Raw genomic sequence first — 122032 nt, 5'->3', positions numbered from 1 at the left:
TCATAATTTGTTTCTAGCTATTAAAAGTTTTGCGTTGTCAGGTTGTAAAAAGAAAATAGATAAACCTCCATTTGTCCAGAGACTCTCTTTATGCACTTACTTTTGATCCCGCACTACGTTTTGCAATACTACACATTCTGAAATTTTGAAAGTCTGACTATGCCCTTGAATGAAGTACTTGAACTAAAGTAAACAATGGTAAAGAGTCTTTTGTATGTATGACTCCCAGTTCTCAGCTAAAAGTGCTCTCAGAGTAACATATTTTTGGGGTCACTCATATTTCTCAAACTCATATTTTTTCGAATAACAGTCACTTTCAGCAACAACAAGAAAAGACAAGCAGTGCAATGTAATAGTTAACTACATTTTTATTGTTCCTTTGTTCAGTCAATGAGAGGTTTCAGTTTCATCGCTCATGTATGCCATTTATGCCATTCATATCCAGCAGAATTCCAAATTCCAGCAGACAGCCAGACTTGCTGCCACTAACACCGCAGATGCCATTGGAGGGCAAGCATCATGTGAACACAAGATTGCATGACCTTTTTTTTTTTTTTATCTTGAATGAGTGAGATTCCTTTAGTCAGTCAAAGATTTTCTCTCTAAAAGCTCCTATCCCAAAGTCTTAACACAAGATGACCAGCTCAGCAGCTAAAGCACATATTAGTCTATAATCTATACTTCTTCTGACATAAAAGGATGCCACTCAGGAGTGGAATGTATATTATGAGAGCTTGAGATGTTGCTATGGTGTTGGTTTGTTGCAAAGTAACATACATCTGTCTCCAATCTCATGCATGTTATTATGTTGAGCTTCGTCCAAAACGTCAAAGTTCAAGGCATTCATGCATTTGGCAACTCTATTGATGATTTGTGGCATGAAGATAAACCAGGAAAAGCACTTTGTGGTGGATATTGATACTGTCACAATAGAAGCATGACCAGCATCAGTCATACAACAACTGACTCAGAGGAACTCAAAACGCAGCATTTGTTCCTCCATTAGAGGGAAATAAACTTTAAAACTGTCCAGCCAGAGATAGGTTGAGACATACAAATATAGTAATCAAAAATGAAAAATATTACAACAGTTGATGATGTTCATATAACTCTGATCATATGTTATTAAAAAGACAAAAATAATGCATTTGAAACAACATTATGAGCTTTGGATGAGCTCTTACAGCTGATATGAATGGCTTAGCTTACCTTTTGCTTATATTAGATCATGAAAAATGAAATATACACGAGTCCTGTTACAGGAACTCAGCAAGTTGTCTTATTAGAAAACATGAAGTAACCACAGATGAGTCAGACATTGCACAGTTATCGAAGGGCATGAGGGTCGCTACCGTTCACTCTTACCGTTGATAGCGACTCTCACACAAAGCCACCAACAAGAAAATATTAAATGAAATTCTTCACATTAAATGAAATGCCAACATTCTTTACAAAGCACCAGCTGGTACCACTGAGGTCCTAATGATACAGTCAAAACAAAGTAAACTTAATTTAGGTTTTTGTTTTTCAGTTGTCCGTTTCAATTTCAACCAAAATGCCGTTGCAAAGCTGTGATCACTGCACAAATATAACCAGCGGTTGCAAGCACTTAAAATAACCGCCGTCAACTGCAGGTTTGCATTTCAAACTGCACGTTTGACAATTCCTATGCTTTAGTTTGAAATGAAGTTTAGCCCAAATATGCATTTGTCGAACACCCAAACATTTAAAACTTCACTTCCATGTAACAACGTCAACATGCACACAGTTTGGAAGTGGTATTAATAGAGCTGATTGTTGGTGAAACAAATCTGCTTTTCTTTATATATCATTAACAATGTATTAGATATTTAAACAATATCAGTTACTGATTATATCACTTCAGCATGACGTAAATTGCTTTTCTTCTCTATGGTTGTTAGAAAACAAGAGTTTGAGATTTGCTTTGACTGTATCTCTAAAAAGAGGGTTTGCTTGATTAGAAAACAGAAAATCCACAAAATTGCTTGTAATAAAATACATAAAGTTATTTTTCATAAAGTCATACTCTTGCCCTTCACAGCTACTTGTTCACCTTTCATTATGGAATGCACTGAAGGATTGATTTTCCAAATCATCACAGATCAGATGAAACCTACATTTTGGAAAATACATCATCTTTATATCAGAAAAGTGTGCTTTAAGATGTAAAAAGACTAAAGAGGCGATCTATGCAAATGATAGGATTTGCACTTTTACTCATGATCCATTTTAAAACAAGTCACCGTGAAAGATAAGAGCAATCATTTATATAAGGCATTTTTAGTTGACAGAACTCCTTTGACGCTCCTTCTAAGAGGCTTTATGTGGATAAATAAGGAATGTCTTTGTCCTTTTCCAATTTTTTTTCCATTTCCGCATCCATTTCCACAAACGAGGGGAAGAGCTGGAAAGTGAGATCCCAGATTACAGGGCAGAACAAAAATATTGTGGAAAAATTCCTTTTAGGCGTGAACCTTAAGCAACCACACGAGTCTGCTTCATGGGACGTGAAGACCAAGATGGCGCTACATTCAAAGGTACAGGAGGAAGAGTACCACTAGGAGCAAGGAGAGTACGCTGAGAGACGAGGCGGCCATGACGCTTCCAGCTGAAAGAGAAGGAGAAATGCAGTGTTGGCCTTAATCAAGTTTAATGCTGATTTGAGGAAATCAAAAACTCTGTTACTTGAGAGTTCCGCTGCCTAATTCCGTGTCAAAACAAAGTAGAGCGATCCCATTTTAATTTCTTGTTTGCATAACTTAAACGCAAACTGTTCTCAATGAAAAAACCCTGCCAATACAGCTTTACTGACATGGACTATACCACCCTCTGATTAACACACTAACTCCTTAACACAAAGGCACAGCTAATTAGAAAAAAAAGAAGGCAAAGCCAAACCATTGATGCAAAAAACGCGTCTTTTTTTTTTTTTTTGCAAGTGGTAAAGGAAATTCATCAGAAGCCGAAACCAAAAAAACAGGCTGCCCACCAGCCACATCAGTTTTGACCCATAAAGTTTTAAAAGTTAGCAGTTAGCAGATGTCACAGTAGCACTTACTAACTCCCAATTTACTAAGTTTATTATCAAGTTTACATTTAGCAAAAAAATATCAAACAAAACACAATGTAATCGACCTTCAGGGGCCTCAAGCAATAAGTTCATAAGACCCTGATATGTAGGTGGTTCTTTATGGAAGCCAAAATCTCACTGCATAAAAAGGCCAGATGATAATATAAAAGCAGATATTTTATATCTTTTATGTTCTCAGCATACCTTCAATAGATCAGATTTGATGGAATATTTTACTGCACCAAAAAGATCAACACAAGACAACGGTTTAAAAGTGCTCATCACGCATTAGCTCCCATTTGTAGTTGTTTCTATTGTGCTATCTCGAAGAATTTAATAAGCTTTTGTCATGGATGCCACTGAGAGACTCACTTAGGAAACTTCCTCAGCAAAAACAGACTGTTTGGCCAAGAACTTAGTTTAACTTGGTTCCAACACACTATCCCAGAATCCGTTTGATGGTGATCACATCGCTACGAGTCTCGCCTTGTGTGTGTGCCCCTTAACAATCTAGTTTTTACTCAAAATCTTGTCTGCCAGAGTTCCTGAAATCCACAAAATGCTTTAAATGGTCTTGGGAGCAAGAAAAGAATGAAGATTAAAAGATTATTCAAACACAAAAAGCAAGTTTAATTGCAAATGTCTCAAATAAATGAGAGTGTATCTCTTATATAGATGTTTGTTTGTCAGCAAAAGGAAAAGGGTTCAGTGTCTATCTCTGAAAGAGACGGCAGAGAGAAAATGACCTCACTATCTCTGTGTGGAAGTTTCTTTTTCTTCCACTTGTGACTTGTTTCGGGAGGGGATGTAACAAAGTTACCGTCATGTACCCTGGTAAAAAGTGAGCCAACTTAATGACACTAAAAACCCTGGGTTAAACCTGAAGTTAGCTCACTGAGCCACAAGTTCTGCTTCATAGTCTGAGTCCCTGGTAAGCTGAACCTCAAAAAAGGCCCCAACAAACCCCTGCAGGAATAGGCATACAAAACAGGTCCCACTGCTTATTTCTATTAGCTTTAAGACCAAAAAGTTGATGTCCAATAGAAGAAAATACACCTCCCACCAATCCTCATCAATCAAACTTAATACAACATTTGATATGTGATGTGTGATATACCCCAACTGTGTGGAGATCACCTTAAACGCCCTCTATTTGTCAATGCCCTGCATTTGAAATCCCTCGTGAGTTAAATTCACTTAAGTCTGTGAAATCAAGCTGTCAGGTGGGGTATGGACTGAATGATAAGGGATAAGGAAAACCCCATGAGGGGTTTCCTCTTCTCATTGAGATCAATTACAGAGGCTTAAGGCCTCGTCTATCCAGTCAGGCTGTCAGTCCATCAGCCAGTGAGAGGATCCAGTCGGAGGGCTATCAAGGCTTTAGTCATGGGCCATCTCATCCCTCCAATCTGAGGTATAAAACCTAAAGTGACAGCTCTGCCTGGGCCCATGGGAACCCCTTAGCTTTGACAAACGATAACCTTCTGCTAACTCTGAGTCTGGTATAATCCCACCAGCAAATGGCTGATCAGAATGAATAGACACATTGTTTCACATCAACACTATGGATTTAAAATGTCAGTAAGTAACTGAAGTCTTTATTTGTATTCCACTGATGTGAAACTAAACCTGGTCCAAGATGGCAAAAATATTTCTCCCTCAGTGAATTCAATCTCAGTGAGATAACTTCTCAAAGGAAGGCTCATTCTTCTAATGTAAAGCTTTTCCTCAGATCTCTTCTGTTACCTACCTTTTACAAACACTATCAGAAAAATAATACATGTTTACTGAAGCGAAGAAAATTGTACCGGAAAACCTAAGTACCTGAATCTTATCTCAGTTAACTCAAAGAAAATCTGACTGTCACCTGTGATGTCAATTTGTGCCACGGTCCCGTCTCCTCCTTCTGTGTGTGCTCGGACCTCCACCACATATTCCCCATCTCTACGCAGTGGAAGATCTATATACCGCTTACTGGTTGAGTACAGAGTGCCGGTGGAGTTGCCCTTCTGTTTGTACAGCACCTGGGTATACAATGCACATGGTAATATGACAAATCCAAGGTTCAGATTATGTTAGAAATTAAATAAAAATGTAATTGCACTCACTAGGTATCCATCTATCGATGACTCATTAGCCAGCGGTTCCACGGGTTCCCAGGCAACATTTACTGTTTGGCTCTTTAGCTTTATGCCCATTATTTTTGGAGGTCGATCTGGAGCTGGTAGAAGAAAAACAACATTAATGAATAACTGTGTTGTGTATCATGCATATCAATGTAAGGCCAATGTTCAACTGCTTCAAAACACAACATACGCGGCTTCTTGGTTTGGATCTTGAGGTGCTTGCTGGGTGGCCCGTATCCTGCAGAGTTGTAGCCTCGAACCTCAATAAGGTAGCTTGAATTAGGCTCCAAACCATCAAGCTTAGTGTGTTTCTCCCTGCTGGACACCGCGACCCTTTTGGCTCCCCCTTCACCGTCTTCGTGATTTCTCCAATACTTCACCTAAGACACACAGAAACAGAGGTGAGATTCACCTTTTTTTTTTTTTTTTGGAGAAACTTAGCTCAAGCAATGAGAAGGATAGGGATGGAATGATTCAAGGGAAGATTCAACATCTTGGGGGAATGTTCTTATAGCTTTCCAAGGAAAATCTAGATTATATGTTTTTTTCAAAGTAGTATCTGCCTCATATTAAATACGAAGCATCAGCAGTGATGGGAAGTTACTGAAGTATTTAATTTAAGTACTCTAGAAAGATGCAGTTTCGGGGCTCTTCTACTTTGCTTGTCTGATATAATTTTATGCTACTTTATACTTCTGTACAATGACATTTCAGAAGGAAAGCACTGCTCATTCAACTCCAGTCAACAGCTTTAGTTCCTCCTAACATGAAAGTTTTACACAATGGACATATAACAATCTTTTAAATATTGACTCACTATTAAAGATTAAACAGGTTTTTCCACCTTTTTTAGCTCAGGAAACAGCAGCATGTTGGTACAAACAGTCATTTTCTCTTTTAACTTCTCATTTGATTTGATTAATAATGAAACAACCTAACATCTTACCAAAAAACTGATCAACACTTAAAAACCTTAAAACTGTACAGACCTGCAAAGCATGGAAAGTGGAGAGTTGCAGAACACAAAAGGCAGTTTTATTGGACAGCACTTTATGGCTTAATCCACTCGTGAAATTTAGACAAACATGGCAAAAACAGGATGCGATCAACATTTTAAACACCCTCCAAAAGTTCACAAATTATTTCTTTATAGGAGCTTGTGTCTTTTTAAGAGGGGCAAAGCTTCCTTGAGAACACATGATGTCATCAGGGCCAAAGGCTGCTCTTCTGTGCTGAATTTTCTCTTATTTCCTTTTCCCAAAAACATCTAAGACATGCAAACTAAATAAAACGCACGTAATATCTTCAACTGACCTGGTATCCATCCACATCCCTCTGTGAGAGTTGCATCCAGGAGATGGTGACTATTGTGGCAGACAGCGCTCTGCCATCAAGAATTACAGGAGCTTCAGAGGGAGCTAAGGAGAGACACAGAATTCTGAGTCGGACAGACAGTGATGGATTTATTACCCTAACTACATACCGATGGTTCCTCATTTATATTGGCTTCTAAGATGCATTTTTTTCAAGTTCAAGGTCTCTTTGGTCCTTCAGCTTCATTTTAGTAATGCAGATTAATCACTATAAAGTGCACAGATATTTCGCTCGATTCACATTCTTTTATGGCTTATGTGACAGTTACCCTGTCTGCATAGTCTATTATTGGGATGAAACAGCCCAGGATGTTAAATTGTCACACTGGCTCTGAGCTTTAAAACAACCACCCATCAAATGCTGTCACTGAATTAAGTATAGGCAAAACGCACAATACTGTCCAATCATAACATAAAAACACAAATGGTCATAGGTTGGAATGGAGACAGAGCAATTTGCATGATGAAGTCATGAACCCTTAAATGGAAAGCGTGTTACCATGGCAGCGGGGTATCTCTGTAACCCTTCATGTCTGCTTTGCCAGTGGTTATCTCAACTGTCTGTCACTGAAAGTTAATAACCAGGATAAATGCTTCACATCCTTGGGCAAATTATCAGCTTTCTGGTTCATGCTACACAGATCATTATAATCCCCCCACAAGGAAAGGAGACGAGAAGATGGGTTCACTTTCAAGGGTTATTAAAATTCCTCATAACAATACACGAGAACTAATACTAAATGGATCCCACTCCATAGAAAATCATGGTAGTGCTCAGTCGCTGAAAGTGACAGACTGGACTCGAGGAGTGTTTTGTAGCATTTTGTGGGATTCCTTATTCTCAGGCTCTGACCAGGTTTCTCTTCAATTTAAATTTTTTTGAGAAGATCTTAGTACATATTTCCTTCTTATAATTAAAAGTGTTGAGAGATGCTCACCGTCCTGTGCAGAATAAATGGTGGCACTTCGGCTGTAGGGTCCCTCTCCTTGGCTGTTGTACGCTTTAACTTTGACTTCAAACTCTGTCAAAGGAGGCATGTTGGGGTCTTTGTGGATATAGCGCTTGGCCTGGGGTTCAGCGACTGCCACCCTTTTCCACTCGTTTTCTTTATGGGGTTTGAAGGCAATAATGTAGCCAAAATTAGGTCCATAGTAGTATTCTGGCTGTACGGGCTGAAAACAAAGGCAATAAAAAAGACAAGGTTGATCCTTATTCAAGACTTCTCCAAACTGTGTCCCTGGTGTGAATTAAATGAGTCGGTCAGACTGCATGGTATGAAATAAAAGCTGCCAGTGGTCACACCGTTCACGTCATTAATCATCACACTACGGCAAGGTATGACATCAAGACTCAAAATTACATACATACTTCTCAGTGAGGTAAGAAGCACATACATAGCCCTATAACAGTTTGGTTGTTCGTCTATTATTTCAATCTGTCACTTTTTGTACAAAGTTCAAATACCCACTCAAACATATGGAACCTTCGAACTGCAATGACTGTCTGTACGTGTTCGGGTCATATACTTTATAAGTTGCTTCAGACCGTTGTGATCCAATAGAAGGAAACCTATCATCAGCTTGACAACATGCATGCCTTCTTGAATTCCAAGCAGAAGAAGCCACTAATGATTTGTGTATTACAAAAATCAATTAAATTAATTCTAAAAACCTTCTTGAGTTTGCATCTCGAGCATCTCTGAGGTGGTGTTTGGCTGAATTTTTGGATTTTACACTAAATTGCAAAGCAAGACACAAAGGTTAAGGCCGTTTAGACTTCGTAAAAATCATCTGTCTTAGTCTGCAACAACAACAAAACTTTGGGCTCACTCCCAGTTTGCCACCAAAGTGAAGTAGCAGAGGCAGCACAGACAGTGGGTCTGGAACATTTCCTTTGAAATAATTGAATAATGAAACGTGTCTTACATCTTGAAATTTGCCAATTGTTTTCGCCAAGGACGCGCTCCCTAAGTGCCCTTCCAGTTGGTACAGTCTCCTCTCAGCCGGACATATTCATAGATCAATTTAAATTTTGACAGTATTTGCAAAAAAAACGACACTCAAAAAATGTTTTTGCTTAAACACTGTTATTTAGAATTTGAAATACTAGGTGCATGTGGCTATGCACTCCATTTATTTCTGTGTGCCGTCACATGAATGTGTCATCATCACAAATCAGCCTACAAAACTGAACTACTTCTTGTCAGCTTTTATGTGCACTTGTAATCTTTCTCAGTGGAAAGTCCCAACTTACCGTCCATGTGATGGTCAGTTCTCTGCTGGCCCCTCCACCCCCGCCAACATCTGAGGGCGCCACCACAGGAACTACAATGAGACAGCAACGGCAAAACTCTGAGCCCACATGCTACGTATCCACACAAACACAGCCAAGCCACAGAGGCTGTAACCTAGCCGTGGCTATGCAACCGAAACATCCTTCCTCTGCAAACAGAGTATCGGTGTCTTCTTCTGCGCCAAACTCAACACCTTAATGTGCATGTGGGAAACTCTCCAGCCGGAGAGACAGAGAGGGACAGGTTCTCCTGTATTTGCCTCCAGTTAAGGAGCTCACTTTCAATTGATGATTATTTTTCCAAGAGAGGTTACTGTAGGTCTGTGATTCACATTTCATAATTAAATTTCTGCATACAGTTTCACCAAAGTGCTCATTTGTAGTGGTTTGTGTGGTGAGTTTGGCAGCATGGTCCTGTTCTGAGAAGCACAGCACGATGCAAATTCTGCTGACTCATTTCTACAGCGATACTTAAGACAAGTAAACAGAGAAAAAAATAGAATGACGATGTATAAATAACAGAATGGAAAGCTGGACTGTAGCACCACGTTTATTTTCCTTCTGTTTCATGACCTTTACAATTACTGTGCTTCTCTGTTTTATATTATACTATACAGTAAGTACACAGTATGCAGGTTCAAAGTCGGGACAGTCTTACCTGAGTCCAAGGTTCTGTCTGTCGGTGATGGGCTGCTTGGCTCTCCAGTCCCAAGAGTGTTGGTGGCAATGACCCTAAATTCATATTCTGTCCAGGGGAACAAGTTCACCACTGTGGCTGCCTCTGAATTCCCCTCAACATCAGCAGGAGCTTGTGGTAAACGCACATAAAAGGGTTATAGTACAGTATGAAATTACAGAGCACAGGTTGCGTTGTTCCATTATTAAAAAAAAATATCCTTCAGCAACCATGAAGTTCTATTTCAAACTTGTTACAGTTGCAGGCACTGGGGTACAATTATATCCTCGACACTAACCAGCATGCAGGGCTCCTGTATCACTGTGTGGCAGTCGCAGCTCTGCATTAAAGTAGCAGTTTATATTTCATCAGCTATAATATTGGAGTTCTTACATGTAGTAGCATTCTTCCAGACGTCTTTCAAGAACTGGTCTCTGTACTGGATGGTATATTTGGAGATCGGGCTGTGGTTATCTGCTCCACGGCTCCACTGCAACGTCACGCTCTTGTCAGTTTTGTTTGTTATTCGCACCCCACCTGGGGCCCCAGGGGGACCTGGGATAAGGACAAGATTAACAGACAAGCTTTGAGTGTTATTCAGTAGATGAAGAACGCAGATGTGGTGACAGGTTTGAGCAGAGTGAAGTAACACTTCAGTTCACGTTTTTAGAAGGCCACTTTGTCTTGTCCTTCAAGCTACACTACGCTTCATACTTGTGCTCAAATTGTCGACAGAGAGCCAGAGTGAGGGATGTATTTGGAAGAGCTTCAAGATCGAGGGCAAATTCTTGGCAGAGGCCAACAGTGGTTTAATGACTTTACACTTAAGCATCAATATAAAAAAAAAAGACTTAGGTCGATGCATTTGAGCCACAGTATATCACAACCCTTACACTCTCTCTTTTAGTGTCTTCTTTAAAAGACACTAAGACATTAAGGCGTGAGAGCTTACTGATTAATGACACATATGAAGTTAAGCTTAATCACAGATTTGTGAATCCAGTGTTTCTTTTGGTCCTCGTGCTCCTTGTGATTCTTCTGTTGCAACTGAAAAATGGCTTAATAGAAAATCCAGACTGTGTCAGGGTTGGCCATCCCAACCCACAGCCTCAGAAATCAGGCAAAATTCCCTTTTTCCAAATCATGAGCAAGAGCATTAGACCGTTAGACACAGAGAAAGAGCAATTTCCAATTCAGTATAACAAATGAAATATTGAACATTATTCTATATGTATGTCTACTGTATCCCAAATTTCAATGAAATCCATGAATAATTTCCTAATTCACAGATACTCAAATCAACACAGCCACAATTTAACACTGCTCCAGGCAAGCCTGTAACTTTACACTAACTACAAAAAGCACTCACACAACATACAAAAACAACTTCTCTCCCTATCTCTACTAACAACAAGCTACAGGTGCAGAGCTGTGTTTTCGGCTTAGGCAATCTCCTGACGCAGATCTATTTCCTCATCTGTCGTGATAAATGGCTGTCTTTCATCTCTCCCTTGTTTTGCCCAGGGCTACTGGCATTTGGTACTCCATTAGGAGAACTCCTGGACGGACGTGTGCTTTGGTTACACTTTGGGAAACGTCACACTCAGCTGCTGTGCATCCACCTGGCTATCTGTCAACACCTGCTCTGAAAGCAGCGGCAGCGGCAGCACACCCAGGACACAGCAGGGATCACTGGCAACCAGACTGCTGCTAGAATTCCTGGGTGCCTATCTGAAGAGATCCTTTGTCCGCCGACACTGAGCCTGTTTCATGGCCTGGGGAGGGGGCTGTAAGGCAAGCCCTCGGTCATCAGGGTGTGGACAGTGAAAGTAAAGCCGGATAAACCACCCAAAAGCTGAACTACATCAGAGACACAGTGCTGCCGAAGAGTGGCAGTGTTTACTTTGTGTGTATTGATATCTAGCACTGAAATCAGCAGCTGTCCGTATCAAAATACTGTGGAGTGATAGAAATCTATGATTCATGATACACCCATCACATGGTATTCACTTATAATGAAGACAGATGGAAGCCAGCACTATCCACAAACATGTCTTACTGACATAGCTCTGCTTGTTCCATTTAGTTAAATCAGCCACTGTGCAACCCCAGCAACAGCTTGTTATCAAAACTCCTAACAAACAAAATAACTGTATATTTTCCTGAGTGCTACAAAGTCCTTGCTCCTTTCCTGAGTGGTTATAACATGTTTCCTGGATGAATACGCCCAAATGTTCCGACTTACAACAAAAACTATGTAATGAATGAATGGACTTCACTACTTTGTGGATGCACTAAAAGGCTATAAGCACAAGCAATCATTTTGGCATCAGTTTTCTCTGCATTATACTTGAAGACAAAAGGCATTTTCTACTAAAGCTTTTCCCAGCACTTTCCCTCAAAGTTTTTTTTTTTTCTTTCACATGGCAAAAAAGGTTACGCTCTGGTTACTCTGAGGAGATTTACTTCTCTTCAAACATTCACTGTAGAACACACAGGACTTGTGCTGTACCAGTATGTCTCTTTATCTTCTTTCAGAACACACATGTACCTTCAATCTGGACATAGCAATTACAGCTTAGGATCCCTTTAATGAGTGGTTTAGAATCATATGATTGATTAACTGTGGAATTGTTTTGTCCTACTGGCAGTTTAATATGCTCCTTAGATTTAACGTCTGTGCTAGTTCCAATCTGAGGTAAAATAAAGCAATTATAATTCAAATATCTGCTACAATCTTTAGATATTATTGATCAAGAGTTAAGCTCAAACATCATTCTGCAATTTTGTTTAAAAACCACTTAAATCTGTCAGATCTGACAGATGCAGCAACAATTCAACAGCTGTCGAGAAGTTTTTTTCCTGCGCACATTTCTCCACATGGAAAAAAAAACAGAAAACAACTCTTGGAGTTTCGTTAATTTGCTAAAAATAAAAGACTGATCTAGCCCATTTAAATAAGTAGTCAGACCCTTTGTTTTGAAACAGAACATAAGTATGGCCCTTGGGATGTACACACAACAGACACACACTTGTTTATATATTAGGGTCACAGTTAATGGTGTATGTCAGAGTGAAAATCAAGCCATGAGGTGGAGAGAACCTTTGAGACAAAATTGTGTCAAGCCACAGTTCTGAGGATGTCGTGGTTTCCAGGTTATTGTAATGTTCTCTGTTTCCTTGCCATATATTACACACTTAACTTCCTGTTTTATTTATTTATTTTAATCAAATGTCTTCTTTGTGCATTCTGATCAGTTTTGCTTCCTGTCTATTCTTCACACCTGGATAGTCACTGATTGCCCCACCTGCATCCTATTAATCATTATACTCGTTGGAGTATACCGTTCACATCACCAGGTTTCTTTTGTTCCTTATCATTGTTTGATGATGCATTCAGTCGCAGTGATTTTGGTTTGTATCATAAAGTTTATTACATTGCTTCACTTACCAACTTCTGGGAGCCTGTCTTTGGTCCCTCAACCACACACACTGTGATAAGGGGGGGAAACAACAACATTTCTGCTGCTTTTCAAGTGCTCAGCCTCCATAAAAGGAAGAAGTTTTGAACAACCAAAGAACTTCCTATATTTGGCTGCCCAGTCACATAAGTAACCAAAAATCCAATGCTGACCATGAGATCCAGAGGTCCTTTGTTGTGTCCTTACATAAGGATGACCTTCGGAACCATCTTACACTAAGACAGCCCACCGGGAATATGCCAAAAGGCACCTGAACAACTCTCTAACAATAGGTGGCAAATTCTCCAAATTTCATGTTAGAAAGACTGCACAGTTTGGCCTCAATTATAAATTCAATATCAACATTCCTACACTAAAAACGTGATGATAGCAGTGGGGATATTTTTCTGCAGCAAGGACTTTAAAACTATTTTGGATAAAGGGAATGATGGACACAGAAAAACAGTTATGTAACCAAGACTACTGATCGAAAGAAAATAGTGTTAATGTGGTGATGCTAATTGTTTTCAGGGACTTGAAGATACCTTACATACATGGCACACGACTCACCCCTGACAACCAGGTGGGCAGAGGCAGTGACGTTGTCAACCGGTGTCTGTGCGGTGCAGGTGTAGCGTCCAGCATGTTTCAGCTGAACATTCTTAATCAGCAACTCACCATATGAGCTTCCATTCTGCACAAAACAACATAAGAGGGGAGACTTAATTACAGCCTGAGCAATATATCATGAGATCACTAGTTGACAAATGTTATCATTTTCTCATTCATTCTGAAACTCATCTCAACATAGGGGAAATTAGATATCATTGCTAAAACTACTGGAGTGATCAATTTAGGACAGAAACTCTTTTCCTATGAAGTAATATCAGATCAACATTCTCTCTGTAGGAAGAGAAAACATCACAAGAAAAAATAATCAAAAAATACTTTAATGCACTGAAGTCGCTGCTGAAGAGCTTTGCTAATACCACACAAACAGAGGTGAAACCAAACGCCGGTTTTACAAGGGGAAAATCCTTTCACTCTTAAGTGGGGTATCATCAATCACAGTCATAATATGGTGGTTGCTAAGTAGGCAGACTGACAAATGAGAAACCACATGCTTATGGTGAGAGCAGCTCTTTCAGAGAGGGAAGGTCATGTCAACAAAAACGAACAGTAACGGAAATTGCTATTAAACTGATAGATAACGCACTATTCCAGTCAGGGAAGGAATGCAAGATTAATTTTATAGCCATGCCCATTTAACTCAGACTGTGCTTTTCCATTTCAGGTATTCCAATGAAAGCAGCATTAACATCAGCCTGACTTTTAATATCATTTGGTGTGGACGAACTTCAGATTAGGCTAAAGTTACCCATTCATGCCCAAATCTCTTGAAATTAAATAAATGAATTGACCAAGATGATGTCTCACTGGGCTGCGTTCATAATGCTGGCTGTCTTTGTGCAAATCAATGACTCGTCCATCCAGGGACCAGATGAAGGTGATGTCTAGCGAAGGGTCACGTGATGCGGAGCACTGCATCCAGGCGTTCTCCCCGACTTTGACATCAGAGTTGGACGGTGCCAAGGTGATCTTTGTGGACTCTGAGGAAAAAATGAGACAAATGATTCATTCTGTTGCTGAAACCAGTCAGATCATAAAGCATTTGGTCATATAAGGCAAAGAAAAGCATATCAGTTATGTTTAAAAAAAAAAGTGTCTTGAGCAGCAACTGTAAACTGGAATAAAAAAAAAACTGTTCAATACATACAATTGTCCAGAGGAGGGCAGAAAAGAGCTGTGCACTCAGCACTACCACAGACCAACTTTGAAAACCTGAATGCTTGACAGCTAGGACAGCATACAATTAAAAGAGAAAGATTGAATACTATAACTGTGTTATCATTTGTTTCCAAAATCAACTATCTCAACTGATCTCAAACACAAGCCTTTTCCTCTTTTTTCCACTGAACAGTGTGACAGCTAAGACCTTGTCTCATCACATTGGATCAAAGGAACCCTTCACACATGCCCTTGAGGAAATGACTGAATAGCCAACTGTATATTGTTGGTATACTGTCACTTTACTCTGAGGTTCATAATTCAAGAACAGTAGACATTTCGAGGTTGAAACACAAGAATGATTACCAGTTAATGTTGATATATCAAAGCAACATCAGCTCTGCAGGAAACATCAGAAATATAAAAAGAACTATTAAATCAACGTTGATCTTTAGCTAGAACTTGCCTGTGACCGACAGGTAGCCTGTGCTATTGGCCTTGCCCCCGTCATTCTCTGCAAAGCAGGTGTATCTTCCTTGATCTGATTGCTTCACATTGCGTATCTCCAAACTCCCGTCTTCCCAGATGAATATCCTGAGGAGGAACCAGAATTATTTCTTCACACACACTGTGGAGAATGAGCCTCATGACATAAAACATTCAGCACATATATCAAAGGTCAAAAGTTCAGTGTTTGTTATCCAATGGACATGTGGATGATGAAAAAGGATGAAAGTACTGTGAATATCAGCCAGTTCCCTAATGGGTATATGTTTGTCTTAGAAATAGAACTGCATGAGCTTAAAACTAGTAAGCAAGAAGCAACATTAATTTTCACCAGAGGCAATAATGTTTGATTAATTTTTCTGCACATTTAAGACTCATGCATGACAAATAGCACACCAGCTGCCCCATCACCACTTCAAACCCTTTCTGGAACAGACAGTAGCCATAGAGAGAAATAGGGTGCATATGCTGCATAGTAAATTGCCTCCTGCTGTATTGTGAGTGCCACTGTTGGGGATTGGGGTTGTGTAGAAATGTGTTGGGGGTTTAAGAGCTCTTCGTTAAGGCTTGTTTTGTCAGTGAGGAAGACCAGGCAGGTTTGTTCACACTGATCTTCAAAATAAGCCTAATGTCAGCCACTGACAGACAGCGAAGCTCTTCTCAGCAACCAAAAACAACAACATTAAAGACTTCTCTGGCACATAAATCTAAAATTTAATTAGATCCCCCAAATCAACAGTGTAGTATTTGTGTTGAAACTTTAGTTCCCCTTCAAAGCAGAATGACAGACGCTATTCCTTGTGACCCAGATGTGTCTCACAGTGATTGTAATTGTAGGTGGTTGATGAATATTGGCATTATAAACAAGAAAGGAAAACTCAACCCTGAAAAACTAGACTCGATGAATGACTAAAAATCCTATAGAAACCACAGATCTTATTAAGAGACGGCTCACCTGCTGAAGTTGGAGAGCAGCTCAGTGTCTTTGCTCCAATAGAAGGTAGGCTTTGGGGCCGCTTTGGGTCGACATTCTATCACAACCCGGCCATTTTTAGCTGCCCATACGTGCTTTACTGGGTTGTGTTCAAACGTGGGGGCGCAGGCTGAAGAGTGACAGTGAGTGAGTTATACATCATAAACTGAGTGATTATGCATTAACTGCAGGAGTTAGTGCAGTATGTCCTAATAAGCTACAATTAGTCAGTTTAAAACATGACCCTTATATAACAAGCACAGGCTTTTGTGCTGCAGCTATAGCCAAAGTTTGACTCACCAAACACACGCAGCTCTGCGTTGGCATAAATAACCCCATGGTGATTCTCTGCTATGCACTGGTACATCCCTGAATCATCAAATGTCAACTTTCTGAAACTCATCTCTTTTCTGTCAATCTGCAGAAAATAAAGTTGTTATTTATGCATCGTTAAAAACATCTTAATTCTTTATTTCATACACTTTAAAATTATATTACACAGTAAAGGACCTAAATTAAAACTAATAACTGCTGACATTTATAGCGATAGCAATAACAACTATGACAGTTCATTTAATTGGGTGAGAATTTCATTAGTGCAGAATGACAGATCTCACAACCTCCCCCACTTTGCTTTCACTAGTTGCTGCTCTCAGGGGTATTTCAGACCTCATGACAGTTGTTCCTAGGGAACGTTACACAACGCATGCTGGCAACGGCTGAACAACAACAGGTACTTTCTCCTATTATAATGTGTACCCACAGTGCCAGCTTCCTGTCCCTGCTGAGCCCCAGTGACAACACGTGGCTGCATGTTGAAGAGGTAGGAGACCTTACAGAGCTACCCAACAATACCAGAAACTGTTTCGAACAGCAAAGATTTATGAGCTCAATTTTTTACCGGTTTCCCATTTTTCAGCCAGCGGATTTGTGGTTTAGGTTTCCCACTGGCTATGCAGGACATATTGTAGTCACTATGGAGGTCTTTCTCTGTGCTGCTGATGCGCTCCACCCACTCAGGATAAGCTGCAATGAAGAAAGTGAGAGTCGAGAAGAATGTAAAAAAATGCCAAAGCTGCTGAAAGATACACAGAGTGATACCGAAGGCATGTGGGCTAAATCTAAAAGCTTAGTACTAACAAGAGCGCCTCCTGACAAAGGGCACACGAAGCAAGTCTCCTGGAGAAGTAATTCAGTAGATAAACTCACACTTTTTGCACGTGTTTTTTTTACCAACATGACATTTAAAATTCCTCTTACCCTCCACAGACACACGCGCAGTGTGGTGGTCTTTTCCTCTCACGTTCAATGCGTCACACCCATAGGTGCCACTGTCCTCAAACTGGACATTGTACAGGTTCAGTTGAGCACCTGCCATCCGCACCTCGTGATTGCGTGGCATCTCTCCATCTAGCCTCCTCCATCGGATCTCAGGCACTGGACTGGGAAGGACAGACATAGATAAAACAAACAGTACACAAGCCAGGCTTGACTTTTACGTATCACTGAACTCAGTTTGTCATCATTCTGAAATATGCTTCAGGAATCATTCGGCTCAGCTTTCAACCAGTCTATGCTGCAGAAATGTCAATTTACTACATTACAAACTGATGATACATATTTATTTTCATCTTTAATCAGACGATTTTATCTAAAGCAGCTTACAAACAAGAACATATTGGAAGACTCTGTAGGGTTCAGTATCTTGTACATTGGGGATCGAGCCAACAACCTCTTGACTGACAACCCCTCAACCTTCTGAGTAACAGCAGTAACTCAGAAGAGCCTCTCAAACTTAATTTCTCTTGAGACTCATCTTATTGCACCTGATACTTAGAACACTGCCTGGATGGCCTTTTCACAAAACCTTTTAGTCCACACTGTCCCCACACTCACACAAACTGAGGTAACCAATGATCTCTCACACTTACTTCCCCAATGCAAAGCATTCCAGGGTGACATTCTGTCCTACCAAAGCAGTGGTGTCTGGGAACTTGACTCTCAGATCAGCAAGGTATTTCCTGGTGGGACCTGTGCAGAAAATCAACAAGTTAGAATTCAGGCACCGTGACGGACACCTGCACACACAACATAAAAAAAAGGAAAGAATATGGACTCCAGAAAATCCTCCAAGAAAAATTCTAAAGTAGCGTTTTTCTGTATTTAAGCCTCTTGAACTGTATTCCAAAAATACACATGAGCCCCAATGACCAAGTATAACTACATTAGTCTAGTTTTCTTTTAACATTTCTGCTACTATTTACGTCTCTGTAGTTTTCTTGCAGGCAGCTGTCTTTTCAGCATAACAAATAGTTTTCCAGTCTACTTGTGGGGTACATCCATCCAGCAAATTTAATTTCAAAGGTCAATAACAATGACATGATTTAATCTGATTTTTAAAGAGAACTACTGTGATTAAACGTGTTTGCTATTAACATAGACAAGAGAAAAAAAATCAATGTAGAGCTTGTCCATGAGAAAGGTGCTGGAGGTCCCATTCTGTACTTATGGCTATCATAGAGACACATACTTCCATTCTCTCTTATATTTCTCTTTTCTACTGATTTCATTTAAATGCACTGCAAGAATCACCATTTTATATTGTGATCAAACTGGTTTAAGATAGTTAAACCAACTAATATTAAGACTTGGACTTTCATGAAGATAATTTCAAGTCGTTGGCTGTAAAATAGAAACAAAAGAGAGTCAAAAAGCTAGGCAATAGGTAACGAGATCAGATATACTAACGTTCAGCCTGAGGCTCGAGAGGTATGTAGTTGGAAAACACACTCTTGGAAATGGATGGGCTAGACGCAATGCAGGAGTAGTTGCCTCTGTCTGACGATTCCACCTTAGAGATATATAGGTTGCCCGTTATCTGGGAGACAAATCGCCGCTTGTCTGGCAGGATGAAGGTGGGGAATTCATTGAGGATCCATCGAAATGACAGCTTGGCTGCACAAAAAGAGACGTGTTAAAAAGCCGCCTATCAATCAAGAGTCTGGACACAAAGCAACAGTTTTGGAAACAGCCAAGGGGATTGGATGAGAGCCTTCCTCTCTCTGAGTATTCTAAATACATGCAAAACAAAGACAGAACAATGATGTGGTGCTGAGGGGATTTATAATTCAAGATTCCATTGACCTTGCAGATGAAATCTTCTAATTCTTTCAGCTCAGAGGCATGATACGGGCATGCTCAAAGCCCATTTTGCCAGAAATCAAATTATCTAATGCTACTACATGATGAGAGAATATAATCTTGTGAGGACACATCAGCAGAAGCAGACTTGACAATCACATGCCGTACCTGGGTAATGTGGTGGGGGAGCGCAGAGCAAGACTGCCCCCTGACCCTCTTTGACTTTCACTGTCAGTCTCTCCTCTGATGAGAAAAGATCGAGGTCTGACAAAGGGAGAGATGAAGCTGTCACAGTTTGAATTTGAGGAAATCTTATAAATACAGTGAGTTACATAAAAGTGACACAAAACGATAGAGCATAAAATTCAACAATTGCTCTTGAAATAAGGTGGGATTTCTACATAGAAAATACATTAGCTGTACTATGATCACAAGGTTAGACTGTTCACATGTTGTACTTCCATCCCACTTCTGATTTGTTCCAGCGGCTCTTACATTACAGTAAATGATGGTTCCCATCTGGAAGACTTACATCCAAATTGGACAGAGGCCTCTTGGCTGATGACCGTGCCGTACGTGTTGGTAGCCAAACAAGAGTATTTTCCCACATGTTTGGTTCTTATGGGGTTGCTGATAACCAAGTTACCTCCCGATAGGCTGTAGTGGCCGTCCTCCTCATTCAAATCTATTTCTGTGTTGTTCTGCTTCCATCTGCATTGAAAAAAAGAACTGTGGTCAGTACAGTGATACATTCTGAAAGCAGTTAATAATAAGTGAAACGGGAGAACAGTTTTTGACTACATTTCCATTTGCATTTTTTGAAAAATGCTTTGCTACGTAAAAGCACCACTAGCATTACTTTTTTAGATATGTTTTAGAGCAGTGACATAGAAACTTGCCCTTCTAGTGTTAAGCATTTGCCACCACCACACACACAGCGATTACTGACTCATATAAGTACAATGACTGATGTCACGGTAGAACTGACTGTATTATAGATGAACCCTCCATAGCACTCTGTGGAAAGCTCTGACCAAAGCTAATTCCTTCCCCTCTGACATCTAATTCTGGGCTTTCTGACAACACAAGCAATTTAGAGGATGCAGGGTGAGTCATTTTCAAAGATTTACAAGTAAATTGAAAAGGATCATGCAAAATGCTGAAAAACATGGTGCAGTCTCAATGCCGTTTGTGCTATAGCTGCAGCAACGAGAACTCATGAGACAAGTTTGGGGATTTGAATGGTGACTAGAAATAGAAAGTGCTGCAAACAGAATTAGCTGTTTACATTATTTCAGAACAACAAAAATATTAGGGAAGGGCTTGTAAATTTGTAAATAATGGTCATGTACAAATACTAAATCTTAGAGGTGTATCAAAGTAGGGCCTTCTCTTCCTCAAACAGGGTCAGTGGTGGGAGGCACACAGAAAGCGCAGTGTGTGGGAATGAGGCTGGGTTTGTGGGAACATATGTTACTTGTATGTGGCAGGTGGATTGGCTCTAGCCCGGCAATTCATGGTAATTTTGGCCTCGGTTGACTCCTCGGGGTAGATGGTATCCACCGGCTGCTCCTCAAACACTGGTCCGAAACCTGTGGCTTCATTTGCTGACAACAAATAAAGTAGAGCAGGGTTAATAACACCAAGCTGGGACGGGCTTGCAAGCAGGTTACAGGTTACTTAGTGGCACATTTATCTGTTGCTGGTAGACATTATATTGTTTGGAGCTAGTACTCATCCTGAAAGCTGAAATGAAGCTGAAATGACTTAGCAAAATCCAAAGCTTTTTCATAATTCTCTGAACCTGCGTCATCTTTAGCGCTGTGACGCAGATGCACACTTTGCAAATTTCACCTTGACAAAAAATGCCTGTCTTGCTTCAATCTGCCTTCTACATGATCGACACGCTTACAATTATCCCAAATTACTCATTAAAACAGACAGACATCACGAGCAGTGGCATGAATAAGACATAAACACAATGCCAGGCTATGAATAAGCAATGAGGCGGAATATTCCCAAACCCTGATTATTCTCAAAGATCAAGCGTGTGCGTAGGGGACTGTGGCATCCCAAATGCGAAGCGTGTGCGGATGTGCGTGCAGATGTGTGTTATTCCCCAGCATCTCTGGGTTTTAAGAGCACACAGCTGACACCTCAATGGGGAGAAGCTCGCTCTTTCAGACAGTGATACCATCCTCCTCTTCAATCCTTTAAACCAGGCTGATGCTTAGGATTCACACGCTCTGAAAATGTCATATTGACAGAATGAGCAACCTTTGGAAATCTTAACCAAACGCAGTTATATTTATATTATCCGTCCACCCGAAACTACAGTCTCATTACCATTAGTTACCAGAAAAGCAGCAAGATATAAAAATGTAGAGCGATGAGATAATAAAGCCGAAATCACACACATTCCCGGAGCTGAACACATGAGTCTGTACAGTAAAAAAGCTAAATTGACTGTCTAGTTTGACACCAGCAAACTAGAAGCACTTTTATCTTACTCTGCTGTCAGTAACTAAAGGAATTTTTTTTTTTTAAACTAGTAATCCTACACAGTCCGATGGAAGACATTTAGTCACATGAACAAGTTCACAACCATAGGGCTGCAATTAAGATGGCAGGAGACACGATCAACTCCCATTCACACTCCAGAAGCCAACCATGAGAGAGAGCTTGACATTGATGCAAATCCCAAGGACTCTGAATTACTGCTCGTTGCAAGAGCAATCAAACATTCTAAAAGTAGGTGGTTGGGAGGTTGATAGAAAGAAAATTAAGGGAGAATTTATGTTCAGGGAACAAGGGAGAAGAGAGAAAAGAGTGAAGAAAAAAACAGGGATGGAAAGAAACACAAGACTGTGAATGATGAGGAGAATAAAGGGAATACAGTGACCCTTTTCTGCTTTTGAACTGACGCTGCCTCACTTACATGTCAAATAAATTCCTTACATACAAAAATTAAATATAAATGTTGGTTAGCCTGGTGGAGAGCAGTTGCTGAGGTTGCAGCTTAGTGCTGAAATAGCAGTTGGAGTGTAACTCGGAGAGATGGGCACTGGTGCCGCTCCTATCCTTTCCCTGTAATGTGGGATGTGACAGATGGTAGAAGGGGGAGTTAAAGCAGGCCACATACATTGCCCAAAGACACATAAAGGCCTTTTGCATTCTCTGTGCCTTGTTTTACTTCCTCAGTCAGTGTCTAACTCTCCCTGCCTTGCCTATGCCCCTCCTTCGTCTCCCTGACATGTATTCTGCTGACACATTTAGCTCATCTCTCCTCACATTTTCATGATTTACGTCCACAACTACTTTACCACTAAGCACTCTTAACTCTAGGTTTTTACATACACCTGCAGTATGTCTGTGAGTCAGTTCCTGACTTTGATTTAGATTTAAACATTGCAGCTAGTATTCTGTACAGAAATTCCTGATTCCGAGCAAATGCAACCGACAGAATTTTCTGATGTTTCCACTGGAAATCTTGCCATAATGAGAATTATTGCCTGTTTTTAGATGTTTTGATCGGTTGCTTTGGAATTATGTATTTGCATTATGAATTCAAAGGATTCTGATTAATGCTTGTTTTTTTTTTTTAAACTTGACCATAAACATAATTTTTTTTCTTAACAGAAGAACAATTTTAAAAAATAGTCCCGTTCTGGCACAAACATTTTGAACAGAATATAAGGGTTCCCAGAGGAGGAATCCTGAAACACAGTTTTAAATATGGATTTTAAAGTGAAATACTGGATGGAGAAAACTCTTGATTTATAATGTAATAACTTTAACTGCCCGATTCCTTAAGTTTTGCGACTAGTGCCGCTAGGTCAATTAGACTATCACCAAAAATCAGCAGAATCAGTTACATTTACATCGTCATCAGCTTTGGAAAGGCACAGGAAGCTGTTTGAACGCTTTGTGGCATAGTGTGAGAACAATTACCTGATCTTGAACTAACAACAGAGTAACCTAAACCAGAGGCTTCCTCAGCTATATGAGGCAATATAGCGCATCATTCCTGCCAACAGCTTTACAATTTCTGTTCAGTTCTTGTTCTTTTTATTTATTATCTATTTGTTTATGCATTTAATTCAAATCATAGATAATTCATTACCATACAGCAACTGTATAGTATCCATTTGGGAATTAATGGAATAATAATAATAAATCATATTCTTAATGTGGTTTTAGTACCATTCAGCAAATGTTTGCATAACATACAGTATGAAGACAATGATGACTGTCATTATAAGGTCATACCCTCTTAACATCAGCATGTCAGCACTATCATTGTGACCATATTAGCATGAATAGCTGCAATCCTGATGAAAAAAATAGGTAAAACACTTGTTTAGTGCTTTCATTGAATGTGGTGGTGCAACGACAAAAACACTGCGCTTCTGTGACGTTCACATTGTGTCAAGATTCCTACTAAAAAAGACACAGATGACGCATCCAGTCTTCAGAAATAGGACCAGCAGGAGCACAAGAATTCACAATTACTTGATCCTTTAGCCTAAAGCACCACTGTGTCACAGCCTCACAAAAGCACTAGCATAGCTGTAGACTCAAATCTCACATTGTCACTCCGTCTCTGATAGCCTCCCACTCTCTCTCCAAAAATAACAGATATGTTTTGCAGCAAATCTCTTTTTGACTCCTCTTTCAGTCTCATTATTTGTTTTCCTAATCTGTAAGGCTCACAGGTTCTCTTTCTCTGCATTAGACCCATTCTCTGGTTCCTCCCTTGGCACCATCTGACTGCAGATGCGCTGCTTTGACCTTTTTAACAGGCGAGTAATTATTTACACAATAGTCAATTGAGGTTCCTCCTACTCACACAGACAAACGCACAAAGACGGACAGTCACTCTCAGCAAAAGCCACGACTTTACCAAAGGGCAAAGAAAGGTACTCGCACAGACACGCACACTGTCGTCAGAACGTGTCTCCAGGGCTGAAAGTGATCTTCTTCTTCATTATCAAACACAGAAAATCCATTCAGCTTGACGACAGGTAAGTTTAAACTCTCATTTGAAATTGAAATATCATTGTCTGTTATTTTTGGAGCCTGTTATCTACCAAACACTGGTTACTAACAAAACATCCAGTATCCACTGAGGTTTAAATACAATTTTAGGTGCATAATAATGACTTTCTCTTGAAATGGCAGAATTCCTGATAATGTTAAATGTCAATCACTCCTGTTAATGTTTTTGTTTTAATGATGAACATGTTTCTTTTAGATATGTTTCATTGGTTGCATCTCTGATCCTTGTTTTGACTTCTGTCTAAAGCACTCACGTAATAACCCAAAATCCAAGAAGAACCAACCGTAATTCTCTCTCTTTGAACATTATTTGCAGTGATGTTTTATTGCATCTGCAGAATGTTTGTTTGCATGACCATGAGTGTCCAAGTGGGACAGAAAACATATTGTATGCTCGAGGCACCATGAACACAGCATAGCAATAATTACCCATAAGCCCCTGAGCCACATAATAAGTCATAGAAGCAAACCAAATTGTCGCCGGGGGGAATAATCTATTTTTTAAGATTCCATGTGAAATGCTACTTAATCATTCTACCTCACAGCAGGGCCAATTATTTGTAGGGGTATGTACTGGATACTCAGTGTGATGCCAGCTGTGCTAAAACAAATGCTGTCAAGAACATTTGTTGAGATACAAGAGACCCAAACTACTACAGCGATTTTCACAGGCCATTAATCTGAAACGTATTTGCTATATAGTAAAGACCATAACAAGTGTTAAATCCCTGTATCGTTGTCTGTACAGTATCAAACAAGTTTAATGCCCTTAAAATGTCATCTAAGTTTGTTCCACATGGCTACACAGCTAAAAGTTGAGAAGCTGATATGGATATTTTGAACTGCTGTTCATTTTAAAGCCAGCTTTTAAGGGGTGAGCCCTTGATACCAAAGAGACAGACATCAGGCGAGATTTAGAAATGTTTTAACACCAGAGTGTATTAACAATTTGTGTGAGCTGAGGATAAGCAGTTCACTTTGAAGAAGAAAAAAAAGAAAAGAAAAAACGTTTCTTGCAGTGTAAATGGAAGGACGCCTATGCAAAGTTTTGACCTTTGAGGGGCTTGACATTGATCCTGCCTCCACCAGTGACTGCATATTTTCCCAGGTTTCAAAATCATAAAGCCTAAGTAGAATTTTCTCTTTTATTTTGAGCTGTGTGACCTTAGCCTGCAGCGTGTAGGACTGAGGAGTGCATCAAAATAGTTTTTGCAAAGCTCTGGCGATGTTATGATGAGGTATTTCTGCAGAAAAATATAATCTAGGGTCGTGTTAGTGAATGAATGGGTAAAAGAAACAACAATAAACAGACTATCGAGAAAAAGCATTACACACTCCATCAACATGCAGCATCAAATCTTGTTCCCAAGCAACAAATTAGCAAGCCGGTCTTTGTCCAATTTACAAACCAGATTTCCCACAGAATAACACACATGAAAAATACCTCATGCACACAGGAAGCACTGCTACTGTAATGAAATTGTGACCTGATCAACATAATCACCAAAAAGGTTAGCCCGAATAATTAAAATCTCAGTATATGTCAAAAACTAAACATGTAAACTAAGAGTGTATATCAAAGGACAGCTATTTTTGGAAAGAAAGAGTAACACATCGTTTTTACATTTTTGCATATAGAATGTTCACATTTGCAGTATTTGCAATTGTTTTAGCTAACTAACTTAAAGAAATCCCAACATTTTGGGGAAACAGTTACTATCTTGACAAGTTATATGAGACAGGTAAAACATGTTTAAGGGCGTTACATAATGAACAAAAAAGCATGTATTCTGTGCTTGAGATGGTCTACTTTTTAATTTGTGTCATTCAGAGAGCCACAAACAGCTAACCTTACCACGACTCTAGTCGTAATTTTTTTTTAAAAATCAATTGAATTGAAGAGAAACAGAATTATCCAGCATCTTTATCTCTCCCCTGCTTTGACATAAAATCATGCAGCATTTGCTGTACCTCGGAAAAGAGAACTACTTGCAGCTATAGGAGAGCTAACGGAATTCTACACACACGTCTACTGGGACCACTTCATCAACACGCATGGCTGCAGCACAGCTCATTCACTCCGGTAAGAACGTCCATCTTACTCAAAGTCGTCGTTCACGTTGTCAAAATTTGATAAATACCCTGCTATATTGCACAAAACTAGCAGTAGCAAACTCTGTGTGAAGATGGCAGACTGTCACAGAGCAAGGAGTAAATAAACTGTGCTCCAGGGGGGCGTGTGGATGAAGTGGTCCCAGTAGAGTGCCTGTGTAGAAATCCCTCCGTTAGCTCTCCTATAGCCGCAAGTAGCCACATAACAGCACCTATGAGCTAACAGAGCAAAAGCACACGTTCATTAATTCATTCGTCTTAAAGTGTTGGTGAAATAAAGACAGATAATGCCTTATTTAGAGGCTGCATCGTCCCTGCCCCGTTCAGTCCGTTATATGGATATACGCCGATCGCGAGTTATCTAAATAGCTTCCGAAGGACGCCGACTTTTGCCAAACTGTTCTTGGTGAGTAGATAAACGTATTTCATGCCAGAAATAAGGTCTAGGTTTAAAAATACCGGAGTTCCCCTTTAAGACGAGGTTGAAAAGGTTACTGTGTCTCTGTGCTATTTTGACCAAAGTGTGTCACAGACATTTCATTAACGTCTCAGGAAATTGTGTCACCTCATTAAAACAGGCATTGTAAGTCCCCTTCAAATGGGGAGGTAAGTAAAACATTTTTCCATCTGAGAGATTTATCTGTTATCTGTAAGTATTCAGTAAATGAAACGACAGAGTGCAAATGCTTAATCTCTGTGTGTTTAAATCAGGAGATGGTGGCAATCTTAATCAATAACTCAGTTTCCAAAGAGCTGAATTGTTAAATCCAAAGAAGGCTGTATTTTATCACAAAGGGTATAATGTTTGATCTGCTTGCCTGATAGTTCGGCTTCTATAATCCTCTTGTACTGGAGCGCAATAAAACTTTAAACAATCTTGGAGAATCTGTCAGTCATGCTCCATGACCTTGACAATAAATTATAGCTCTTTGCAAGGCAAGATAAGATGGAAAGAAGCCTTTAAATTTTGTTGCTGTCCTGCTAGCCTGTTTCACTCTTTCAGTTTTTCTTCTAACATGGTCTTCATTTGAGGGGAATAGTCGGAATGTCAATAACTGTAACTCAGCTATTCATTATATTTAAAGAACAATTGGATTCCAGCTCAGTCAGGTCCCTGTCAGAGTTTATGTTTTTATAGTCTTGTTTTCAGTTTCTTATGTTTTCTTTCTCATCATGTTTTCAGGTTCCAGGTCATGCTTTTCCCCTGTCACGTTAGGTTCACTCATCTCACCTGTTTCTGTTCACAGCTGCACGTCATCACTGATCACTTCCCCACAGTATTTAGTTTCTAGGTTCACTTGCACTCATTGCAGAATCCTCACCTACCCTTCATGCCACAGTCGTGAAAGTTACGGCTGGTTTTGCCTCATAGTCTTCATAGTTAAGTATTTTTGATTATCTGGCTCAGTCACCCTGTCTGTTCTTGCTCCTTGTTTTTTTTGGAATAAACCTTTTTTTAATTTGAAGTTCTGCGTCTGGGTCCTACCTTCACTGCCAATCCTGACAGTCCCCAAAAGTAAAAAAAAGGGCAGTTGAATCAGATTTGTTATATAGAAGTACAGCATAGGGTTTATTCAACAAAACAATGACACTGAAACCAGCAGAAAGAAATGATTTGATTAATCTCTTGGTCTAAGACTGAACAACCAGAACAACTACACCTCTAAAGTTGTAGTGACTTCCCCCTATTTCTTAAAGGAGAAAAAAGGCTTTTTAAAACACTGGATGAAGTTGTGTTGTATTAGTCTTACCTCCATAAAAGTCAGGCACCTCTGAGCGGACTGATGCACCTGTAATAGTTAAGAACGGAAGTCATGTCAATACATCAAATCACAATGCTGCAAAAACATAGCCAACAATAACTAAATCTGTTCACACACCATAATGCAGATGTATTTCTTTCACTTTTCTGGGGAACTGATCAAAGCAAATCATGAATCATCATGAAAGTTTTTTCAGAGAAGTTCTGCTGCTGACAATGTGACGAATGACTGGAAGTCAGCCTTGGGTTGAAAGACTATCTTTGGCTGAAGGCCATCTCTGTAGATTCCACAACATACTGATTTCCACAGTGACATACCAAAATCAAACTTCATGGTTTTGGTCTTTATTGAATGTGGGTTTAACTAAATGGTCCCCACTGTCCATTCAAGCATGTGATGAAACAGTAATCCTAACACTGTATTCAAAAATACTCTGAACTTTAGACGTAGGACAGTGTTTGCTTGACATTTGTTCAGCTGTCACAGCATTAACGTCACATTAACCATCAAACCTTTTTCATAATGAAGCCAAAGAAAAATGTCATCCCAATGTACTCTGTCATACTGTGAATGCCAGAGGCTGCTGCCTGTTTAGATGAAACCTGTGCTGAAACTTTAAAAATCTAGTACACCCTCCTTCGGGTTTTATGTATCAGGATATAATAGGAAAAAAATTTGATGGCCTTAACCAGGTTTTTAAATGCAGCCTAAGATGCAAAAACACATACCAGTGTGTGAAATTCACAGTGCATCATGTATGGACACTTAAAATATAGTTTAAAGTATATAATATAGAAATGTATTATATTTGGTCAATGTATTATATTATTTATTTAACTAAGACTAAGTAGAAGCAGTATGTAGAAAAGTTAAGCAACGACTTTAAATAGTTGTTTTACTGTCTGGCATTTTCAGTCTTTCATGTAATTGTGGAGGAATTTTGGTCCACCAAGTTGTTTCAGTTCATTGATTTCCATCTGTTTGCTTATGCACAGCTGACTTAAGGTCCCATGACAGCATTTCAATCAGGCTGAGGTCTGGGCTTTGACTGGGTCATTGCAACACCATGATTCTTGTCTTTATCTTGTGGATTTGCTGCTATGCTTGGCGCGATTGTCCTGATGTCTGATTGACTTTCAGCCAAGCTTGAGCTGTCAGACAGACGGATTCACAATTGACTCTAGAACACTTTGGTATTTCAGAAGAGTTCATGGTCGACTCAAAGACTGCAAGGTGTCCAGGTCCTGTGGCTGCTAAACAAGCTCAAATCTTCAACCCTCCACCACTGAGCTTGACAGTTACTATTAGATATTTGTGCTGATATGTTGCTTTTGGTTTAAACCAAACATATTTCTCTGTATTATGTTCCAAAAACTCCACTTTGGTCTCATCTGTTCAAAGGACATTGTTCCAGTCTTATGGTTTGTCCAAATGTAACTTTGCAAACCTAAGCCATGCTGTTATGTTCTTTTTAGAGAAAAGTAATCCTTGTAACCTTTTAGTAGTCTTTTTCTAGAGTCTAACGTCTTTTACTTTCATACTTACCTAATTTGAAGACCTTGTAGGAGCATTTGATTCTTCTTTTTTTACACGTTAAACCTTCAAGCTTAAAAAAGGTGTACTTTCTTTTCAAAGTGTGCATTGCAGTCATGCATAGCATGTGGTGTATTTATTCAACCATTCTCTTTGAGAAGCTCTATATGATCATATTTTCAAAAAGATGTTTTTCAGCTACAAAACATCTTGCGTACGCAGCTACATTGAGAATACTGTTCTAAGTAAAGAAGACAGAGAATGATAAAGGTAAATCTCGTACATTGTTACGTAGAGCTAGGAGAATTTGTAGACAAATATCCCCCCCCACACACACACACTATTTTTTTTTGAAAAAAAATTGAAATTGAACTGAGGCAAGTGTGACTCCCCCCGAGGTATGGGAACACAGAGGAGATTGTTTCTTTTTTAGACAGGCCATTTTCAAGCTTGCTGTTGTCTGTCCACTTTGTTTTGTTTCCAACATAGCTGATTGCACAGCAGCATACTGCATGGACCCCAGCAAAGTCTAAGGCCTCAAAGGCACGCGATTCTCCTGCTTGGCCCATCAGATAAACAGTATGAATATTTTATGACAATATGCGCTCCTTTTAGTCATCCTTCACAAGTCTATTTAAATAAATTTGCCCAAAATCAGACCAAATAATTACATAAATCTATTTTTACTGTATATATTAAAACCAGATTTCTCTTTTCTCCTTGAGGTCCTCGTCCCTGCCAGTGTCTTTATATTCACAACATTATTTAAGACTAGCAGTTAGCAGCGTGTTCACACTTTTTCTGTCTTGCTCTTTGTGCACGGTTAACCCACAACCCAGTTTTGACAAGAGTGTTACTATCGAAGCTGCCTGCCACTTGTGCGATTGTCACGCTTTGTAGTTAGAGCCACTTATCAAAGTTTAGGTCTGTTTCTGTAGTCGCTGCCTGAAACCCAGTTTACTGACATCTTTGACAACTGGGTTTTTTGATGGTGATACTTGAAAGATGAAGGCCAGGCAAGTAAGAATGAGGCTAAATGAGCAGAATCTTTTGAAAGTCTGAGTGCCTCTTACCAGTAATGTTTGAAAAGCAAACTGTCTGAGAGCAAACTACTACAACTACTGATCTAAATACAACTTTTTGAGGGTACCACTGATGCTCAGTCCACATTTTTTATTTAAATGTTTTCGTGTCAAGTCCAACTTCAAGCAGAGACATGCAATGATTTGAGGGTCACACATGCAATCGGGACCTATATACGGTAACATGATTGGCATGGTAAAAAAGTATTATATTCAGACATGCGGTGCTTTTCATCTCACATCAGTGATTCTAAATGTATTTTAAAAACATTCTGTGTTTTAATTTAGCCTTTCGCTTTGAGCTAAAAATGCGACAGACCTGCAGGAGAGAGTGAGAGGACCAGGAGATGGAGGAGCAGGGTGAGGTGCAGCATGATGTTGAAGTGAGAACCACCTGGTGGGGTTACAGCCAGAAGCTCAGCTGATGAAACATTAGCAGAACCTCTTGGTTTTCCTTGAATAGATCAAAAACATAAACAGTTAGATTGTTACAAAGAAGAAAAACAAATAGAAAGCATTGATTTGGTGGCTAGCAATGTGCATTTCAAGAGAAAATTCTAAAACTTCCATTGTCCTTCAGCTTTAAGGGAAGAATAAACCGCCTGACCTCTTTTTGCCCAATTATAGTGGAGCAACAGACAGGACAACTTTTTTTGAACTACCTAGAAAAGTAAACTAAAGTAAACTAGTACATAGATTAGAAAAGAGAATGTTAGAGCTAAATAGAAAGCAGGATTTGCTTGTGACCATCGTTTGCATAGCATATTTTCTTGCAAGATAAAACCAAAGTGGAAAGTCAGGAATGAGCAGAACCAGAGACCGGTAGTTACAGTGAGTTTAGTGAGTAGTTGGCTGGAGTGTGAGTATACAGGGCTGAAACCAACTAACGTGTGCATGGGAACTGCATCAGGATCAACCTGCAGCACATGGCAAGCTTTGCCAGCCAAACAGACGAGTATCTGCTTCCTGTCATTCGTCAAAGCCCTAGCTTCTTTATAGGTTGACAGCTGATGATTGACATTTAAATTTTTGCGTGAACATACCCAGAGTAGGTATACTCACTTCCCCCAAGATCTTAACACCACACCACCTAACAGGAGAAAGTACAGCCGGAGTTGTGTGAGTGAGAAGCTAACAGCTGAGGCACACACGCCAGAAGAGGAATGAGAAATTCTTTAAAATAACTGACAATATTTACTGGGAAATTGTTCACAAAATGTCCTCATATTGTTCATAAAAATCGGGCCAGAATAAAACTTTTTGTCATGTAGACAGGTCTCCCATTAAAAGGCAGAAATGTTCAGACTGAAAATAATTGCTATATTGTTTTGAGCAGCAGAGGAGTCTGAAAGATTGTTGGACTGGAAAGAGAGAAGGAATCGGTGTGAATGAACACTCGTGTTCCCAAACACATCCTATGGATCACAACTTTAAAATCATACAGAAGAACAAAGGGAGAAACAATGTGGGGAATAAATGCATCAGTTGTAACACAGCAACAATTTATTTTTACCATTTGGAGGTTGGAGGGGCTGTAGAAGAAAACTGTCCCAACCACTAATGCCTTAAAGTTAATCTACTTTGAAATGTCAATTCTGCGATAATAATCTGTGTTTTCTTGCATTTTAACTCACTGAATAACACATTACACACTGCTTGGTTAAGGTTAGGTATTAAAAACAAGGTTGTTAAGCTTAGGACAACATCATGGCTTGCACTATAACTGTCACAGTAATAATATATCACATCAAAGTATCCTTTTCCTGGCTTATGGCTGCCTAGTCTCACCTTCTCAGTTACACAAACTAGATGTTCCACTGAAATACAGTGATTTGAAAGTCATGCTGGATAGCATGAAAACATCAGCATATATACAGTTTTCTGTTACTGTTCTGTTCATGTTTTTCTGTGAGACCGAGATAAAAGTCTGTTTATAGCATGAGTTTTGACACTGTCAAAAACCTGATCTGAACATCTATTTGACTTATTTCTTTCTCTTTTTTTTTACCAATACACTGTCAAACTCACATACGCTTATTTTTTGGTGTCAGAGCACTTAAGATCAGGTCAGTAATAGCAGACCTGTCCATTCTTTCTCGAGCTATGCTGGAGGTATGTGTTGATTAAAGTGTAATTGAACATGAGGCAGAGATGATTGATTCTCTGTGAACACCCTCAGGTGTCAGCTGCCAGAGACTTGGAGGTCTGACAGTTGAATTGATATCTCAGAGCTCACAGGACAAATGGAGTTCAATTACAGAAAAAGGATTACGGTGGAGGGGAGTCCATGCAACATGGCAGCTTTGCATGACACAAGCAAACTGCAGTTAGTGGAGCGAAACCTTAAAACACAGATTTACACACATGGAAGAGTCCAATGCGTTGGACATACAGTAGTGTCTGAGATGTAGAGATGCAAGAGAGCCATACAGAAGGGATTTCATCTCAATGTGGGACTGTATCCTAGCAACACCTTTCAAAAGCAGCAGTTTGTGTGCTGCAGGGGGGCTTTTGTGATCAGCAATGAAACTATGCAAACACTCATTTTAATCTGGAACAACGCTGCTGTTGTAGACAGAAGACATGTGGTGATAATCATGTCTCCAAGCCAGACATAGCTGTGCAAACACAGTTTTTATCAACTTATTTGTTTCAATCTTCTTCATTCTGCATTAAGTACCATTTCTATATCTACAAAATCATGTTCTCATGTTCTCATAAGATGCACTTAAGAGACCAGGTGAAAAAACAAACAAACATCCTAATTATAGCATCAGGCTAATGTTAAAACGAATCCCATCTATCCCATTAGGAACTGCCATTGATCAAATGCAAAAACACATCATTGTAGCATCACTCAGAAAGGCAGCAGGCTCTTAAAATCAGTATTAATGCTCCCTTCCACCTCTCCTGCCTTATCTTAGCTGCCTGAAAGCACGTGATGAGAGTGCTCCAGCCATCACTGTAAATCACAAGGCCCAGATGTGAAAGCCCTCAAACAGGGTCATTTCTTCTCCCCCATAAATCACACTCAGGATGTTGCCAGAGCTATTACTGCTCGTGGTTTGATTTGAGTGTTTCCCCCCCCCCCATTTTTTTTCCACCCCCAGCTATGCTTTGCTCACCGAATATAATTCTCTTTCCACGTTTTCACTTCACTTAGAATGCTCAGCCTCGTTGCTCTGAAATCTAAAATCATATTACACCTAGCAGAGTCTTCCGGGGGCAGATTCTGAAATTCAGCTGTTGAAGTCCGATAATCGATACTGTTCCCAGTGACTCTTATCATGACCCCAAAACTTCCTAAAGGCTTTTCTGTGTTTTGCCCAGTGGGAGTCGCATAATTGAGTGGGTAACTTTACAGAAACCTCTTGAGCCCAAGCAGACCCAGTGTTGTGGGGGAGGTGATAAGAGGACAGGATGGAGGAAGGATGATGGAGGGGGTCAGAGACTTCAAAACAAGTCGTTGCTCTAGCAACCCCATCCCCCTACCACTACTCCCACCACAGTCATTAACAAAAGATCTGCTGTAATCCTACATGTGAAGCCAAACTGGGGTTAATGCTGGCTTTGTCTTAATCAGTTTTAGAAGGTAAATGAGCACAAACTAGACAAGTTTCATCTCCTGTCTGACTTCACTTGCATGTATGTAAATTATTCAAGCATGCAGTCAAGGGAGATAACTGAATCAACTGGAATTTATAGCAATATTTATAGGTAATTGTTTCAGACATTTCTCCATCAAGGTGAGAGTCGAGAAAGAAGTATGTTTTTAAGACCTTTGTTTGTCTGTTAATCTGTCTCTTTTAAGACAAAATAACCTGATTAAAAGTAATCTCACTTGTCGGAGCAGCCCAGTCTCCCTAAATTGATGTAGCAATTTTGTTTCTAGTAACCACAATTAGGTATCAAATATACATTTCTCACAGTATCAGCCACCACAGTTTGTGAGGAACCTGCAGATTATGTATGTTCTGTGTTTAGCATCACACCACGTTTTGTTTTTCTTCAACCCAAACCAGGTCATTCATGGTTTAAACCTTTGTTGCATGTATGAAAGCAATGAAGAGGGGAAAAAACATCAGTGACCAGAGTTACCACAGAGTGAAATAGTGAAGTCAAAGGAAGAGAACAGCTTCCTGCACGAGCCAAAAAAGCTAACATTACAACATATTCTCCTGGTGACTGGCTTAACTGAACAGGTGGAGAATGAGGACAGAAATAGCCTTCTGAATATCAGGGCAAATCTGGAAAACGTGGAATCTGGAAACCTGCAACAAAATTACAAAGAAAGACACTGACCTTGAAGGTAAAGTGCTCACTATGGGCTCACTCATCTATTCATGTTTTAACTTTGCTGTTAAATGAGTATTTTTCAGTTTTAGTGATGCATTTTACACATTTTTCTATCCTAAGTCCTAAAAAAACATTGATTAACCATAATATATATCTGTAAAATAAGAGATTATGAGTATCACTACTAGCTTCCTGTGTGTGCAGTCAGAACAGCTCCATCTTACTGGGGCATGGACCTAAGCCACTGTGAATGATCTCTTGTGTCTTAAACTAAAATGCTGGCAACAGACTATTACAAGTTTTGAAGAAGATGTGCCACTATTCAAGCACAGTCTCCAAACTGTTTGCCCTTTCCTGAACCAGTCTAGGAGAGGTAGGTCTACTCCTTCCAGAGTAATGTTTTTCTTTAGCCACCCACCATATTGGGATATACAGTTCTTTAATGCGATTGTTTGACATATTCCAGCATGTGTTATTGATGAAAGTCAAAGAATGCATCCGAGTTCAGTAAGACTTTTTACAATAAACAAGAAGCAACAGATTGCTGCCTGTTGGTTTAAATGAGCAAAAAAACTCAATAATCTCTGTTTTTAAGAACATGTGATCACTTTTGAACTTTCACCTATTATAAATCATCTTTTACACTTTTTTTTTAACAATATTTTTAGAATTAGATTTTTTTTTTTTTGCAAATGAGTGAATTAATCCCTGTGTGCATGCACCTCCTTCAGGTAGCCAGCCTTTATTACCTCTGGAGAGAACCCTCACTTTTTCCTGTCTCTGTGCTAAGCTGGGCAATGATTAGGCTGCAGGCTACAACTGACTTCTTGAGTATTATTGATGTTCTGATTCCCATAAAGAAAGCATAAACATATTTTCCTCGTTGCCTGGTTCCTTTGACCTGCTTTTTCTTGTGGGATTTCTGTTCTTTTTTTAATATTACCCCAACCATATCAGGCTGTAAATTACTGCTCATACTGAGGCATGTAATGTGTGATATGTGGACAAGCTACTCATGATAAAAACGTTTTAAAAAAAAGTCAGTAGTGCAGCAGATGAGATTTAGCATCATTGTCAAATGCTGCTGGGAAAATACAAGCGGCGATAAGAAAGGAATATTGATCGAGATTAAATTAAGATGAAAGAGTGAGACATTGAGTCTGACATCATCTTTGAGAGGCAGCTGGGTCTTGGCCCACTCTGAAGGGCATTACTGTTAAATGTTTTTCGGTTAATTCATCCAGAGCCCTTGGAGTGCCTAAGTGCCTTGAGATGACAATTGTTGTAATCTGGCGCTATATAAATAAAATTTAATTGAATTGAATTGAATTGGAGCTGCTCTTTTCCTGACACGCCTTTGTTAAAAAGACAAACATGTCAAACAGTTATCCTGTTAAACCACCTGTACTGGCAGGTAAGTTGACAAGAAATATCTAATATCTCATCAAGAATTCAGATACTTAGCGCCTTAAAAGCGAGTTACCCTGCCACAAACCATGCTCTGTCTCTTCCAGCCAAGGTCTATTTTTGGCGGCCAATATCTGCTGTTGTGTCATTAACTGTATTGTAATCTACTGTTTCTTTGGGTTTCCATCCCTTCACAGTTTATGATAATGCTGATTAAAAAATCATATTTGGTTCAGTTTTTTTTTGTCAACTGGAAAGTAAGAATAGAAAATCTTTTCATCTTTGATAGATGATACGCACTTCTCCACACGTTTTTTTTAACATAAGTCCCAAAATGAGAAACCCTGTAATTCAATTCCTTCTTATGCTGAATCGCTTCTATTTTACAGAGAAGTGGTGTTACATTTCATTGTATCTGTGAATTATTTATGATAAAACCGTTGATCACAGATGAGCCACAGTCAGCCTGTTTCTCTTTAACCTCAACTCTGAAAGATAAACTCTTTGTATACTATAATTGTGGAAAATAACACTGGACTTGATGACATGTAAACAAGATTCTATCTCTAAGAAGTCCTACAGAATGATTCGGTTAAGAACAGGATACGCACAGTGCTTTTATAAGGTAGACCAAGCAAAAACTAAAAGACACAACAAAGAAAATTATGCTTTAAGGGCTTTGTGTGGCATAGATCTCCTGTTGTTTGGTAGAAACTGGTTTATCACTTCAAAGAAAGGAAAGCTCTCTTTTTTTAGAATGTAACAGCTTGATTTGTCTTTCAGCCAAAATTAACTTTTTTTTTTTCTCATTTAGAAATATAATATCACAGCACAGTTCAGCTCAGTTCATGATCATCTTGTTTCTTGGTAAGGAAAATTGTATAATTTATAAATAAACACAATCTACATAAGCTAAAGTGTCAAGTAATGCAACATTCTTCTACAGCTGGTTATTTCTGGGAGTCTGTGAGGTTCCAAATCCAGTCTGAATTAATTTTCAAGGTAGTTATTTCTATTCATTTGCGCAATCTTAAGTGTCGTTTGCATTCATTAATGATCACTTTTCTCCATCAAAACCTTATGAACCTGCATTAAGTATTATTCATGATGTAATCAAGCTGCAGATGATTCATTCATGGCTCTTTCACTGTGTCATCCTGTCTCACTCCCCCTGCCTTCTTCTCTCCCTTCTTCACTCTGTCTTTGCCTCTTACTTGATAGAAGCAGGCATGCTAATGTAAGCTATTTATCCCAACCCCTGCCGTCAACACAAAGCCCCCCAAGGCCACACAGCATCAGCAACCTCAGCTGGCCTGAATATCAATGACACCAGTCATTCAATCCATGAACACTGGAGTTGGAACGCTGTATGCATTACATTGACCTCAAATCAGGTGGTGTTTGTGAATTAACGCAAAGCTGCACGGCAAACACTTGAATTAATAAAAATGATGAGAACCTTTGCACTTCATGTCGCAGTTTCCTCACAGGCAACAAGGTGGCCGTTAATGCCTCACTTATAGGAAGCACATAAATACAAAATAACAACCTATTCTCAGTCCCAACATGTGACATGCAGTTGATCCAGACCACCAAGAAGTCCGGCACTATTTTAACCTTAAGGTCTGGAACCAAGCAAACACACGTCAAGCCTTTTAAAAAGCTGCAGAAAATGTTGTCACAATCAAAAAGGCAGGTGAAAAAAAACAGTGTTAGTAATATTCATATACCAATGGAAAAAATAATTAAATATTAATCATATCATAATTATCATTTCTTAGAAACCAAACAGCTTGACACAAACAAGCTGTGCTTTTGGACGGCAGTTCTTGTAAGTATTTCCCTCCTTTTTTGAGTCTGCACTGCACAAACTGGGGCCGATTGCTGTTCTCAAAACTGCTTTTATGAATGGGATCTTTCAGCTTTTGCTTCAGGGTAAGAGCTTTCCCCACACGAGGGAGCGTTTGTGAAGCAGCTGAACAGCGGTTTGTTGAAATGACATGAATGTACAATCATTTGCTAAACAAACAATCACAACATCAGAATCCATTGTAAAGAAAAAAACTGACAAACATACAAAAAACATTTGTTAACATTGGTAGAAAGTTGGTCACGTAAACAACGATCCATGACATTGGTCTGCAAAAAACCTCATCGAATGGGGAGGCAGCAAAGCTCAGAGTTTATTGAGCCAGTATGTGACAGAGAAATTACCTTGTGATTTTTACTCATTTTACACCACCCAGTTGGCTGTAAGCTCCACTTCAGTGTTCCTAACTGCGGTTTGAGTGCAACCAAAGAAGAAGCCCATGAAGTTATGTTGACTTTCAGAAATCCCCCCCGAGTCTGCTCAAGCCTCAGAGAGCCCAGCTGTTTGGTACAAATGTGCCTTATCAGTGGACAGGCTGGACTAAGATCATCTTACATCTTTGATACATTACAGATGAATTTAGAGTCAAGAGAAGATTACTGTAGGTAAGAGTATCCTCTTTTGTCTCTACCATAATTTTACTACATGTAACACGGCCTCTGCTGCAGGACTTTATAGTTTTACAGAGATTCTCTATGTTAATGAGACCCAGAAAAGCACTGACCTTTCTGTGCAACACCTTTGGAAGAGTGTGATGCATTCAGCTGCAAGACAACACTCAAGAGGAAGCCTCAACATATGTGCTTCCAAGTATGGAAAGTATGTTGCATCATGTATGATAAATTGTGTCGTGAAGCCAAAGGTCACGAGAGACTTGCACTCAATCAAGAAAAGAGAGCACTTTCTAATTACTTTGTGCCCAATAAAGATATTGACCAAGCAATTTCTTTGAGACAGCAGTGACATACTTTAAAAGCTACATGTCCTGGTACCCATTTACAAATACTCAATACTGCCATAAATAATTGGAATTACTAGATGACAGACTGCAGCTTGTTCGTGATGACAAAGCTGTACCTTTAAAGAGGAAAGATCACGGACTGCAAATGTTGCGTCTTCAAAAATACTTTAAAAAATTAACCATAAGCTCCAAATTGAACATAGAGAGATTTAGAATAAAAGGCTGTCTTTTATTCTAAATTAGAATTAGGTGGTGGGACTCTACTCGTTGCTTACCTTGCTGTAGAGAGCTATCATGGCAGTGGCTATGTGACAAGATGAGCTACTTAACAGTCCCCATCCCCTTCACCATGCCTGCTCTGCCAAGTGTCCTAAATACTCGACTCTATTGTTTGCCTAAGAAAGAAGCAGTGCTGTTGGATGGAGGCGCTCTCTCCAAGGTGCAAACAAGGAGGTGGGGACAATAGGAAAAGAAAAGACCAATTCCTTGAGCCGGACAGGGAGCCATGCAAATGGGATGCCAGTGAGGGAGCTTCCCTGCAGCGAAGAAGCCCCACAGAGGGATCTTCCAACTGTGGCCGTGGTTTAATCTCTTAAGCCCCTCTGTCCCACTCACGCACACACAGAAAAGAGCCCCCACACAAAATATACAAATTGAAAAAACCCCGTGTCCCCTGCATCTAAAATGAAACCCTGTCCCGTCTTTGCTCTCATCATTAACCTGGCATCAGGCAAGATGAGTAACCAGCGCCATCATAATCATCATCCCCACTGGTGTCACCGAGAGGGATAATTTTCCCCTGAACACATGCTTCACCAAAAAAACTTGTGCATCTGCAGGAGACCAGCAAAGTGGTGATAACATATGAAAGGCTCTTGCTGTGATATGAATTTCTCACTTAGGAGTCGATGTATTCTTCCAGTCATAAGCCCATTCCAAAGCTCATTTTGCTGGTCTTCCCCTTTTACAACACCTATATATCTTGAAAAAGAAAGAACCCAACTTTGATTTTATTGAAAACTCTTCACCTTGAAACATGCTGATGTAAGATCAGTCTATTTGTACAGTCTCTTTTGTCCTTTACCTTTTCCAATGAACAGCAGCCAGTCACTCAACTGTGAGCAGAATAACACATAATGTACTCAATCTCAATATTATGTGTTTAAAATGTACCTTTATGAACATAGAAAAGATATTCTACAACAATCAGTTCCATGTAAATAGCATTTTTATGGTCTCAAAGCTTTGTTTGCCTTGAATAAGAAGGATCCCATGGCAATACTTACATTCATATCTATAATAGACAGCCTCTTGAAAAAATGTCACTCTGAGCGAACTTTAGATGATTAATTTGTTACTGATGAAAAACTTTTCAGAAGTTTAGATGATGTTCTAACACTCCCGACATGCCATGTCCAAGTGTAAAAGTACAACAAGAAGAGGAAAATCTGAAAATTAGCAAAAAAAGAAGAGAAAAAAAACCTAACATCTCCAGCTGAGTTACTCATGGGCAAAAGGATGATATATTATTCAGCTACTCACAGTGGGTTTTATACTCAGCCTGTGGAGAGGAAGGAGGTTTAAGAGGCGTCTTCTTTGTGTTTGGAAAAGCAAGAATTCCCACATAAAGCCTTTGGGTTGCACTAACCAAGAAGATGCTGAGTCTGTGTTACAGGGATTTGACAGAGGGGGCACCTGGAGGTTTAGGAATGATGCAACCTTGTGAGAAATCCTGCACACAACACATTTGTTGCTACTTGAACTTGAGTAAGATCTTAGTTTGTGTTAACACACTGGATCTGAAAAAATAATAAGTTGAGTGAAAAAACTTTAAAAGAAAAAAAAAACCTTTGTGTTGGGTCAACAAAAACCAAAGCGTCAAAATAATCATTATTGAGTTCCATTCTAACCACACAGAGGTGCCAGATGTTTACATGCTTCTCACTAGACCTTCTTTCAAAGCTAAGGCTTTAAATTGTGTCTGTGACAGGGATTAACACAGACAGGGTGTCAGAAATACAATTAGAAAAAGATAGTTTACTGTCATGAGAGGCTATAAGTAAAACATACTTTGTTAGTCATTTAAATTTTCTAAGTGATTACAGAAAATAACTGTGGCTATTAAGTGGTACGGGCACCATGGTTTAGTGATAAGAGATCAAATCATTGCATCCTTATTAAAATGCACCCAATTAAATGATAAATCTGCAAATGTCTGCACTCAACCTTTGAATCATCGCAGCTAATGGATCAGGTCAACAGACTTGCAGTGCTTGAGACTAAAAACAAGTCTGACGGCTTTCATTTAGAGCAGCCAGGGTGGTGAATTATGCAAAGAAGCACAAATTCTTCCTTTTAGCAAGCACTTTACTTCTATTCAAAAAGCATGAGCTTCCAAAACCAGTGGAAAATCTCTCAGAAGCATACGGCATGCAGAGCAGGGCACAGAGTGCAGTGGGAGATCATTGAGTCTGCTTAGACGATTTTCCTCCACTGTGATTTACCCAGGAAATCTGACTCAGCACAATCCCACTTATCCAAAAGGGAGGATTGTTTCCTCCCATCTGTGCATGTAATGTAATGTGCAGTTCATTTAGCTGGTTCCCAGGGTTCACTCTGAGGACAGCTGATAAATTAAGCATTTACCAGCTTGCCAGATAATTGTTGGGTGTTTCTTTCAGATGGACGTCTTTCTCGGCTGTCTTGCCTTACTATTGGAAAACCTCAAATTGACGAGTCATTGGACAAATACAGATCAGGGATGCACTCTCCCTAATTTTTTTGTGACTTTGTTTGTTATTTAGTTTTGCAATCTATCACAGTCCACTGGAATATACTAAAATGGCCTGTTTGAGCAACAGCAGTCCCAACCCACTTAGCATACACCAATACACCATGAGAATACTCACCATGTCGTGGTACATTTTGTAAAACTGCGCAAGAAGCATAAACTCTATTTACACACTTGATGCACACAATTTTTTTCAGAAACACTGTGACTCTCTGCTAAATAAATTAGGCAAATTCTGATTTATGATTACAGGCAGTAAAATCAAAAATCGTCAGCCAGTCACCATTTATTTATCTTGAGAGTTTATCAGCACATTGGGATCAGCAGATGACTGATGGTGCAGATAAATGTGCAAATTAGTAAACCTCTGAACTCTGTTTCTCATAAAACAAACATTATAAGTAAACTAGAGCTGATGATAACATCAGTTTATATTTCTCAGTGAAGGAAGGCATGCGAGTCCCATTAGTGATTCGTCTCTTTGCTGCCATGCCCATAGTTTCTGCTCCCTCTGATCGCATTTGATATGGTGGTCCATGTCGGCAGCGTAATGAGGAGACTGGAAGCATGAAAGAATAAGTAATTAGAAATTAAATGGTTCTCTTCTTAGCTCTTATGATAAGTATGATTAATTTTGTTCATATCTGCAATAAACAGAATTCTATACCCTCCTTGCACTTCTTTGAGTTTTACATAGGTGTCAGTAAGTGACAATGTGTGCATAATGAAGTCTGTCCTGCTCAATATGCAGTGAAGTGTCATCTCATGCACCATAGGTTAAGATCAGGTCAGCGAATAACAATTTCCTTGCATGTTACATACACAATTTAACGGGCAGACTAAACTAATAGAGTTTTGCTGCTGCTGTTTACGGGTGACTGATGATTGAACAGGCAGAGCCGCAGTCTCTTAAATGCCTTCATTTAAGCCAAAGTCAATTGTCCCTGATTGCCTGAATCTGATTCTTCCCTCAAAAGCCTTTTATAACAGCTCAGTGAGTCAGCTGAAGAGAACAGAGGCACAATGAGGTAACCAAGCTGTGACTTAGGAGCAGAGACCAATTGGACCCAATGTGCTCGAAGGAGCTTTTGTGCGCATGTTAATATGAGCAGGTCCAAAAGCCCTGGGTAAAAGGAGACACCTGGCAGTCAGCTCTTGCAAATACTTGTCTTTTGTATGTCAAGACGAAAAGAGGTGGACAGTTATCTTTATTATGAAACAAAATGCTAAAATAGAAAAATAATGACAATGATTATCAATTTTACCAGCTGTGTTCCATTCATTAAAAACAAAGTATTTGAATACAACACTTAGAATAGGTATTCTTTATATTGTGATTCTTAAGGACAGATCAGTCTCCCTGAGCTAGTTCTTAACAATGTATTTCCACAATGTATTTGTGGTCTTTCTGAACAGCCGTATTGAGGGAAAAGCACAGTGCCTTGTTCCTCACCAACCTCTGCACAGTTGGCTGAACGTTATAGCAAATGGTTGACACGGAGGTGTTAAACGCATTTAGTAGCAAGGCAACAAATCAGCAATCAACTTCATGTCAGATTTTGACTGGCGGATAAAGCATCTGAAATCATGTCAGTTTAACCGAGACCCATCCTTGTTAAACCACAGGAAAGACAAAAAAATCGACAAATAATCCAGCAGGTCATGTGAAATAGCGCCCCACCAGAGCCAGTTTGGGGTTTATGTACAGTGGAAACAGCAAGAGGCTGAGAGAAAGAAGGGAGTTTTTAAAGTTTTTAATTAACATGCACAGTTTGAAAATCTAAGCCAAAGATGTTTCACCTGTAGCAGTTTTTTCTCCCACATTTTTCCAAAGACATTTTGTGGATTGGATCAATATCAATTTTGTCTATTTTCTTGATTATGACAAAGAACACTCATTACTATTATTGATTAGAAAAACATGTGCACATGCACTCGCTTGGCTTTAATATTAGGCACAAAAAGCCTTACAATAACGCCTGAATTTAAAGCAGCAACATATTGTGTTGCCGTTGAGCCAGATGACATAAAATCATTCATATCAACATGTCATATATATCATATCATCATCAAAGAACTACAAGGAACGAGTGTTGTAGTTATGAAGCAGATACAGTAATGCTTGGAGTTTTGTGAACCCTGTCTCACTTCTGCATAATAAATATAAAGCACTATGATACTTTTAAATACAGAGGAGGAAAATATTATACTAGGTCCATCCATTTGTTGAGGAAAATTATTACTGTTTTCTATCCTCTTTTACCAAATATACTTGAACTTTTGCTGTCAGTCACTGACGTGACTAAACATTTCCAAAATACATTTATCAGTCCAGCACAGGACATTCAGTACATTCAACTGTACAGCAAAGCATCACCACTGGGATGTTGGTCGGTTATTTCACAAGTGATCTCCTTAGGTACTGACATAACAATTTGACTGGATTAAGTTCAGCGCTTTGACTCTGCCTTTCCATTCTTCTTGAAATGGTAAAATGGTAAATTAACTGTTTTCTTCTCACTTGTACATGTAATCTCGACCAAACTGCAGAAGGAGCAGCACCAAGGTTATTTTTAAGGATCAGTCTTATTTCATCTTTACCATGTATACCATTGTTGTTCAGTGACGTTTTGATGACTCCTGATCTTTAACATTGTGACACTTATGGGGAAGGTAACAACAGTCTATAATTTCTTACATTTGTAAACAATCTGTCTTACTGTGAATTGGTAATAACTTGTTTTCAACAATATGGTTCAGTAACCTATTCCAGTCTAACATTCATTTTTCAGGATCATCAACATGATTCTCTTTGACAAATATGTGATTTGAAGATCAAACTTTACTATATTGCCATGCTTTATATACAACAAACAATACTTAAGCAGGAAAAAAAACTGTCGCAACATATTTGATGGCGAAACTAACCTACTATTTGCAGTGAATATAGGCTACATTGGGTGTATAGGACAAATGTGTCAAAGTGAAAGTTAATATAAATAAATCACACAGTATGGTTTGCAGGGATCTGCCCTACAGTATTCATACACGGAAAACAATCAAAATAAGCTATAAATGTTTAGTGATCGCTGACTTAGGGGCTCAAATATGTGCAATGCATCAGGAGAGAAAAATGGAAACACGACAAGAATCATAAAAACTCGTAACGTGCTGACCATGGTGGGAATACACAACATAGACTTACACGACTTACAAAGTAAAGGGGACACATACAGTCACTGCACAAGTATCGTGGCACACACAAATAATGCTTGAATAGACTCAGTGTGCAGCACTGCAGTGTTAGGTAGGATGCTTCATTCTGAGGGGCAAATAACGAGCTATTCCCACTGCAGAGGACAGAATCCCAAAGCCAGCAGAGTTAAGTGGAGCCAGAGAACGCACAGAAGCAAACACACACACAGACACACACACACAGGCTTCCAATACCCAAAGAAAAGAAAGCTAATTTACCAGACTTTACACAGCATATGCATAAACCAAACAGTGCGCCTTCTCTGCCACCCACCTTGTTACAGCATACACCTCTGAGGTGTCCGCAGACGCACCCCAAAACTCTTATAGTCACAGTCTTGTTAGCAGTAACTTGGCAGCAGTGGAGCCAGCTGTATACTTCTTCCTGCACTGCAGTGTGCCTCAGGATAAACTGTTTGTCTGCTAGTGCTGCAGGTTAGCAGCCGCCGTCATGGCATCCTGCCCCATTCTGTGACATGAACTCAGCGGCACACACACGTAAGCTCACATAAACATTTAGCTGTCAAATCGTAGGGCTCCCCAGCTGTGACCTCACATCACAGTAGTAGAGGGGGAGGAAAGAAAGCATGAGATTAATGAAAGAGGGGGTGGGGGTTGAATGTGTGTTTTACAGAGAGATGTGAAGAATGATAAAGAGGGTATAGCCAGAAAGCTTGGCAGTCTCTTGGGAGGTCACTACAACAAGCAAGAATAAGTAAATAGACTACGGTATGTGCCATGGGGAGGATGTTGCCTTTACAAAATTTAAATAAAAAATATTTGTTGCGGGCTTGACAGGATGCTGTGGGAGAAAAGAAAGCTTGGCTCGATCCATTCTCACAGGTGAAAATAGGATATTACAACTAGGTTGGAAAAACAGTAGCAACCAGGTACATGGAGGCAACTGGGCAAATAAACAGCTTCAAGGCACACTGTCCTGCTCACCTTCCTCCTCCTCTACTGATCTACTCTGCATCAAGTCCCACTAACATCCTCTAACTTCATCTCTCCTCATCTTCCCATCCTATCTTTACTCCCTCTTATCCCTCTCCTCAAGACTTTTCTTCCATTCTGTCTCTCCTTCTTTCAGTTGTTCCATCCTTGCATTTCTCCTCTCATCCATAATGGATAGTTTGGTGATAGCCTCTTCCTGTAGTGGGGCCCATGCCCCTAGAGCCAGTCAAGTGTATTGATTCCTGCAGCACAGGAGTCATAAAGGCATAGATAATAAGGTTTAGAATCACACTGAATTTTCTGCATCCCTCCATCCCCCCTTGGGATGTCGGCCCATCTTCTCCTGTCATCTTCTGTCTGTCCTGTCCGACATGCATGCAAAATGGGTGTTTGCTTGGGAGGCGTACCTGCAAGTATTTGTGTGAGTAATACTGAGCAAAAGATAGAGCCTACAATAAGAAGGAGGGAAATGAAAAAGTCTATTTATGTGTGTGCGCGTGTGTGAAGGTTTCCATGCTTGTCATTCCCATTCAGAAGGCAGTGGTCTGTGCAACCACAAAACACGCAACTGTCTCCGGCTTGAGGAAGGTCCACATAAATCTTCCTCTTGGCTGTATCTGTGTGTCAGAGTCTGACGCATGTCACGTCACTGGATGCTACTTTTAGGCTAATTAGAAAAGATATCTACCCTCTGCTCTGGCCAGCCTTCTCCTCCTTTGACCCTCGTCTTCATATATAGGTCAACACAGGCCTCAAAATGACTGATATATGTCAAGAGCACAATGCTGTTCTTTTTAGAACTCGGCAAACAATCAGTTACACCCTGCAGCATTGGAGCATAACAATCTTTAGTACAATAGCGATAAACCAGAGATGTGAAGGGAAATCTGCTGTTCACTTAAAGCTGTACCTTCTATGGAGTTAAGAGCTTTTAGAGGAAGGGTCAATAAGTTGCTCTTGATCCTTCAAGAGACGTTGTATCTTGAGACATGGGAGAGCGTTTTTATATAGGGCAATTTTCATGCTCGCTGAACAAAGCACATATAATGTAAAGAGGATAGCTTGATGCAAAGACACAAAGGGAAATATGTCTGAAAAACAACTCATCAAACAGATATGATCAAAACTGATTGTCATACAAAGGCAATGGTGGATTGATTTTAATAGAAATGAATTACATAATCTATTTTCAAAGGAATGAGGGGTCAGTGACACTCCTCATACTTCTGTATTTGTATTTCAGTGGACAACAGCAATAACTTTCCAGTGCACTGAAAAAAACTAGATCAAAACAAATAATGGCACACATTTTAGAAATACGGTTGAATCACATACCTTAGTTGAGTTTATGTTAGCTGATTCGTTCCTGGTGGCTGTAAAATTACACGCAACTGTATGGTTTTATTTCAGCAATCAGGAATACTGTTGCATAAAGTAATGTTCATGTTGGGTGAACATCATTTATAAGGGTTGATTAAACTTATTTACAAGGACTTGGTAACTATTTCACAGGGTGTGTTGAACAAATTTTACATTAACTGTTGAATAGGTTTTATATGATTTACTTGATTTTTTTTATTAATTCAACAAGACTGAACAAGACAAAACAAAGCACTAATTCATACAGCAAGATTTAATTTTGTTTTGCACCAACTCATAAATATTGATTAGGCACAACAAAACTACTTAATGCTGGATGAAAGCCATAGATTGGTGTGACTGAGATGGCACATTTTCTGGAAACCAACTTTGTAAAAAGCTAACAGCAAAGTCTTTTTTTAAAAATCTCATTTAAGAATATTCATGTTGAGCTTATTTAATGTTTTTGATTCACTTTGTTAAGGCATTTTGTTTTACTAAATAGTAAAAGTAAATTTACTTCTATTTGAACATTTCAGCTATGTAACAGAACCTTTAATTGAGTAAAAATGCTATTTTTATCACTGCGCATTGCACACATAAGCGCCTACACAGAAGCATTTCTAGTGGTATTCATGATTTTTCCTGTAAACACACATGAGCACACACGCAAAAGGACAGAAACCCACAGTAAATGCAGCAAAATATGCGTTTCTGCACCTTCTTGTCATCTAAGCCCAAAGATACAAGCTTTTTTTTCTGGACTGGAAAAATAGGTCTGACACTTCATTTGCAAACAGGGTCACAGAACATGACCCAGGTCCCATGTTTGTGCAAAGGCAGTTTGACATTCTTACTCCATCTCTTTCTCTTTGCACTCCACTCGAATGCAAACCGTGATTTCTTTCCCACAGCTATCCAATGGAGAACTGAGCACTGAACATCAGCCTGCCTGAAAATGATTCCTGTGCATCAAAGCATTAAGCCTAATGGTAAAAAACGGCATCCTTCACCAACTAACCGCACTTCGTCCTTTTCCTCTTCACAAAAAAAAAAAACTCCTCAGCTTTGAGCTTCTCTATCTTCATAATCTGCTGAGGATTGTCAGCGCAGACTGCAGGTGCAACTGGAGCAGATGAGGTTTGAAGCAGGGACAAGCAGACTCACATCTACTGTGTGTGTGTGTGTGTGTGTGTAATACCTTTAATCTCTACCTTCCTCTGCAGTAGTGTGACACAAAGCCAGCAGTCCTGATATCCATGTGCTGCTCAGCTTCTGCATTTTTCCTCAGCTTTGTCAGAGAGACCCAGCAACTAAAACGTGTGTGGGTGTGGGCGGATGTGTGTGAATAAGTGTGCGTGCACTGCACTTAAAGTTAAGTCAGCTATGGAGTCTAGTGTTAACTCGCACTAATACACAACTGGACCTTTAAACTGCCAGAAGAAGTTAGATAGCAGACAGCAGAGAAACAAAATACAATACAAGCACACATGAGGACATAATGAAGGCTTAAACACAATGGAGGTTAGTGAGGTCACAGGTCAAACAGGATGCTTTTCACAGCAAAATATGCAGCAATTTCTATGTGGATATGGGTGAGACACCAATCAAACATTTTCTTACAAAGCAATGTGTGGGAAACAGAATCCAACAGGAGGAGAATCAATGTTTCCCAGCACAGCTCAGAGAAGCTGGATGAGTCTCACTGTATTGATCCATTGATACAGTACAGATATCCCTGTAACACTGCTGCATTCAGTCGATGGCATTATTGAGATGATTACTGAGGATACCTTGTCTCCATTGCTGCTCTTTAAAAGACCCAAAGAAACTCTCTTATGAGAAAAGTTTGGTGGAGTGATAAAGGTCATATCCATGAAGTATCATTACACAAGGCTTTAGAAACATGACTGGATAATTGTTCTCCATAACTTTTGAGAAGCTTCTTATCTACTTGCAAGTCTCACAGGATTCTCAAAATTCTGTTATTTTTCATTCTTACTTTCATCAGTATAGGTTGGCTGAACTCATACGCTATCATCATAAAAGTGAAACCATGCTTCAATATGCAAGCTACTTCTGAGAGTGTCTCAATGTGTTTTTATAAGTGTCAACAGTTCTGGTAGTTATGATGCCATATATATTATATTCTTCTTTTAAGTACTGTTGCAACATTGGTTCTCAAAAATCCTGCTGAAGTTGTTGTACATGATTCCAAACCAATAAACAAAGTTAACACCAACACTCCATTTAGTGAACAAGAGAACACCATGGGTAATCGTTTACATATGTCATAAAGTTACATCCTTAGGCAGTGAAGAGAATTTTGGCTTGTTTTTACACAATAAATACTCTGTGGTCTCAAATTGCTACAGTAGAGCAGCTATCTCTACTCTGATAGACGTGCTAGATACTCTAGATCCTAGATACTCTGATAGAGGTGTCATAGGTTTACTTCTAAAAGCAAGCTACAGACTGGAGAGTCAGCAAGAACAGCGAGCCTGGATCTGGGAACAGATAGATTGGTTCCTTTATCAGTTTTCCCTGCTGAATATCTCCTTGAAGTAAAAACCTGAAGCCACAGCTTCACTCATATTTTTACATCAAAATTCACAACCAAATCATACTGCAAAAGAATCAATGAAAACATGAAAGTCAGGCAGGGTCTGGGGGTGCTCAAGCTTTGGGAATTTTTCCAATTTTATGTTTCTACTGTGGCCCCAAATGCTGCTGCTGCTTTGATGCAACAGTAACCCTTTTGCCAAGGGCAGCATTACACAGTTTTCAGCCCATTTTCCCATTTCCATGAATGATGGATGACCAGAAAATGAAAAGGAGAAACAAATCCCTTGCCACTCACTGTGTGGTTTATAATGAATAATAATAAACAGGTTTATAATGTAAAAAGAGGTTTGGTAAAAACACACAGACAGAACCCTTAATAGATCTCTAAATCCCATGGCACAAGCTCAGTTGTTTACTCTGGTAACTTACTAACTGCTTCATTAAATCAATCCAGGCTCAACAAATCCCAAATGAAATATTAGAATTTCAAGTCGAGTAAAAATGCAAACACCCTATGATCTTACTCATAAGTAGGTCATTAAGCAATGTGTAAGGAAATGTATTCAACGCAAAATAAGGTTACTAGTGTCATAAGATCAGAGATATCTCTCTCTGAAATTTCTCTAGTGGCACTTTAGGGATGTCTGGTTCAAACAAGATGCTCAGAAACCTCCTCCAGAGTTGAAAGTAGACGAGACAAAGCCTGCTTTGTGAATCAATTGACTGCCATACTGTATTAGTCTGTGCCAGTTCTCTTGAGCAGCAGCATGCATATTCATGCATGCCCATCAGGATGCCATACTCCACTGATTGCACCCCTGCAGGCTCTGCAGTCTTTCTATTTGGGTGCATTTATGTGTAAGATATCATTCCCCTTTCATTTGGCACCAACACACACCTTCCTTGAAAAGCTGTATTGGCTGTTAGAAACAGTCACCATGAGCTCTGATCTGAATTGTCAGAAATTGGAGTTGAACAGCTGAGACAGATCGATATTTGATTACATATTAAGACATGAACAGAACACACTGTCAAAGTATTTTAGCTTTAGTCTTTTGAACATTTTTAGCTTAACATTTTCCTTTTTCAGTTTTGCATGCATGCATTATGAGCAGGGCCACCGCTATTCTACACATTAAGGTCTGGAACAGAGTGTCCATGTAAACAGACCCAGTCACTTGTGTTTACCGATGAGCACATGGCCACAGTCAGATGGCCCATTGGACAGCAGCATGTGCGCAGCCTTACAATGAGAACAGTCTGGGCGAAGACCTGAGTCATCTAGGACCTCTTGGCCAAGTCGCACCATGTGATCGCGGCTCATAACATAGAACAGGTGCCCACTTGAAAAAAAACAAAAAAGAAGAAGAACAGAGTATGTTTTTTTTAAAGTGCCAACCACATAAATGCTTCTGCATGATTATGTCAGAAGTAAAATCTTTAAACACATAATTGGTGCATCAAGACATTACTCCACTAAGTCAGTACAAAAAAACATGCAGATGTGTGGGAGCATTAGATTCGAAAGTAAGATCTCGAAGCTGTTTGTGCACAGTCCGACTGCTGTAAACACACAGCTCAGACAACCCACGGATTTCCAATCAAGCTCACCTAATTCTCATCAGTAACAGAAGGAAATCTAAACTAGGTTACATACAAGTAGCTTATTCAATTGTTCAAACAAAAGCTGAATTTCCCTATAATTACAGGGCTCTACTGTTTGTCTATATCTTACTGGGCTTTATCCATTGCAGTGTGGCAGTAAAATAACAACACTGGATAATGGCTTTATACCTTTTCAACAAATGTTAAATGTGTTTTTCACATGGCTTTCACTGGCTAATTAACCAACATTCAGTCAGCTTTCTAAAGGGCTCCCATCCATCCACTCATACATTTTCTACCACTTATTAAATTCTGAGTCAAGGTGGCAACTAGCGAGGCAGAGTATTATGAGCAACACTTTCCATTTCTGGTGTTCCCAGGCTCGATAGGACATTAAAACCCTCCAGCATATTCTGGATCTACTCCAGGGGGTCCTCCTAGGTGGGTGTGTCTGGAAAACATCCAAAAGAAGGCCCCCAGGAAGAATCCTAATCAGGCACCCAAACCACCTTAATGGGCTCCTTTGAACACAAAAGAGCAACGGCTTTAGTCCAAGTTCCTCCCAATGAGTTCCATCAACTCCAGAAAACTAATTTCAGCTACTTCTATCCGTCATCTCATTCTTTTGGTCATTATCCAAACCTCTTGTTTGTAGGTTTGGGTTGGAATCTACACTTGATTAAGTGCTCCGCCTTCCATCTCTCTTCACCACAGCGGTCCGGTAAAATTCCTACATTGTTGCAGACACAGCACAAATCCAGCTTTCTTTCTCACTTCCCATTTTCCATTCCACATTTATCTGCACTGCTGAGTCAAGCTACAGTTACAGATCAACTTGATCATTTAATTGGACCGCTGTCCTTATCCTTGTATACATGTAGAGGAGTGAAGTCAAATTATCAACTAAAGTATGTCAGGCGCTGAAATGCTGTGAGCAGTGTGAAAAAAGACATTGTGAATGTTTATGTTTGTGAATTAGAGCAACTTTATTAAGAATCCAGCTTTATTAAAGCTGTACATTTTATTACTATGAAACTCTGACTCATTTTGAAGAACATCAACCTTTGTTACGAACATTACCAGGCCTGAGACTGGCCTGGAGCGCCTGATGGCTGAGGTACCACACAACTAGATAAAAGACACGCCATGACAAATACAAAGTTTGCCATATGTGTGATGACAAAAGCAGCAAACTGTATTACAGATGAATGAGATAGTTTAAATTTTTTGTGAGCATGTTGATTATCACTTACAGCATTAATACCATAGCATATACAAAGATGCAGTCTTATTGTTTTTAGGGATTGTACAGGGTTCAGATGGAGGTTTGTTTCCACAACTGTAGGAGGAGCCAGAGAGCAGAAAATTTCCAAAGTCTCTAATGATACTTTAATAAACACTTAGTGTTCATCAGCCAAACCAAATGAAAGATTGGTGATCATACAGTGATGAAAAAAGGTGCAAATGACAGGCATGAGTGCATAGTTAAGGCTTATGGCGTGCTGGCTTTACCAAGGAGAGCTTGCTCTGAAACTCAATTTAGTTCATATTCTAGACGGCAGTGCACACAGCAGTGGTCCTACACTTTTTTTTTTCTTTTGAGACCAGTAAGGGGATATCTTTGCTCTTTGTATGCTCTGTTGACTATACGTCCAAAGCTGTGTTGAACCTGTTTGGTTCTAAGAAATGACAAGAAATGGCTATTTGAATGATCCATTTGCATTGAGATGAAAATTATCAATCAAACATTTGAGTACACAATATCTCCAGTAAATCATCCATTAACTATTAACATGCTTCAGTATAGTCACACAGACGTGTTGACAGCTTGATGCAGGGCATTACCAAAAACGATGACAGGAAGAAAACAATTTTGAGACTGAGAGAGCGATGTGAAATCATGTCAGTATGGTGTCTACATGTACAATACAGATACACAGCACAGTTTCTCTGGGTATGCGACTAAAGAAGTGTAACTGTTACGATATTCTTTGGAGTCAAATCATATTCTGGCTGGTCATGGATCACAAGAAAAGCATTATAAACTCCTACAGTCTTCCTTAGCACAATCATTTCCACCCCGCCCCCAGTTGTATAGAAGAGTAGTGTTTTTCTTTATCTTGTTGTGCTCCAATGCAAGCAAATGAGGAGAAGTGCAACCCTAACCATTCTGCTTATGAGTGTGTCACTGTGAGCGTGTATAGGAGGGTGTATGTGTGCCGGACATACTATGACACTGTGCCCTTCGCTTTGGCTGTTCCCCTCAAACTATGGTCCTGTGTGAGCAGCATGAGCAGAGCTGTGTGTTGCAGATAAGAGTCGGAGTACAATACAACAAGGAGCGTGTGTGTGTGTGGAGGAAAGAAAAGGATTCAGTGCTCCTTCGCTCAGTCAGATTCACCTCTGGATGCCCTTTCCTCCACTCACTGCCATTACACCTTCCTCATGAATAATCAAACCAGTGATACTAGCTACTCACCACAAGGCTCACACTTACAGTATAGAAAACTACTGGTATTGTACCCCACTGACCTCCGATCGAGTACTCCCTGGTATGCATGCATGGCTTGCATTTCCACATGTTGTGAAGAAGTTGTGTTTAATTGCTGGCACCTCCCTCAGTCTAGACAGGCAGTAATAAGAGCTATCTGCTTCATTATCTCCCTGTGAAGATAAAGCGCTCTACAATGAGGCTAAAATGCATCACAGGAGAAAAGAGAATCTGTAATTAGGATGTTGCCTTCCACAATCTTCTGGTTTTCCTCTCTATTGGATGACTTGCTAAAGCAGTGGTAATCACTACACAAAGATAGCACACGCATAGACTGGATGTGCTATTTTTAATGGGGTAATATTAGTTGCTTCTTCTTTGGTGCATATTGTTGTTGCAAAGTAAAATTCTGATAAGAAGGTCAGCAGCAATGAACCTAAAAAGTTTTCTGTATCCTGATGGATACAAACTGTTGATCGCTTTAGGTGGTCTTTAGGTGGTCTTTGCAATTTCATACATACTTTATATACACAGAGGCCAGTATGTGGGTCATGTGACTTTGTCCCAGCATTCTGCAGCATTCAAGATGGCTGCATGATGAAGAAGCGATGAAGATGTGGTAAGTTTTCTTGTCATATGCTATTTATTGTATTGTGGTGGAATACATTTTTCAGAAATATTGTTTTTTAAGCATGAATGAACATGTTTTAGGTTAAAAAAGTATATATATTGCATTTTCATTACTGTTATCACTTGTGGAATGTCTGTATCCTCAGGGACACATTTACCACATGGGGTTATGAAACAATCATTCACAGAAATGCTTGTGCTTTCAGGGCCTACAGCATACAGATCTATATATATATTTTAAGCTGTAAACTAGTACTATTCATTTCAACCCTTAATGTTGTCCCCTGTGTTCACCCATTTACAGGGAATATCTGTCAGCAGTTTCTACAGTTCTAAAAGGATGGAGGTCGTATCAGTAGTTTTGCCACATGGTGGTTCATCAGATTCAGAGGAACAAACCAGTGATGAAGATATTGAAGATGAGCTGAATACAGAGGGACAGGATGAGGATAGCAGTAACAGCAGTGACAGGGATTCTAACGGTAGTTCCACTGATGAGGCAGGGGAAGAAGTAACGGAATGAAGCATGACTGGGCAACAGATGCATGTTATGATAACATAGCAGATGTCATATCAGTTAAGAGGTTCAAATGTTTGGATGCTCCATTTTCAGGACAACTTGAGCTCTGAAAGCGATGAAGATCCCCTGCAGAAAATATGGCCCATACTGGAAGACACGAGGAAGAAGTGCATAGAAATTGAGAGTGAAAATCAGTTCTCTATTGATGAAATGATGGTTCTTTACAAAGGAAAAAAGGCTGCAAGTCTGCGGCAGTATCTCCCCAGCAAGCAAGATGCAGCCGAGGACCGGCTGCTCAGCAGACGAGTCAGGAGAGGACGGCACGGCCCCCAGTTTGCAAAGGCCCATACTGGAAGACACGAGGAAGAAATGCATAGAAATTGAGAGTGAAAATCAGTTCTCTATTGATGAAATGATAGTTCTTTACAAAGGAAAAAAGGCTGTAAGTCTGCGGCAGTATCTCCCTAGCAAGGCCAAGAAATGGGGGCTTCAAGATATCTGTGCGAGCGAGTGTCTGGTTTTGTGTATGACTTCCTAGTTTGCACAGGTATGTCTACATTTGCTGGTGCCATTCCAGACAAGGAGCATGGGTTAGGTAGAAAAGTTCTGGAGCTTTGCAGACCCGTCAGAAACACCTCTGACTGTGTTGTACACTTCGACAACTCTGTCACATCTCTGAAGCTGATAACTCACTTTCCAAGAATCTATGGACATTAGAAGTCTGGGTACCATTCGCAGGAATCGCTTGATGGGTTGCAACATGGAACAGGATTGAGACCTTCTACGCAGAGGAAGAGGCAGTTTTGACTTTCGTGTGAACAACGATGCAAAGCTAGCTGTTTGTGGGCACACAACAAAAAAGTCACCTTGGTGAGCTCCTGTGCTTCTGTCAACCCAGCTGACCAGGTGATGCGCTGCTCTAAAGAGAAAAAAAGGAAGATAAGTGTGCCATGCCCGAAGATTGTGTCTGAGGACAACACTCACATGGGAGGAGTAGATTTGGCTGATATGATGATTGAACTGTATCGTACACCAGCAAAGCCCCACCAGTGGTATCGGGGCATATTTTGGCGTATAGTTGACATTGCTGTTAACAACGCATGGCTTCTCCATCGGCATGATGCAGCAGCTGAGGGTAAAAAAAAACAAGAGTCTGAAGTCTGATCAGTGCTGCCAGAGGATGGATCTATCCTCGAAAGCAAAAAAAAGAGGACGGCCCTCCAGCGGAAATGAAGACAACACACCACCAAGAATAATCAAACAGCCAAAAAACCCCAGGCCTGTGGATGATATGAGATATTACGGGACTGACCACTTCCCTAACGTGTCAGTGAAAGGCAGATGCAGAATGTGCCAGGAGGGACAGACCTCCATTGTGTGTCAGAAGTGCTTCCATTGCCATTGATGTACAGGCACCAAAGTGAAGATGATAGTTTTGTTTAAAGATGTTAAGGTTGTTGTTTCTATTTAGAGATTTCGCGTTCAAAAATGTATTAAATTGAATAAATAAAGATAGTATCCATGATTGTATTAGCATCCAAAAAAAGAAACAAGACAAGAAATAGCTGATTAAGTGTAGATTAAATGTTTTAGAAAAAAAAAGTATACCCCTAAATGGGCAAAGTATCCCAAAGAATACATACTGTAACTTGAAAAAGTTGATCATTTAAATTTTTCTGTGGAATTGTTTCATTTAAGCTTAGATACATTAGACAAAAAGCAATTCAATTATTTTCATATTCATATGGAACTGCCCATTTAAGGGTTAACAGACTACAACAGAATCTCCTGCAGCTAGGAACTCAGCCATGGAAAAAAAAGTGGAGCCTATTAGTGCGGAGCCTAATGCATGAGTCAAACAGATTTCCCAGATTGCTGGGTTCAAATCTGAATAAAGGAGCCTACACCAAAGAACTTTTGTTCATGGACATTTTGGGAAGAATTTCTCAGAAGCCATTAGTGCTGGAGTATTGTGTCAGTAATGCTTTTGAGGAAACATGTTGCTGGTCTTTGCATTATTTTGTGAGCTGGTGAGCCAGATGTTTCCAGATATAATGCCACGAAATGCATGGCTGCTGGGAATTATATCATAAATTCCATACTTCAGATGACGTATTTCTACAAATATAACCTACAAAAATTGCTGAATCCCAGAAATCATTTAAATTAGTGACAACAACTAGTAGGAGACGTTTATTAGCTGTGTGTGTTCCCAAGTTGGGGGGGGGCATGCAATTCCCGGCAGTTGTGCGTTTCCCGGCATAACAACGGAAGCTAGAAAGTGCGGCCCTGATGTGTCAGTTGGCAAGGTGAGAAGTTCTACTAAAAGAGAATACTCTTTTCTTCAGGAAGGCTACATTAAGCTCCTTCTGACCTCTTTTTTCATGCTCATTAGCTTTCCAACAGAAGGGCTGATTTGAGAGGATCCAGTAAGAACAGGACTGTTGGTGTGAAACAGAAAACTGACCTGTTTGTCGCGCTCGTCTACACTGAATGCTAATGTCGTCCAGATCAATGGGCTCTTCATGTAAAGATGCAGCCGAGGACCCAGAAGCTTGGTGGTTGACCGCTGCAACACAAATTCACCGGCTGCTCAGCAGACGAGTCAGGAGAGGACAGCACGGCCCCCAGTGCAACAGCACCAGCTTTTATTTGTGGTTACACTGATTGAAGGAATAAAGGAGGAGCTCCAAAAGTTTTGTCCTCCCTTTTCTGCCTCTCATAATACTGCCAACCATCGCCTCCCTCCTCTTCTTTCTCTTTCTGCCTTTTTCACAGCTGACGAGAAACAGGCATTTTTTTAATGAAGTGTTGAATCAATACACACAGATGGCATTGAGGCTCCCATCATCAAGCAGCTCTAATATAAATCAGCTGGTCCAGAAATGATCCCAGCCAAACATTATCACTTTCAGCTGGTCCTGTCCGTGAAGTGATAGGTGGCCTCCGGGAAATGATAAAAGTATTGCTTAAACTATACAACCAAAATAGAAATATCATGAGATATTTATCACTGTACAGCGAAAAAAGATGCTCATCAAAATTAGATCACACAGCTGCAAAATGTCTGTGGGTGGCCTCAGTAGAAACACTGAAGGTAAACAAACAGAAAGAGGGAGAAATGTGCAAAGCAATAGAACTGCTGAGGCTCCGAGTGCTTTGTTTCCCATCTCTGCCAAGGTTAATGGGATTTCTTGGGTCTAAATGCACTTTACCTACTGTGTGGAGCCAATAGGAAGCTAAACTATTGATCCACAAACAATTTAGCTGTCCAGCTGTCCAGAGAGAGGGAAAACAGGACGCCCCTAAATGTATAATGAGGCTTCCCAAGAGCTCAACTTCCTCAGTATGCACTCCACGTGTATGAAGCCTTTGCCTCTGGGCAATTAGCCTTCCATACACTTCAAACACCCCTCACCCAGAAGTCGAGGGATCAGCCAGCTAAGGAACGAGCACGCATCTCATCAAGGACACATTTCGTTAATGTAAGAATCCCCACTGACTCTCGTATCATCATATTTAACGCACCTCTGTTGGAGATCTCCTAACTCCAGTTTAACATAATATCCAGGTGACAGGGCCGGCTGAGCAGAAATCCAAATACAGCATGCGTCATCATCATGATGCAACATAACATCAGTCAGTGTAAAAACAAAGCACATCATGAAAGACGGTGTTATAAGCGAGTGGAATTTTGCTCAGATGCATAACAATACTGAATTAGCATGTAGTTTCTTGTGTTCCATACAGGCCTCCAGCACCATAGCAACAGGCCCCGCTCATAGGCCCCGTGAGCGGCTTGGCCCCACTTTGAAAGTCACTTTCTCACTTAATTGGATAGCTTCCTCCATCACGTGGCTTGTTTAATTCTCCAAAGGACGAAAAGGTAACAGCGCAAGCAGTTACCAAAAGTAAGCTTATTTCGAATGCTCATAATGAACACTGCTTAAACAGGATTAAGTTCAAACCACTCCAGCTTATTACAAAGACTATCACTGAAGGAGTACAATCTTCTAAATGATGCTAAATGATTGCTTTTGAGTACAAATGATAGAAATAAAATGTATGTCAAGTGGAACATGGTCATGTTGGCAAAGCTTTACTGGTAACAGAGATTATTATTTCTGCTCCATCCTTCTGGCTATTAACAACATCTCTTCTGCTCCATACTAAGGCATCAAGTCCTCTCAAAATATCTCTGTGAATCATCACGATCTGGACTACATAACATGTTTTGTCAAGCCCACAACATGGAATTAACTTGTAAATAACTGTAGGTATTTACATTGCAACCCTGCTAAAATCCCAGGGAAGATATCCGACACACTCCACTGATTTTCAAACCGCATGACATGGAAAATCATCTCCTACAAAATCTAAACAGCGTGTAACGTCGTCTGGCAGCACAGCCTCTCCGCAGCCCTGCAAACAAAGTATCTGACTGCACCTACACAAAGGTGCAAAAACAGATGGCTCAAGACTCCCATGTGAGAAGTCAGCCCAACGTTTCTGCTCCGTGAAATGTTAAACAAATGCTCGAGAGGTAATCTTACACTTTCAGGAGTAGTTTAATTACGAGTAATTCAAATTTAGTTGCTCAGAATTGAGTGATTAATTAGGGAAACTGTTCTCTGAACTTGTTGACATGGCAATGTTGTAAATTGTGCTTCTTATAATCATTAGAAGCACTAGCTAATAACAACTAAATTGTAATCAGTAATTTGATGAGAAAGTAACTCCTCAGATCACTGCTGAAATGCACAGAGAGGCCACGCAAAGGTTTTCCTGCTTATAAGCAAACAGCTTTTCTGGCATCACATGGTAAAAAAGTAGGAATTTTTTTAAGGGTGATTCTGTCAATACAGAAAATGCTGTGGAGGGGCACACATCTGTAATATCCTTTTAATTGAGTCCATAAATCCCAGAGGGTTTAATATGATTGTAAAGTCTAAAAATATCTGAGAGAAAAACGAGTGAAAGATGAGAGAAAAGACATGTCATTTTTTTCTTTTGGGTTTGACCTAATTCCAGATTTGAACAGTTCTCAAATGTGGAAAAAAGAAAAAAAACTCAGAATTAGAACAAATGCAGAAGATCTTGACGTAAAACAACAGACTTAAAAAAAAACAACTAAATGTGTTTCAGCGTTAACTTTAACTAGTTAATCAGTTTGGCCGGACTCCTGGTGCACTGGCTTCCCCCCGCAGACCGATCCCACCGTGTTAGGATAAACAGTCACCTGAGAAAGTCATCTTGGACATTTTCTTTTACTAATTCCAGACATTCTATTGATTACATGAACAATTCATCACTGCTATATCTTTTCCCCTATGACTGCAATACATATTGTGTTTCAAAGTTGCCAGGAATTCTCTCTGTTGGGGAAAAACCGAACCCTTTTATCCCCTCATTATCATTATCAGAAGTATTTCAGAGGGATAACAGAAGCAGACTGAGAGCTTCATATGATTAGGTAATTAGTGCGAATGTGGTTGAATTCTACTTATGGGGGTTGATTACGGATGCTTCATTGTCCTTTCTTGGTCCAAAATCACCACATACAACCTTTTCCTTTAAAATCATTCAGGTTCAGCATCAATAAAAACATGATTGTAGGATCGCATCATGTTGCACAAACACTGCCCTACATAAAACAACAGGAAAACTAAAACATTACCATCTTAGATGTGGATAAACTATTATAAGTTTTCTTGTGAGACAAGGCCGCCGAGAGAGGCTCGAGCCTCCCATGGCCCCCGTACACAATAAAGTCCTTGTTGTTAATAGATAGGACGGACCGTGTTTAGTCATTCCAAGTTTATCAGTCACTTCTTTAAATACACAAATCTTTTTTTCTTCTAAATTTCATTTAGGTTATAGTTCTAAGCAGCTGAACTCTAGTTACTCCGCAAGCAAATCCTTGTCACTGACGCTGAGATTTCTGGCCACAGGATGATAACCCTTCAGTAACATTTTATCAAAGCCAGCCCATTTGTTCAGTGACTGGTCAGAGGATACAATCTTCTAACTTTATCTGCTTGTCCTTTGTGTATTATCTCAATGTTAACGGACTAATCTGATGTTCAGTGAGACATCATTTCTGGCAGAACTGCACGAGTCACTGAGGACGCACAGCACCTTATCAACAGACAAAATCCCACTGAGGGGAACAGATTAAAGACACTTAAAGTTGGGCCTTGGATTTTTCATTACTTTTTTTTTTGTACATCTTACTCTGGGACCTTTAATGCTATAAATAGACAAAAATCCAGCAGCTAATAACAAATGAATCTATTTTTATCTTTGTGCTGTGTTTCTACAGGCTGCACTTTTTTTTATCCTGGTGCTAGAGGAGTTACACTCACATTTTAAACACTTACAACCTGATTAATTTTTGTCCAAGTTGTCTGAAAAATTGTTCATACGAAGCGTAAAATGTAAGTACCCTCCTCAAGTGCCAAGGGCAATTATTCAAGGTCAAGAGACCCACATGAGTAAGAGTGGCCTGAGCAAAACGAACCGTCTTCAGTCAAAGTGAATGAAAGAAAACTGCTAATGTTGTGCTAATGATGGTCCCTCTACCAAGGTAACAATTAATCACACTGTCATTGCTGTTTTATGGGACTGTTATGTCTTTTGATTAATGGTTGGTCTATAAAGCATCACTAAGGCCTGACTTTTTTTCCCCAAAGCCCAAAATGGTGTCTTCAGATTGAACCGTTTCGACCGTATCACAGTCCAAAGATATCTGATTCAATGTCCAATCAAACAATGGAACAATCATTTCTTACACGTGAGAAGCCAAGTCCAGAAACATAGCACATTAATCAAACATTTTAGTGCCAACAGGCACGGCTTTTGTTTCTCCCAACTGGTGTTATAAAAAAATAAAAATAGAAAAATCACAGTTTTACAAGATGGTAACGGGAAGCTGCTCAGACACTGCTTCAAAAAGAATTCACTACATTAACTTCACAAAGATTTATAACACAAAACAGATGGGTGATCAACATGTGGGGAACAAATGCACACTGGACTCACGAGCCTTTTCCAGTTGGGTCTGTTTCACTGCACAACATCTCTTGATGGGGATGCACGCAAAAAGCAGGGAACGGTCCCTACAATCGGATGATCAATGGCATTCATGGTGCAAACTGTGTCCAGAAAGCAAGAGTCAGGCAGATGATGACTGGGGCTCTTTCTCCTCTTTAGGCATGAACAGAGCAGAGGTCTGTCTCCAGGCAAACATAGAGGACGTAACGCCTCTGCTCCTCGTACCATAAGTGCATCTCGCTATTGATTGCTGCTGTGTAAATTGCTGAGCAATCTATCTGAAGCATCAACACGAGAGCATTGCACTTTTTTGTCAGCAGGACAAAACCGAGCACTTACACAGACAGCGAAGAGTGTTGCAGCAATAAAGACTCGTGTCTCTCTGCGTGTTTCTGCACATAGTGTTCATCTTTCTGGGCTATAGCGTTACTGTTTAAGAAGAAGCCAGTTTACAGGATGTACTTCCTCCAGCCTGTTTGAAATGCATCTATTGTGACACAATAAAGAGTGTCTGACAAACTTGCCCAGCTGCTGCCAAATACAAACACTGCCAATCAGTTTAGAGAAATTTTGCCATCACACACAAAATCTATCGTACTCAACTGAGCTAATGCTGTGGCTCTTCGTCCAAGATTCTGCATTCACCCCAGGGTTACAAGGACATCTGAAAACAAATCTAATCTCCCTTTGATGACTCGCTCTTGCTGTGATTTTTGGTGGCAAACATCCAAGGTTCTTCTTGTTCCTTGAATTAAGACAGCAATTAAAGGACATCGGGGGGGACTGATCAGCAGTAAAAGAGCATGACCAAAGAAGGAAAGTTGATCTTTCGGATTTGTTCTTGTTCTGTAGTCAGATGTTGAGTTATGTCCAGAAGGAAAGGTTCAAGATAATTTTCTCTAACACACGTGAGGTTTGCATGCACTTGCATCAACACTTGACATAATTGTGACTGAAACTTCAAACCAAAGCAGAAGTAAGTGCACGTTCGTGTCATGTCATCTGACAGCAACACTAATGGGGGCTGAGGCTGAAACGCGTCACAGAGCAGCATCTTCTAATAGGGGGCTGAGATACGCAAAAAGGTCCTTGTCGTGCAGCTTCAACAATATGCTGGCAGGGGACAGCTTGTTACGAAAGTCAAAACACTATACCGAGGCGCACTTTGCTATTGAACGAGGGGATGAAATGCAAGACAGCTTCAGTAGGTTAGCCTACTTCTGAGCAGAGTAAATTCATTATCTTAGCAAGAAGGAGAGGGTCTGTCCTCAGGGTGTACACAGGCCAGCACAGGATGCATTAGCAGGAGTCGAGCTTTCAAGAACCACCTGACAGACAGCCATGGAACTCCTCTGACATTTTGTGCCACATTGCTACTCTGATTCAGTCAGGACACACACACCCGTACACACACGTACACACACTGAAGATTCTCCCACCTGTGCTGACTGGCAAATGAGGCCGAAATGAACATTTGGGTTAAAAATATGGACACAGAGTGCCAAGGGGCGGTTCACACGTTTCTCAGCAAAACCTCACGGTGCCCAGAGTCTACATGAATATTTATGACGATCCGTAAATATGAAACACTACTTGGTCCTATTTAACACATCATAAATCACAATTAGCTCCTCACAATTACTCCACAATCGAAAGTTGCTCGAATGAGACTCTGATGTCTATCACAGGATGCTGCACATAAAGCTGGGCTCTCCAGTCATTATCTTTTATCAAAATGAATATACATAACAATCAATCTAAAAGTAAACCTATTAGACTACATTAGGGTATTACAGTAACAGCATAGTCATCAAACAGCCTTAATAGTATTTACTCACAAGTGCCTATGCAGCTATTTGCTGAGATCAGGAGTTCAAGAGCATTTCTTTGTCAATACCAGATTACACAATAGCAGTGTAACATCTTCCAGTCAAGCAAGGTCAAATGTGTTTTGTTTTTCCTAACAGTTAGGTGATCAGATATGATTCAAAGGTTTTAAAAATGTGTTTCTTTAGTATAAAATTACACTGTCACTACTTAACTTCCATCTTTTACAGGTATGAAAAAGAAAACAACATTAAAAAGTGCATTTGGAGCAATTTGCCCGTTCTTTGTGGTATGCTGCCCTTTTGAGTTCTACAAACCAGATTCTTGATGTTGCTCACTGCACAGGACATGATGTTTGCTTAACTTGCTCACAATTAACTGACCCTCCAGCGCTCAACTGTCTCCTGTATTACCCCCAACAGTTTGAGAAATGCTCTTTTGAAACCGTTGTCATGACTCTTACGTGACTCTTAAATTAAGGCAAACTGTGTGCGGGTAATTACAAACTGAGCATAACACTGTCTTAAAGCGCTTTTGCAATCTCAAGGCCTTCCTCTGCTTTGTGGGCGTCAATTGCTTTCATTTTCAGAGTGCTTCTCAAAAGAGCAGCTGCCTGTTAAGAAAAGGTTTGAGCAGTGACTGTACATCAAGCTTTGGTATTTGCATAACCTGGCCTTTCCTAATGATGACGGTGAACAAGGCACGGCTCTAACAAGCTTATTAAGGCTTGTAACCTTGGTAAAAAAAAATAAAAAATTAAAGTTACCTGAGAGCTCAAATCTAATGGGATTTCCCAATTCTTAAATTGTGCTTTGTGCAAAACAGAAGCACCAACTTGTCCTGCTTAAAACGCAGAAAACATGTAATGGGAATTATGACAAGGACTGCCTAAACCTTTGCTAGTCACTGCATGATCAACAGCATCTGGGATTTCTGCAGTTCTTTAAGAAAGAGTTTGATTAGGTGTCTTCTGTTAGATGTGAAATCACAGCATCCTTTTGCCTTACATGCCATCAGTGACTGAGATACCAGTGCTTTCTGCAGACTCTCGTAAAAAAATCGACACGGACTGACGAGTCTCTAAGCCTGACTTTGCCAGCATGAAGCATGAGCAGTTTCTCTCCACTGAAGCCTAGTCTGGTGAGTCAGGACGCGCCCATGGAACCCTCTCCAACATCTCACATCCTGACAGAATAACGCTGCAACCGGCCATTACTAAGCATTACGGCTCAATCTGCCAGCAAAGGTGACAGAGCCGAGCCTTATGCCTCAATTAATCACGATACAGCCACTGCTCCCTGCGTTTTAGTTCCTCCCCAGATGAAAGTGTTCACAGCCTTCGGTGTGTTCCTTAATCTGTTGGCTATGAGGCAGGCAGCACTTTGAATCATCTCTATACACGGCGCTGTTAGGCTATGGCCTCTGGTTGGTTTTTAATTAGTCCTGACTTGAAAACTCCGATGTATTGGGATAAAACACATATACTGAGATGAAGAACTCATCACACAATCATATCACAAAATGATGACCTACTGTTTTGGGAGGGAAATGCCTGTCAGGACGTGCACATACACAACCCTGCCCACCACGCAATGATAATCTTGCGCGCACGGCATCTTAAAAAGCCACTAAAATGCTATATTCAGTTTTTTTCGAACCCAAATCGGTGCCATTTCTGCATTGCGGAAGGCTGCAATAAGCTCCATCCCGTCCGCGCATCCCACTCAGCCTGTTGTAAACAGCGCTGTTTCCCCAGCTGTCAAAAATACATCGGCCGGCATCTCCAGAAATAACGTCAAAACTGCTCTGCTTTTACTCCGTCAGCTGTGCGCTCCTTTGGTTCTTACCTTCCGTAGCGGGAGAGTGCGTCTGTCCGTGTGCCCTTCGCGACGCTCGCACCTGCTCAGCACCGCATCACCGGGCGCTCAAGAGCAGGGAAGGAAAGTGACGGAGCCGCGGTCCAGTCCCCGCGGATTGGATGAAGGGCTACGGCTGTTAACTCAGGGGGGCGCTAGACCTGCCTGGTGCTTCGTGGTCATGAAGTAGCTGATCGTGTGCTGTCAGGTTCGCTCCAGAGTTTCTCACACGAATGAGATGAGGGGAGAAACATTCACAGCAGCATAAACAATTTAAAACAGAAGATGTTCTTTTTTTTTTTAGCTGATTGGACTTCACTGACTTTGCAACTGTAAGAATCTCCACAGTAATCTTCCATTCTGTCTTTACTTTAGGGCTCCAAGTATGAGACAGCAGAATCATGCATGCATCACCCTGTTGTTCTGCAAAACCTCCACATACATATCAACAAAGAGGCGCCTTCCTTTGCATCCAGCAATGCAAACAGCAACCATTTGTATAGAGCTTTGTCTGCAAGCATTTGTAGACCATCTAGTATTCACCCATCTCTTGGCTCTGATTTACTCTCAGCTCATACTATTAAATGTTTAGACCTCCAAACAACATTTATTTCCTTCCACAAATTCTGCTTGCCTCAGCTACAGCCAGTCTAGTTGCACACAGAAATAATTATTACAGCGTACAGTTCGTGGCCTCAAGATGTTGGGCAGACAGTAGCTATACAGTAAGTCAGTCCTAATGAGGGAGAAGTATAAGAGCTGCTGAAACCCATGCATAAACCGGCAAATGCAATGTCATGGAAATGAAAACCACTTGAGGACAAAAAAGCTCATTAAGCTACAGAGCTGGGTGTTTATTCTCCATAATTTGACTGTTTTTCTTTGGTGTTGTTCAGTGTGGTATTTCTAATGGTGACATACTTTACACCAAAAAGCACAGATGGATTTGTTTTTCACCAATTAAGAGAGTGAACATTTGTGCAGCCCGAGACGCAAACTGGGAACTTTTGTCCACATGTAAGCGCTTTTGCAATACTAACCCACAGCGTTCTGGTGCAGCATGAATGGAACAGAATATCTGCTTCCAAAACTAGTTTCATCTAATTCATTTCCCTCTGAACTAGTTTCCTCTTGCTGTGAGTTGTATTCACCTCTGATTTCTCTGTGCTTTTTCTGACCTGTTGTGTAAGATTGATGATTGTTTTGAGACTATCCACTTGAATCACTGTCTTAAACCTTGTCTGCCTGTCACCCTTTAAACTCATTGAATCAATTCTGAGCGAATATTCTGCGTCAGTTTCTCTCCACTGGAAAAGATGCGCTTAAGAATGTCTCAATACCGCCACTGCAATTGATCAGACAGGCTCTGAAGCAGTGCCACGTGTCAGGTACTCTCGCACTAGAACGTGTACGAGCTAAGTTGGTCCACATAGCAAAACATAGCAGGTTCAAAATGAAGGCTCAAAAACATGCCTATGCCTTTTCATGATGTGAAATTGTCCCACATTTGTCATTGTGCAATTAAAGGGTGGTTGGAGAGGGTGGGTGATGGCATTAACACCACAAATCAGAGAACCAAGATTGAGCCCCACACAACCCGGTATTGTCCGTCAACTTTTGTCCTTTCCTCCCTGCTGTCTGTTGCGTTTGGTTAGGAACAGGGATTAAAAAGGGTAAAAAATAAAGCCATGGTTAAGGTTATACATATTAATAGGAATATGCACCATCTTGCCTGAGCTCTTCCCTGTACAAAACAGCAGGCCATGTAATATGCAATCATCTAAGAATTTATGCAACTTTATCTTGTCACTATGCAGTAGTACTGCTTCATATATATTGGATAAAATAGTATTCAGTGTGCACTAAACTCAATTTCACTGAACTGATTTGGTGCGGCAGCAAAATTTTCAGAGCCTGTTGTCTTCAATTTTTGCCGAATGAATTGATCTGCGTGTCCACACAGCAGCAGGGGTAGATGAGAAATGAGTCTGCATATGAACTGTCAGCCAGCTTTTCATTAGACAGATATCAAAAGGGCACCTCTACTAATTACAGTGCCGTGTGCAAGTGTCAGTCCAAACACGAGACGCTCTCCATCCCCTGGGACTAGATTTAAATCTTGGATGTAAACACCAAACAGCCAAATAATAATCTGCTGTGACAGAGCCCATAAATAATGCAGTGGATCTTTGAGAAAGAACAGGGTAGAATTAATTGAAGGACTTAGCCTCATTGGACGAATTTTGGGGAAAATATCAAAGAAAATAGTTTTTTTTTCATGTGATCAGAGGCTGCCTTTACATCGAGGTTACAGCCTTATATCAAGCTGAATGTGTTTGCTTTGTTCCCCGGAGGTTATTATTCTTTTTCTAATCAAAAACTCTTTGTCTCCTGTCAGATGGGAATCGTTGGTAATACGTGAGAAAGAAAACATTATCTTCAGCCCAGAGGGATGTATCAAAAAAAAAAAAAGAAACTCCACAAAAACTCACCAAGCCAAAAGGGATTCAGCAAATCAGTAAATTCATCACATCTAAGTAGAGCATCATAACACGCAGCCCAAAAGGATATTATATTGTGTGTGTGGGGGGGGTTAGCTAAGCTTTATATGTATTCAGCACTCAGACGAACACTTTTGTTCCTCTTACAGCATGCCAGTGCAAATAGAGACAGATCCTGCTGGTGAATAACACTGTTACAAGGCTGGTCTCTGGGGCGGATAAGAGGAACAGCAAACACCCTGCTGTCTGGAGGAAAAGAATAGGTGGCTGTCATGTATCTGCCTGGCAGAGGAGGAGGAGGAGGGACATGGCGGAGGAACGGGAGGGAAGCCGGGAAGGAGGGAGAGCAAATGTGATTTAGCCCCTGTAATCTCCACTGGGCCTCATGCAAAGGTATAACCCCCCCCCCCCCCCCCCCTACTCACCCATCAACCCAAACACACAAGACATAATGGGAGTGCATTGGGAATAGGAATCAGGGTGTGGAATGGTTATTATCTTCTGCTGTCTTTATAAAAATTGGTTGAGGGATATATGGTGTGCCATAAAAAAAAAAGCCATTGGGTGAGCTCATTGCATTACTGAGAAGAAAAACGCTACTTAGGTTAATAGAAACATAGAGTGGGAAAAAAAAATGATACCCTCATACTAGAAGAGGGGATTTTCAATTGCAGGCCATGCAAACGTACCATTCAGGCTCCAAACAGCTTGCTCTTGACAGATGTATGTGTTTGCAAGTGGGTGTGTTGGCAAACTCCTCGTCAGCCATATGGAAATGTCACAGAGTAATCATAAACGATAATCCTCCCCAGTTTTCAGAGCACCCCAATAGGGCGAATTTACATACAGAGACACAAAGGCTCTGACACTTACATCCAAGGAATAGACCCCCTGAAGTTCAGCATACACTTAAAGAAATATCAAAAACTAAATTAAACTAAACTAAACTCGATGTCTCGCCAACACCTGCATTTTATGTCTTCGACTCTTGCACAGTGTGTGGACTTTGACGTCTCTTACTTGCGATTCTGGGATGCTTAATTTTCAAGCTGGTTGTTAAGCCACGGAGCATCGTAACGAGCCCACAAAATGATCTTTTCGTCCCCATTGCATGCAGACTATAGACACAAAACCAGCTGTGGATCAACTCAAACCGGGCTTTCTGCCCAGCGGTAAGTGAAAAGAGCAGGAGGCAGAGGAGCTGGGAAGGGTTAATGGATACTGTGGCAGACTTACAGCTGACACAGAATGAATTCACGGAGGAGTGGAAGAGGATAGAAGGGATGGAGGGAGGGGCTGCTGTGTGCTGGCAGGAGAGGGTGTGGGTGGAGTTCAGAAGGGGAATGGGGCAGCTGCTTGTCTGGTGGCAATGATCACCAAATGAAGGACAAATAATGTGATTCTGCTGCTATGGAAATAAATAGGGGAAGCAAACATAATTGCTGTCAACAGAGGGGCAAACAAATCCAAAGGCTTGCAGACACATTTGAACACGTGGTTTTAAAGCATACACAATTCAAAGCCTAAGTACATTGGTTATTTAAAATGGTGTTTTTTAAAACATCCCAACCGATTTTATTGTCAGTTTAGATCGTGTTCATCAAGTAGCATTTCCTGTTTTGAGCTTTTAAAAGCCTGTTGCTCAGTCCAGCCGTCAGTGTAACTGCCTCATCACTAGATGGCAGTGAAGGGAAGAGGCAGGGTCTGTTAAACACAAACAAATGAATTAATAAACCTGTCGCCGATGGTTAAAATGTCTGAGATCACTCCTCTGGAGAGTTGTTTAATTGGTTCCAACATGGAGACTTTGTTCCAGCCAGTTGAGGTTCACAGTGATGCACTCATCCTTTTTCAAAAGAGTCCTTGGCTCCAAGCCTTATTTATGAGAGCCACAATACATGATGCACGCAACATTCGGCTTTTAATCAGTGCTATTATCAACCTCAAACTGCAAAAAGGGATTAGTGTACATGAGTGAACAGAACGCAAAAAAATCCTTGCCGGAAGGTATTTTTTTTAAGACAGAGGACTCCTCTGCTTCCTGACATCAGTGCCATGTTATAATAATGCACCAGATGTCTGGCTGCACCCTCGCCATTATTCTGACAATATGACTGTAATGGAAGTAGAAGTGCCAAAAGTGAGCGTCAAAAAGATGGAGCCCAACTGTCATGTTTTGTAAGGCTCTTTCATCGACGCTTGACACGACAGAGACTGCGGCTGATGTAGTCATCCATAATACCGCACGTGTGAGGAAGAATCCATGTGTTTGTGCATCTATGTGTGTGGGATAAAAATGAGTGCTTGGAATAAATTCTCATCTACCACTCATATGAGGACGTGGTGTTGGTCCACGCACGCATGTATCGAAGCGCTGAACATGTGCATTCATTTTCTACCAGCACAATTCAGGTGGAAATGTTGCTTTATCGACTCAGAAACAGCCATTTCCGATATAAATACCGTTTTCATAACTAACCAAGCATTTTTAAAGACTAATTAAGTGTCTCCCAGAGTTTTGGGGTAATGACATTTTACAATAGGAAGCCATCTAGTTGGGACAATCGGTCTGGAGTCTGATAAGTTTTTAGCAGTCCCACAGAAGCAAAGGTTGCTGTGTCTGTTGCTGTCTTGGTGCAAACGTTGAATACATTTCTCATTCATATGGTCAATGAATTCGCTGCAGTGTAGCAAATTAAAGTGGAACATCTGATTTATTAATTCATTTTTTTTTTTTAATGGGATATCACTGTCACAGAGTGAATCTTTAATGGCTACATTACAGGCACTTAACATGCACAGATTGAATAATAGCATCCTTATGAATCAGAGAGACCACGTTATCCACTCAGGGCATCGCTCTACTCAGAAGAAGTGAAGAGTCCGAAACCTTAAAGCAGGTAATTATTTATTCATCCATTATATTTCTCGAAGCTTGAATTTCATACTTGCACGAACAGGGATGGAAAATTTAAATAATAGATTTAACAAAAAAAAAAAACCTGTGTCTGTTAGTAGAAATCTGTTTCTTAAATACAAAAACACAAAACTGTCAGGAAAGAGCGTCCGTTTGGAACCAAGTCGAACCAAAACAAATCAGGATCCTAATATCAACGAATGAAACCAAAGTTGTGTAAATCTGAGAAATCATCAGAATTTATATGCAGTCCAGTTAGTTATAGTACAATGTACAATCTGCACAGCAAAAAAAAACAACAACAAAAAGAAGTCTAAATATAGATATTTTCATATACTTTCTACAAGTAGTCTATATTTAATGAACAAGTTAAGCCATGTCATGCGCAATATTGCCACCCATAGGCTGCCGTATCAGCTGCTCGTCCCTGTACAGTCAAGTTATTTACAAATTCAACAAATATTCTACATGTCCTTAAAAAAATTTTAAAAAAAGAAAGAAAAAAACTTGATGCAAGTTAAGAGAAAAGAAACCTCGATTCCATCCAAAGGCCCTCAAGTGGAGTTAGTACATATGAACAACTTCTGCCTGTCGGGGACTGAATAATGTACGGCACACACAATCACAGGTCTCCATTCATTAACACACTGCAGAAATAAGATCATGTACTCAACAAACTGGCTGCAAACTGACATCAGAAGTAGTTCCAACAATAATTTGACCTGGTCCCACTCTGGGCGGGTCTAATTCCTGGAGGTCAATCAAAGCTTGCCCTGTGTGTGAAGGCGTTGGGGGGTGTGGGAGTATCAGTTAGTCCTCCATCCAAAGAGTCCTCCAGCTCATCTTCTCCATCCTTGGATGCGACTTTTGCGGTCTTTTTCCTCTCTCTTCTCCAGTTTTTACGAGCTCTAGAGAAAGCCGCCTCGTGTTTGAGGGAAAGGCACTACCTGCCGAGGGAGCCCTGCAGGGACTGAGGCAAGCTACCGCATCCTCGGCGTTCCTTTCGGGGCCCTCAGATCGAACTCAATAAATGGAGGTCACGTGCATTGAAATTTTATGAGACCATGTGACGTGCCATGCAGCATCCCAGGTGTGGTCTTACAGTGGTGACAGATAGGGATGAATTCAGAGCAGCAACTGCTACGCGTGCACTGAGCACGATCGGCCTTGTGGACTGTGAATACCTCAGGGTTACATGGATGTCATGTATTTGTTATATGAATGTATAATATCATTAAAGTTCCCTGTACAACCTTCTGTGTTGGATATATCTGTGGATTGATAGGCATCACTACAGATGCTGAATACTCTGACATCACAGCAGATAATATATTAACCAAGTAACATAAACAAATATAGTCCAGAAAAAGCACTGCACTGTTCGTGTAAGACTCCTGGCAAAGGATGCAACATTTGTTAATATCAAAGTGTTAAAAATATACGAAGTGGCTTCGTATCACTTATTTCATGTACTGTTAAAAGCAAAGTTACGGTCGAACTCCTCCATATATCCCACAAAGTCCACTGACAGCTATGGTTTTCCAAACTTCTCCTTAAGTGATAACATAACTCTCTTTCCTCAGGCTCTTTATGTGTGTTATTTGTCGTGTATGGATCAGGCAGGGATGTGCGATCGTGAAGCCATGCAGCGGTGGGAGGGCCATTTAAAAGAGGTGTTCGGATTGAGGGGATGCAGGCAGTCTGTCCAACACCTCGCTTAGGACCGATCGCTACACAAAAGAGTTCAAGGAGTTCATGGCGTTTGTAGGGGATGGGGCCTCTGAGTTCTCGGGGCCCTCAGCAGTGTCCCTGCTGATACTCTTTCCACTATACTCTCCGATAAAGGAGCCGTCCTCGTTGAACTGTCCGTCTCCGCCTTCCCCGTAGTCAACTAAACTGTCGTCACTGTCGTCTCTCTTAACTGTCCCGTTAGATGGCGTGCGGCTTCCTTTTAACGGTTTATGGTCCTCATTGTCACTGGAGGAAAAAATAACATGCAGGTGTTACAGGTGAGATGGAGTGGCAGATGCAACAAGAAGATTAGTGATCACTTTTTTTAGATGGAGCATCACACCGCCAATTGGCACTTTGACCACGACCTATCGAGTCTGGTAGATGCTGGCAAAGAATTCATTTTATTTGAATTTGGCTTGCTCCATGTCTAAAAAATGGAAGCTATGAATGATTTGTTTGGTTTCCGTCAGGCAGCAGGGGAATAAAGCTCAAGCAGTCGCACTCATTTCAGATTCCCCCTGAAACCAAATATATGATGGTGGAAAATGTGTGCCTTGACAAAAGCATTTCCCCCCCCCGAAGACTGTGATGAAGAAACAGAAAATCTAATGCAATGAGGTGAATCAAGGTGTCAGCCAAACATCCCCCCCCCAAAGCAAGCATGATCATAATCACAACTCTGCAAAGTGCATGAGAAGTCTGCAAAGAAAGCTTTCTTTGGATATTAGATAATTGAAATCATACCACAAACATGAGTTAAACATCAATGAGACGCAATCACAAAGCCATCATAATGCTGATATCTCCTTAAATTCCCATAAAAAAAACGTAGTAAGCAATGTGCAAAAGCATTTAAGGAGGAAGAGTAGCAAAGTGGAGCTACGGATTAGTGAATAGAGTGATTTTAAGAAGCACTGAACATGATGAAGGCTTTATGAGCAAACATTAAACCGATGTCAGCGAGCGTTTTTTCCACCAAAGTGACCTGAACATCCACCGCCCCCGAGGCCCCCATCGACCTTACCTTCCTCAGACCCACACCCCTGCGAATAGATTAGGACATCCAGCCGAGATCTCACACAAACATCATTTCTAGACACTGTTGCACGCACTCGAGGTGATCTTCTGTCGGCAGATTAATGAGGTGCTCGTAACCGCACTCAAAATATCCTCTTTTTCAGTCAAACAAGAGCAGATCATTCGGGTTAAGTTATGCCTTTATTGACATATTGTAAGGTTCCCAGCTGAGTGAAATGAAACAGCATGGATAGAAAGAATTCCCTCACATAGGCACTATGATATTTGTACACTTTGCCTTGTGATTTCTCTGCTGCTGCTTTTTGAGTCGGTGTCCATCAGAGTCTTCCCATCTAAATACCGTGGAATGGTGGGATTTGACTTTAGCTTTTTGTTGTCGTTATGAAAAAGACCAAAACCAAAAGAAATACTGATGCCACTAACGAGTATTTGTGCGCAGAAGCTTAATTCTACTTACCTAACTGAACCAAACACCTGGAAAGCACATTCTCACCATGTGAAACTTCTGGATTATTCCAGATGAATATGTTTGTCATCGAGTTGAGTTTTGAAAGCATGAGAGTGCTCAGCTACAACTAGAAGATGCTGAGGCTTCACAAAGTGACTTGCTTTTAAAGGTTGATTCCGTGTAAAAATGAAGTTGAAGCAGACGGACATAAGTGAAGTTGGGCGGCACAGGGAGACGGGCTACAATATTCATTGGTTTTGATCTTTTTGTGGAATCTGTAGTCAAAAAAAATATGTCGAATATCAGGAGCTTTATCCTTTTAGAATGATCACAAGCAAAGAAATGCTCCCGCCCTTTTACAAACAGCATTAACCAGCACTTGTACACTCATGATTAGTTCCCTCAAACATGCTTTTAATTTCATATTAGATCCATATGCATTTATATACTGTATACCTATATAAAAACAATACTTCCATTCAACACATTATTGCATTAGAGCAAAATATCATACAATATATCAGATTTTATATCCATGCATAGAACATGTTTAAAATATACATATATCGATATATATATATGTATATATATATATATATATATTTATAGATATGTATTTATCACGGCATAAAATTCATAGAACATATTTATGTCTACTTAATACAAAAAGGAATAGAAAATATAAAAGCAAGACCATCGTATAAACCGACTTATAAAAAGAAAAAAAGAAAAAACAATATTCAAGAATGCTAAATGTACAGATTTAAAGTGCTTAGTTTTTCTTGATTCTGCGTACAATTGGCAAAGCAGCCCAGAAAGAAGGTACTAGCAAGCATAGCTGGGAACAACTGTAAGCAGCTGTTTCAGAGATGTTTCAATCACGTAGCAATCCACCAGGCAAAGTGTTAATACTGTATATACCGTACGCACAATGTTTATGAATAGCTTATTAGTTGGAGTGGGATTCAATGCTTGGGATTGGTTTAGAATGTGCCGCAAATGAATGTAGCTTCTTTTTTTTTTTTCTTTTTTTTTTTGTTCTCTTTACTTTTACATAACAGTCATACCCTAAACGTTTAAAACACCGAAAACACCAAATCCCTTAAACCTGAAGAATCCTGCTCCTCAAATGACATCACGATGTCATGTCGAGCACACAACAGTCCAACAGAAGTAGCATCCAATACGTCTCGTAAACCAGGAGATTTTTTTTTTTTTTTTTTTTGAAAAAAGAAAGAAAGAAAACTTTGTGCTTGAGGGAGGCAGAAGTTCGGACCTGTTGGCACTTCCTCTTGCAGTTGGGACTGTTATTGGTGGTTTTGGGTTATTTACTAGTCAGCTGTAAGGGTTGAGAAGAGGCAGGGAGCTCCAGCCCAGCCAGAGAGAGAAGATCTGGGCCAGAAGCGGGTACAGGGCAAGGGTTGATGGGTAAAATGGGCTCTGGGAGCTCCAGAAGCCAGAGCGCTTTCTCTCACCTGTATTCCCCAAAAGTACAGTCATCTTCTTTCATGGGCTGGAACTCTGGGTCCGTGTGCGCGTCCTCCTTCTCTTTGACTGGAGAGGTTCAGAAAACAAGAAGACAAGCTCGCTCAATAAGAAGAGTGAAGACCACTAAGATTTTCTTGTGCTGTGCTCTTCTTCGAATAAACATAAGTAGCAAGGATGAGAAAAATGTGTCGTAACAATTTGAAGAAATGTTCTAAAATGGGAAACGTTAAAGTGAGAATGTTGTTCTTTGAGAAGGAAACAGAAGAATGTCGTTGCAACACACAGTTACCGCAGTAAAAATTAGCTTCACAGCTTTGACTGATTACCACAATTTGAGAGCAAAAAGCTGCCCAAAAAAGTGTATCTCAGAGTGCTTTTGTGCATGTGGGTGTGACACTGCTCACCAGGATATTTTCCTCCTTTATTCCTTTGAATGAAGCAGATGATGAGAAGGATCAGGATGAGCAGAGCAATGGCGCACATGAGGCCAATGAACCATCCCTGAGTGGCGATGTCCACCTGTCGGCTCGCAACAGCTGGCCAGAGGAGGAGAGAAAGACTCAACATTTACGACCCCATTCTCTTCCCATTTCTTCCCCGGTGACACGGGGACATTAACCACAATCACGCGCGGAGCAGGTGACACATTGTTTTGGCAGATACGATATCTATCAGTTCAAAGGATCAGTTCATTAGTGGCTTGTAATCACCAATGTTACTGAAGAGGACAACTGTCATGTTAGATGAGAAATCTCTTGGATTATATTAGCAATGACTTGAAATACATCAGCAGTGGTCCACAATCAGAGCATTCAAGCGCACACACACACACACACACACACACAGTGACAGATAAACACACAGACGATCACAGTTACACACAAACACACAAGTTTACAGGGGGTGGCATTAAGCTGGGTGTTACAACTCTACACACAAACACTGAACTACTATATTAGAATTTCTGATTTTCTGATTCACAAATCTACAGAACGAGAATGACATTACTTATAAAGAATTTAAACCACAAAGTCATGCACGCTGCTATCTATCTGATGCATCTACATGCCTGACATAACAGAGAAAGACAGCAACGCGTCTGTTAAGCCCATGCTTGAGTATGTGCAACAACACAACAGCACAGACTGCTACACACTCTACACAAGTCACAGTGTGAGGCCCTGCTCAGCCAGGCCAGGGTGGAGGCCCCTAAACCCCAAGCTGCCTCACCTGGGACTGTGACCAATAGCTCCTCGGAGCGGTGGGGCGGCTGGTCGTGGTGACCCTTGGCCACCACACGCACCCTATAGGAGAGGCCGACCTTTAAGCCTTTCAGCTTAACGTTCTGAGAGCCATTCACAAGCTCCCTCTTCCAGTCCTCTTCACTTTCACCTGCAGGAGGGGACGTTCATGAAGAGAAGTATGTTTGAGGGAGCGAACACAGTTTCAAATGGGCCATGGAGTAAATGACATCATGGAAGCTATTTTGCTGACAATAACATCTACTGGTATGGCATTACACTGTGGGCTATTGTTAATATTCATGGAGTTCTCGGAATCCATTAAGTCTATGAATGAATTACTGTGGTGGCCCTCAAAGCTCAATGCACTGTAAGTTTAAAAAAAAAACGGCACGCAAATCAAGAAAACCATTTGTCCATGTCGAAAGTTTTTGGCAGCATTTAAGTAAGACTGGAAATGAATACAAATAACACTAGAACTGTCTCGCAATAGAACACAGAAAATCGATGCATTTCAGCTCATCTTTAACTTTCAACTTTCTTGTTTCCATGTAGACTTTGTTCCACTTTCTTTTTTGGAAACTGGGGTTGTAATATGTCCCTACGGTATCCAAATGCATCGCCATTAAATGCAGAATAGACCTCCGGGATGTTTTGGTGGCCTCTGTTTTGTGTTAGCTGAGGCATTCCCCCTCAAGAAAATTACATTAAAACTAACAAGCCAGATCCCATGAAACTTGGGGTAGAGCTGGAGCATAGCAAAAATTAAACGTTTGGTGCAAAACTATCGCAAAGCTTGTAAGTACCTGGAGGACTGCACTCTCCATGTGCCAACTGTCTTTATGAAACCTGAGGGAAATTGTAAAAATGACAGGAGATCGATATTTTGCTCCATCTTTATCTCTTAGAACTGATTATACCCAAATTCCTTCTAAATGAACTAGCATTGTAACTGTGAACATGTAGCATACTGATGTCAGTAGCTACATCAAAGGTAAGCGGTGTAGAAGTTTAAAAGAAAAAAAGCCCATTCGCCTCATTTTCTAAATGTCAGTGATGATTTCTCCGTCATTTGCTTTCCTTCTGTTTATTTACATCTGTGCTGTCAGGGCCACCACACACACACACACACACCACAAGTGGTAATGAGCTAAATCTAAAAAGTGTTGTGACTGATGATCACAGGATTATGTTTTTGATGCCAACATTTTCTTAATTAGTGGGATCTATTTTCATGATATCCCCTAACTGAATGCATTAAGCAGTAGGTGTGAGAGAGTCATACTACGGTGCTTTTCATCCTCGTTGCAGGTGCAGAAAAGACAATAGATAGCAATTCGCACTAACTCGGCTGGCATAAATGGAAGGCTTGAGCTGCATTTGGTGCTGTTTGTCTGCTTTAAGTTCCATCAGCGTTCAGATTGAAAACGGGCCCAGCTCTAGTGAAAATCAACACTGAGTAATTAGAAATCAAATCTCAGGAAGCCTCGTTTATCACATCTGGGACTGCGCTGGCAGGACCCAGCATCAACATGACTGCCAATATTTCAATTCACCTGCACAAGCCAATAACGAAGTAGGAGTCTCTTGCCACCTATGCACTGAACTGAGAGAAGTAGAGGTGTGTTGCTTACTGTTGTCTACTATGTATTCTACATATATGTTTTTCTCTGGGCCCCAGTATTCCCAACTGATCACGGCCCCATCTTCTCCAACCGAGGAACTAATGTTTGCGAAAGGACTTGCGGACCCGGCTGCGCACACAAGAGAAAAGACAACCATCAAGATTTCTCTGTTGGTCAAAAGACCATCCAGTAACTAGTAATCACATTGCTTTACTTGAGTCACATACCCGCTGTATGCGCTTACTGTCGAATCAGTGAATCTCAACCAATAATAGCAAATATTGAGACGCTATACCGATAAAAAAAACAACACACAAAGAAAGCTCAAAATATACTATTCAGACATGCAGTTTACTAAGATCACAGCGGAGTCTGTACCCTTGTGGGTTGGACGATGTGGAGGAGACCGTGCAATGGGATGAGAGGTTTGCAGGTTCCCTGTAAACAACATCAAGAGGGGTAAAGACAGCACCACACAGAAAGCAAACACACACACACACACACACGCAGGCAGGCGAGACCCAGACATTTTCCACAAGGAGAGACACAACAGACACTGAGTCATTATACACAGAACACACTGTTCATTAGCATGCCAAGCAAAACCCTCGCCATGCAGCAGGAAAGCTTTGCCAGCAGCCACCATGGAAGAGGTAGGAGGGGGGGGGGGGTCAGAGTTGCCAGTGAAGTAAAAAGGGGAACTTGCTCAAAGATAAGAACGGCATGCTTTTATAGCTTTTGTTGTATCTGCAAAAACATGCGTCTTTCTACATACACCACATCTACGTCAACCTGTGACATCACAGCTTGACAATGACACAAACCCGTTAACAGGTAATGGGTTTAACAAGTAACTAAAGATTAAAGGAGGTAAAACAAATGTACATATTTATCATGCGGTGTATGACAGTAAAAATGATAGAAAACCCTTTGAAGTGGTCAAAAACAAAAACAGCAGCCTGAACAAAAACAGCAGGGCTGCAACAAGTTGCCATGCCCACATCTAGTTTAAATACTTTTTTCATAATTCGTAAAAAAAAATGTCACAAAATAGTAGAAAAGAAATATCTGCCGGTGGTGTTCCCTGGAATATGTCGTACAATTGACCAGTAAATAATGAGAGCAACACATTTTAACTTGTATCAAGTTGGAAGCAAACGAATAATTTGGCAAGTTTAAAATCAGAACCTGGAAGCACACATCACAGAGAAATGTGTAACACATCACAGTTAAAACATACTGAGAAACTCCTGTACACAAGACTTTCTTTAGCAAACATTTTGGCCTTAATTTGGGTGCTTTCAAAGGCATTAAATTAACATAAAAAAGGGACCTAGAATCCAGGGGCAGATTTACTATTGCTTTGCACCTGTTGTGAACTCTTTTGGTGTTAAGTATTGATATTTACTATTCACTAAAGTTCAGTGAATAATGTTGGATCATTTTCTTATTCATGATGTAAACTAATGTGAGCCAAATGTATGCCTCATTTTGGATGCTTTCCCCAGAACTATATAGAAATGATTGCTATTAATCATCTGAAATATTCATCCAAATGGTTATCTTATTCTACTTGTCAGCATTTGATGACTTACCTTCATCCACAATGGTGACAACTTCCTGAGAAATGGCTGGGCCCGGTCCAGTGATTGTTTTGGCATTCAAATAAAACTTGTAGCGTGTGCTGTACTTGAGGTTGGGCAAAGTGACTGAGGTCTCATTGGCAGCCAGGGCCAGCTCCTCCTCTGTGCCCAGTTCATTGGAGTTATTAACTACAGGGGTGAGGGATGGATGATGGATGGGAGAGGAACGTGGGAAGTAGCGAAGTAAGTTGAATTGAAATATGAGGAGGAAGGGGAGGGGGGTTGGAGATGGAGTGTCAGTGATGACAAAGATGGAAATGGAAGGATTCAGATAACAGAGGTGTAGGGTTCAGAAATAGAGGATAGGAGTGACCAAAGTTGATTTGTTAAGTTGTGTTGTCGTAATTAAAATAAAATGACATTAGGCTACTTTAGTCCTTTCTTTTTATATTTCTAATAACATGAACAGAATGACCGTATCAGACATGAATAAGAGTGACATACAATACTACATGAAGGAGGGTGACATTTACCTGGCAGATATAACACCTCACTTGTTGTCTTGCATCAATAAAAAAAATAAAAGGACTTACCTGTATGATATTTGAGGGTGTAGCCAGTGATGTGTCCGTTGTGTTCACGAGGGGGACTCCACTCGAGGGTTAGAGAATTCAGGTTTGGGTTAGTAACAATCAGGGAGGTTGGAAGCCCCGGCACTGCAGGAAAAATAAGTAAGAGTTCATCAAAAAATATATGTAACATATATATATCTGTAAAGCCTTTTCTGCCCTCAGAGCCTAGACACAAATGAGATGATTTTCTTACCTCCTTCAGGTGTCTTAAACTGCTGCTCTGGGCTCTGGGGGCCCTCTCCTTTGCCGTTAAACACCTTCACATAAAATGAGTAGAGACTGAAGGGATGCAGACCGGGCAGCATGCCATGGCTGTGGTTCCCGCTGAAGGTAAGGATGTGTTTCCCCATGTGATCAGGGTGGTGTTTGTGGAGGCTGTGCTCTCTCCAGTAATATACCTGCAAAATGCAAAAAGCACCCATGCATGCTGGACTTGTGTGTGGTATATACATGTCGGTCAGTGGGACAGAAGCACATTTAACACTGGATGTGATCTATTAAACTGTACCTTGTATCCTTTGAGATGTCCTCGGATCAAATGATGGGGCACGGGATCCCAGTGTACCTCTGCCTGGGTGCTGCTGAGCACTACAGCATGCACATTTTCAGGAGCTGCTACTGGAACTGTACAGTTTACAAAGCGGACAACACAACGTGATGAGTAACTGGGACTGGTTGCACAGTCCAATTACCATGGGCCTGTGAACGTGGTCATTCTGTAAGAGTCTAAAGGAAGTCGGAGAAACTCACAGTCCTCTCCGGAATAGCCGAGGGAAACCGCCGGCTCAGGTCCGTCTCCATAGTCGTTTATAGCCTGAACCTTTAGCTCATATGGAACGAATGTGGGAGTTCCAGATACAATAAATTTGGAATTATTGGCCACATTCACTTGTGTCCACTCGCTGCCCAGTCTCTGTTGTCTCCACATCACTTTATAGCGAAGCCCTGGCCCATTAGACTGGAGGCCAGACAGCGGCTACACAGGAGAAAGTTTTAAATGGGACTTATTTTCCACCATAACATTTATTGCAGAATTAGTGCCAAACGTTATCCATTGTTTAAGTGCACAGACTATGAAGAGGAATTCAATTAGGAAAGATTCATAGAAGTCTCATAAGACAACACATGGATTTGTTTATTTTTCTTGTATGTATCATGGCACCCCCTGGACAACAGTAAATACATTAGGGTTTAAATGAGAAAGGATAACACTACTTTATTACCTTCCAGGAGATTACAAGATTGTTATGTTCTGTTCCATATCCCTGTACACCTGTTGGGCTCTCATCTGGAGCTGGAAAAAAATCAATATCAAAGACAAATCAACAACTTTTCCAACTGAGAAGCAACCCCATGGCTCACATGAACAATTTGATGACATTCTGAAATGAGGCCTCAAGCAACCGCTCACAACATAATCTCACATTAGTGTGTTTAGTTACCAAATAGCTTTGAATTCCAAATTAGAATCAGTACACTCTTATTTTAACGCACATATAATGATTACATCATTCATGCCATAAAAATACAATGATGCAAAGTCGATACAAGACCGATTAACACTGAACTGCACATAATGCATTCACCAATCGTGTGTACCTGCAGGATCAGTCTTGTATGTTCCAGAGGGGCTGCTGGGGCTGCTGAAGCCCACAGCATTGAGGGCCAAAACTCTGAAGGTGTAGTGAACGTAGGGTGACAGTTTGAGGTGAGCCGTTGTCTTGGTCCCAGGAACTTCTGTAAGATTATGCCAGTGTCCTCGATGGTGTAGCGAGTCTTGATACTGGATCAGAAATTCTGTATTCAAAAAGCAAGACAGTCATTTTATAGGGTCTGACAGTGTATTTGTGCAACGGGATTGACGCCCTCAGGCCACTCTGACTCCAAAAGCTAAAAATGCCACCTCTGAGGGCAGAGTAAGGCTTGGAAAAAAATTGTTTTGAGTGTTTGCAGCACGCTGAGCAAACTAATGGTCGGTGAAGAAGTTCCATATGCCTCACCGAAGTTTCTGTGCACACTGCTTTCTGGAAATTTGGTTTGGAGACTTGACGACTGGAGTGTTGAGTGGTTTTTTTTGCCACTAACTTTAAAGAAAAAAAAAAGTTGTCATCTTGCATAAATGAAGTGACGCCTGTGGACTAACTCAGGCAGTCAGCTCCAGCTGCACCGCTGCCACATGCACCACCCGCTTCACACTCCACATGCCATAAATCAAATGTGCCCTTCCAATCTGGGCAATTTATCTGAGCTTCAAAATTCCCATCTTGCCTCCTTTCATATCTATGCTGCAACTGCTTCTGGCAACCGCTTCACTCTGAAACCTGCCTGCCTTTTCTTTTCAGCCTTCCACCACCTGTAGGCTCCAGTCACAGATATTCATTCATCTCTCCAGTATCATATTGAGAAATGATGGACGGATGGGATCAGAGCCAAGACACCAAACACCAAATGTATTCTGCTTAAAACATTTCTAAACATGAGTCACTGAACTGACTTGAGAGTGCTCATTATTTAGAAGAGCTGGCTAAGGGCCAATGATATGTAAATAATAATAATAATAATAATAATAATGAGGGAAGACTCTTGTTCTTTTAAGTCTTGAGAACTCTTTGTTTTGGTTGTTGTTGTTCTCATCTTTTCTTTAATATCATTACATATGAGGGAGAAACCCATATACTAAAACCACGAGGGAATCAATAATCAAGTTACAGCTTCTTCCGCAGGAATTCTGTTATATTTTCTAAAGTTAAAGAATTTAGGGGATGTAAAAATGCATGTTGAATAAGGCAAGACATGCCAGTTTTTATCATTATTTTAAAAGCAATCTGTGACATTCATAAGAACTGACATTGATATCTTTGTGGACCAGTTTCTATCAGATCAAACAGAAGACCTGTGACCTGTTTTAAAGGTTGAAAAAAAAAAAAACAACCGTCTGCTTTAATACCACTAATGACACTTTTTGAGCTGCGAATTCACCAAAACAGCTGATAAACTCCCAGCTTGCTCTAATGTTCAGGATTTCTTCATTATAAAGATTCATCTTCTACCAATAAAAACACCATAAATTAAAGAAACCTCTCGCTGAATGTCAATGTAAAGCAAAGAGGTTACGAAAGGCATAAAACACAAAGTAAGCCAAGCCCAACACACACACACACACACACACACACACACGTACTCTGAATAAGACTGTTATGTTCATCCCCAGGGGTCCAAGTGAGCTGAACGCTCCTCTTTTTCTGGTCTGTCAGCTCCAGGTCAGTCGGGGGCTCGGGTCGCTCTGGGAGAAAAACAGCAAAAGGCAGCAGCATCAACGCCTCTGCCAGGAAACATTCACACTCTCACTTCACTCTAAAGTTACTGAATACGAAGAGTTCATGCTGTGACAAGATGACGCTAGAACAAATAAAGATATTTAGGTCAGGTTTCAGTGATGCCAGAATCTTAAAAAAAAAAAAAAAGCCAAATTTGGGACTGGAACTTCTTTCAGCGACATGTTCCAGCTGTTGATTTTCTTTTTTGGCTGACACATGATACACATGCAGACACTGCATCGTGCAAATTAAATGACTGTTTCTCAACCTGAACCTTCAAGAAGTGCTCCGTCTCAGACTCACGAGACAGACCAACGGGATGCACGTGTTTTAGGATATGATGATGATGTGAAACTCATGCTTGGAATAAATGGGCAGGTTTTTAAATATTCCAAGCGGTTAAAAGGGGAAATATCGACTTTGAAATGATCTCTGACAGAAACTGTCTCTCTCCTTTGCCTTAATGTTTGTTTCATGCTCTCAACACGATAAAAGAAAAGCACAGACCTTATGTTAAAGACAATGATAAAAAAAAAAAAAAGGCTTTACATACAGCACACATCAATGCTGGTACGTCAAAACAAACAGGAAAAACAGCACAGTGCTTTGTGAATGTCCAATACAAAAAGGGTCTTTTTGGCGCCAACATGCTGCATTTTACCAAAACATCCAACAAACAACACAAGCCCATGCTGGCAGAGCAGATCTGGGTGCTCATGTGTGCTGCAGGTTTACCGTAGACCACAGCTGGGGTTGGCGTGGCCTCTGCCAGGGAGCAGGACAGGAGTGAAATAGGGAGTTTAGTGGTCAGTCAGCCATAAGAAAACAGAGATTATCTGTCTGGCTCAGAAGACATTGATCAAATATTCATGCTGCTGACACGATCGCTGACTGACTCTGCCCTGACAATCACGTAAACTGTCAGCCAACTCACCTTGAAGAGCTAACAGGCAATCTGTTGTGTAAATATATTTACTTTTCCAGGAGAACCGAAGATGAAAGTTTGTTTGATTAGTCAGTAAAACCAAGCTCCTCCGAAGCTTAACATACCGACAACAGTGAGCTCTGCGCTGGCTGAATCCTGGTCCAGAGTGGTGTTCATGATGCACGTGTACACCCCCGCATCGCCCTCTGTTACGTCATTGATGGTGAGGCTGTCGGAGTCTACGATTAATCTGTACAAAAGAAAGCTGAGAGTGAATAGGATTACGTGTAATCTTTGCAACCAGGGAGCCATTCTGAGGACAGAGATGACGCCAAACAGAAGAACAGCCGTAACCTCTCATCATCAGGCAGTTCTCCGTCATCTTTGAGCCAGGTCATAGTGGGAAAGAGCGTCGTGTCATGTTTCACTTTGCACTCAAACACCACAGACCTGCCCCTCTGGACCACTTTGTACTCCGGCTGCTTCAGGATTCGAGTGGGCTCTGAGGGAGGAGGGGCAGAAGGATGTTAGGGACTGTGAAGACTTGGCATGGTAAAGAAATAAAAACAATGAGCCACATCCATATTCTACATGCATAAGTTGGTACATGGCTGGACTTGGTGCCTATTTGGTGACCAGTTTTAGGAATAATGCAAGCGATGAAGTGACTTAAAGTCATGTGAAAAAGAAAGAAAATCTTCTTTCATTCCCAGATTTTAAGTATCAGGACATAATAAAAAAAAATGCACCTGATGTGATCCTGATAAAAGAGGTTTTCTCATTTAGCTGGTCTGGAGTATTCCGGTTTATGTTAACACAATGCCAAGAATGATCTTAGAGTTGCAACTGTTGCTGCCCATCAATCTGGGAACAGTTACGAGGCCATTTCCAAACTATTTGGAGTCCATCATTCTATAGTGTGAAACATCATTCACAGGTGGAAAACAGTCGAGACAGCTGCCAATCTCCCCAGCAGAGTACATCCCGGCAAGTTCACCCCGAGGTCAGACTGTGCAATGCTCAGACAAACTGAACAAAAACCCAAGAGCTACATCTCATACTCTACAGGCCTCAGTTAGCATGTTCATGACAGTACAGTTAAACAAATATGGCTTGTTTGGAAGGGTTGCAGGAGAAAGCCTCTTCTCTCTAAAAAGAACATGGCAGCACAGACAATGAGCCTGAGCAAAGCAGCAAATCTATTACAGAATGTCTGCAAAAGAAAATGATCGAGGCATTGCAATGGTCCAGTCAAAGTCCAGAGCTCAACCTGACTGAAATGCTGTGACGGGACTATAAGGAAGCCCATGGATAAACGAATGCCTGCAAACCTCAATGAAGTGAAGCAACACTGTACAGAAAAGTGGGCCAAAATTCCTTCAGAACAGTGTGAGAGACGGATAACATCATACAGAAAACAATTAAATCAAGTTAATGCTACTAAAGGTGGTTTTTACATGCGACTGAATCAGGGGATGTTCTTAGTTTTTCCACACACTGCTTCTGTATTTTGGCTTCCTTTTTTTTTGTTAAACTAATAGTGACACAGTGTAATTTGGCATATGCTGTTGTTCACCCGAGGCTGTATGTACCTAACTTTAAGACCTAGTAAGGAATAGATTTTTTTTTTATTGCATCCTGATTCGTACAACCTTAAAATCGAAAGAGGGTGTACTTTCTTTTTACATGCCTGAACCCTTCAAACTTGTTTTAATCCCCAGAGAATAAGGCCAACAGATTAAAAGAACATTTAGAACAGAAACACTCTCACCTTTGACCTCCAGGGAGACGTGGTTCTCATAAATACCAAGGATGTTTCTGGCCACGCAGGTGTACTTCCCGCTGTTTTGGGCTTGAGCTACATCAATCTCTAAAGTGCCGTTGTCGTGCAGAATGTAGGGGTCTCCATCCAGTGTGCTGGAGCGGCTGTCCTTAAACCTATGGCACCGAGTTGACCGCTTTGAGCTTTCAGAGAAACTTAACGCAACACCTTCCCCAGTTAAAGGCTCATTAACTCACCATGTAATTTTCGGGATGGGTGATCCAAAGGAAGAGCAGTCCATCAGGGCCCGGTGATTTTTGATGACCTGGTAGACTTTGTTGGCTGGTGTCAGCACTCTGGGCGGCTCCGCTGCAGTGAGGCAGTAGCAGTTAATTCCATGTTATTATCCACAGCAAATCGGTTGTAATAGAAAACAGCCTTCAAATACAAATGGATTTTGCATTAAGAACTTACAGAGGACATTGACAAAAGCGTTGGACAGGAGGTAACCGTAGTCGTTGGAGATATTACACTGGTACACGGCACTGGACCCAATCTGTACATCGGTAAAGATGACAGTGTCGTCTTCCACCTTTCTGCTCACGTCTTTTGGTGAATCTGTCAAATTTTAAAAAGAGGTTACAAATTTTTGTTGTTTGGTGAACTGTGAAACATACTTCAGAGACAACTGCAGCGACAAATCATATAACTGATGCAATACAGTCTTTGTAGGATAAACTTAATGCATGTGAAAAACAAATGCAAGACATTTAACCTTTTATTTTGGCTGAAACCTAGAAGAAATAAGTGAGCATTTTTGGAAATATTATTTTCAGGTAAAACTAGCCAGTGGCTATCTACAGAAAAGACTGTAGATGGGGGTAAACAGATAGCCTCTCTCAGTCTACCTGAAGGAGCAGCATTTCTAGTTAAGAAGTTAAAAAGTTATACTTGAAAGCGTAATATGTACAAAAAGCAAAGTGCGGGAGACATGTTGAAAATCTCATTTCAAAGCTACATGATTTTCAGTCAGAGGAGTAAGCTGCGCTCACCCTGTATGGGGATGCCATTCATAAACCATCTGATGGAGGGTTTAGGTGTCCCACTGGCCCTGCAGGTCAGAACTCCATTCTCTCCTGGAGCCAGAACAAGGTTCCTGGGAGCACCAGTGATCCAATAAGGCGCAGCTGTAAGGAGAAAAGAGCACAGCAGCAGGCTGGATAATTAATTACCGGACACTCTGCCCTGCTGGCTTCTGTGCATAAATCAATTATGAGAAAGAGGAAGAAGGCAAATGAAGATACAGAAAGAAGAACTGCTGCCTGATGGAAAACTCGGGTTTCATCACTGACGCACCTTTGACTGAGACACGGATGGTGTGGTGCACAACGCCAAGCCGGTTCTTGGCCATGCAGCTGTATTCTCCTGCATCGGACTCTGACACGTTAGCAATATGCAGGGTCTTGTTGTAATGCAGGAAGGATGTGCGCCTGGCTGGGAAATCACCGCCCACTTTGGTCCAGTAGATGTGAGGAGTGGGACTGGATTCAACAAGAGAGAGAAGGGTGAGGGGGGGACCCAGCTGGTCTCTATTGGAGGCATTCAAATGTTCGGTAAAAAGAGGATTCTCTGACTTACAGTCCTTCAGCAATACACTCCATCTCCAGTACACGACCTCTCAACACCGTCTTGGAACTGGAGAGGCCAGTTGGGATGAGGAAGGTTGGCTTCCTCTCATCCACTGGGGCCTCTGCGGACAACACACATACACTGAGTCAAAAAGCAGATAAAGCACCATCTTCTCTGCAGAAGGGCCCTCGTGCTCACCAACCTCCTTCTACTCTACTCAGTGATGAAATGAAACCAGGGTTGGTTTTCATTTTTCATTGCTTACAAATGTGAACGTCTTCTGGTTTGATGTAAACTGACTGCCATGTTGCGTTTTAATATGTTGCTTTAATATGGGCGTTTATTGCCATTGAACAGCCATCTTAATAATAACTAAGAGTCACAAAGAACTGCTTTCTGCTAACTGCTTTTGGTATTTGAAAAGGCATTAAAATGATCTTCTACAGCAATGATGTAAGAGCCAGAGCAAACTTTTATGATTATTGTGGTGATTTTCAGAAGATAAGATCTTTGAAGGTTTAAAATGATTCAGTGTGAGAGGCTCTTTGTATAACGAGAGTAAAAGAAGACATCTAAAGCAATGAGAAGGGAAATAAAATGAGAATTAATAAGGATAGAGAGATTAAGAAGTTGGTGCTTAAACTAGGCAGGGAAGCATGGAGAGATTATCAGTATTCTAGAAATTGAGACTGCAGCTGCAAGTTTGATGAAAATAATTCTTTAACACGTTTACACTTTAATGAGTTTCATTAGAATCAAATTCATTGTTATTCATCCACAACATTACATTTTAATCTGTTTGAATTAGTACCGAGCCATTTAAATTTATACTTAATTCATCTGTAGTCATTTTAAAGCTCTGGTTTGATATGCAAGATGTTGTATGTCACACAATCAGATCTTTTCTCAAATTAAATTAGCATGCAGTGCTAATTTAAGCAGTTCATAAGAGGAAGTCACGAGTGAAGAGAAGTGTTTTGATTGGACAGAGCAGGAGTGACTGAAGGGCAGGGAATTCACTTGGATTGTGAGGATTGAGGGACAGTGTTAAAGGGTAAGCCACAGATCTCAGTTCTATGTTAGGGTTGACCACTAGAGGGTGCCAGATCTCTCCCCAGAATAAACGAGTGAATTTGTAAAAAAGCCCCAGGGGATGTCGGGTTGAAGGGTTGGTGTTAGTGGGTGAAAGCTAGAGGTTGAAGCTCTAGACTGGGGTTAAACACTAGGGGGTGCCACAACTCACCACTAAATAAATCAGTGTCATTGTAAAAATCTGCCATTGTGTCATTGATTGCATCCACTGTAACACAACAGAAAAATCACACACACCAAAAGTTGAAATCATTATAACAATAATAAAAAATAAATAAATCTAAAAAAAAAAAGCACATGCTTTGACAACTTAAAATGGATGTTCAAAATGAGCAACAGACAAAAAAAACTTCAAAATGACAACAAAGTTGCAGATGAGGAGCGATCGGCATCAGAATGTGTTATAAACAGACTGCCGTCATGCCGGCCGTAAATGCGCGCGATGAGAGCCGTCTTTGTTGCTGCTGGAGAATGTGTTTACAGAACGTCACACAGAAGTGACGGAGAATGCCTGCTTGGCAGATGATGTGCAGAGAACCATGAGAGCTCTGACAATATGTCTTTTCAGTGGGACGACGGCTGCCGGCGTCTCTGAGGATGGGATCTGAGATAGGAAACACTGTTTGCCTCCCACACAGTCATGTTAGGACATATTGTACAACTGCAAATGAGCCGACTCTCACACACACACAAACACACACACACACACAAACGCTGAGGCTCTTTCATTTGCCCCTTTCATGCAAAAGCTCATTACAGCCAGAGTAGATTTCACCGCCTTCGTCTTGGTATCACAGAAAAGGTGAGAGTGGGTGAGACTTACGGTTGAGGACTTTCACAGAGATAGGTTGCTTCTGCTGGATGGTTTGTGTGTGTGGGAAGCGGGCGTAGCAGATGTAGTCGTTCCTGGAGTCCTCTCGGCGTACATTAGAGAAGTACAGGTCACCGTTAAGAGACTGGGACACCCTCTCGCTCTGAGGCAGCTTTTGAAAGTCTGAAATGTACGGCGTTTTAAGTACACTTACATTACAATTATGTGAAATATACAAAGCAGTGTTTAAAGGGAAGTTGTGGTTGGCAGAGGCATTATGCTTATATTTCCTAAAAAAAAACAAACATGTAATGAACGCAATGTGCAACAGCAGAAAAGTAAAGTAAAAGCTCGAAAGCCTGGCTCAGAAAATGACATGAAGTCGATATGATTTGTGGTAAATGAGCTAAGAATATGCTGCTAAATTTAACTTCAACATTTACAGACAACAGAAACAATGTCATCACAAGGAATCACAGGAGACTGAATGGCTTACAGTTGTCCATCCAGAATATGACGGGAGGAGGTAGGCCGGCGGGGGGTCGACACGGCAGCACCAAGGAAACGCCCTCCTGAACCACGCTCGGCCTGATTCTTTCCTTCGACCACAAGGGGGATCCTGGATTGGTTGGACACGGACACGCACGTCAGAGGATGAGGAAGGTCATAATTTGAGCTAAAGGACTGGCTGCTAATGGGCTGTCGCTGACATGACGAGAGAGTTGATGAGGCAGGATGCCTAACTGAATTACAATATGCTTGAGGAACAGATACAGCAGGAGAATGGATTCTATCCACTACCGTGTCCTGCAAAATAAAACATGCATTTTCCTTCATGCAACCTTTACCTTCCAGGAGCATTCTTAAGATGGCAAGTGAGACTTAATTGACAGAGAAAGAAAAGAAAGGAGGTGATTTTCAAATGATATCAAAATTTTGTGCTGCTTTAGTGAGATGAAATGAAAAGGGAAATGGCTCAATGAAACAACACACCAGGCCGCACTTACGCGACTGTCGTATGAATATATTGTTGGAAACAGCCGTCCCGTGCTTGTTCCTCGCTGTGCACTGATACACTCCCTCATAATGCTCGGCCCTCTCCCTGCTGATATCCACCACCAGGGTCCCAGAGTGGGGCCTCATGTTCACATTGGGGTCCGTGTCGATGTCGTAATGCGTCCCGTTTCTAGTCCAGGAGAAACTGAGGACAAAGTAGACAAGCGTCAGAGCGACGTGACTGAAATGAACGGACGACAACTCGTGCAGAGGCGGTCTTATATCTCACTGTGAGCGAAAAGAAAATCAAATAAAAAAAGGGTAGAACTGAAATTTTGAAGAATTAGTCCTGACAGGGAGAAAAAAAACATCCTTTACCATATGACACTGGTTAGTAGATTATGGTTGAGACAGATTCAAATCTAGTTTAAAAGGCTAAGAAATGTATTATGCCACCACAGCTCCTTGCAACTGCAAATGTAAAAATGTTTTTTTTTTGTGAGTGCCAGCCAATCAATTAGGTGTTGCACTCATTTAAATCATTCAAAAGCTTTGGCAACAATCGGCCTCTGGCAAAGGCGGCAAGCCTAAAAAATAAAAACCATTTTATTCATTTCTTTGACTGTATGCAAAAAAAAAAAGAAGAAGAAAAAAGCCCTGCTGTCGGCAGAAACCCATCACTTATTTTGGACAGGTTGAGGATGGAATCGAGGTGGAATTTCTTTTTCCTAACCTAACATCATGAATAAGAAACCACAGATGACTTATTCCTACCTGGGATGTGGCTTCCCCTTGGCTTCACAGTGTATTATAATATTCTCTCGCGGGTCGATGATGTAATCCTTGGGGGACTGGTGAGTTATTGTCGGCGGCTGCGGCACTATGAGGGATCAGAAAGAGGGTGATATCAAATCTACGTAACCCGCTGCTGTAATGACCACACAAGCTGTCACTAACACACACACATGGAGACTGACCACACCAGACAGCGTTTGCTGACATGCAAAGTAAAAAAAAAGAAAGAAAAAAGCTTTCACGTTGCAGGCAAAAGAAAAAGAAAAAGAAAACAAAGTCATGCAGAACACTTTGGTGCATTGCTTACACAATGCTTAATGCATTCCTGTCAGAGAGAAAACTATGGCACAACAAATCATAACACAACTCGTGCTTTTTGCAATATTGCTCGATGGAAACGATTCCACAGCTGCAGAAACACACAGAACGAACAACGGCAAACGGCAAAAAAAAAAAAAGTCAACGCATGCAAAGTGCCAAATCCACTCCAAATAAAGACTTTCAAACAAAAAAACTAAATAAATGTGAATAATAACAAAAAAAAAAACCAGCTCGATAAAACATAACGCACACAAAAAAAAGTCCATTCATATTCATGTGAGACTTACATCCTTCACGAACTTTTTTATTTTTAATTTTCCCCCAAAGAATCAGCGAACAAAGGAAACAACGTGACAGTAGAGAGAACCACATGTTAGTGATGACAAATAACTTCCTGAATTTATGCTGCAGGGTCGCTTCACCACTGAGGAAATGCCAGCCTCCAGTGGTCAATATTTCAGACCAAATAATGAGTATAAAAATAAAAAATCAGGCAGAGAATAAATGTTTGTGAGCGCCATAAACTCAAAGGGGAATAAGTCTGTGTCTTCATTTGGGATAAATGTTAGAAAGCTGAAGTTTTTAAGACAAAAAACCCAAACAACATCACTATCAATGTATCTGCCCTGGAACTTTCTCTGCATTCTGTATAAAAATGGCAACAAAAACATTATGCTAGATGTCCTCACATGTAAACACCACTTATTTTTCAGCTGAGCAGAGAGCTGCTACAGTGGCTGTCATCTAATAAAAAAAAACCTGTGTCAGCACAATATGGTGGGCTTAGAGGGGGATAATCATAAGAAGGGTTATATCCAACTCTAATGAAAATACAGTTCTAAAAATGTCCATTGCTGCTAACAGTAGACCTAAAAAATGACAGTCCAAAGCCGAAACACATTTCCAATAGTTTTTACTGTTGTGCATTACTAATCAGTTATCAAACTGGCTGACTAACAGAACTAATGCTTGAAGTAACATCCTCCTGTATTCCGTCGTGCTGTGTGGATCTGTGAGCTGCTGCCTTACGGTCTAGTGGGACCTCCAGCGCAGTGGCGAGGTGTCCGAGGAGCAGCACAAGCAGCGCTGCCTCCATCCTCCTCCTCTCCATCATCAGCGTGTGACACAAAGGTCTGACCCTGAGTACAGCAATGTCCCGCCTCTCTGACGCTCAGTCGCACCGTCTGAAGACACGTGCCCAGCCGCAGCTGCGGGGAGGGACAGAAACGAAGGGGAAAAAGAAAACGGCACAACGTCAGAGATAGAAGGTGATGCGCGGCACATCCAGTCACTGCAGCTGTAAATTATAACACAGTTAGTTCTGTTCTATGTTCATGGGAAGGTCAGAAGGGGAGTGAACGAGACACATATGTATACTACAGCTACGGCCACAGATCAATGTTAGATGCCACGCACTGCATTTCGCTGGGAGCTCTCTTGTCAATCGAGTGCATTCCGATAGGGATTGACAAGGCCCACATGGGCTCATTTTGCTCCACTCATCACCGTTGTAGTCCAGATGCCATTAGGCTTTGCTGCCATGCCGATTTCATCAGGCAGCTGATGACATGCCAAGGCCAAGACAGGCTACATCCCATTCCATTTTACTCTCCGTTTTGTTGGTTTGAGTGACTGACAGACTGAGCCAGCGGCAAATTGATCTGCAGTGAGGTCAGATATCAGTCACTGAACCGTCAGTCTTTTATGAGACCGCTGTAGTGGGAAATGTCAGTTGTAACTGGACAGATCTTTGAGCTCCAATTTGTCTGTTTAGTGTGGACAGACAGTATAGATACTACAAAGTGCTCTGGCTAAAGTGTTTTTCACTTGCTGCCAGGCAGCTTGAGGGAGGTGTCACCCGTGTCACACCTCCCTCAAACAGAAGCAATTATTCCTGGAGACAAAGCTTCAACAGAATAATAGTAAGGTGCAGAAGTTTTCATGTCAAGGTGAGTCAAACGCAGAATGTGGAACAAGCTTCGGTAATTGTTAAGAGGCACTAAAGTCAAACTGTCTTTGCTCTATTTACTTTGCTGTGTTGTGTTTTACAGCTGCAATGACCTAACCTGTGGTTCTAACTCAGTGATATTTCAAAGAATGGCAACAATACTCCTTCACATCGAACAGCAACTCATTAATTCATTCAGTTCAGTTCATACCTCCTGCTGCAAATGTTCAGAAAACACAAAAATAGGTTTAATACAACACTATGCGATACTGTGACAATGAAAAATGGTTTTAGGTTGAAAACAGAATGGCTTAGAAGTTGAGTGGGAAGGTAAGACGAATCAGATGATTCTGATTTGTTACAGTATCATTCTGCACTCTCACAAAGAAATTATCGACATTTTGTATCAACTGCAGCACATCTCTCAGAATGGGATTGAAAAAAAAAAAAAAAGAATGACGAAACTGCACTGCTGAGGAGTAATTTTCTCTCTTTTAATGACTGCAGTCTGACCTGTTTCTTATCTTGCCTTTCAGCCTGTCTAACTGGAGGAATCCACTGGCGCTGTATTAAAATGTCACAGGATCATTTATAACTCAGGCAGACCAATTTGCTGAAATATCACAAAAGCACATTATCAAATGTGGGATATCAATGCTGGTTACAGTGACAAAGAATCAAATACAATACACATGTGGACTGCTCATTTCGCCTTTGGGCACTGGGGCGGGTCAAGGCTGTAGATGAGGTGATGGAAGTTGTGTCTGGGACCAGAGGCTAAACAGCCAGTCAGTCAGACCTGCTTCTGGCCTGGTTCTCCGTGGGGAGCAAATGCATTTGTTAGTGCTGCCCCAGGGTTGTGATACACTGGTCCCAAAGCTCCTGTCTGGTGGCATGGGAAGAGCGCTAATGTCTGCAGCCCCCAGCATCAGCTGCACCTCTCTTAGGAAGGCCTGTATTGTTCGCCGAGAGCAGCCACATTCACACAGCTCTGTTCACCAAGAGGCAGGTCTGGCAAAGAGCCAGGCTTTTTATATCATACAGCTCATTTGGAGGCTACAGGCAAGTGTGCAAAAGGCAAAACCTGAACAAACCCTTTCCTATAGAAAATATTGTCAACATGCCATGTGTTAGAAATTTTAAATCAGAGTACATTTATGCAAAATCGAGCCCTGGTTATTACCAAATTGCAAAAGGTTCCCACAAACAAGTCAAAGCTTGAAAAAGTGACAAATGCCAAGGTCGCTATATTTGTTTCTTTAGAAACAAAAAACTATAGCTCAAACTGAGAGTAACCAGTCATGGATGAAGTTAGAAACAATAAAAGCCTATGACAGGAAGAGGGCACATGCACTAGTTATAAATTTCATGGTGAATCCCAAAAGCCTGGTGATTCTTATCTGGAATGGAGCCAAGGCTTCATCCAGGATTCATTTCCCAATTTAATGAGGTGTAGCAGCTCAGCTCCAGCCGGTCAGCATGTGTGTCTTCATGTGGTTAGTGTGTGTGTGTGCCTGAGCCTGTAGTCACTTGAGTGTGCGAGTGTGTGTACAGTATGTGCTATAATTGTTCCACTGAGCCGCAGTGAGATGAGGCCAGCTACTCACATCCCACTCACAGCAGGATGACGGTGGAAATTCAAAGGTGGCTCTTAAGACCAGCGGACCAGCCGACGGAATAGTTCAAATGAATTAGTACAGCTTTCCCGTCCTCGCTTCTAATATCTTTGCTTATCAAATGTTCATTTTTAGCAAAAAGGAGGAACTCAAAAGCCATTTCTCGTTTGGATATACAATTATTTAAAGGACACACAAGCCTCTGTCTCTCTTGTTGAACCCACCTATGCATCCCGAGCTGACAGAGATGGGAAAAGCTAAAGTCAATAAAGCCCTCTTGTTGAGGCCCAGATAAATCCACAGCACTGTTTGGAGTGCTGTGCTAAAAGCTGTCCTGTCAGACAGCAGATAAAATCGAACAGGAAATGGCCTCTTACAAAGAAGCACAACAGTTGGTGACAGCACAACCGGTGAGCTTTTCTTTTGTCGTTGTTATTTTTCATATAGATAAAGCTGAGAGAAAGACACAATCTGCTACCGTCTCACTTAGAAAACTAAGTATAATAATTACTCGGGGATAATTATGTCATTATGGCAACTGCCAGAGTACTTAAAGTCCCTGTGAAATCAATGTGACATTCAAGTGTTTCAGTGTAATAGGAGGCACAATACGTAACCTTTATGCCAGTGTCTGCTCCAGCAGGTACAACCATGTCATTTTGGAAATATCCCTGCTGTTGTTTTGAGGTTTCTCATGCCTTGGTAAAACTGTTGATGACTCATATTGCACTCGAGGGCCTCTAATAAATTTGCATCAAAGGAAATGGTGTCTTGACTTTCCAAAATTTTGCTAAAGAGATTTGGAGTGGTGAGCAGTGTCTGGTAAAGGCCACTGAATCAGATCAGTCTGACTTTAGAGTACATAGTAATACTGTTGTTGTGGATGCTTTTTCCCTTGTAAAGCATGAAAAAAGAATGATGTTGTGACAGCTCTGGTATCTGGAAAAAAAACAGGCTTTTTAACTACTAAAGCTTCACAAGATGGACGTCTGCTCTTTAGCTTTGTATGGTTTGTACATTTTTAATTAATACATTCAACTGGATAGAAAAACTATCGTCCTTTAACACTTTAAGGCCAGTTATGGCGTGGGATTTTCACTAGTGAAAGCTGTTCTGTGCAACTGTATCCCGCACATGTGCAGCTTCTGAGACTAATTCATTTAAACTGTATACTGGAGCAATCCTAATTTCAACGTCTTTGTTGTTCCATTAAGTTCCATAAGAAATTAAATGTATTTACACCCTGCATAACTATCAATCACAGGGAACATTGATACCGCATGGTGGTGTAATGCAGGCTATTGGTGCCGGTCTGTGTTTAAGCTTAATAGGTCAGAGATGATTTGCAGATGTAGTTCTAGATGAAAAGAAATCAGACGATGTCTGTTGCAAACTTTGATATATTCAGCCGTAAGAAATAAACAAATGTGCAATCAGACCAATAATGATTCATTTTCATTTAACAACCCAAGTTAAATCTTAATTACTGTCTGCAAAGTGAAAGGCTGTGATGTTAATTACGGTCTATAGCTACATGAGACCATCCTCATGCGGGCCTTGCTTTTCATTTTGCCAGCAAAGAAAACGCTCTACTCTGTCAAAGCTACATTGAGCTGCCTGGCCTCTCTTTCAACCAGCCTCTTCAATTACTCCATTGTCATTTCCCCATAGCCAGCTCCTTCACCGTCCCAAAACTAATTGGTTTTGTGCACATGTCTGAAATGCACACACACTCACCCACACACACACACACACACAGAGAGACAGTGTAAGGCCCATTCACTTCGACCATCCGTGGAACATGAGGGTCAAGACATGTCTAAACACACAGATGGAGGTGACAGGGGCACAAGGGCTGAGAATGAAAGCAATTCACAGTGTAAATGAAAAGCAATCAGCAAGGAAATTTTCCAATTGAGTTTCCGTTACAGCAGCAGATAGCGCTGCATCTTGTGCTCTATGCTAACCACTAGCTAAGATTACACTGTTGCCAAAGCCAGACAGCAGTGCTGCAATGTTGCAACCCTGACAGAAACAAGACTATTGCATCAGTGCTGTACAGATTCAACATCTTTGATGAAAGACGAGTCTTTCTCTCACGCCAGGAAACCTAATTAACTCCAATTGATGGCTCATGCAATCAGGGGTTTGTGACGCCCGGTATGGCCTTAATGGAGCAGCAGGGATCCCCTACAGGCGACCAAATGGGGGATATTATGATGAAAATGGCTTCGTACTCAGGAAGGTAGTGATGAGGAAATAGATACGGTTGGAAGAGTTTATTTTTCAGAGGCTGCCTGCTCTTCCCATCCAGGGATGCATGTATTTCTCTGTGCTAATAAACAGTAAAGGGGCTTAAAAAGGCTTTGCTGTAAAAGATAAAGAGACAACCCAGTATTGGCTTATCAAAACTGGGAAAATCAAAGCCATATTTAAATATACAGCGAGCTTTTTCATCACTTTCAGGAAAGGGATATTACATTTTCCTTCTTTTAACAGACTTCTTTGTCTCCTCGAGCTCTGGATTTACAGTAAATTGCATTGGTCACAATGGTCAGGACTAAGCAGTGTTATGAAGTCTGGCAATGTGTGCAGTGGCTTTAACAAATACCTCGCACAGGCCTTTTCATGACCACAATGGCAATTCCATGCTCTGGCTTCAGTGTGCGTTTCCCCTAATCTTCTCATTAGCCTTTATAATTGGAGGACCGTATGCAAATAATTGGTGTGGTTAGCATATGAGCTGGCATCCTGTTGTTCACGGAAACCCCACGGCTCAAAGGCAAACCACAGTCTTTCATCAGCGCTGCACAATGCTAGACAATAAGAGATCCTCAGTCATCAGCTCCCCTGTAAATACTGTATGTTGTTTGTATTCTCCTCTTTCAGCTTTTTTTTGTTGGATGAACAATGCTGTCCAGAACTGCAGCATCTTTGATCCATAAAGATTCCTCCCAGCTTATTTGTTCATATATGCTTTTGTCTATGGACACTGGATTACCGATAATAATAATTGTGTATGATGTGGGATCCATCAGTCACACGTATTGTGAATATCAACTCCGGTTTGGGTTTGGAGACCACAAATCCTTCAAAGGGAGACTTTCACAGGAAGGAATAGACTTTTGTCACAGCAGGCACAGGTGTTTTAATGATGGCAACGTTCCACATGGAGGAGGTCCTGCTGGTGTGCATGCTGGTTCACTGCTGTAGTTTACTGGGACACCAAAGGGAACTGAGCCATCATTAATGGTATTTATTCCACCTGCGCTTTTCCTGCTGCTACAAGCCACGATGTCTGTTAAAAATGAGTTTGCATTATTGGAAGGGTGGGCTTTACTGTTTAGGCTTTAGGAAGCTAAAAGCTGAAAACTATGAAATAAAGGTATGTGCTTTGGCTTCTCCCACAGCACATTTACTATTCTTCAAAACTGTCCCACACTAGCTTTTATGGAGGTACCATGTTAAATCTACCAGGCCAATCTGTCTTCAAGCCTCCCTTAGCTATCAGTATAAAACAAGCCTTAACTCTAATTGGCATCTGCTGCTAATGCAACATGTCCGACGATTTGTTTAGTTCCCTTCCTTTCACAGCACAACACATTGGCATTCACGGAGCTTCCTCCACATGCGCGCCAACAACACTCCGGGATTTGCTCCCTGTCCCCTCCGTCCAAATGCTAATCAGTCACGGCGCCGGCGCTCCTGAGAGAGGGCTCCTTAATATGCAGATGGAAGCAGCACCTCGAGATGAGATGGCGGTGTTAGCGGAGGAATCCCATGCCTCTCGGCACTGATAGAACTGAAAAAAAAACATTTTGCTTTCGTCCCATCACTGGAGATCAGGAGAATGACACGTTGGTAAGTCACGTCCTCACGTGAGATTCTCTCCGAAAGGCTTCTTATGACTGGTACTGGTGGTGTACGACAAATGAATATCGAAGATTTTTGAGAAAAAGTGTGCAAAATGTAGTCCGGACCTTTTGCTCTACTCAAAAGCACATCGCAATGGGAGGCTGTCCAGACCACACAGGATATGATACAGATATACTGTCTGCAATAGGTTGAAAATAGCAGATGAAGCTTCTTATTGTGTTGATATGAGTACTGCATGTATTTGTACGGAAGCACAATAGAAGGGAGCGAACGGACAGGAGTATAAAGGTCAGCAGATTGGACAAATTCTGCTGGCACACACACACACACACACACTCGCGCAGCGGCAGTAAATGCTCCAGAATATCTGCTGACACATTCATACATTCTTTCACAAAGTCCAGGGTGAATGTTGCAGATATTTGCCGTTCTCACATACCACCACTCTGGAACACCTATAGAGCATTTTGGGGCACAAGTGTGTGTGAAAACGACTTATGTGTTTAAAAAAAGGGAGTAAAAGGCAGAAAGGAGGAAGGGATCCAAAGCATAGCTTATGTCAAATGTCAGCCCTGTGCTATGTGCACGCTTCTTTGACCAAGAACATTCTCTAATTTCCTTCATATTGGATGCTGACCGAGAGACTTTTACTTCAGCTAACATTAGCTCTAAAACAGACAGCTCAGCTAAACCTCTTCCCAGCTGCAGCACTGAGAGAGAAAGTAATGAGTGAGGAAAAGGTGAGTGTCCCTCTGCTGTCACAAAAGTTTCTGTCAAAGTTTTGCATAGTTTCTCAACAGAAGAAAACTCACAATTCCATTAGGTAAGGTTACATAGTCTTCTATAGTCATAAAGTCAGTTAGAAATATAAGATGTTACAAAATTACAGTTTTATGAAATAGTGGGCTTAAATTAACAATTCTAACCAGTTTAGTATGTTACACAAAAAGAAACACAAAATTTACTCTGGATTTCAGAGAGAAAGTAGTTGTGCAAATGCTGAATACCTGTGAAGTGTACTTATTTCCTCACAGGAAATTGGGTCAAGAACCGCTAAGGGAATTGATAAAGAACCGGATCGATAAGCAGCATAGATCATGGCACTGGTATAAATTAAATCTTACCAATTTCCATCCCTAATGACACCAAGTTTCAAGCACCTGAACTTGGCCTTTATTTGACAGCTAATCCCTGAACTATTTTTGCTTCTTGACAGATTATTATGTATTCCTAAACCTTTTTATTTGAGCCTACATAAATATTTACGGCTGGACATCATGGACTGAGCTTGTGTTTGCTTGCCCTTACATGTGAGAGTGTCACGGGTGAGGCCATTCATATGCTGAGTAGATGTTCATTGTGCTGAGCCAATGCAGGAGAGTGGGAGGAATGCATGGTGACTGGCTTCTTAAATAGCTAAAAAGGCTCTTAAAACCCTCAGCATACAACATCACAAGACACACTTTAGCAACAGAAACACAGCAGCTTTCAAAAAAGTAATCAACATAAAAAACAATCTCCTGTGGGAAGACTTGCAAATCCTTTGAGACAGCAGATAGAAACTTCCATGCATACATAGTACGCAATATAATTTGCAATACAATCCAGCTCCATAGCTGAGCAAATGCTGGGAAATGTTAGATATAGGCACTCTCCATTCACTTTAGCGGAGTGGAGACACTCAAAATTGCACTATGAAGGGGCACTCTGTATCCATGGCAATCATCCAGTTCTTTTAGATCTCCATGTCAACTCTGTCATCAACACAGACATATGGAACCAAAAAAAAAAAAGAAGAAGAAGAGGGATGAAGAGGCCCAGACCCATTTGTCATTTTAGGTATAACGCAGGACAGAAACTGTACGCTTGACATCTGCTTGGCCGAAAAGAACCTCTCAACCTCCTCTGAGCTTAACAAAAGAGGTATGATTAGAATCTCAGTCAGGCACCATGTCCACACCGGATGGCTTACTCCACATGTAAAGGGTCTCTCAAGATGGGGCCAGTATGTGGAGTTTACTCTAAGCTTAGGGCCGGGGGTGCCACAGAAAGAGTCCGTGTGAGGCAGAGGATGCAGGGAATGCTTACCTCGGACTCACGCCAACTGGAAGCCGTGATGTTTTGTTACAAACAGATTCCCGTGGACCATGTCAGCCGTGGCAGTACAATGAAAATGCCTCTGTGTGTCCAGGCCTTTCTAGAACAGCACAGCTGTATAATAAACACCCTTCTAATGGAATCTGAATTGTGCTGATACAGTATGCAGGCAGGCAGGCAGGGAGCGACTGGTCATTTAGAGCAGTCTGTGTGATACAGTTGAGTCTAGCAAAATCTGCAGTAACATCAGATAACAAAGCATGAACACTGAAAGTGAACTGGAACAATATGTTACTGCAGCAGGTTGCCAGCGCATGTCATTTAAAAGTGAGAGATTAGCAGTTGGAAAGTTAGGTCTGCTATTTGTGAATTACACCAAAATCCTGTGGCCATTTGAATACAAATAATCTGAATGCATCAGAACAGCCTGAAAAGGAGCAACTATTGACTTTCTAATCTTGTCATGACCTCAAGAAGGTACCTGCACAATGGTTTGACATCGAAAATATGCTGTAAAGCGTTATTTAAATAGTATTATTTTGGAACTGAAGGAGGCTTTTCTACCCTAAGCCTCTTGCTGAAAAAGAGAGGTTCTCTCCAAGCTGAAGTTAGAAAAACTGAGTTAGCATACAATAAGATTGTGAAAAGAACCTCACTGAGTGGAGGGTTCATTTTTATATGGATGGAGTGTTGTATAAACTGTAAAGTTATGGAGCCTTTTATTTAAATTGGAATGTACATACGTGTTGTATATATACACAGCTTTGATGTGACTGTAAGGTGATGTATGTTGCAGGGTGGGGACTGTGCTCTTTGTTTTACTTACATTATTTGTAAAAGTGAATAAAAATCACCTGTGAAGACAAAAATAGTCTCTTCTCTTCTATAAATGCCATGTGGTGACATGCTCCCAATAACACGCTGATGTGTACATCAGGAAAGAGGACTTTTCCTTTGTGGATATTGAATTTTGCTCATTCAGCAGTCATTTCGGTCTAAATAAAGATGGTGGACCAACCAACAGACGCCCACTGCCATTACCAGAGGTACACCGTGGATGTGGTCAGAGAGTTCTGATGGAGGGTACCTGTGAAAATCCACCGACAAAGCATGAACACTGTGTTACAGCAACATGTCATTCAAAAGTGAGACAAGTAATCTGTGAGAAAAGCAAACTGTGAGAAAATCTGCTGCAGGTGGATGGAGGCAGTGAGGTTTAGTGTCGTTGAGAGCCACCTCTACATTCAAAGAGCACCACAATAGGCCTCTCCTACAGTTCCCTACTCCTCCTTCCACTCCACCCCACCTGTGTCTGTGAAAGGTCAGTGCAGAGGAGGGTCCTCAACCCTCCACCCCCTCCCTCCCTGGACTCACAGCTCCCACTCCACAATCTTCCCCAACACTGGAGCCCAGTGCCAGGAAGCTCAATCAAAGAAGGGCTTTAGAGGGTTAGAGACCTCTCAAAACCCTCCATTGTCTCCAGAAGGTTTCCCCACACTGCTGCCGGTCTATATGTAACACTGTAAGAGGAGTTGCTCATTACAGCCCGTCCCCGGTTTCACTTTGTCTCTTTTGTGCGACTGACAGAAGAATCCAGTTGCCCAGCTGGGCTAATAAAAGAGAGTGTAGTCGCATAAAAAAAAAAAAAAAGGCAAAGAGAAAAGGAATTTATTTGCAGGATGATGATAAGAAACATACACGGCAAGTGCATAAGCTGCCGTGCATTTGTCTTGGTGGTTTGACACATGAGAAGCAAACAGGAGGTAACTTTGTCACCTGCTGGGTCAATGCAAGACAGTTTAAAGTCGTCGGTTTAAAATTTGCCCTGAGTATTGACTGATAGACACACCACATCACAATGTGTGTGAATGTCAGAGCATCCATTATCACATAAAAGAAGCACTATGTAACAGCCCCCCCTCCCTTTCTCCCCACCCCTCCTCAGCTCTATTCAGATACGGCAGGTGAATACAAATCATTTCCCCTTCACTGCTTTCCAAAAGGACTCACCATCCAATTTCTGATGTAGACGAGACAAACAATAGTCCTTTCAAAGTGTGAGAAAATCAAATCATGGTCTTTTTTTCTTTTTTAACTAAAGGAAACAATCTAGTTTTAGACCTTGTCAAAAGCAGAACTTTTTCTCTTCGCTGTCGATGACATTTATTTGTTTAATATTAACAAAGGACCTTCAGTGATTCATATGAAGGCAAAACACTAATAATATAAAGACTTCACGACTGCTAATGCAATTAGAGCGGAGCTGTGCGTGTGACTCGTTTCCGGTTGTGCGTTGGATCTGTGCTTCTTGTAAATCTAACTCACATGAGAACCTTTCCTTCACCACATAGCTTGCAGATACAAAGCTTAATGTGGCCATAGAGTGTCGGCTGCACAGATCCAAACTAAGTCTGAATGAGCTTTGATTACATTGGCCCAGGAGTCAGGTTTTCATATGTTAAACTCAACAAACAGCTCCAATCTAAGCAGACAGTTCAGCGAAGACACTCTGATCGTATCCGAATTAAAGAGTGTGCACCATGAATTTTCATTTTTAAATTCCTCTTCCAAGGGCTTAAGATGGCATGTGATCCAATTAATTTCTGAAGGCTGGGAAACTCGTGATAGTTAACCAAAAATGGAGTAACAGAGGGAAAGATAACATCTCCCTTAAGCGGAGGGGAGTACTTTTTTTTTTTGTTGTCAGCAAGTAATTGGGTGACCCCATTATATTTAACTTGTGAAATGTTTTAAAGAGAGTTTTAGAGATTAAAAATTCCTGTTGGTGAGTAACTGCAGATGAATGCTGGCACCTCACCAAGGCTTAGTGTTAACATGTTTCTATCTGTCTCGTGGGTGTGAGTAACTGAAATGTCAGCTAATGAGCATTGATGAGACTAATGAGGGATTTAACTTCCTGTTAAAAGGAGCCCCTTTCTGTTCTGTGGAACTCTCCATACAAGATACTCAACAGAGAGAGAGAGAATAAAAGAAAAAACAACCTGGTTTTCAGAACCTATTTTTACAGTATTATACGATTTCTCTATTGCATCCATCACTTGGAAAGTTTGAATGCATTTCCAGTTGGTTTTGGTGTGTTTCCCAGAGGGCATTGCAGTTTAGACAATCACTTCTCCTCTTCTACAGATCGTCTGACCCCGTCAAAAATAACGTTCCCAATAACAACTGCTCCATCAGGAGCCCCGCCGTCTGTCAACAGTGATTCTGGAGGAAACATTGCTCCCATTTAGCACTAACAGTCCGCCCGGCCTCTGCTAACAGTCCACCTCCTGTGTCTGCAGTTGAAGGGATGAGACTAGCCGCTAATGCAGGGGAAGTGTCTGCTGAGTGATAATGGTTAGGTGAGGTTTCAGAGGAGCTTTATCCGACTGCCTCTCTCAGACGGCACAGGTTGAGAAGTGTCGCCACAGACGGTGCATGCGACTTGTGCATTTTGCAGTTTGTTTGCACCTGGGGGTTGACCAATGAAAGAGTTACTGCCAAGCAGATGATGAAGCTTAGCCACTTGTCTACATATGTCTACATATGACGAATGCATGTTATTTCAGTACAAGAACAACGCAGAAAAAACCCTCTTTGCTGACTTTGTTTCTTTGCTGACTTTGTTTCTTTGCAGGAATGCCCATCTATGTGTGCTGCCCCTGTTAAATGAACCGCTAAAATAACACAAACAGAAAAAAAATACCATGTTGGAAGATGGAGACCTGATGTAATTTACTAAGCAGTAGAAATGAAAGAAAAAGTCCATTTCAGTGTGCTGTCACATTCGTTCCCTACTAGTTCTTTTACTCTCTCCTTCACAGCAGACGCACAGCAGAGATTTCTCATTCATTTCTCTTCGGCTGAGATGCAGGTGAGCCGGGGGTTACATCTAAATTCCGCCATTTGTATTCCACCACAACACCAAGCGAGCTGGCTGTTTATAGTGATGAGCAGATAGACTTGGCCTTGAACCAGGACCTCTCGCCTTCCAGTCATATAAATCATTTGGTTTCTTAGAGGCCATTCCAAACACATAGATTCCACCAGATTTCAACTGTGCGAGGACAATCCTCCCTGTTCTCTGTCTTTGAGAAATCAGACCTTTGCAGTGTAAAAAAAAACCCACTCACGGCCATAGAAAAATAAAATAAAATGAACACAAAACTCTTTAATCTTGCAGTCAGTAATGGAATCATGCGTGGCCCATTACAACCTGGCCTGGAATTTTCTCTACAGCTTTCCGTCTAAATGAAGAATAACGGCAGAAATTCTTCTGAAGCCAACCTGAGAAAAGCAGCTGCTTGAGGATTTCTTCCCATTAGAGATTTAGATAACAGGCTTGATACAAATCTTTTGACCGTATGCTAAATTTGAAGTGAATGTCATGAGGTGATTCATTCAGCTAATCATAAAGACTGGAAGCAGGAAATATCTGCTGGGCTGGCTGGGTCCAAGTTCCAGCGTATAACTCTTAGGTAATCCACTTAAAACCTACCATCTACTGTCGAGGGCGAGGTAGAACATGGTCTGGAGGAAGGCTGAGCACAGAGAAAGGAGCAGAGAGGATGGAGATGCAACTGTAGATACAGAACAGACTCTCAGGCTGTCTGCTGAGCAGTTTGTGTGTCAGTTTCACACAAAGCAAACTTTCTTCACATCACCAGAAGAAGAGCAGAAGCCTCTCACGAGGGGCCTCGCCAACCACTTTCTCACCGTTCAGCCTGTTTCTGTCCCTCACTGTCTTTGTATCCAACCATTCATCTGTTTGTTTATTCACGTCTTGCTTTCCAACACTCGCTGCGTCTCTCTGTCCGTCTCCGAGGCAGGAAAGCGCACACATCCACACCTTCTTTCTCGCGTGCGGCGCACACAACACGCACATCCCTAACTGTTGGCGCAGGGAGACGTCGGGAAAAAATTGTCAGGCTCGCGTCAGACACCAACCTTCGAAACATTTCGATGTGTTCATCCGAAACGACTGCGCCAGAAGCAACCCAGGGGCCGTCTTGCGACTGTATGAATCTCACCTACTCTTCGACGGTTCGTTTGATCTCAGACCTGTAAGAAGCTGCTCCACTTTCAGTCGAAGGCAACGCTTTTCAGGTAAATGAGCACTGGTGCACAAAAGCCTGACATGCTGTGGTAATGCTTTAGCTTATTCAACGCCGCATTAGAACAGCATCGGGTTACAGCTTTTTTGGCCTTTTAAGCTTGAAAATTGTACAATGATGAGATTAAAGAAACATAAAGATTCATATTAGAGGGTAATTACATTAACAGAGTCCGTTGATTTAGATAACTCCAAACCATCCCTGTGTGGAAGGGTCCCAGGATGCTCGACATGTGACACAAAATAGACGATGGCAGCATCCAGCAATAAAAGGTCTGTTTGCCAAATGGGGAGAAGGGATCTTACAACTTAAGGTTAAACCATCTCATCATTCAGATTGTATTCACTTCATTCATTATTGCTTGAGACTGGTTGGCATTATGGACACGTAGCTTAAAAGTTAAGTGAATATCACAAATCACACGTGTTCCTCCCACTCCTTATCATACAGGCTTTACAGATGTTTGTTCAAAAACAAAAGTTAAGCGAATGAATGGTTTGTTCCATCTCTCAGCAATGATCTGTGAGCATATTAGAGTGGTGCAGATGGCAGTCGGTTCTGAGGGCACGATGCCCAATTTTTTGTTTACGCGATCAGTTTTAACATTCGGTTGCAGAGGATGAGGCTGAAAGCTATGACCCAGACACAGCAATTTCGAAGGTTGGCATTTTTCCCTTTGCTCTGCAGGTCAGCACTGCGGTCATCTACACTTCTTGCTTGCTTTGTTTTTCCCTCGGTCTAGCCTTTAATAAGTGAATCACATGGTCTGATGTCTGATTAGAAATACAATATCTATACAACTCATAGATGGTGTTTTCCTGGATTCATCTTGCAGCACTTTGCTGCTCTAAAAAAGCATCACTCATATCATCAGATATGCAAAATACAACTAATATCAGTGCAAAGCCGTGGCCAGGAGAGTCTAAGCTGTGAACTCAGCAGAATGAGGAGTCTGATTTGGTTTAGGTATTAAGCAAGTTTGCAAAAACAAAAAAAAAACCCTCTACGTTTCATTCCAAAGTGCTTCAAATTTAGCTCTGACCTCTTCCCGACATTTATCTTAAACATAAAACCATATAATCCTATTAAATGTACTATAATGAGTCTGGATTTATTTGACTTATCTAACCAGTAAGAAATATGCGATGCAGACGGATTTCATCCTTTCAAACAATGCACATGTGTGTTGTATCAAAGTCACTTGCTCATTTGATTATGGAATCATTCTCATGTACACTTATCAGCTTGACGCCAGAAGAGGTTGATCTTGGATCCTCAACCCTTTTCCCATCCATCCCTATGTGGCATCAAAAACACTGAAACAGTAATACCACACTCCCCAACGGCCATGTGAGAGAGACATGTGAAAGACAGCAGCGTGGAGGTAAACAGAAACCTCTGCGGCCTTCTGTTGGAGGCCCCGGGCCCTGAATGCAGCTGTTCACAATAGACACTTCACGCCTCACTGTGTTTCAAACCACAAATTCAGTCTGCAGCTTCTAAGTGTGGCCCTCTGTGACTCGGCCATTGAAAACTGTAGACTCAGCCTCTCTGGGCCGCAGCGCACATTCACAACAAACGGCGCGATGACAAGAGAGAAATGGAAAGAATTCAGAGACAAACAGGCTGACAGAAAGGCAAAGAGGCAAAGAGGAGGATTGGAGCAGGCACATTAATGGATAATTCCCCCTCCCTGTTCTCCCATTGTTGAGACAACCAGGACTTTAAACCCACCAGAAAAGAAAACCCAATCTTTCATTAAAATGTCTCACAGGTTGACATTTTAACTAGCGTCCGTTTCATCCATTTCTACCCACAATGGCATCACTTCTCCATATTTGCCTCGATTATAATCTGCAAAGAATCCTTTCATATGTCTGCTGCTCCGTCACCCTACGCTACAGGATGCTCCGACGTGAAATCTCCCCCCTCATCAAAGGCTTGGTCTTACAAAAAGAGAGGCTTTTTTTACACGTGCAATCATCTGTGAGCGTGCTGGCTCTTTGGAAACGCATTGAAAACACTCCCGAATGTGACAATATTTGAAGGTGAAAAGAAAGCAAACACCCAAGCTGTGTAAACCAGAGTGTGATCATGGATTTTCAGATGCAACGGTGTGTAATCCAAGCTGATAGACACAAAGGCCTGTAGCTGAGAGCTGGAGGGCAGGCACATCTCCTCCCCTCACCTCTGCTCTTGTCTCGTCTAATCTTCCTGATCACTTCTTCTCTTAACCTTCCTGTTTCTGCTCTCATCATCTCTACCTCTCTTTCACCCCTCCTGTTACTGATCTCCTCACTCCTGTGCTCTTTCCTCTCCTTTCCAATCTTCTCCCCATTTCTCCAAGAACGTCTTCATTTTCCTCCTCTTCCCATCCAGTGGCATCTCCTGCTCTTTAACCTGCCATGACCAATCCTCTTTTCCTCCTCCGTGTCTTCTTTCTCATGTCCTCCCCTACCCTCCGTGTCATCACTCTCTCAGCCTTAAGGGCCAGGACTCACGCGGAGCCACAAGCTGCGCAGAAAGCCACCCTACATCTGTAAGACTGCGACAAAGATGTTTTTCACACATCTAACATGGAAGAATGCTTTCTGAAATAACCATTTCTCTACGTGAGTGTTTTTCAAGACAAATCTCGGATAAAAACACGATAATCTCTTATCTTACAATGTCATATCAAAGATCCAACGCTGTGCCAGTGAAAGAAAGAATGGTTCAAATTACAAATCCTTCCTTTGATGGTGAAATGTTTTCAGAGGGTTTACAGATTGAAAAACAAAAGCTTCAGTTTCTGCTTCGCCTGACAACTGTGCAGCTCTTTATTGTGATTACAAAACTACGGGGGCAAAAAAATTGAGTCACATAGGTCACAAAAGGCTTTGTCACCCAGGTTCTAAAAGCTCTGTATTGTCTCCTTGATCTCCTCCACTCATGTCTCTTACATGCTGTCATGAATTAATCTTCCCGAGTATGTGTCGTCTCATTTCTTCTCTTCGCTGTTTTCAGGGCAGACAGCTGTGCGACACAATAGACGGATGTGTCTTTGAATATTTGTGGTCAAGTAAACAAGCATCATGAGTGAAGTCTCTCCACACAAAAGCAACAAAACGAAGTTTCACCTGTCGTGACTCCTTTGCTGTGAAAATGTGAACACACAGGGTCACCAGTCAGAAAAACCCTCTGATCTCCAGTTCTCTTCTTTTCAAAATAATCTCGGTGTTCTCTTCTTTTTTTGTTTTTATCTCCCGTCTGCTTTGTCGGCTTTTGTGTTATGCCAAACCCTCTGTTTTGCTTCCACCGTGAACACAGACACACCCAAAGGAATTGACAGGCAAAATGATTGAAGAAGCCAATCCAATTTACTTCTAGCGAAGGCTTATCGACTTCAGGCTGTTGCTCAAAATAAGAGTCTGAAAGCCCCGCCGAGAGAAGCCACCATTTCCACTCGGTTAAATAGGAACACTGCTTTTTACAACACTTTACAGATACAATTGCCAACTAGGAGGTTTACATTAACTCCATTTCTGTCTCGTTCAACAACAACACTGGATCCTGCAGCCTCTGTGTGTGTCTGAAACGTCGGCCTTTTCTTATGCAATTCTCCCAAAACCTACATTATTTCTACAATTTATGCAATTCCCAGGTTTCCAAACCCGACTACCTTGTGTAGTCAATACAATCCTTCTTGCAGCAGAAAATCTGATCATCCCACAGCCCTGAATTTAAGAGGATTCTGACCCAGATTTCTTTGACAAACACACTGACATACATACATGCTATTCTCTCCCAACATCACGCTGTATTTTTTGCTGACACCTGCACCGACTCCACACCACGGCACAGAAATACACTCTTCAGCTCTTGCATTTCGACCCCGACGGGACCAAACTCTTCGTTTCTGCTTCTTTGTGCATTCATTTGATAGAATTGAGACTTCTTAATAGACACAACTGCAAAATGACCTTTCCACATCCTGTTTGACTGTTCCGAGTCCTGATCCCATCAAAAGCAGCCTCCCCCCCATGACACCGTCCCAGCCGTCCCACCGCCACACCCCTGCCCTTAGACACCACAGAGTTGGGCGGTGTTCAGTCCGGATCGGCTGCCATGGTGATAAGAAAGGGGACGGAGGACTGAAAATAGCCTGATATGATGCCAACGGTGGGCAGCCAGTGAAACGACAAAACACCTCGCAGCAAGAGATGCACTGTGTCCTCAACACCTCAGGGAACTCTCTGGTGCCACGATTCCTGTCAAATGAAGTTTGCAGCCTTATCTATTACTAGTCTGACAACATTTTAAAACTTAACAAACAAGAACTGGCATGAAGAACAAATCAAAGAGGCACCAGAAGTGAGAAAGACTGCTGCCAGTGATTGTTATCTCTCCTCTCCTTTGTAGAACATTTTACCATCTTTCAGCTCGTTGTTTTGGTTTTATGTCCTCCGATCTATACGTCTATGCTTCTCTGAAGATCACCGGATCCCAAAAACTACCTATGCCTACTACCTATTATTCAATGGTTAACAGATATTTCCCCCCGGAGGTTGTGGATACCAAAACAGAGCTAAAAGGAGAGTTAACAGAAGATGAAGATACATCAAGTGGGTGACAACTTGACTCCAAATCAATCATAATGTTGCTCCACATTGGACAATAAACAAATTAGCAATTTAACTAAGTTAATTATGTATTTACAACTTATTCCGTTGCACCAAAGTGGCCATAAAGTGAATAAATGCAAGTTGGAGACTGTAAAACTGTAATTAATAAAAACAATAAAAGAATACCAATAATGTATGTAACATGCATCCATAAACCATTAAACAAAGTCAAATTTGACATGTAAGGCAATTTTAAGTGATATCACAACATTTTTTTGTTGATTTCCACACAATTAAAAGCCTCACGTAAAAGTAAAAGTAAAGTGAGACGTCAACAGGTCGAACAAACATGGCTCACAGCAGATCACGGTGTGCGGTCTCTAATGAAGCTGGCTTTCTCCTTCAGGATGTGTTGTTGTGATGAGTGTGCATCTATGTGTGTGTGTGTGTGTGTGTGTGTGTGTGTGTGTGTGTGTGTGTGTGTGTGTGTGGAGGGGGTCAACACCAGCGGAGCAGCCTGTGGGTTTAATTTTAGAGTCTTTCCTAATGAGAGGCTGAGCGCATAGATGATACCGCTCTCCCGATGAAGTGCCATTACCGCCAAAAAGTGGAGAAGTAATTAGAGTGGGAGCACACTCTTTCTTTCCCAATGAGGGATTTTCATTGAGAAATAACCACGGCCTGTTGGGGCAGAGACGTACTCTTTTTTGTCACGACACTGAAGACGAGCTGAAATTCAGCAGGGTAAACGGCAGAAAAAGGAGGATTCGTTGCTGTGCACGTGTTGGGAAATAGCACGCTATTTCTAACCCAGAGGATAGTCTGAGGCAACAAGCTCTGCAGAAATATCCTGAAGCATGACACAAACAACCACTGATTATTTTCCTTTTTTTTTTCCAAGTGCCCACAAATATTTTCAACAGTGACGTGCAGAAGCTTGAACTTGGGACGCATCGTTATCTGCCTTTATGAATGAATCATTCAGCCTCGAGCACAAAAAACACATCGACAAATATAGAAATGTATCAAAAATGACCATCATGAAATCTGAAAGCTCAAAGCAGCAGTATCACGTCTTTTATAAATTCCCCGAAAATGTCATTTATCATTTAAAAAAAACACTACTAAATCTTCATGATTAAGATGTTTCTACTGATTGTTTTTCATTTGTTTTGGGTTTTTTTTTGCATTCTACCTCACAGTAACGATTACACACGGCTTTAGAAATTGCTTCTCTCCAGAATAATCGGCTACATTAGGGACTGTAATCTCCCAGAAGCTTTCATCAATTAAAGAGAGGTTAAACCAACAAACAAAAAAAAAAGAAAGCCTAAACAATAAGTGAACTTGGTTCACCACCTGCAGATATTGGAGGACATTAAAAAGCTGTTTTCTGTCCATTAACAGTGGCTAAATTACTTTTAAAACTCACCTTTAAGGGCAAATCCCCTCAGTTTGTGTATCTGTTGCATGAGATCGTGGCTTAACTGTCATAATCCCAGTGGCTGTGTATTCCTCGATGTATCTGCTGTGACTGAGTGACAGTAAAGAGAGGAGCCGATTCCCCCCCCCTACCATCGAACACACCCCCGACCCCTCCTCCCCTCCTCCCACAAACCCTCCCCTCCCCTCTCACACTGGGATTAAAACAACCTTTTGTCTATCCACAATAGGGGTTAAACATTTCCTGGTATCACATGAACAGCGACCAGAAACCGCAAAGTTACCAGGCCGGGGTTTGTGGACATGTTAGCGCAAGAGCACCAAACATTCAAAAGCTTTATTTGCTTTGTATGGAGAAGACGGTGCATAACATCCTGCTGCAAAAAAGTTGGCACGGCATAAAAGTAAAGCTGACACTGTAATTTCATGTTAAGTCAAACAGCAAAATGACATGTCAGCTGCGCCGATTGTTCTCGAGTCAATGCAGCCTCCTCGGAGGGTGGAGGAAAAACTACAGCCACGGGGATAAATAGGAACTGCCTCAAGGCACTGTCCTAAGGACTTCCTTTCCCATACAGTCAGAAAATGCACACCTACACTCAACAGATGTCCCCATGCAATCTAATCTAGTTGACTCGGTGTGGGGAAGCTGATTTATTGCCGACTCCTCGCCGGAATTGCTGCAGCCCATTTTCAAAGAATAGATGTGAAAAGTCTTTTGACGTCTGTTAGCTATGGTTGCAGAGGGCAACAATGCTCTGAAAGAGTGGCTTTTCTCTGCACCCAGCCTTAAATAACAGCCCTCTTACTACAAAAGCACTGAAAATGTAACATTATCTGCATCAAAGAACACAGTCAGCCCCACTGAACAATGACTTAGAGTCCTAAACCCAAAAAGCACATTTCCCCATGTATTTCCCCTTCAATTAGACTTGTGTTAAACGCTTTTACTCCTAAACTTAAGTACAGTTTTGAGGTACTTAGCTAAACCATTTCCATGTTGTCATACTTTTTGCTTCTTCTCTACTCTACTACTTCTCAAAGAGCCAAGTTTGCCACAGTGTAGCATCCCCTCTTCTTTCAGCAATAGTCTGTGAACATCTGGGAAGTGAGGAGACCAGCTGTTGGACACTTCTAGCTGCTCAGCAGCCCGGAGTCTGCTTTGTCATATTTTGTGTATTGTCTCGCTGAAATACGCAAAGACCTTTCCTGACAAAAAGGGTCATGTTGGGAGGAAATAGTGCTCTAAAACCTGTAGATGCCGTTCAGGACTGATGGAGCCTTTCCAGATGTGTAAATCGCCATTCTATAGCCACTAATGCACCCCCATACCATCAGAGATGAAGGCTTTTGAACCGAGTGCTGAAATGATTAGTACAAAGGATACAGCACCCATGATTTTCACATTTCAGTTCATCTGACCACAGAATAATTTTCCACTTTGCCTCAATCCTAATTCTAAATTAGCTTGGGCCCAGAGGAAACAGCAGCGTTTCTGAATCGTGTTCCTCTAGGCTTCTTCTTCGCATGATAGAGCTTGAACTTGCAAACGCGGATGGCACAGTGAACCGTGTCCACCGACAGTGATTTTTGGAGATTTAAATCACAGACTCGTGCCTGTTTTTAATGTATGGGCATCCAGTAACATTTTTCTCAGAGAGGTGTCTTCAGATTATGCTTTATCTCAAAGGGATATTTTTTTTTCCTTCTCCTGGATGCCTCCAGGACCACGATTTGTCATTTCATCATTTTAGCAAGTGAGTCCAGATCCATATATAACCGTATATTGCTGACATAGTGCTGACTGAACATATCCAGAGAGCACCAAATACATCAATGGTCTGTGGTGAGGCTGATGAGATTCTAACTGTCAAATTATCTCCCTGCAACTAATGAATTTTGAGCCAGTGAACCACATTACCAACTTGTTAGTTATTCCATTGACATTGAATTATTTCAAACTCCTTTCAAATGTTTTCCATGGGGGCTCACATTTGAAAAAAACCCAGAGAAAGTGTTGCATTCAGAGGGTTTGGTGGCATGAGCAACCAAATCTAAATCTACTTTAATCTAAATAAAGCACCCGTACATGTACAACATGAGTGGCTGATAACGCTTATTCACTTACTAATTTAGGATTTTTATGTATCTAGTCCTCAACAGCTCTAAATCCTTAGCATTTTTGGGAAAATACACATAATACATATATCATATGTATATCATAATACCTATATAACCTGTATGCACAAGAGGGACATCCTAATTGGCCTCACAACTCACTCGTGGCGGCATACTATAACACATATATAATTTTCATTTACTTGCAGTAATGAAGCCTTCAGCCAACAGACTGTCAGAGCTCGTTCGGTGCAGCAACTTCCCTTTAATTCACTAATGAACGGCCTCTGGCGCTGCATATGCAAACATAACTCAGCATGTAAAGCTTTCTCAGCGTCTAATGTCACCGCATGAGGTGGCAAACACGCATATATATATATACATATGAAAAATGGATGATAAATAAAAGCTTTCACTGAGGCAGAAGTCTTTCAAAGAAATGATGGATAGTGCCAAAGTGTATGGATTATAGTATGAAATGAGTGAAAGGGCCATATTTCTCTGAGTGAGGGGCGTGATTGACCAAGTCTAATGGGCATTATTTCTGCACACTGACTCTGTGGAGCAGAGACACTGGGCGATCCCCGCCGGCCCATTGCTCCCTCAGACACACACTGAGACAGGACCGCCGCCCTCCCTGCTCTTTGTCACCACACCAATAGAAGAGCCATATTTCAATGGCAACTTTTAACAGAACAAAGTTCGTGCAGCAGCCTACACTGGGCCCTCTTCACTGAAGGTGCACACTGACTGGGTGTGTGTGTGTGTGCGTGTGTGTGTGTGTGTGAGTGGGTGTCCATGGCGAGGACTCCTTTTGAGTTTCCTATTCAGAGATGTGAATGGGAGTGAAATATGATTGGCTCAAAGAGAATAAGGATCTGGGTTCACAAGGCTATCAAGGCAGGGTGGGCAGGGGGGGGGGGGGGGGGGGGGGACACTTGTGAAATACTTCACTGCAGTCAGCGGCAGAATGAGAAGACAAGCACGGATGATTTAGTTCTCTAAAGTTTGCTCCTAACACATCCCTACAAGTGAAATTGAATGCTTGTTTGTTTGGGCACCGCTCACAATCAGGTTCTCTGTACCGCTTTCAGGTCAGGTCTCAATATCAATTCTTCTCTGGAAGCCAATAAAGGACGACAACGAATTGATAAGACGGGACAGCACTGTCCTCTGGCAATTGCGTTGCTTTGTCCTCCTCCATGTCTGAATCAGTTTGAGTCTTGTTAACTCTGACTGAACTCATTACAACACAATAACAGCGAGGGGGGGTCAGCGGTCCTGAGGTATCGCATAGCGAGACAGTCACGGCGACGCGAGGTATCTGCTTCACCATCAAAGGAGCCGCGTATAGTGGAGGAAATTTCACTTTTTAAAAAAAAAAAGTTGCACAGATTAAACAGGCATCAGATCCAGCTCCGAGGACAATGTGGAAAACAAAAAAGCCCGGGGTCTTAAGGGAATTTACATGAATTACAGCAAGACGCCTATATGGGCGGCCGCGACCTCTCCTCAGCTCTCTGAATCTGAAAAAGACTCTGATCCCGCCCATGAACACACACACACACACACACACACACACACGCACACATGCACAAAGACACACTGGTGGAGAATGGTGTGACTGGTTTCCATGGTGCCATGAGGCTCACTGACGGGGCTGGAGTGCTAACATGCTCACAGACAACAGAGAGGATGATGGAGAGAAAAAGAAAAGGACAGATGGAGAGAGAGAGAGGAAAAGAGAGTGCAGTGAAGAAAAAAAAAACAATGAAAGTGTAGTAAAGAAGAGATTTACCACACAGGGAGCAAAGCGTCCTCGGGGTTAAGGACCTGTATGTATCGTATTTCTTTTTAACTCAAAGAACCTCACTGACACAATTGTAAAAACACAACAGTTGAACTAAACAGAGGCCAGAGCAGCAACAGGCTCTTTGTTTCTGCCCTCTCACCGTTTACAGCTTCAGTCTGGCCACCGTACTCTAAATCATCAAGAGGTGATTCAGCTCAATCTAATTTCTGGTCCTATAGAGGTAGTTTTGGCATCGTTTCTGGTATTAAAGACACTTTTGTACAGAACTGAGACCTGGGAATGCATCACATCCGGCATAAGTTTTTTTTTTAAAGAAACTATCCAGTTAGCAAACTCATTTATCTGAGTAAAGAAATGAGAATGGTCTTAAAACCATGGAATACTTTAAGGAGGTTTGTATTACCAAAAATGATGTATATTTTCTGGCTGTAGTTGTAATTTCTTCTGGTTCTGGACCAGTTCCAGGGACTCACAGAGAGTCACTGAGGACAGGTACTTCCTACAGCTGTCATAGGACCTGTGAAGAAGTTACTGCACTCTGTGAGCGCCTCATGTAAGCGCAGTGACTTCGTACTGTGAAGCTTCATAAACCTGCATACCCACATATATCTGCACAATTTATACATTTTTTCCAATTACGGCCCTGTTCTCAGCAAAGCTGCTGAGATTTTAAAACAAACAGCAGGAACTACAGTGGCATGAGTTAACATGATAATGTCCTTAAAGTCCCTCGCCGCTCAGGAAACTCGGTAGACCAAAGATAACACGAAGACAGCTTCTCTATTCTTATCTTTATAGCTCATCGTGTTTTTTTGTCCTCGGCCCGTGAGCCTGAATGGGCTGAAGCAGGTATGAAAATGGACCAATGGTTTTCTCTGACTGACTGATTTCAACAAATGGAATGCAAGCATTCTGCATGCATTAATGCCCTTAATGGTGACATCATTTTTGTTCATTTGTAATATTCCCTCGATCCTCTTTATGTTTCGTTTGTGTTGTCTCTGTTCTTTTGTGTTTTGCTCCAGTACTTCCCAGTGGAATCAGCGTGAATGTCTGACCAAGACACTTTGTGGTAGCGCTGTTGTTGCACTCGATAGCCACGGTTTTACTCAGACCTCAACAGAAATCCCTCCCCTCTTCACTATTATTAGCTAACCGTTTTCAAGCCAATGACTTTGAGCTGCCTGCCAATAGTAGCCATAAAGCATAAAGCAATATGGCAAGCATTCATGTGGTAAAAAAAAGCAGGAGAGGAAGCAATGCAGCCTGCATCAACACAGTGTGTGGGTACAGGGCTTTCCTCCAACTGCAGAGCGCACCAGCTGAGGACATGAGGGGAGGTGGAAGACATCCAAGAGTTTTCTGCAGCAGAGAGAAAAAGAGAGGCCCATTGAGGAGGTCTCCTCCTCTATATGCTCCATACTGTCACCCATAAGAAGATCATCCTCAGCCCAGTGAGCAGCGAGCATCTGCGGGTGTCAATAAACACACACACACACTCTTTCTCTCTCAGTATGTGCATGTGTGCTGATCCCTGCGTCCATATGTATCCACAGAAGGCGTAGGCATGTGTGCACCTCCTCAGCTTCCCCTCCAGGACCAATTTCCATCCGCCGTCTGTGTGAGAGTGCGCGATCGATGCAGCGCGGGGCGCATCATCCAGGCTGTTCATTACCGTTGGCAACGCTGAAGCCATAAGCAAAAACAACCTGCCCCACTGATACATCACACACCAGCCAGAGCCGACTGGATGGAGGGCAGTTTCATCTTACACCACGTTGAAGCATTAACCCTTCAGTTGAGGAGCAGCATCAGGAGGAACCGTTAATGATCTTCATTTCATTGGTCTTTAATGGCCTCATAAGCCAAACACAACAACAGCTGAGGGAGCTTGGTGTCTCCAGAAAACAATCTTTGAAGTGCATGTTTGTGGCAGCAGGAGGGGAATGAGATTTCTCATCTTCCCTCCTTCTTCTGGTCTTCTTCATCCTCACCCACGCTGTGTGCCCGGCTCTCTTACCACCTGTCGTCTCAATGTAAACCCAGCCGTCACACTGACGATGCACAGACATGTAGACGAGTACAAATGAATTACTCGGAAATAAATGTTTAACCTGAAGCTATTGGTGCTTCGTGCCATCTATAAATATAGAGCACATACAACAAGAATGACGAGCTCTCGGGGAGTCAAAGCAAGGAAATCAATAGGACAAAAGCGAATAAATAACAGGCATATAGCTCAATGTGTGCGAGTATCCCTCTTTTCAAGCGTACAGCCCTTTTGGCCTTGCACTGCGTCGGCTGCCTGTACTGAATGAGCACAGAAAGGTGACAAAGACTTATTCCGACACGTCGAATAAAAGCCTCACCTCATGCACACGGCTGTGAAACTGTACAGAGAACAGATGGCAGAGCCAAAGCCAAGACAAAAAAACCTTGATCCAACTGCAAATACTTCATCTTCAGCTATTTCTATCGGCACAAGGACGAAATTCAAAGCTTTTTTTTTTTTTAAGGGAATCCAAGTCTTTTGCATCCTGCTCTGAAACGAAATTCATATTTTACTCAATGTCTCAACTGGAAAAAAGGAAAAAAAAAAGTCAGAGAAAAGAACAGCGTCTGCTCAATTCCTTAATGCAAATAGCATTTTGTCGAAAATGAACAAGCTAGATGCAAGACAAGCTGCAGATAGCTGTTGGGATGGGAGTGTCGGTGATGAAGCATTGTGGTGTTCTGTGGTGAAGGAGAGAGCATGAAGGGTTTAATCAGCCTCTCTACAGCAGACTGACACATAAACACACTTCGCCTTCCTGCAGCTGGTGAGAAAGAATGAGAGGGGAAGTGAGGCAGAAAGATGGGGAATATATGAGCGATAAGGTATGCCAAAGGATGGAGCAGATGAAATGAGCCGCATTAAAAAGCATGTGAATGTGTGGAGGTGCTGACTAGATGGTTGTTGTTTGTGTGCACGTGTGCAATGGGCACCATGTAGTCATGTGTGGGTGATTTGTTTCCCTGTAACATGAATCTGCAAATGTTTGTTTGCATGTGTGAGGCTGTATGTCTGCTCGACATGTAAGCACATCACTGAAGGATCGATCTCGTCGTGCTCCTTCGCGATCATCTCTGTGAAAAAAGAAAAAAAAAACGTGGTCTGAAGAAAATCTGGTGAAATCGCAGCAATGTTCAATGGGAAAAGTGAGGTCAAGGTATTGGGACTCAACGCGCGTGATGCCGTGAGAAAACCACTTATCAGTGAGGCTTAGCAAAACAAAAGGCTTCAATTGGCTACGGAGCAAAATGACCAAAGTCTGGACCAATGAAATAAGACTGTATGATCCAAGTCCAGATTTATGCTGTTTCAGAGCTAACAAACAAGCACAGGCCAGCTAATTTCTCTAAGCTAATTTCACTAAGGTGAAATAGCTTATTTGCTGTTGATTTGGCTTCTAAAGTCATGGTCATCACTCCTCTGTCATTGCTTGTTTATTCCCATTTATTCCCCCTCTGAGCAAAATATACAAAGTTGGACTGAGCCTCTCTCACCTTACATGTGACCTCATTCTCTGATGTTTGGGCCTTTCATCCTGCTACGCTTCATCACCTTTGTTTTCCTACTCTGTCAAACTCTTATTCTTAAATCTCTTATCTCCACATTTGACCGATGGCCTTCAAGCCTGCGGCTTCTTGAGCCGTCGGTCTGGTCCCTGTTCTTTCTATCTTTCTTCTGTCATTCTCCCTCCAGGCTGTCTTTCACTCTCTATCTCCACCTTTTCCTGATATCTAATGAGATTCCTCAGAAGTCTCTGCCACCTCCTCACTCTGCTAATCTACCACCAGCATCTGGACTCCATTGGCTCCTATTCCCTTCCTTCTTTCAAGTCGCAGCTCCACTCAGATAATACACTTAAAGTCTAATCGTCAAACAAAACGTTTTTTAAATCATCTCGAGTTAAATGTAAATTTCGCTCCATCCTTTCAACTGACCTCCCTTTGCTAAATGACTGTAGTTGATTTTCAAGGAAGCTTCACACTTCCAGTACCTTTTACATTAGTGCACTGACCTTGGGCTCCTAATAGGCCTGATGGAGAGAAAACAGCAGCAGTAGGGGGGCTAAACGGATCAAAACT

General features: G+C 41.2%; 2 protein-coding genes across 16 annotated transcripts; both read right to left on the bottom strand.

Annotated features, from left to right (window-relative positions):
• Positions 1-350: 350 nt before the first annotated feature.
• On the bottom strand, positions 351-66540 carry cntn1a (contactin 1a). Its single transcript, XM_072386193.1, has 24 exons — positions 66409-66540; positions 31297-31431; positions 28351-28389; positions 20907-21036; positions 19962-20140; positions 19598-19693; positions 19037-19243; positions 18220-18319; positions 17549-17730; positions 17190-17314; positions 16589-16706; positions 16271-16418; positions 15275-15402; positions 14458-14630; positions 13591-13714; positions 9953-10114; positions 9542-9691; positions 8845-8915; positions 7529-7763; positions 6532-6635; positions 5408-5597; positions 5200-5312; positions 4959-5115; positions 351-2629 (listed from the first exon to the last, which is right to left on the bottom strand). Exons 2-24 carry the CDS (start codon positions 31349-31351, stop codon positions 2553-2555), a joined length of 3063 nt encoding a protein of 1020 aa, XP_072242294.1. The 5' UTR covers positions 31352-31431; positions 66409-66540; the 3' UTR covers positions 351-2552.
• A 5110-nt stretch (positions 66541-71650) lies between these two features.
• LOC140307347 (neuronal cell adhesion molecule-like) lies at positions 71651-94475 on the bottom strand. Of its 15 annotated transcripts, none has more exons than XM_072386178.1 (29): positions 94302-94475; positions 92931-93036; positions 92168-92361; positions 91657-91779; positions 91173-91343; positions 90501-90557; positions 89267-89378; positions 88985-89169; positions 88681-88815; positions 88103-88246; positions 87886-87997; positions 87638-87804; positions 86221-86368; positions 85992-86116; positions 85677-85706; positions 84806-84907; positions 83224-83421; positions 82848-82918; positions 82375-82600; positions 82133-82248; positions 81818-82022; positions 81586-81708; positions 81005-81181; positions 79788-79847; positions 79419-79538; positions 77774-77935; positions 76948-77079; positions 76531-76609; positions 71651-73812 (listed from the first exon to the last, which is right to left on the bottom strand). In XM_072386178.1, exons 1-29 carry the CDS (start codon positions 94384-94386, stop codon positions 73566-73568), a joined length of 3912 nt encoding a protein of 1303 aa, XP_072242279.1. In that variant the 5' UTR covers positions 94387-94475; the 3' UTR covers positions 71651-73565. The 15 variants fall into 15 exon arrangements, with proteins under 15 accessions (XP_072242279.1, XP_072242280.1, XP_072242287.1 ...); XM_072386179.1 differs by lacking the exon at positions 94302-94475 and adding an exon at positions 93560-94158; XM_072386186.1 differs by lacking the exon at positions 77774-77935.
• Between the last annotated feature and the right edge of the window lie 27557 nt (positions 94476-122032).

The sequence above is a fragment of the Leuresthes tenuis genome, unplaced genomic scaffold (assembly GCF_036924035.1).
Source record: "Leuresthes tenuis unplaced genomic scaffold, fLeuTen1.0.hap1 SCAF_5, whole genome shotgun sequence".
Taxonomy (NCBI): domain Eukaryota; kingdom Metazoa; phylum Chordata; class Actinopteri; order Atheriniformes; family Atherinopsidae; genus Leuresthes; species Leuresthes tenuis.
This window is presented reverse-complemented; position numbering and strand designations above follow the sequence as displayed.

Bases quoted from the DNA above. Each gene is read 5' to 3' on its own strand.
- LOC140307347 (XM_072386178.1), bottom strand. From the start codon at position 94,386: ATGATGGAGAGGAGGAGGATGGAGGCAGCGCTGCTTGTGCTGCTCCTC. The intron at 89,170-89,266 runs GTAAGTCAGAGA...TGTTGAATCCAG, and splicing joins GAGTGTATTGCTGAAGGACT to TCCCACTCCTCACATCTACT. The intron at 81,182-81,585 runs GTAAGTCCTTTT...TCACCCCTGTAG, and splicing joins CACCCTCAAATATCATACAG to TTAATAACTCCAATGAACTG.
- cntn1a (XM_072386193.1), bottom strand. From the start codon at position 31,351: ATGCTGCACCTCACCCTGCTCCTCCATCTCCTGGTCCTCTCACTCTCT. The intron at 28,390-31,296 runs GTCTGTCGCATT...TAACTATTACAG, and splicing joins CCTCTCACTCTCTCCTGCAG to GTGCATCAGTCCGCTCAGAG. The intron at 7,764-8,844 runs GTAAGTTGGGAC...CTTTGTTTTCAG, and splicing joins AACTGACCATCACATGGACG to CCCGTACAGCCAGAATACTA.